Genomic DNA, 112130 nt, shown 5'->3' with positions numbered 1-112130 from the left:
GACCATTCTATTCCTGCAATCTTCCTCTCCAACCCTACCTTCCCTTACACTCTCTTACTTGGCTTTAGTTTTCTCTTGTTCCACAGCACTTACCCCCTTCTAGAATACTACACCATTTATTTATTGTGTTTATTGTTTGTCTTTCCTTCCCTCCCACCCCAATATGTAAACTCCATGTGGACAGGCATCTTTGCTTTGTCCCCTGATATCTCCCAAGAGCCTGGAACACTGCCTGGCACATGGCAGGCTTTCAATAAATATCTGTTGGCTGAAAAAAATAAGGCAAAACTCAACTTCTTATGGTTAGCTGCATAAATCATGCTGGTTTTTTTTTTTTTTTTTTGGCCTCCACGCCTTTGCTCAGGTGGCTGTCCCTTAAACCCTACCCAATGTCCCCCTAGGAAGTTTCCTGACACCTCCTTGGTTAGATGCCTCACTCTGTGCTCTAACTTCATCCTGTCACACATCACAGCTATCTGCTTGTGTGCCTCTCTCTGACTAAACTAAAGGACTCCATAGTCAGGGACTTTTGTCTTGGGTGTCTTTGTTGTTTCAAGTCCTAACTCAGGGCAGAGAATACATTAAATATTCAAAATTTTGTTGAGGGAATTAATATATCAAAAATGAAACCTTTGGGGCTTCCCTGGTGGCGCAGTGGTTAGGAGTCTGCCTGCCAATGCAGGGGACACGGGTTCGAGCCCTGGTCTGGGGGGATCCCACATGCCGCGGAGCAACTAGGCCCGTGAGCCACAACTGCTGAGCCTGCACATCTGGAGCCTGTGCTCCGGAACGGGAGAGGCCGCGACAGTGAGAGGCCCGCGCACCGCGATGAAGAGTGGCCCCCCACTCGCCGCAACTGGAGAAAGCCCTTGCACAGAAACGAAGACCCAACACAGCCAAAAAAAAAAAAAAAAATTAAAAAAAAAAAAAAAAAAGAAACCTTTCTGGAGACTATCAAACCAGAAATAGAGGAATGATAAATGTGTTTCATTCACACTATAGAATACTTTGAAGCATATACAAATGATAAGAAAGATTTATAATTATATTTGAAAAAAAAATGGAACCTTTCTCACAAAATCCCATTTCTCCTCCAGTGTTCCAAAGCTTTCAGTACCTGGCATAAAACCCCAGACCCTCAGGTCACTTCTTTCCTGATTATTTACTCCCAACCCAAGGTAATTTCTCCGTTTTTTGAACTCCAGAGTAGTTTTCTAAACTTCTTTTATGCATTCTGACTTGCATTATGTCATAGTTATTTCTCAGAATCACAGACTTTGGTGTGAGAAGGACCTTGCATGCAGTTTGTTCTGCCCACTCACCTGAAGCTGAAGTTGCCATCACAACATGCTAAGTGCTCATCTGTGCCTGCTACCTTTTCTGTCTGGGAATGTACTGCCTTCCCAAATGGCCACTTAATTTTGGCAACTTTCCCAATAAAAAAAATTCTTCCTCATAATAAGCAGGACTGTTTCCCTGTAACCTTTGACTTTCCACCTCCTCTCCTTATATGTCACCTGTTTAAATTTTAAGAATTATTTTCTTCCTTCCCCTTTTCTCTTCTTGAATTCCTTCAACATATTCTCTTATGATAATTTCCACTTCTCTAACTAGCCGGGTCGCCTTCCTCCAAATGACGATTCATTCTCTCCCAACCTCTGCCAGAACTTGCTGCAATGCTCCTGGCATGTCTGACACCCCAGGAACCAGGAGTTCCATCGTCCTTGCTCTGGACTATATCAGCCTTGAGCTCACTCACATAAAAACTACTGAGCTCTAGCAGGTAAACACAGCATCCACTGAAACCCCTCAGTGCTTTTGTTTTTGTTTTTAATCTTGTTGGCATCTGAGTGGTACAACTGCAGCTGCCTCCCCTGGTAACCTGGGTACCTGGTTTGTGGGTCCAAGTGTGGGCCATTCATGTAGGTGTGCGGATTTTGTTTTATGAGTGGGTCCGTAAAGCCCCTGATGGGGGAGGACAGCACCCTATTTCTCGTCTTCTACCCCCAGGGTGCAGAGCGAAATGCCTTGCCTCTAGGAAGGCCTTGACAGAGGTTCAACAAGGTTGAAAGAGAGGACAGGGCATCGGCTTCGTACTTTGCAGCCCTACCTCCCTGCGGGAGAGCGCGCTGGGACACCCTCCCTCACCCCGAGACCCCGCCCTCACCAGCCGCAGCATCTTCACGTGGCCTTTCACGCTGAAGCAGAAGGGGCGGTGCTTCGGTTTCAGCTTCACCGTCAGCATCTCGCCTGCAGACCCAGCAGCAGCACTTCTCCGTCAGTTCCCCTCCTCAGCGGATCGCTCTGCCAGGCCTCGCGCCGCAGCTGCAACGGCCACTGGGGCCTCGAGCCGCCCTTGAAGGCGTCCCGCCTTCGCGGCGCGCATGCGCAGGTCACCTCGGTCCGCACTTGGGTGCACGCGGCAGCCACCCCGGCCCTGTCCGCCGCCACCTACTGGTGGCCCCCGCTATGCGGAAAGCCAGGGTTCGCGCGCAGCGTTTCCTCAGACCTAGAGGGGAGCCAAGCAGACCAGCTTCTCCCCACCCCCTAGTTGTCTGTCCAGTGGGAACGTTGGTTGTGCCTTTGTTAAAAGATAAATTGAGGCATATTAAAAATTTTAAGATTTTATTTGAACAAAAATGGATGCAAATCGGGTGGCATCTGAACTTGAATCCGGCCTCTGTACCCTGCCACCGAATTAATCTCGGAGACAGAGTTTTGGGTGAAGTAGAAAAGTTTTATTGCTTTGCCAGGCAAAGGGGGCCACAGCGCGCTAATGCCCTCAAAACTGTGTGTCCCAACTTGGAGAAGTTAGTCAGAAGGTTTACAGTAATTGTTCAAAGAGGGCGTGATCAGCTCCTGGACATTCTTCTGATTGGTTGGTGGTGAGGTAAGTGGGAGTCAGCATCATTAACCTTCTGGTTCCAAGGTGTCTGGGGTCTGCGTGCTTGTGGGCAGCATACCGTCCTTAACCATTGACTTCTCCCATCTGATGGGGGTTTCCGTATCTGCAAAACAGCTCAAAGATATTGTCGTGTATATCGCTTGATGGGGAGCCAGGACCTTGCCCCAAGTCTGCACTATTGTTTCTCTCTCTCTTCTTTTTTTATTGTTTCTCTTGACTGTTTGTTTCTCCTTTGTCTTGCATCCCCTTCCTTCCCTAATTAGCAGCTGCTTGAATATGCCAGATGGAATTTAGGGAAGGTCATAGGCTGAATGAAGCCTATTTCCTGTAATCAAAGAGATGGGGCACATAGAAAGGCTTTTGTGCCCAGGAGCCCCACAGGATCCTGCTCAGTATCACACCCAATCTAACATAGAAAGGAGCTCTGAAGAGCTGTACAAAATGAAAGACTTTTATAGGCAGAAGAGAGCGAGAACAAGGAAGTTGGTTATTGCAAGGTTACTTTTCTTTAGGGGATGGCAGGGGGTCTATCAGGCAGGTCACCTAACTAGTGCTGATCAGACGAAGCCTGATTGACTGGAGAGCCAAAACTATAATTAAGTCTTGGTTTGGTGAGTGGGGTTTAGCATAAGCGACTCCATTTGGGGCCTGTTGTCTTTTTTTTTTTTTTTTTTAATAACTTCCTGAGGGATCTAATATATTTACAGTCCAGACCCTGGAAATGTCAAAGTTCAGAGGAAAGAGTGCTGGCTGTGAAGCAAGATAGATGAGCATGAATTCCAGCTCCACCCCTTAATGAATGTTTCTGATCACTTTTTACGAGTTACCTAAGTTTCCAAGGATCAGCTCAGCCCGGAGAATGGGATTGACAATATCCACCTATATGGTTGTTGGGAAGAATAAATGACACCTTGCGTGACAGGTGCCTGGATACAACAGATGCTCAATTAACTAATCTCCAATAGTTAATTAACCAATCAGTCGCTGGTGTTATTGGCCATCCATGCCCCGAGTCTTGCCAAATCATGGGTTCATTCTGCCAGCGTCTCGTTGGCGGGAAGATTTCCAGGCTGCAAAGGGCGAACCCCTCACCCTCTCCGAGAGAGGGTGAAATGAGACGGGGTCTCTTTAAGAGCCGGCAGGGCGGGGCGGGCGCGGGGCTGGAGGCGGTGCGCGGAGGCGGGCCCAGTCGCTGGGCCGCGCTCGCGCCGAAGTGCGCCGCAAGGAAGGTTGGGTCCGTTGGATTCGCCAGCGGGGCAATGCTGCTGCGGCCGCTGCGGAGCTGGGCTTCCCGGGCGCTGCGCCGCGACAGGCCCCGGAGCCCCGCCTCCAGCCCGGAGTCGCTAGGGGCGCAGCGTTGGGCCTGGCCTCGGGGTAACGCGTCTCTCAGTTCCCCTCGCTGGCGTCCCGGAGGCGGCCCTCAGTCCCACTCCGCGCCCTCAGCTCGCGGAACCAGCCTGAACCCGAAACCCCTTCTCCGAGGCGCCGGGATTTCCTCGGGCGGCCTGGGGGGAGGGGCGGGGCGGTCGCTGGCTAGTGTCCCAGACGCCAGCTGGCAGGGAGCGGGTGGGGCCTTGGGGCTCCGGGCCCAACTCTTGTCCCGAGCTGGGGAGCCCTCTAAAGAGCGGAAAGAACCCCCCTCCCCCGAGGTTCCTGGGCCCATTCTTTTGGCCTTGGGGGAGATGCCGGCGAGCGGTGGGTGGGTTAGGCTCGGTGCGCTCCTTCTCCCGCTGGGAGTTGAGACCCTCCCCGTCAGAAGTGAGAGCCCCTGTTGTGGCCAAGTTCTGGCGTTCTTTGGCCTCGGGGTGTTCAGTGGCACCTGAGAACCCCTGTGGGGTGGGTGGGCCGCGATGTCAACCCCGGGCCTGCAGGAGAAGCCTGAGTCCTGTGCTGAAACCCACCCCTGGGTTTCAGTGGCTCGCCCGCCAACCCCTCTTACCCCGGAGCTACGAGTGGAGGTCACTCTGCGTTTTAACTAGCTGGACACCCATCAGTGAGGATCATAAATGTAAAATGTGTGGAAAACGGAAAGCAGAATATACTAAGTGACCAAAGCTGAGCACAATTGGGGCCCTGACGTGCTAACAGGACCCCGGCGGCAGTTTCAGTGTCACACAGGTAGATAGCAGTGGTGGGCCTGCCTCTGTCCACATAGGGAGGGTCCCAGGTGTCACTGGAAAACGTTTTTAGGCCAGGGAGCAAGCATAAAAATTACTGTTTTTGTCGTGGTTTAGAAAATTAGGACAAAGAAGAGTGAGCTATTTAAAACTAAGTTAAAAAATTGATTTCCTTTCTTTTCTAGATAAAGATAGAGAAAATGAAAAAGAGAAAAAATCAGTGGTAAGTCTCCCTCTTATGTGCACTCTTTCCAGTGTAGGATTATATATGTGTAATACACACACACGCATAATACACACATGTTTTGATGAGGGGAGTGAAGGAATATGTGCACATAGTTACAAAAACAAATACAAGAGGATTTCCAGGGATAAGGAAGTCTGTCTCCACTCCTGGGCCCCAGACTCCTTCCCCAGAGACCACCTCTGTAACCAGTTTCTGTTAATGTCCTTCCTGAGAATCTACACAGGTGGGAGAATACATGTATTCATAGCCTTTAGGTGGATTTGGACTATTAGCTTGATGAATGATTACAAGGGGATTTGAAGAGTGGAAGTTTAGTTTGACTGGGTTAGTGGGTGGCAGCCTGGCTGTGAGGGCAGGTCTGCTGACCGCTGCCTCCAGAATACCAATGCTGAGACTGGTGGGTGGGGGAGGGATAACAGAGAATTCATGGGGGTCCACAGACAAGGGTTCCACCAGTGCAGTGACTTTGAGGTGCTACCTCTGGGGTGGGACTGTGGCTGGTGTGAGGTTGAAGGTCAAAGGAGGGTCAAACTGGACATGCCCATGGAATGTTTAAGACTTTAGCTGGCTGTGGTGGGGAGCAGTATTTCGGTCACCGTTGATCCAGAGGCTCAGTTCCTTAAGGGAGCTGGAAGTTGGTAGATATGGCTGGAAAGGGATTTGCTTGGAGGGTGTGGTCAGGAGTACCTTGGCTGGGATATGCAGAAGGCGGAAGGTGTGGGGAGGCCCCCTGGGGTATTTGGGGTGATGGAGAGGGCCTGGGAAGGAGTGAAGTCACACGGAGAGGACTGGTGATGAAATGCTTGAGATTTATGGAAGTTTGTTGAAACTAGACGTGGGGTGGGGTATGGCATAGGCATCATAGCAGAGGGAAGGGGTTGGTAAGTTGAGCTGGATGGGAATTGATGCAGTATTGTACTATTAATTATTGAGCTAGCATTGTTGTGAGCCGGCCCTGTCCTAGGTGCTTTCTGGGTGTGGTCTGTTATCCCCCATACACACAGTAGGTGGTCCATGGGAAGTGGTGTGGAGCCTGCATTCAGGCCCAGGGCTGCTCTTAGTCATTCAAATCCTCTGAGTTCCTTTGTGGACCTGGGGACCTGGGAATCCAACAGCCCTTGTTAGTGAGCCTGTGGTTGGATGGGGGGTGATGGCAGTGAATAGGACAATGGTGGATCTAGAACAACAGGGAGTAGGGGCAGGGTTTCTAGAGCATGATGACTGAGGGGAGACTTGAGGCCTCCTGGGAGAAGGAGGAGAGGGCGAGGCAGGAGTGTTGGAGCAGAGGGAACTGCAGGGGTAAGTCACAGAGGGATGAGAGACTGAGGCTTGTGGCCAGTCCCAGAGAGGTGGCTGGGGAGGGCCTGGGGGTCGGGAAGCAGGACCGGAGACAGATCCCAGCGCCCGGAGCCACTGAAAGACTTTACCAGCTGTGATCTGGTTTGCGTCTCAGGAAGAGGTGGTGGACCATGGATAGGGGATGAGGGACCTGGCTGGGCTGGACTGGAGGGGGAGAGGCCAGCAGGGAGGCTGCTCCCACAAGGAGGGTTAGAGACCTTAACTAGGGGCCAAGGAGACAGGCCAGGTTCTGCAGGTGAGTAGGAAGCGGGGCCCAGAGGTATTGCTGAGTTGCTGGGTGAGGAGAGAAGACATCCATGGCCTTGAGGGTGTCTGGGTGGATGGTGCAGCCTTTCCTGAGGACAGGAACGGGAAGAGAAGCCATATGTGGGTGTTGGGGGGTGATAAATTGAGGTGCCCATGGGACGTCCCATGGGACATCCCATGGGATTGGACAGGACAGGGAATATCTGGGCTGAGCTGCAGCTGCGAAGTGAGTCACCGCCACAGAATTACAAAATAAATTCCAAAGTCGGGTTAAAAAGAAGTGACTAATGTTTTCAGGTGAACAAAGTCTGAACAGACATTTCCTGAGTGAATTTGTTAATGGCTAATAAACATAAGAAAGTGCTCAACCTCCCTAACAGAGAAAGAATGCTTTGGGAGATGGAGTGATGAAAGCTGTGGATCAGACCTCATACCTGGGTTCCAGTCCCAGCTCTGCTCTTTAGTAGAGGTGGATAAGTCCTTAACCTCTTAGAGCCTCAGTTTCCCCATCTGTGCAAATATTCGTAGCTGTGACTGTTGTGAGGATCAATGTGACAATGTTTCCAAAGTACAGAACCCACAGGGGCTAATTTTATAGATATTATTATTATTAACAATGAAATTAATGAAGATTTAGGATGGGATATGCCCAGTATTGGCACAGTATGGTAATAGGCTCACTCTCATCCTTCTAAAAGGGGTGTGAATTGGGTCAGCATTTTAGAGAGTAATTTGGCATCATGCATCAACAGCTATAAAAACTCACTTATCCTTTGATGCAGTGATTATATTTCTAGAAGTCTATTGAAGGGATAATCGGAGCCAATGACAAGGATTTATGTACAGGAATGTTCACCACAGCACAACTTATCATATCAAAAAAATGGGTGTTACAACACAGTTTTATAATAAAATAAAAATAACTGGACAGAATGTAACATCCAACAGTAGGGATTTCAATAATCCATGGTATATCTTATATGATGGAATATTATTCAGCCATTCAAAATCATGGTTTTGAAAAATATTTAATGACATAGGAAGGTACTCAGTATGTAAGAGATGAAAAAGAAAAGAATAAAAAAATATAAAGTATGATCCAAATGAAATAATAACTGTTCATAGGGGAAAGAAAGGAAAGAAATTGTCAGTCTGGTTAAGGGAAAGTTGGGAAGTCATAACAGTGGGTGTGTATGAGGGAGAGGGAGAGAGAATTTGGGGGGTGAGGGTGGGAAGTCAGATTCTCTTAGTTCTTTGAGAACTTGGTTCCTTTTTTAAAAAGAATGGCTTTATTTAGTTACGATTTACATACCCCCAAATTCACTTAATTTTAAGTTTACAATTTAATGATTTTTTTTAGTAAATTTATAGAGTTGTGCAACATCACAGTCTAATTTTAGAACATTTCCATCATTCAGAAAAGAAACCTCGTGCCCATTTGCAGTCACTCCCCCAGATCCAGGCAACCACTACTCTGCTTCCTATCTCTATGGATTTGCCTTTTCTGGATATTTCCTGTAAAATGGAATCATATAGTATTTGGTCTTTGTGTCTAGCTTTTTTCACTTTGCGAAATGTTTTTGAGGTGCACCCACGTTGTAGCATGTCTCAGCACTTCATTTCTTTTTATTGCCAAATAGCGATACTATAGTGTTCCGTTTTGTGCACGTACCCCACTTTGTTGGCCATTTGGGCAAGTTTCCTTTTTATGGCAGATTTCTCAGGGTCTTTAATAGGACAATATATATTTTGATTCTTCCAGTGGGGGCTTTGGGGCTCTAACCTATTTGCCTCTGGAAAGTTTGGTTCTGATTAACCATTAAATGATGGTTATCTCTGGAATTATGAGTGATTTTTATTATCTTCTTTTAGCTCTCTGTATTTCTTACTGTGAGAATGCTTAAAGTCTATTTTCAGAAAAGATGAGATGTTATTATTTAAAAATAAGGATAGATGGTGCATCACAGCATCAGTTATAATCATGGGACGTTGGAATCAAGGCCTAATAGCAGAGTGGTGGGCCTGGCTGGCCATGTGCTCCCATGGCATGGTGAACATCTTTTCTTGTAATTGCCTCTTACTTTCCTCCCCATCTTCACACTCATGAACTCAGTGGGTGCTGGGACTGGCTCCTGAATCCACATTGCCTGGCACATGCAAGGCCTTCAGTGCTTCAGTGAGCAGTTGAAAGACTCTCAAAGATGAGAAATGTATAGAGAAAACAGTACTTGCCTGAAATACACTAAAATGTAGTGATGTTTATCTCCCAGTGGTGGGATTATGGGCAGTATTTTCTGCTTTAGGATTTTCTCAATTTTTTTCATTGGGCGTGCACTCCTCTTATAATGTTTTCAGACATCACTTTAAAAAAAAGTTAAAGACTTCCTTTGCTTGACTCCTCTTTCTTCCCTCCATGACAGGGGAACTTGTTGAGATTCTCCATGCCTTGCCTGGTCTAACGAGAAAACCAGTTGGTAATCCAAGGCCCTAGATTTACCAACTTTCAGGATTTCGTGGTAGGAATAGGAACACATAGTTTTGGAAGAATGTCTCATCTGAACAACATGTTCCTTGCAATGAACAGGAAAGAAACAGTCTGTGCAGAATGATGTCTAGGTTGAGCTCTTTTTAAATATCTAGGAAAAGTTGTTTCCTTTAAAGAACAACAATAAAAATAAAATCCACTGGTGCCCTGATGGGATCTCCCTTTTGCACACTCACTGTGTTTTCTTGTGCTGAAGGAGTAAGCTGACAGGGAACCCGGGTTGGAGGGCCAGGCCTCTGTTGGAACTGCGATTGTCCGTCCACCTCTCCTAGGTAGCCGTTAGGATCAAGGCAGGAGGAAATCTTCGCAGCCAACTGAGAGAGAGTTCAGTTGCTGGGGAGAGTTTGTAGAGGTGGGGCAAGGTGAGACAGCCCACTGTGCCCCTGTGTTTTATGCAGGGTGTGACTGAGGCTCCACTGGGGTCATGAGAAGGGAGTTGCCAGGCCTAGGTGTGAATTCCAGCTCTTTCCCCCGCCAGCCCTGGCACTTGGGGCAAGTCACTTAAGTGGCTCACATTTCTCTGTGGGTGCTTCCAACCTGGCTGTAAAGGTCACTGTGCAGCAGGACAGGTCCCCTCTGGCTGTGTGTACCCCACGGGACATGTAATATGTGTTGTCAAGGGCAAGTTTGTCTTCTCACGTATGTGGAACTGCCCATTTCCTCTCGTGATCTAATGGAACCAAAGCCATTTGGCCCGTGTCACCAGCAGTCCTAGCTGAGCAGCGTCTTGTCAGAATTGCTGGGCAGCAGGTTTAAGGGTCCCAACCCAGAGTCTGATTCAGAGGGTCTGGGTGCTCCGCTGGTGCTTCTGGAGCAGGGTGTCTGTGGACCAGTCATTGAGAAACCCTGCCATGGGTCCGTGGTACTCAGCTTCCTCCATGTTGAAATCACCTGGAGAGCTTTCCAAGGTACTGAGGCCTGAGTCCCACCCTGAGATCATGCCAGAATTGGCCTGGGTTGTGGCTTCCTTGTGTGGATTCTTAAAAGTTCCCAGGTGATTGTAGCACATGCGTAAGACTGAGAACCACAGCTTCAGTTGCTTTCTTTCCCTGCAGTGGGTACTTGTAGGAGGCTCCTTGTCTTTCTTGTGGGTAGACTTCTCCCACCAGTGCCAAGACAACCCCTTCCCCCCAGTACACTTAGTGTGAGCAGAGTGAACGTTCAAGCTCTACTCCTTGCCTTATGCCCTTCGAGAGCCTCATTTTTCTCTTCTGTGAAAATGTTAGAACCCGCTTCTCAGGTTCTGGCAAGGTTAAGTGCAGGATTGGTGTATGTTGCCCATCTTAGTCCTTTTCTCCTGTCCTCATACCTTCCAGTCCACGGCCAAGCATATTTTTCTGCACAGAGCGGTGCATTAGGTTCTAGGTAACGTACACGTGCTTCCCAACCTGAAAGCCATTAGGTTCTGGTGAAGGAGGCAGGACATTTAGGCCTAAAATCTAATAGTCTGAGGGGTTGAGCTAGGGAAGGGCAGAGCTAGCACGGCCGAGGGCAAGCTGTGTGGGGTCTAGGGGTTGACCTAAGGGAGTGTCTGTCCTGGAGGGCAGTGGCCTGGTGGCCAGCAGCGGTGGGCCTGTAGCCTGCCACTGAGGGGAAAGATCGGGTGGTTGTTATTACTAACAACAGGACCCTGGGGGTTTCCTCCAGAGGGATTTTCGTGTACACACTGAAGTCTTGGGCTGAACCAGTTATGCTGTTCACCTGAGCCCTTCCCTAGAAATTCTTCCTGGTATTCCCCCGGGCACTCGATTTCTGGTCCTAACATGCGTTTGTCTTTTGCTAGATCTGTGTCGAGGGCAATATTGCAAGTGGGAAGACGACGTGCCTGGAGTTCTTCTCCAACACAACTGACATCGAGGTACGGTTTCCACACCAGGTTTGAAGGAACCTGCAAAAGCTTGGTGCATTTATAAAGGGTGCAAACCAGACTTGCACTATAGAAATGCTGCTGGGGGAGTGTGTCCTGTGTGAGAGGAGGGAGAGGCCCCTTGGAAGCTTGTGCCTGGTTTTCCCCCAGATTTTGCTCCACACACCCTTTTCCTTGGCTGATTGTGCTTTGTAACCTCTCACTGTAATAAATCTTAGCTATGAGTATGACTATATGCTGTATCTGGTGAGTCCTCCCAGTGAATCCTCAGACCCAGGGAGGCGGGTGTCTTGGGGACTCCCGACACACCTGTCCTGAGCTGTGTAACTCTCGCTGACACTTTAGAAGCACATGTATTCTCACTGAACACCTTGGAGCCAATGTACAACAACAATACCATCAGCAAGGAGGGTGAACAGCTAATGAGGGTAATATTCTATGCCAGGCACTGTGTTGAGGCGTCGTTATATTATCTAATTGATTTCATTCTTACAGGAGTAGTCGCTATGAGACAGGTCCTGTTATTACTTCAGTTGCAGAGGAGGAAACTGAGGCTCAGTAAGGTGACATGGCTTGGCCAGGGTCGCACGGCTAGTGCATGTGGTGCCATGTCCCAGCCCAGGCTGTCTGCTGCAGGGGCCATGCCCTTGTTTGGCTCTATAGTATGCAGAGCTTTTTTGGCTTTAGGAAAACCACCCAGCCTTCAGATCTCAGCTCTGCTCTCTGACCTCCCCAGCTAGGTTACCCTCCATGGTGTAGGTCCTTCTGGCTCCTCTGTATCCTTATTTTGTACTACTTCTCGGGGTTTGAAAATATGTGTTGCTTTCTGTGATGACCTGATTAATGTCTGCTTCCCCGGTAAGTTTAAAGTTGAAAGCATGAAAGCAGGGCTGGGGTGGTTTTTCTCTTGCTGAATCCTTGGTACCTAGCGTGGCACCTGGCACAGTGGGTGCTCAGTATTTGTTGAGTGACAGTGCCACAGGTGGGGCACAGGTCGAGGCTGCCTGTGTCCCAGCCTCTGGTGGGCCTGAGTGGTACAGCATATGCTACTCAGGGGACAGGACCAGAGTGCTGAAGACCCAGAAGAAGGAGAGGGAGGTTGGGAGGAGCAGGGAATGATTCACAGAGGAAGGGATATTTGAACTGGATTCTGAAGGATGTATAGGAGTTTTCCATGTAATGAAAGTTGAGGTGAAATGAGGTGAGGTGGGCATACTGGGCAGAACAACAGCATGAGCAAAGGCACAGAGGGGTAAAAGGTGGGGGGAGGTTACTCTTCAAGGGTCCCATGCAGTGCTTTCCTTTGGTCTCTTGTGCCCTGTGGCACCTACTCACATAGACTTGAAAGTCCCCAGAGGGATCCGGATATTCTCAAAATCTTGGCCCCAAGAGCGCCATTTACTTATTTATTTACCTTGGCTGTGCTGGGTCTTAGTTGTGGCATGCATGTGGGATCTAGTTCCCTGACCAGGGATCGATCCCAGACCCCCTGCATTGGGAGCGCAGAGTCTTACCCACTGGACCACCAGGGAAGTCCCAAGGGCACCATTTAAGCCCTTTCCAGTACACACCTGCACAGCTTAGGGAGGCTACTAAAGAAACAGGACTCTTTGCCGTCATTGTGCCCAACACAGAGGTCAGAGGGAGGAAAGGGAGGCAGAGCACGCTGCCGAGGTCGCTGGAGAGCCCTCAGGCCGGAAGCTGGGTGCAGGCTGCAGCCTGAAGTGCAAGAAGCAGCCTCCGCCTTGGCTTCTCTCACCTCCCTGCCTTCCTGATGTGGTGGGCAGTAAGGGGCAGGGTGGAACACATGAAGGGGGGATTGGGAGAACCCATCTTGCCCCCGGGGAGCTCCCGTGGCAGCAGGAGAAGTGGCGTGTGCATATGCTTGTATACAGGGGTGGACAGAGTGGTTCTCAAGTCATTTCTCGAAGCTGCGCCTGGAGCCATGTCTACATGGAGTTGTGGCCTCGCAGGGAGGGTTGCTCCAGTCTTTTGGCCCACCCTGGGTGCCCAAATCTTGACTCTCTCCCCCATCCCACCCCTAACATGAGCCTTCACAGAGCTCAGAACTGAGGAGCAGCAGCTCTCTGATGTTTTCTTTCCTGACAGGTGTTAACGGAGCCCGTGCCCAAGTGGAGAAACGTCCGAGGCCATAATCCTCTGGTGAGTGTGTTGTTCGACGCGTGAACCGCCAGCTGCCCCCTAAGTGTGCAGGAACAGCGCTGCTGGTGCCTCAGCCTGCACCCTGTCCAGACGTGTCCTTGCCCTTCACTGGGTGGTGGGGGAGAGGGAGGGGACAGAGGGAAAATGGCGGCATGTCGATGGTCTGAGGTCCAGGTGCTTTGAGGCCTGGCTGGGCATGTAAGGAGCCCAGGGACCTCCTGTCAGCTATCCCAAACTGTCCCAAGTGGTCGGCCCCAGCTACCGGGGGGCCCGTCTCCTGCTGCTCATTCTTACCCCACCCTCTCCTAGAAGAAACCCAGGTCTCCTCAGCCCTAGCCCCCCAGGACCTGTCCCTAAGTAACTAGCTTCCTTGGTAAACCTCTGATTGGGGTTTGCACTTGGCAATGCCCAGGGGCTGCCTCAGGCTCACCCTGAAGCTACCAGTCTGCTTTCCCAAGGGTGGACCTAGCAAGTAGGGGCTGTAATGTGCCTGTGCCCCTCCCACCTCCTTCCCCGTTCAGAAGGCTCAGCTCTGGCTGCTTGAAAGAGGTGGGTGGAGTCTGGGTCCTGTAAGAGTGAGCTCAAGAAAGGGATGTTGGTTCTGGGCTCCTGTCCCATGATGGAGGAACGATTAGTTTCGTTTTTCAGGTAAGGAAACCGTGGCTGAAATAGGTTGCCCAAGGTCACACAGCTGGTAAATGACAGATCTAGGTTTGAACCTTGGACTAGGGGGAGCCTGTGCTGTCCCCTCATTTCTAGCAACACAACTGGCATCTCCTTGTGTGGTTCTTTAGACTCTGAGTTCTGCTAAGGGCAGGGAGTGTGTCTAATTTGGCTCACCGTTTTTTGCTAGAACATAGCACAGTGCTGAGCACTTAGTAGGTGCTTGTTCACTGCTTGATTCAGCCAGTATTCACTGCATGCCTGCCACGTGCCAGACACTATTCTAGACGCTGGGGCGGTGAGCACCTCGAAGCTTCTGCTCTGCTGGCCCTAATATCCCAGTGTGGGGAGGCAGAAGGCAATTAAAAAGTGTGTGATACGGCGGGTGGTGACAGGAGCCAAGAAGGCATCTAAAGCAGGTAAAAGGATATTATTTAAATAAGGCAAAACCTCTCAAAGCTTTTGAATAAAGAATCCCAGAGATGGGAAAAGAGTTTCACCTCTCAGCAAGGGGGAGAAGATGGAATGCCAGTCGTGGGCATAACAAGGAAGCTCAGAAACATTCCTGTCTTCTAGGAAACCGGGAGGAACCAGGGCTGGATCGTTATGTAAGACAACTAGAGTTGCGGACGTTAGGGGTTAGAGGTGACGTTCACAGGACCCAGTCCCAGTCTCAGAAGTCTGAGTACCGTGGCACAAAGAGCATTGCCAATGACAGTTTTATAATAAAAAAAAACAATAGAATTAGATATTTTTACACAAGTTTCCACTCTAGACAGAGGAGCAAGACTGATAGTTTTGTGAAAAGTCTCAGTTCATCACTTTATCTGAATCGGTTTTCTGATGCAGAAAGGTCTTTTTTTCTGCAGCTGTCAGGCAAGAGGGAGTGTTTCTCCTAACTTTTCTGAGATTCTTTCACCCGCAGTTAGGAGTTTGCAGTTTTCAGTTCAGAGCACCGGAGTTTCATTAGTTAGCACCAAGAGAAAAAGAAGCAAAAATGTGGAAAAGAGCAGAACAGGATTATTAGCAAGTGGAACATGGAGCAGGAAGTAGTTTGTATCTACAGGCAGTAGAGAGTGATTGGGGGGATGGATTCTGTTTTAGAGAGATTCTGTTTTGGGAAGGCACCTCTGACAAAGTGACATTTGAGCAGAAACCTAAACAAAGCATGGGAGTGAGCAGTGCAGGTATCTGGGGGAGAGTGTTCAGACAGAAGGCACAGCAGATGCAGAGGCCCTGAGGTGAAATCGCACTTGGGTGTTTGGGTAACGCTAAGGAGGCTCATGTGGTTGCAAGCTCACAGAGCCAAAGGAAGAATGGTTGGAGACAAGAGAAGATGGAAGTGATTGTCTAGGGCCCTGTGGGCCTTGGTAAGGGCTTTGGATTTCATTGTGAATGCAGTGGGAAGCCAGGGTGGGTCCTGAGCAGGGGAGTGACGATAACTGGCTCCTGTAGTGTAACAGGCTCCCTGGCTGCCGGATAGAGAGCAGGCTGCAGGGCTCAGGGAACATGATTGAATGCCTGAATGAATGCTCCCTGGGACTTTATGTAGGCTTCTGTTATAGCTGTTCCCAGGCTGTCCTGTAACTGCTCCAGTGTCTGTCTCTGTCCACTCTGTGACCGGGCTGGGAGTCCTACAGATACAGCACTGCATTCTCCCCTCTTTAGGGTCTGATGTACCAGGACGCCTGTCGATGGGGCCTCACGCTGCAGACATATGTGCAGCTTACCATGCTGGACCAGCACACTCGTCCTCAGGTACATTTCAGATGCTTGGTTTCAACCTTCTTAAACACAGTTTTCTTCAAATGAGTGGCGTGTGGTTGCCAGGAAGGGAAACCTCACAAGGAAGCCCCGCTGGGCCTTCAGAGCTGCTCAGCCTTCTCTGTCTCTGGGACCAAGGTCTCTGTTCCTACAGCTCTCTGAGGACCAGCCTCCAGTGGCCCCACCCACCAACCTCAGCTAGCCAAGAACTTGCTATGATGCCGTGTGAGCCCGAGTCTTCCTGACCCGACCGCTCCTGGGCTCGACTCCCTTTAACTCAGTTCTTCTCAAAGTGTGGTCCCTGGCCTAGGAGCGGCAGCGGCACCTGGAGGCTTGTTAGAAATGCACATTTTCTGGCCCCAGCCTGGACCTGCTGGATCAGAAATTCTGGGGTGAGGTCCAGCAATCTGGGTTTTATCACGCTCTCCAGGTGATTTTAACGCATCCCTTATTTGTTTGCAAATTTGTTTGCATGAGAACTGCTGATCTAACCTTCACAAGGCTTGTTTGCATTCTCAGTTCAGGTTCTTGAGAGAAAGAATCTGATTGGCTCAGCTTGGGTCAGGTGTCCAACCCTGGCCCAGTCAGGTATTGGGGCAGGTCACAAACACGGCCACTTAGGCCCCTTCGATCAGCGGGGTGTGAGTAGGGGCAGAGTCTCTTGGAAGAAAGGCTGACTGAGAGATCCGGTTGGCACCTGTGGTTCAGAATGGCAAGTACAACCTAAGAGACTGGCTTTGGAGGCTCTCCTTGAAGGAGACAGGAGATCCATCGGCCAGTTTCTCTGACACAGCTATTCAGTGGTTTGATGCAAGGCTGGGCACTTGCAACCATAGCTATCATTCTTCTACAAATCTGTGTCTTTTAATATTAGAAAAAGATATGAGCAGAACCGTATGAATTTCTATCTCCCCAAAAATCTGTCTAAGAGATACATGTCAGAGTATGGTCTGAGGTTGGCATGCACCCTACTTTTCCTGAGTGGGCACTCGATTGCAAATGTAAATTGTATCTAGTATATCTGAATATAATGGGCTGTATGTGTGTTCCTCTGTTTAAGGAAATCTATCAGGAAGGAGGCAGAGAAAGAGAGATGGACAGACGAGGAAAGAGGAGAAGGAGAGAGGGATAAATGGGGAACTAGCAAAAGATGGGCAGCAGAGAGTCATAAGTAAGGAGAGGACTGAAAAACAGAAAAGAAGGCAGATGGACAGATAGACAAATAGGAGAGTCAGGAAATTCCTGGGTTATGGCTTTAAATCAGCCTCTGATTTGCTGGTCCAGGTCCCGTTGGGTGCTGTGGGCCAGGCTCAGTGAGAGCAGTGTTTGCCCACTTGGTGTCAAGAGTAAGAGCACCTCCGGCTTCCCAATGGGACACTGTGGACAAAGGGAAAGGCCTTCTGTGGAGGGTGTGTGCATGCTGGCAGAGAGGGGCCATGTCAGTGTCGTCCTCCCTCTTCCTGGGCACAGCCCTTTCCAGTTTTGAAGGGCAGCAGTGATCCCCAGCCAGCCCTGTGAGGAGGCGGTGAAGTTGGCAGGCATGCTGGTGGGGTTCCATAAAGCCACAGCCCAGCCCTCGCGGAGCTCTGCCTCTGCTTAAGCAAATGCATCCTATTTAGGTCCATGATAATCACCACACTTTGTGCTTGCCACCACTTTCCCGGGGGGCACTTGGCAGTTTTTCTAGCACTTCCCCAAACCCACAGTCCAGTGGAGCCTCACCCCTCCTGTGAAGGAGGCTGCTGCTGACAGGCCCTCTGCCCGGCCTTGCTGCACTGACCACTGAGCTTCAGGGTATAGTATGGGGAGGGTCCAGGGCCCAGGGAGCCTAATGTGGGACACACAGTTCTCTGGTGTCCACCTCCCTCTCCTGAGGCTTCTCAATTCTTGTATTCAGCATAGACCGTAGGCAGGGGGAGCAACAGGCATTCTTCAAGGCTTCCTGACCCCTTCCTCTTTGCCTGAGTTAGTGAATCACTTTTTGTTTTCTTGTAGACATTGCCTGTACGGTTGATGGAGCGGTCGATTCACAGCGCAAGATACGTTTTTGTAGAAAACTTGTATAGAAGGTACCGTAGTTTGCACAATCGATAATTTTTTAAACCATTAAATTTTTAGAAATGAAATTGGAACTTATTTATCGAATTGACACATACTGAGTACCTACTGTGTTGCCACAGTAACACTGTGTAACAACCAACCACGAAACCTCAGTGACAGACAGCTCTGCGCGCTGATGGCTCGGCCGTCCAGGACGGTCGGCCCGGCGGCTCTGCTGACCTTGGCTGGCTCAGTTATATGTCCAGGGGTTGTCTGGTCTAGGGTGGCCCAGTGAGGGTGACTGGGGTGACTCATCTCTCATCTGCTTGCTGATCTTCCTCCTGGGACTGGCAAGCTGGCCTGGGCATTCACGTCTCATGGCGATGGCAGATCGAAAGCACCGTAAAGTTCTTTTTCAGGTCTCTGCTTCATGTTCGCTAACATCCATTGGCCAAAGCAGGTCACACCAGCCCACCCCAGTCTGAGAGGGGGCAGGGCCCTGTGGGTTACACGGCAAAGTGGGAGGAGACAGGGAGGGGTGAAGATTCAGAGCGACTAGAGCAATCAGTCCAGCAGTGTGCGTGATACTTGTTGTGGTTTCACTCACAGCTGTCTTCTGCCCTCACGGGAGCAGACTCTGTCACACAGACCTAGCGGGGGGGGGCTTCTGGTGGCCCTCAGAGGTGTGGGGTCCTCCACTCCTGCGCTCAGTTGACTGCTGATGTTTGGGGGTCTTGGGGAATGGCCTGCAGCTTCTTCTCTGCGTCTCCCTTCTTGGTAGCTTTGAGCTTCACTCCCTCACAGAGCTGGTCCTGATATCTGCCTTCCACTCTACACCCTGGCTCCCTGTTCCCTCCCATCTGCAGCTGTGGTCCCAGCCTCCCTGTCTAGGTGGGTTGAGCCTCTCATTCTTTTTTTTCCTTTTCTTTTATTTATTTATTTTTGGCTGCGTTGGGTCTTCGCTGCTGTGCGCGGACTTTCTCTAGTTGTGGCGAGTGGGGGCTACTCTTAGTTGCGGTGCGCAGGCTTCTCATTGCGGTGGCTTCTCTTTGTTGTGGAGCACCGGCTCTGGGGCGCACGGGCTTTAGTAGTTGTGGCTCGCGGGCTGTAGAACTCAGGCTCAGTAGTTGTGATGCACGGGCTTAGTTGCTACGTGGCACGTGGGATCTTCCCGGACCAGGGCTCAAACCCACGTCCCCTGCGTTGGCAGGTGGATTCTTAACCACTGCGGCACTAGGGAAGCCCCTCTTGTTATTCTTAATTACTTCTTTCTGTTGGTTTTCTTCGTGGTATTCAAGACAACTTCTAATTAGATTGAACCATATGAAATTGTTAACACTTGACCAATTTTGACCTGCAAAAATGGCAGTTTTATGTGGTTTAACTTAGTATCTATTTACTTGTTTGTCTATTGCATGTCCCACCAACTGGACCATAAGCTCCTTGAAGGCAAGGGAGCACGTCTGGTTTGCTGGCCTAGCTGGTACCCAGCACAGAGCTGGCACCTGGGTGATACTTGTTAGCTATTGCTGGGTGTCAGGACCTGTGGCTGGTCTTTGGTCTCCAGCCCAACTTGTCCCCCAGCTGTTTCACACCCCTTCCTCCGAGGGTGCCACAAAAAGGCTTCTCCCTGGGTGCTGAGCTGCCAAGGATCGTGCCCTAGAGCCTGTGTGGTCCCAGGGTGAGACCCTCTGCCCCCACCCACTCCAAGCATCCCCAGTGCTATGGGGTCAGGGTTGGCAGCCAGGGCAAGTCCTGACTGTAGCTTTGTCCTTTGACCTCAGAACTTTCTTGTGGGCTCTACCCTTCCAGCAGGCAGCATTCCTGATGCTGGAGCCCCATCCGCATCTGGCTGCCTGCGTGTCTAGTGGGGCTGGCGTGCCCACTGCTAGGTTTACACAGCCCTTCGCCCTCCCTTGCTCCTGCTCATTAGTGCCTCTGCCACGGGGAGGACGGTCAGAGGAGAGGAGAGAGGAGGACGAGGGAACCCCTCCGGTGTTCATTTACTGCGGACCCCGGCAGTGGGTGGGATTCCCTGTGACCCTCGCGTAGCTGGGCTGTCTCTGTTTCGTAATTGCAGTCAGCCTGGCTAGTTCTGTGTGGCAGCCAGTGGCTCTTTTTGAAGAGGGTGACCTGGAATGGAATGGCCAGAAGTCAAGGGGAGAGAGTAGAGGGTGGACTTCAGTGCACCTCAGTTCCATCCTGGCTCTGGAGGCATTGTGAGCACACCCAGGTTCTTGGACCTCTCTGAGCCCTTCTGCTCTCTGATTCTGTTGTCCGTCTCTGGAAAGCCTTTGGAGTGGTTGCCTGGTTAAGGTTTGTGTCCCTTGCCCACACTGGTCTGCACGAAATTTGCCAGTTGAACCCCCTCCCCCCACAGGCTGCCTAACGTCTGGTGAGCTTGCCCAGGAGCTGCTTGTGTTGCTGGTCCTGGGCACAGTTTTAAATTTTAGCTGATGTCCCGGGCTTTGGTTCCTCACACCCATGGTCCTTCATCTCAGCACTTCTGATGGGTGGTTCTCTGTTCCCTGACCTCCGTGGCTGTGGTCCAGGTGATGGGGCCTTGATGGGGCCTTGCCCTGGGCTGTTTGGTGGGTAGGGAAAGGCTGTAGCTTTTCATTTTTTGAGCTCTTTTCCTTCATATTTACACCTCCCCCTGGCCCTCCCAGAATGCCTGGCATCTGTGGGTAGGATTTCTGTGGGACAGTGAACCACAGAAGAAATTCACAGCGTCCTTGTTTCTGTTCCCAGGACCTAATTGTTTTAAGTTCACACAGCCTCCAGAGGGCATGGATTTCCTTGAAGATCTTGTTGGAGCCTCGAGACTGATCTCTGGTATCACTTGATGGAGCCCAAAGGCTGTGGGTTGGCCCGAGGGATCACTGTGGCACCCTGGGGGGCCAGGCCATCCGCCACTTTGGTTTCAGGGAAATGGGAGAAGGCAGTGCTCCTCAAACCCTTTCCCTGAAGTCTCCAAAGGCAGAGAAACGCTCACCCAGGCGGCCGCTTCCCTGCAGGTTTTCCCAGCCTGTGTACCCGAAGCAGCCGGCTAACTAACTGGAAATTTCTTTGAAGACTTCTCTTCGAAGTCTTTGCATTCTATCCCATAACATATCCTTGTGATTGTAATGACTGGTGTGCTCAGGACGTGGCTGGGAGTCCCCCTCACTCAGCCACACTCCCCAGAGAGCCCGAGTTTGGGCGGCAGAGATCCAAGGGCAGGGGCAACAAGAGGCACCTTCCCAGTGCAGGCCATGCACTTGTGGGACTGGTCCAGCTTATCTGAGAGTAGGCACGGCTCATGCGGTTGAGGGGCAGGCCAGGGACCTGTGGGCAGGAGCTACAGTTATTGTCCTTCCGTTTGAACCCTCAAGGCAGCACTGAGATGGGCACTGTTGACCGTGTTTGGCAGATCAGGAACCAAGTGGGGTCCGAAGGCCTTGCTCCTTCCTGGTTGGGCAGGAAACTGACCGGGAGGCTGACCTGCACACTGCTATGTGGGGCAGCAGTGAAGGAGGAAGTGGTGAGGCATCTAGATTTCTCTCTTTAAGGCCAGAGGCTTCAGGCCCCAGGGGAGCCCCCAGTGTGCTGGCTCCGGGGGACCAGGCCTCTGCCCCTTTCCACCCAGGCCCTACACTCAGCTTCTCCCACAGACTCCGTGCATCTTGTTAATGCACCCATGCTGCTTCCGGGGTGGGGCCCGAGAGCCTGCATTTCTAGCAGACAAGCACCCTAGGTAGCTATCATCCTGCTGGTTGGCGTCACACTTGGAGGGGCAGCCTCCGAAGAAGGCAGCAGCCAGGTGGCCCACAAGGGGCCCTCTGTGCCAATCATGGTCCTTTCCCCTGGGAGTTTTGCCCCGTGGCTTCCTTGGGGCCTCACCTGGGCCTTAGGGGTCGTTGAAAGCAATACCTGCGGGCTGTCTTTGTGGGGGGCAGCGGGGCAGGTGGCCAGCCAGAGTGAAAGTTCTTCATGGAGCAGGATTTCCTCAGCTTCCTGCACCACCTGCAGTTTCTTCATTTCACATTTGTGGCTTCAGATTTTGGTTGTTGGGGGTTTTGTTGTATTACCTTTGTTTTCAGGGTCTCTGGGTGTATTCCTAGGTCAGGAGTGAGGCAGCTGTAGACCAAAGGTTTTCTTTTTGGAGGCACAGTAAACAGCATTTCTAGCCAGAGCTAAAGAAGTGACAAGTGGGAGGAAGGGAAGGATGTGGGCTTTCTTCTTGGTCACTTTCGTTAGAAACCCAGCTTCTCTCCATGCAGTGGGCCTTCCACAGTGAAGTGGTGCTGCAAAAGTAGATGTTTCCATGCCCCCCAAATACAGATTACCATCATTTTGAGCCTAAACCAAATGATGCCTAGAACTGGGTTTGGCTGGATCCTTTGCTCATACCCAGAATAGGATGTTTTGGTTCCCACCCGTGGAAGTTCGGCTGGGTACTGGGAACCACAAGACGGCTTGTGTGGGCTGTCAGCTCCTGCCTGGGAGCTTGTGCGGGGACAGCCCTTACACAAGGCGGGGGTGCACGGCCGCTGCCCCTTCAGCCTTGGGGTTGGTCCTTTTCTCTTTCACGGCAGCCCTTGCAGCCTTGGCTTGGAATCTGGAGGGACTGGGATGGAAGGAAGTACGGTAGGCATGGCCTTGCTGTCTGCAGTTGCAGGCTCGGGTGCCCAGAAAAGCCCACATTCTGCAGTTCTGCATCCCCCAAAGCCAAATTTCTGGAAGGGCTTTCTTGCCTTCTGGGCCTCGGACAAGTGAGGAGCTCCTCCAGGGAGAGACCCGCCTCTTTTGCCCCCATCCTCACCCCAGCGAGTTTGGGGTGGGCAGAACATACATGCAATTATGCCACCAGGGGTTAATTGCCAACAAGGAAGATTCTGGTTCCACAGTCTCCTTGAAGACTTAAAGAACCTGAAGAACTTCTGAGGTGTGGGCGCTGTGCTGGAATGAACAGCTGAAGGTGGCGAGAAAGACTCAGGCAGCTAAAGCGGCCACGCAGGCCACTGTGTGGCCCGACCCTGGGGGCTAGTTGAACACACAGGTTTTACAGGATCGCCTGATTGGTGTTTTCTAAGAGCAGAAGGAAGGGAATTGCATGGGGCCCAGCTGGGGAAGTGACACACTGACTCACCTGGGGCTGCCGGTGGCGGACATCCATTAAGACCCTGTGTTTGGAACAACAGGCGGGTCTGCCTACTGCCCTGATTGGCCCTGGGGACTCACTGCCTGGGTCATGGGCCTGCGAGCGGTGGCTTTCCTCAGGCTGAGGCTAGAGAGACACTGGACGGGCCCAGGGGCAGCCTCCTCAGCTGACAGACGGGGCAGGTGGGGTTGGGGCACGTGGTGCAGCCAGGAGCATATGGGTTTGGGGGCCGCCGAGAGCCAGGCTTCAGTCCCTGGCTCAGAGCTGGGCTGAGCTTCTCTGGGCCTCAGTTTTCCTCATCTATAAGTTGGGGCTAAAATTGACCTCACAAGGTCTTGTGAGAAACAAAAGAAAGTCATGTGTACAAGGAGGCTGGCATTTGAGTGTGTGATTTCTGTTTTAACCCATGCTCTCTGGGCCTCAGGGGGAAGGCGGCAGCAAACTGTGCCAAACAAAACAGCAGGATTCGTGTGGACCCATGATCTCAGTTTTGCCCCCCTAGGATAAGGGGAAGGCACCGTGAAACCCCCTCAGTCCACCGTTGGTGGGTCTGCAGAGAGGTGCTGCCCTCTGTGTGTTCTGTGGAAATAAAAGCAGTGCCTTGGTGGTGGTGCTGGGCGCCCCATTCTCGAGGCAGACACAGGAGGAGCAGGGCAGATTCCCAGGAGGAAAACTGCAGATACAGATAAAACAGCGCCCGCTGCCTGACATCCCTCAGAATCATGGAAGGCAGCTTCCGTTTCCTCACTCCGCTCAGCCGGTGGCCAGTTGTCCTGGACCCCCCCAGCACATGGCTCCTGCCAGTCTTGGAAGGGTTTTCTGGAGGTCTGCCGGCCGACGCTGCCCTCAGGGAGGCTGCCCGGAGCCATCTGCACAGGGGACCTCTGAGGAGAGCATCGGGAAGGGAGGACCTGCTTCCTCCGTTTCCTCGCAGTCCCAGGTTTACCTGCGCCAGGTGGGAATGGGAGGTTCCTGAGCCACCCAGGAGGTGTCCTGAGACCGCCTGGAGCCGATTTCCAGCAGAGCAGTGGCTCTCAGGCCCCAACACTTTTTGTGGTGTCAGTTGGTTTGGTTTTAGTTAACACTGTGCTACCTGTGTCCTGAATTGTGACTCAGTTTGGTGGCCACAGCTAAGGGTATCCTCCCAGCTCTGGGGTTTGACGGAACCTCCCTTGAGCCTTACAGACACCGGTGGAGTCCTCAGGGGCAGTCTCACACCAACTGTCCAGCGTCCATGACGTGGGAGGCTGTTGGGCAACTTTCCCTCCACGCGTGCTGCTCACTGGCCCACACCCTCGAGTTGCCAGTCTGTGCTGTGTCCCCAGGCTGCGTGTTTGGTTGAGCGAGTGGGGCTGATCAGCAGCTTCTTTTTTGCAAATCCTCATTCCCTCGGAGTCAGCTTTGTTCCAGAGAAGGAAAACATGTCAAGAAGAGTGGTTTGGTGTCTGAATATCAAATACTCTCAGCTGCAACTAACTGCAGCCCAGCTCAAAGTAGCCTGAACACTGAGGTTGTTACGGGCTGTCTTAACAGCAGGCTTTGGGGTTGGTTTCATTCGGTGGCCCTAGCGCTGTTTCTCTCTGTTTTCCTACTCTATCTTGTTTGTGTCCTCAATATGATTCCCTCTTGGTGACACAATGCCTGTGGCAGAACCGGGCTTCTCATTGCTGGCCAGAGGGTGGATGTCTTGCCAGTGGCTCTCCTCTAAACGTGAGGAAGCATGGTTTCCATAAACCCCAGCAAACCTCCCTCATGTCTCACTGGTCAGGTTGGGCCCTTTGGCCTGGGCTGATCAACTCAGCCTGGCCAGCGGAGAGGACGTCCCTCAGACCAGTTGGTTTACTCTGAAGCTTGGGCTGGGGTCAGGTTTCCCTGAACACTCAGGCCTGTGGGATGGACCCTGAATAGATCATGGGCTACTTTTAAGGAGGTAGGAGGAAAGAATTGGGGGATGGGCAACCATATGAGCCGTGATCACAAAGTTGTTACCTTTAGTATCTGAATTTTGGTCCCTTCTGCAATGTCCTGGGACTTCCTCCCTCTCCCCTCCCCTACAAAGCCTCCCCCACTTATTCGGTGGGGCGGGTGCTGGTCCTCACACGTTAGTCTGCTCTGGTGTCCCTGCTGAAGTCTGATGCCTGAGACCCCTCAAGGCGCTGACAACTGCCCGTCTGCCCCTGCTGTTCTCCCGGGCGCCGTGCATTTTCCTGCTGCTCTGCCAGGCACAGCTCTTCTGCACTGAGGGCGGTCGGGTGGTCTCAGGGACTAGGGGAGGATGTCCCCCTCCAGTCTGTGCCCCGCCCCATCGTTTGGGCCCCCAGGCAGGGCTGCTTGAGCCTGTCATCTTCAGAGCGCCTTCCTCCACGCCCATCCTGCCCCCTCCCCCAGGTGGGAGTCAGTTTACCACCCGTGGCGGGGGCAGCTGCAAACCACCCTCTCCACCGGCCTCTTTTCCCCACCTCCCCTTCTTTAGTCAACAGGCAGAAGACCCCCAGCTGCACACAGCTCAGGCACCGCCACTCCCCTGTAGCCCGCCTTGCCAAACCCAGTTCTGAGTGGATCCAAGATGATATTCAAGACGGGTGGAGGATGTTGAAAGGAATTCCTCTCCTGGGCCTTTGAGGGTCACCCCGCAGCTGCCTGGTTTGTTTCCTCCAGCTGCTGCCCCTCCTCCCGCTCTTCCCTGCTCATTTCCTCCAGGGCAGAGGACAGACGCCAGGTCTCTCTCACTTGTGGGCTGCTTCTTCCTTTCTTTCTTTTTCAGTTATCACTTTAAATATGTAGTAATTCTCCCCCCACCCCTACCCCGAATTGAGAACTAGTATGTTGTTAAATTTTGGAAAATACAGAAAGAGATAAAGATAAAGAAAAAAATGTCTCCCATAGTCCTACAGTTCAGAGAAAAGCACTCTTAACCTTTTGGTGGTTTTCTTTCCAGTCTCCTTTCCAAAATGTGTGGATGAATACTCTTGAAAGTATGGTTGGGTTGTGCTCTATGCACAGTTTTATATCCTCCTGTTTTCATTGAATAATGAGAATTTGATTATGGGCATTTTCCATGTCATTAAATATTATTTTATAGCCTCATCTTTCAGTTGCTGTGTGGTTTTCTGTTAGATAGATGTACCATGACTTAGTTTTTCATTATTTTTTAAATAGTGCTACAGTGGGCAGCCACGATTATTTCCACAAAATAAATTTCTAGAGGTGAAACAGGTTTGCTGTTCCACCTCCCAGCCTGAGCGCTGTCCGTGCTCTCAGGGGACAGGCTTCATAGCCCCTTCCTTGGCTTGGAGTTCAAATCCCAAATGAATTCTCCCCTCGGGCAATGCCAAGATACTTGCTGCATTATACCATCAACCGTCCCTGGGCAGCGGGAGGTCGGAGGTGTTTCGGGTCCTTGTCATCACTACCCGCCCAGTATCATGTGATCACACTATGTCATGGTGCCCTTGGCACTGCCCTTTCAATAAAAGCAGTGCCCAGATGTTTTGGGGGAATGGCACAGCCCAGGAACTTTCTCATGGGATAATAAAACGCTTACAACTCTCGTTACAGTGGGAAGATGCCTGAAGTGGACTATGTGGTCCTCTCGGAATGGTTTGACTGGATTGTGAGGAACATCGATGTGTCCATTGACTTGATCGGTGAGACAGTCCCTCCCTGGCCTCCCTCCCCTGGGCCCAGTGAGGAGGTGGTTGGCTGGGCCCCAAGCAGCAGGGGCGGTGGGCAGGGCCCTCACCATCAACGATTCTTCCCCTACCTTGACTCAGCCTTCTCCCAAAGGGCAGATAGAATCTGGGGCTTTTGGTCCCTCCTGGAGAAGCACCCTGGCCAGTTCCTCAAACTGCTTTCCCCTCAGTCTGTTGTGATATGATGGGTTTTTTCTAGTTTGTAAAGGAGGGAGGAGGGACAGAACCTGGACAGTTACTGAGAGAGGCCGGGTGCCAGGCCCTGTGCTAAGCTCTGTCAATGTACGGAACCTGTTCAGCTTCACGGTGACCCTGTGGGGCTGGTGACGTGGAAAGAGAATGAAAGTCAGGATGAGGGTCAAGATGCCTGTCTGGCCACACAGCTGGTCTGCCTCTCCTGCTCAGGGCTGCTGGCAGATGTTTCTCTCCACGCCTTGCCCACACGCCTTCCTTCCCCCTACCCCTCACTTTCACTTCCAAGCCATGAACAGAGTAATTAAAGCCCCATATATGTTTTTTAAAATCTCAGTTTATCTCCAGACCACTCCTGAGACCTGTTACCAGAGGCTAAAGATGAGATGTAGGGAAGAGGAGAAGGTCATTCCACTGGTAAGAGCCCCTTTAACCTGGGGAAAGGTGCAACTTCATCCCAGCCTGGCCCCACCCTCTGTGAGATCATTGTGCTGTTGTTGCAGGGAGAGAAACAGGAACTGAGCACGTTGGAGGGTGAACTCTGACTTCCTCTGAGCTGGAGACCCTGTGCGGTGTCCAGGTCTGCTTCACTTCCTGTGGCCCCAGACTCAGTGGTGGGCACCCCCGGGGCTCAGAGGCGTCCCTTCTCCCGTTCCCGCCCAGGTGTCCCCCGGGCTTGTTTGGTCCACCTCCTGAAAATTGCTTGCCTTTGTGCCGTCCCCTGGATCCTCGCTAGGACGTGCCCACTTGCTCGCTGCTGCATTGCCAGTGCTTGGCACAGTGCCTGGCTGGGAGGTGAAACTCACTAGTGTCTGCCCAGTGCCTCACCCTTCTGGGTTCTGGCTCAGGGCCACATCAACTCTAGTCAGGGCTGTCTTAGCAGGCTTGGACTGCTCTCCTTGCCCTGGTCCCTCACTATCCGCATCCCCCTCAAAAATCCATCCTCCACACTGCTGCTTGGGTGATGTCTCCAGTACAGAACACCACACATGCAATTCCCTAACCCCACCTGCTTCGGTGCCTCACCACTGTCTAGGATAAAGTCCCCACTTGTAGCATGCCATCCGAGATCCTGCATGATTGGCTTCATCCGCTTCCACTCCCTGCCTTTCGTGCTCTGGCCATAAAGAACTAGTTGTGGCTACACATGCTCTCGCTCTGTCTCTTCCCCTCTCTCCCACTCTCCCCCTCTCCCCCTCCCCTTTCCCCTCTCCCCTCTCCCCTCTCCCCCTCCCCCTCCCTCTCCCCTCCCCCTCCCTCTCCCCCTCCCCCTCCGTCTCCCTCTCCCTCTCCCTCTCCCTCTCCTTCTCCCTCTCCATCTCCCCCTCCCCCTCCCGCTCCCCCTCCCCCCACCCCTCACCAGGGAGTTACACAAATGTACCTTTGCCATAGTGGTTTATTTTGCCTCAGGTGTCACCTCCTCCAAGAAGCTTTCTCTGACCTTCCCTCTGTTGTGGTCCCCCAGCCTCTGTGCTTATTATGATCACAGCCATTAGGACAAATATTCTGAAACTATTTCTTTATGTGTTTGCTCCCCATCCCTCAGAAAACTACCATGAACTTTTTAAGATTAGATCTTATTCCCTCTGCGTCCCTAGATTGTGTCCCAGGACTTGGCACCTAGGGGTTGCTCAGTTAATATTGATCGGAATGCCCCATGTGAATGCCACTGGAAGTACACAGACAGAGGCTGGGCAAGCATTTACTGGGATATCATGGGGGTCTGAGCCCAGGATGGGCTGGACTGGGGTCCTAGAAGGCCAGTCCAGCTCCTGAGGCCCTCCCAGCCTTGTTTGCCCCAGGCACCAGCAAGGTGGATTCCAGCCATGAAGGCCCAGGCCTCGTTCTGGGCAGCTGCTTTGAAATCTGGAGACAGGAGTGATTAGAGTAAGGGTGAAATGGGGCGGGTCTGAGCCAAGCTGGGACGGGGCACAGCAGCTCTGTGCAGTGACCCAGATGTTCGGAAGAAGTGACAGATCTGGAGTCCTTCCAAGTCATTGTCCAGGACATTGTCTTAATGGTTTTGACAAGGCCTCCAGGACAAGTCTGTTGTTGCCAAGGGAGAACTCGGTGGTGGGTAAAGAGGCAGCAGTGTGGTTTACCCGAGAGCCTCAGGGCTGGGAGTAAATTGCTGCTTGAGGAGGTGTTTGCCGGCGGCTGAGAGCACCCGGGCCTGCCTGTGGGAGAGTGCCATCCAGTCCTACCGGATGCGTAGGCATGGATGCCTTAGGGGTGGGTCCGGGCCTCTTTTCCCTTGGGTTTCACCTTGTCCTCCTTCTGAAGTTGGCCCTTAAGCTTTCAAGGATCCACAGGTTACAAGTTGTCTGTTGGGGTGAGAGCAGCCGAGTGGGGCTCCTGGGCCAGTGAGGGCCACAGTCCTCTTGGTGGGAAGGACAGAGGGAGGGTTCAGAGGCTTCCCAGGCACCCTTGAAGGAACAGAGGCCCTGCTGATGGAGAAGTGGCAGGAAACGAGAGCAGCCAGGTGGGAGGATGCGTCCAAAGTGCCAGTGGAGCAGAGTGCGCTGGAGGGATGGGCGGGTGGCCAGAGGGATGCTTCTGACTGTTGCGACACGTGGGCTGGCCGGCAGAGTGCTTGGCCGCGTTTATCATTGTCCATCTGAGCCGGGGTGGCTGTTGCGGGTCCTTAGTCCAAGCCACTGCCCTGTGGTCATTGACATTCACCTCACCTGCCCCTGAGACCCCTTGGGGGGGAGAGGTCTGCTCCCTACGTCCTCCTGACAGCCCTTGCATTTTTCCCCCTCCGGCAGGAATACCTGGATGCTATTCACCACCTGTACGAGGAGTGGCTCATCAAAGGGAGCCTTTTCCCCGTGGCGGCCCCTGTTCTGGTAAGCCCCCCTAACAGGGCGGGAGACTTTTCTAGAAGGAGGAGCGACTCGGGGGATGTCGGTCACTCTGCAGCTGGAGAATTTGAAAGAAGGAAGCGGGGAGGGTGGAAGGGACTCTGTCTCACAGTCCCCGTTCTGGACTGAGCCTTAGTGAGCTGGACAGACCTGGGAGAAGGTGACCTGTCCCAGTGTCATTACACCGGTGGCACAGTAGCATCTTACTTATCCAGCATTGTCAGCAAAGGAGTGTTCCGGATGGCCAGAGCCCCTGGACCTGGGTTTTGGCCTTAACCGCTTGGGGTGGTGGTCTTTCTGACGTGCCTGTCCCTTCTCCAGTGGGTGGCAGGCCCAAAGCCTCATTGCACCTTTTCTTGGTGACCCAGGGCATCTGAAGGAACGTCAGTTGCTGTTCTGGTCTGTCACACAATGATGCCCCCTTAGGAGGTGCTGAGGTGTGTAGGACTGTTTGCCCCAGACTACTAATGCCTTTGAATTCCCGTGTTTGCTTTTTACCCTCCTTTCTCCTGCTGGCACTCACCATTTCTAACTGTGTTGATGCTTCTGCCCCATTAATGTTTCCCCACTTCCTTGTCCCCTCGTTTTCTGATTCGCTGCTGCCGACTTTCTTTAGGCAGGCCATCGGGTCCCTCGGACTGTTAGGAATGCGTGTACAGTGTGGGATCTGAGGGAGGGCCGTGCACAAACTTGTGTGCATGGCCTTGGGGACATCTGTCTGGGCTGCTCAAATGCTGTACTCATGGCTCTTCCAGGCAGTGAGGTTGCTGGAAAGTGAGACATTACTGTACTGGATTTTTAAAGAAAATTTATTTTTTTTCCCTCATTATAGAAAAATGGTTGATATCAAATGATGAGAAAAAAATCATTCATGAGCTTGCCGCAGGGACGACTATCGTGGATTCTTAAGTGAAAATATAGTTGAGAATGTGGATTGACTTAGAAACGGGAGCTGTTTGGCCCTAACCTTCCTTTTTCTCTGCCTGTGACCTTGGGCTTCCCTGCCTCTCCCTGCCTCATTCTGCCTGCCCCCGTCTCTCTCTCTTCATCAGTGAAGGGAGGATGATGTTGAGGTCAAGGGCAGCCCTGTGACCTGTGTGTTTAATTTCCAGGTGATTGAGGCTGACCACGACATGGAGAAAATGTTAGAACTCTTTGAACAAAACCGGCACCGAATACTAATTCCAGAGGATCGGAAGCTTGGTCCATAGGACGGGGAAGATCATGCCAGAGAAATGCCCGCTGCTGCCAAGTTAGCTCTCACGAGCAATTTGGAACAATCCACTCTCAGGAGGGCTTTCTATCTGGGCACATTTGTCTTCCTAATGGTCTTCTCTCCTTTACCAGTGTCTTTATCCTGGGATTCTGGCCCTCGTGGGTAGATGACATGATGGGACCATTGGGTTTGTCGCGGCCCTTTGGTGTCGCAGCCTTGCATTCCCCCGGTGCTTCTCCCGGTGGTTTCCCACCTCTGGATTCCTCTAAGTTAGGGAAGAGCCACCTGACTGACCCTGGGCTCATGGTCTCTAGCCCTTCAGAGCATCCTCGAGGGCGAGGTAGCGGTCTTACACCCCAGGGGAGGAAGTTGAAGCTCAGACAGGCTAAGGGACTCCCCGGGGTCACACAGCCAGTGACAGTGGAGTCAGCACCATTCAGACTTTCGGTGACTCCCAAACGATCAATCTCTTGCCCCAGGCTGCCTCATCCCAAGAGCCCTGCCTTCCCTGCTGGAGAGCCCTGCACGTGTGTGGGAGTGTGTGTGTGTGTGTGTTTGTGTGTGTGTGTGTGTGTGTGTGTGTGTGTGTGTGTGTAGTGGGGGCAGCGGTGCATGCAGCCAGCATCATCATTTTCTCCTGATTTGAGCAGCTCCTGAGGACAGTTAGCATTTCTAGACTTTCACAAAATTGTGCGGTATTTGGCTCGAGCCCAGTGTTCAGTGATTCACTAGCATGAGGCTGATGTGGTACTTACCACCTCGTCATCGGGACTTCCCCATCCTCAGAAGAATCATGGTTTGGCTCCTGAATGGTGCTCGGTCTTCTTGGTGACGAAGGTTTGCTTGAGCTGCTGCTGATTCCCCGGCAGGGCAATGGCCTGTGGCGCCAGGCTGGTGTGCCCAGTGCTGTGCTGGGGCAAGGGGCTGCCAGCCTGGCTTCTGAGGCTCCCTTCCTCCATAGTGGCCTTGTGTGAAGAGCTTCACCCTTGGAATTCCTGGGAGTTTGTGGCCCAGGGGAGAGACACAGTGGCCTTACGTCTTTTTGAAATGTTTTTCCATCCAAAGGGACACCATGGGCCCTAGGGCGTGAACCATCTTTATTAGTTCAGAGAATATCTTAGCTCCGCTCAGCTGTAACAGTGCACTGAAGGCACGGCTGTCTCCTGAGTCAAGTAGGAAGCAAGAGAAAGGAAGAACATTCTCTTCGGGGACAGTCTGGGCAGGAAAGTTGGGGCTGGCAAGCAAAGGCTCTTGGAGCACTGGAGCTCCTGAATTTTGGAGGTGGGTGGGGAGAGCTTCCAGAAGGCTGTTTGCAGACACGGGGAAGGATTGATTATGAACTTAGGGAAACAGGCCTTGGCCTCTCCCGAGTGGTGGTTGGTGTACCTGAAGGTTGGAAGGCCTCGTCCCAGCCTCTGTGTGAGTGTGGCTCCTGTGCACGCAATTCTCTGACGCTACATAGGTGAGAGGTGCCCCTGGTGGCCCGGGCCCAGAGGCAGCGCTAGGAGGGCAGCACTCTGGCTTCCGGCCCTTTCTGGCTGGACTGACTCCTGGGCCGTGTGCACAGGGTGAGGGCGGGAGCCCGGTGGGGATGTGTCTCTCAGCCCAGTTGTTGGTGATGGACCAGAAACCTGGGGGAGGCAGCGCCTCTGCTTCCAGGCATCTGGACATGCCGGGACCATCTTTGGGCCTTTGCAAACAAACAGTCCAATTTCCCCTCAATTTGAGCATCTGTTTTGGGGGAAATGTGATTTAAAAAAAAAAAAAAAAATCTTGCTCTGTGATAGCCAATAAATCCTTCACTTAAAACCTGGTGATAATTTTGGAGTGCTTCCTATGCCAGTGATTCTAGGTCCCTGCAGCATCCTTGTACCAGCAGGGTAATGTTTTAATTTTTAAACACTGTGTTCCTAACGGGATGTCCAGGTCCATAAGAGCTCTCTGTCCTCCCACCCCGGCATCTTGGAGAGGATGCTATATGTACCCACAGTGGCTGGGGCTTGTCGCAAAAATCTCCCGGCCCAGAGATGTCACAGGAAATGGCTGGAGCCCAGCCCACCAAGGGTTGCTCTCCCCCATGTGGCAGGCAGGGCTGGTGGTGGCAGGGGTCACAGAGCAGTTATGAACACTGCTGAGAACCAGGGCAGGGAAAGGGCAGATGGCACGTGTTAGGCACGGGGCCCAGTTCCTCCAGCAGAGGGAGGCACTCCCCAGGGACTCCCAGGAATGGCTGTGAGGAGCGTGGCAGTGCTTGGCAGGCCCTTGCTAAACATGGACCCTGGGAAGTGCTGTCACCCAGCTTGTTTTTCCCTTTCTGTTTCTCTTCCTGCCTCTTTTCCTTTCCACCTGAGCCCCTCACCTAGATGAGATGTGCCCCCCTGCCTGGGGAATGCATCAGTCAGAGACCCTTCCTGGGACTCCCGCAGGCTCCCACCATCTGACCTGTGGAAGGAAGGATTGAGGTATTTATTGCTCTGAGAGCAGGTAGGAGATGTTTCCAAAACCTGTCTACCCCTGGGTGCTATGGAATCCGCTTCGCCCTCGTTTTCCTAGAGCCTGGGGCCGGATGGGGGAGCTCACTTCAAATGCTCACACATCTGCGGAATGAGTAACACTCATCCCCTTGGCCTCGTCACCCTGAAGAGTTACAGTTATTAAAATAATTGACAAGCTCTTGGAGACGTCAGCCCTCCACTGTTGAGAATCTAATAACAATAATATTGTGCCCAGTGTCTCTGGGCTTTGGCAGTGGATTACTTATTTACCAGAGGCCCCAGGGTCACTGGCACATGCTTTCTTTTCCTAATAACCCCAACCTTGTGGCTCCCCTAAGGCTGGGGTGAGCTCTGTGTTCCTCTAGTTTCCGTAAGATGGTGAACTTGGCAAAAGCTGTCATTAAACAGAAGCTAGGAGAAAGCCAAGCTTGTGGAATCAGAATGGGCATTGGCATTTATTGCTCTTTTCTTGAATTTCTGCGTTTTTTGGTTTTTTCTCCTCCAAGACTGGGGTCCGTGGAACACAGGTGTCCTGGGAGATAGTAATAGGTGCTCTGAGAAAAGAGGGTTCTGTAGTCCAGAAAATTTGGGAAACACCACCTGGGTACTCTCTCTGAGATGCACAAGGTACATTAGCCTAGATAAAATCAAGAAGTCCTGCAATAAAAACACCTTCTAAACTTTTTTTAGCCAGGGACTCTCAAACTCACTTGACAGTAGAGCCTCCCATTTGGGGAATATACATTAACAATCTCCAGATGTGCTAATGTTCCTTGGAACACACATTGGGAAGCACTGTTTTAGGGGGCCTGCAGCTGCTGATGACTCCTGGTTCTGTGTCCTTTGGGATGCTCTAGCTCATGGTTCTCTAACTTCAGAGCATCTGAGTCCTCCGGTGGGCGTGTTAAAACACGGACTGCAGGGCCTACCCCCAGAGTTTCTAATTCAGTAGATCTGGGATGGGCCTGAGAATTTGTTTTCTAATGACTTTCTAGGTGATGATGAGTCTGCTGGTCCAGGAACCACCCTTTGGGGACCACTTCTCTTAGCTTGATGTTTTCTAGAAGTGGACATCCAGGAGTTCCAAGAAAACTTGGCATGTTGTTGAACTTCTCGTGAGTGTTGGCTGTCTTATCTGTTGAATGGGAGCATTGCTCACTTCCTAGGGCCGTGAGGATAACCAGCCTGGCGTGTGGAAGGGGCCCAGAGCAGGACCAATTGCTGAGTTTTAAATAAATCGTACCTTTGGGGATCCAGATGTTGAAACATACTATAAAACTTCTGTAATTAAAACAGTATGGTACTGGTGCATGAATAGACAAGTAGACCAGTGGAATAGAATAGAGAGCCCAGAAATAGATCCAAGTACATGATAGAGGTGACATCTCAATGATTATTGGGGGTAAAGATGGATTTTTAAATAAATGGTGCTGAGATGACTGAGTAGCCATTTGGAAAAAGAAAATAGATCCGTATCTCACATCATACCCAAGAATAAAATTCCAAGTGGTTAGGGATCTAAATGTAAAAAATGAAACCATGCAAGTACTAGAAGAATGAATTCTTCTTCTTTAAAACCTTGATGTAGGGAAAACTTTGTAACTATAATTCAAAATCTAGGAACAATAAAAGATTGATAAATCTGACTAAAAAATGTGTATGACAAAACTCATGTGGAAACAAAGTCAAAAGACATGGACAAAGTGGGAGAAAATATTCACAATGTATATCACAAAGGGCTAATATTCGTGAAGAATTCTTAAAAATGGACAAAGAACCAAAACTCCAATAGAAAAATGAGAAAAATATCCAAACAGAAAATTTACAAAAAAGATTATAAAAATGGCCCTTAAAAATATGAAAAATACTCAAATTCACTCAATTAGAGAAATGCAGATGCTATGATCTAAATATTTGTGTCTCCCCCAAATTCATATGTTGAAAACCTAATGTCCAAGGTGATGGCGTGAGGAGGTGGGACCTTTGCAGGGGGGTGATTAGGTCATGAGGGTGGACCCCTCATGAATGGGATTAGTGCTCTGATAAAAGAGACCTCGCAGAGCTCCCAAGCCCCTTCTACCATGTGAGGACACAGGGGGAAGTTGGCAGTCTGCGATCTGGAAGAGGGCCTTCACCAGAACCCAGCCATGCTGGCACCAGGATCTTGGACTTGCAGCCTCCAGAACCGTGAGATATAAATTTCTTTTGTTTATAAGCCACCCAGTCTGTGGTATTTTGTTAACAGCAGCGCAAACAGACTAAGACAGCAAATAAAAGAACACTGAGGTACTTACCAGACTGGCAAACACACAAACATATATATCGAAACACATCCTGTTGTTGAGGCTGTGGGGAAACAGTTACTCTTACACGTTACTGTTGGGCATGCAAATTTCGTATACCCCTTCTGGAGGGAAATAGGGTAACACCTGACACACTGCATATGTACTTACATCGCAATCCAGCAACCCCACTTCTAGGACATGAAAGTGTATATATGTACAAGGTTATTTATGGCAGCATTGTTTGTAATTGCAGAATAATTGAAAACAATCTAAAGACCCATATACAAGAGAGTGGTTAAATAAACTATGGTACATCCACACAATGGAGTAGTATACAGCTGTGAAGAAGAACAAGGAGGATCTCTCTCTGAATGGATGTGATATGATTTCCAGGACACACTGTTAAGGGAAGAAAGCAGTGTCCAAATGAGTATCTATAGTATGCTAGCCTAAGAAAAATATATAGATGCATAGGAAGTACAGGAAAGGCAACCCAACTAAATAGATTGGTGGGAAAAGGCTGGAAAGAAGGGAAAAATGGGATCAGGGTTGCTGGGATGAGAGGGGAGTACACTCCTGTGAATATATCATTTTGTATAACTCTAACCATAGTAATGTCTCACCCCCCAAATAAATAAATAGTTAAGATGGAGTAGGACGTAGGGGGAACGGAAGATGGAATACAAACAGATGAATCACGAGTAACAACCACACTGAAGGTGCTGGGAAGAAAAGAACTTACTGAAGTAACCTTGGAAAACAGTATCTTGATTGGATACGAGAAGAGTAAAGGTAAAAATTATTTTACATAAATGCTGAAAGATAGTTATTAGAAGTGTTTCTCGCAGGGATATGTTTAGCAGTTCTGAAACTATACTAGAATCGACCAATATACTAGAATTGAACAAATAAGTAGTCTGTAGATTATGAGAGCTGGGTTTCTCACCGTTAGAGAATTTGAGTTTGGTGTTTTCTTATGGCTAGAGTGAGGTTAGACATTTTTGGCAAGAATGCCACCATAAAAAAAAAAGATGCTGTGTCTTCCCTCAGTGCATCTTATCAAAGGATGTATGATGTCCATGCATCTTATTACTGGTGATATTTACCTGCTCATCCCTGGAATAAACTACTAGGATCTCTGGTTCCTTGTATTGGAGAGTGATGTTTAGAGACCAAGATCTAAGTGCCAGGTGTACTCATTGTTACTGGGTGTCTGCTTCTAAGCCCACTCTTGGGACAGAGTTAGGAAACACATGTATGTGTACTAACCTACTGATACACACACATAGCTATATTTCTGTATCTAACTATATATAATTTAAAAACCATGAGTTCATATTGATACCTCTGATTCTAATCCAACACCACAGAGTGAAAGTCATGATGGAACATAGGTTTTAACAGGATCCTCCGGCAGCTGGATGGAGCTGACTGCGGGAGGATGAGGGCACGGGCTGGGAGACCAGGAAGGGGGCTGGCGTCCTCCCGGGATCTGAGTGACAGGCCTTGGTAGCTCAGTCGAGGGGCTCAGGCCTCTGTGGAAGGAGGAGGGACGTGGTCAGATTTGGTCCTTGTTGTGACAGAGAGCTATGGTTGGATGAAGGATGTGAGAGAAAGGGAAATCAAAAGTGATTCCTACCTTGGGCTCAGCTTTCAAGTAGATGGGGAACACTGCGGGGCAGGAACACGGGGAGAACAAAAGTTCTGTTGTGGTTTGGGACTGAGCATGCTTATTATGTTAACGATCAGAAAATAACGAATAAAAAATGGTCAGGGGCTGCGGGTCAGACCCAGAACTAGGTGCCCTGGTTGCCATGATTCCCAGGTCCGTACCCCCTCCTGCTTCATCCCTTCTCCCGAGGTTCCTGACCCTCTGTGTCTCCAGCCCAGCCTGTTCCTGATGTTCTCCTTCCCCAGGATGGAGGCTTATGGCTAGGGTCTGCTCTGACCATCCCTGCCCCCGGCCCCCGCTTCACTGGCTCCAGACACTGACAGCTTACCAGCCTGAGTGTCGACTGCTGGGTGCTGTGCTGAGTAATTGGCATGGGTGGGTGGGAGGAAGGATGGATGGACGGATGGCTGACTGGCCAGTGCCTCTCTCTTCCCAGTGCAGACTGCTTCCCGATTTGTCTCGAAAAGCCTGTGTAGGGCCCGGCCAACTGTCTGATTGGGAGGGAGGCGGGGCCAATGCTCCTTAAATCCTTCCCACCTGTGGTCCCCCTTGATTTGGGGACTGAAAATGGTGGGGTCATATGCTCAGCTCTGGGGACAGCAAGGCAGGTGCCAACATTTATTAAGCACCTGCTGTATGCCCAAAAGGGGCCTTTACCACCACCCTCAGAATGCAAAGCTTCCCCACTTCACAGATGCAAAGCCGAGGGGCAGGCCCTGGGCAGGTGCCACCTGCCACCCCATAGAGAGGGTCTTGGCTTTCTCTTGGGGCCCCCATGAGGACTGCCCGTGTGTGTGTGTACGTTCCTGGACACACCCACTTGTGTGCATGCATGTGTGCATATGTGGGGGCACAGGTGCCACCTGCCACCCCATAGAGAGGGTCTTGGCTTTCTCTTGGGGCCCCCATGAGGACTGCCCATGTGTGTGTGTACGTTCCTGGACACACCCACTTGTGTGCATGCATGTGTGCATATGTGGGGCAGGAGAGGCTGGTGGAGGAGGCGCCCCCACTCCAGGCAGCCCGGATGATGGAGCCCCCAACGCTGGATGCAGAGCAGGCCTCTGAGCTGACCCTGGGCTCCCAACTGTGGCCTTGCTCTCTGTCGACCTGAAGTTGGCTGAGAGAAAAGGGAGGCTGACAGAGGACCCTGAACAGATTAAGAGTGTATTACACGTCTGGTTGCCTACACATCTCTCTTTTAATCTGCTCTGTGACAGGTGCCTTAAGGATGCTGAGGGAAACTGCTATTCAGAGATGCAGGATGATTCTCCCAAGGTCACACACTGAGCTGGGATGTGAAGGGGACAGGAAGCCCCCCTGAGGTCGGCACTATGCACACCTCACCTCATTAACTCTTCTTAGCCTCCTGTGAGGTAGATCTGACACCACACCCACTTTGAGACGAGGAAACATGGCTCAGAGAGGTGCAGTGAGTGGCCCAAAGTCACACAGTCTATAGGTGGCAGTGTTGGGACCTGAGACCAGCTGGGATTAGCAGGTTTGTCCCTGTGGCTGACAAGCTGTGGGTTTGGCTGCTGTCCCCACTGTGGTCCCAGATCCACCATCTCTCCAGGTGTCACCTTCCTGGCAGAAGAGCAATTGGCTTAGTCAGGTGTCTGCCCCTGTGCCATCCAGGGGTGACAGTCTCAGCTGTTGCTCGTGTAGTATCCTCGTGTGGCACCTGGCACCTCCAGCCCCTCCGGGGGGATGTAGTGAGCACTGGGGGGCTATTGTACATGAGAGTGGGCCTGAGGAGACCTCCAGAGCTGAGTGATTCTACCGTCTGGGCTGCCACCCTCACCGGCTGGCTCTGGCCTCATGAGAGGCTCTGATTGTCCATTCTCCTCAACCCCTGGGCCAGGGGAGCCCCCGGGGTGGCCTGCTGGAGTTGGGGGTCTGAGGAGGTGGGCGAGGTACTCACAGAGCTCATCCATCTCAGAGGAAGCACTTGGAGGTGCAGCTTCTGTACCAGGGGTGGCCAACTCCAGCTGTGCTTCTGGCTTTGAGTCCAAGGAATTCTCTGACAACTGGGGGCCTGGCACCAGGCAGAGCTGGCCGGGGAAGGTGACCCCTTTGCTCTCAGGAGCTGCGCTGGGGACCAGGGGCTGCTCGCTGCTGCTACCTGCGGGGGCAGTTGCCTCCCCTGGAGGTGGGCTGGGCCCCAGGCCTGGGCTCTGGAGTTGCTTTCCCTTCAGGCTGCTCAGGGGATGGTCCCTGGGGAACAAGGGTGTCTGGTGCAGCACAAGGTCGCTGTAGCAGGTCAGGAACTCCTCACTGTCCGAGCGTGTGCTGGTACGGCGCTGGGGCCCCAAGGAGACCGGGGGGCCAGTGAGGGGGCTGCTGGGGGCTACTGAGATCTCAGGCAGGCTAAAGGCCACAGGCAGAGAGCGCTGACCATCAGGGCTTTCAGCCAGGGCCCTCTCAGTCCTTGCCCCTGCTGAGGGGCCTGGGCTTGACTGGGCCTCCTTCAGGCCCCTGTGGGTCTTCAGCAGCCCCCTCTCTGAGCTCGGCCCGCAGTGGGGCCCGTCCACTTTCTCTCTGCCCGGCCCGAGGAGCTGCCTGCCCGAGGTTCCGAGAACGGCCTCACACATGACTCTTGTCAGGAAGATCTCAAACACCATCTGCTTGGTGTCCTCCTCGCTGATGGCCTGGACCAGTGAAAACTCGGCCTCGGAGGTGGCCATGTAGCCCAGCCTGCCCAGAATGGTCTGCAGTGTGTGTTCAGAAAGCACAGGCCGCACCCAGTAGACAAAGTTCCCTGTGTATGTCTGGAACAAACAGAGTTGTTTGTTAGAGTGGGACACGTCTCAGCAGAGTGGCTGAGAGGGGCCAGGCAGGACCAAGGGCTGATGTCCAGGGCACAGAGGCTCCTGAGAAGCAGGTGGGCCAGGGCATGGGGCCAAATGGAAACCTGGCCCACAGTCATGTCACCCCTGTCCCATTTTACAGAAGGGCACACTGAGGCCAGAGGCAGGACTTTTGTCTCAAGTCACACAGCAGGAGAATGACTGAGCCAGCTGGTGTCCTGGCTTCCGGCCCAACAATCCTGGCCTGGAGCTAGAAGAGATTAAACCTTTCCAGTGGCTTTCCACAGCCAAAATCTTTCCCTTGTTTCTTGTGAGCTCCTTGGTGCTGTCTCTTTAGAGAAGCAGTACATCCTAGTGGTTAGGAGCTGCACTGCCTGAGTTTGAGTCCTGTCTGGGCTGCTTATTAGCTGGTGACCACAGATAAGTTGCATTAACCTCTTTAGCCCTCAGTTTCTACATCTGTAAAATGGGACCAAAGTCAGTGGGCATGACAGACGACACACTGTTCCCCCCAGAGGCACAGCCCTGGTCCCTCCCCGAGACCCCCTCTCTCCGGGGCATGGCGGTGCCTACCTTCAGGGACCTGATTTCCTTCCTCCAGGGAAACAGGAGTAGGTTGATGGAGATCAGCTCTAGGAACTCCAGTGCCTGCACCAGTTTGTGGCAGATGTGCTGGGCAGAGCTGGGAGCCCCCTGGGAGTGAGTGGTCCCCAGATCAGGGGCCACATCCTCAGGCAGATAGAGCTGAGGAGGGACCCCTGTGACCAGCAGCCGCTGGGCCCTGCAGGTGAGAGCTGCTTGCCTGCAGACCCCGAGCCGGCCCTCCCCTGCCCTGTCCAGGTAGTAGCTGATGAGGTCATCCAGGAGGGTCTCAAGAGCATCCTCGTCTGGGCCTGGGGGTCGGGGCCAGCTCATGGCGGCTCCGAGAGACTGGATGTGGACGAGAGTCCTGTGGGCCTCCCAGGCCAGGCCCAGGCTGGCCTGCCTCTGTCCCGCCCCACAGCTCAATCAGGAAGCCGAGGAGGAAGTTGTGTTAGCAAAAGAGAAAGCTGTGCACGGTGTGGCCTGCCACAGCTTGTCACTCTGGGGCTGTGTTCATCTCCTCCCAGTGGAGGAGAGCCAAGGTCAGTCTGGGTTCTCGCCTTGCCCCAAGAGCAAGTGGGAAAGCACAGCAGCGCCTGCATCCTTCCACACCCGCTCTGCAGCGGTCGCTGCCCGTGCCGCCCGGCACCCTCAGCCCGCCCTGATGTCACCTGCGCAGGCTCCTGATGCCTCCTGCTTGAGAGCCTTCTTTGGCTGGTGTGCGGGCTGCAAGTGCCAGGGAGTTAACACCCAGGGGCAACCCTCAGCCAACCAAGGAGGGTCAGTGGATAGAAACCCCAGCTTCCTGCCCTTGGTGGGACAGTTCTGAGGTGTGTTCTACTCTGTCTTTCAGAGGGTCCCCAGTGGATCACCCCGGTTGCCCACAGCAATAACCTGCTCATTGATGCATCTGTGTTGACTCTTCTCCCTCCCTGTCTTAATTCCTGACTCCTTCACTGTGCTTCCTGGGATCACCTCCCACATGAACTATTTATACCCAGATCTTGAGTCAGGGACAGCTTTTGGAGGAATTGAGATGGATACAATCACCTATGCACTCTCCCATCAAGCCTTCCCTCCCTCCACTGCCCCCTGCCTCCCTCCCTCCCTCCCTCTCTCCCTCCCTCTCTCCCTCCCTCTCTCCCCCGCCTTTCCCCCTTCCTTCCATTCACCCACTACTTAATTCAGCGATGATTCACTTATTCATTCAGCCACTCAGTGACTCACTCGTTCCATGTGGGTCAGCATTTCTCAAAGTGTGCTCCACCTAGGAGCACTTGTTTGGGGCTTTAATCAATCTTATGTGAGTGAAGATTTCCTGTGGCCAAATGCATTTGGGAACCACTGGATTAAGTAAGGTCTCTAGGCTTCTTGGCTTTAGGACCTCTCATGTGGGCGCTCACTGGGGGTGTGAGTTTCTAGGAGGGGGCAACCTGTGCTCTGTTTCCCAACTTCTTGGACCCTGGGTCCTTTCAGTGTTCTCATATGGTGATTGGGGCAGTGTCGTCCTTGAGCAGGTGGCCTGGCCCTGTCCACGCCAGCCCGGGGGCTTCAGAGGCAAATGAGACAAAGCACCTGCCCTCGGTGGCTCACAGTCTGGAGAGCCCAGTTGAGGGGGTGGTGGATGTGCAGGAGCTGGCTGTGACCTTGTAGTAACACAGCCCAGGAAGACTTGGTTCTTGACCATCCTTTGCTTTCTGTGAGACTCTGCTGGCCTCCTGCCCCTCCAATCATCAGGAAGGGCATCTGCCTGGTGCTTGGCCTTGGAGCGGCCTCAGACCTGGGCTCACCACACCTGGGGTCTCTTTGCTCCCTGCCCCCAACTCCCCTGCCCCCGGGGTCTGTTTGCTCCCTGCCCCCAACTCCCTTGCCTCCTGCAACCTTTTCTGAGCTCTGTGGCCAGGGCGGTTCCTACCCCTCTGGTTGGGAACTTACTTCCTCATGGGAGTGCTACTTGGAAATGGGTCTCCCAGTGAGTGGCAGCTCTCCCTCTGGAGGCTGGTCTGGGTTAGTCATTTTTTAGGTCCAATGGTGGGGATGCTACTCTTTCACACACATGAGTTCATCTGATCCTGAAGCTCAGCAAGTTCAGGTAACTAGTCCAGGTCACATCTGACCACCCTTCTGGGTAGGAGACATAGGTCAGGGCTGTGCAGGCCAAGGTGGGTGGGAGCATGCTGGTGGACGTTTGGCATCCTGACAGCCTGGGGCCAAAGAGAGCCAGAGAGGCCCTTGTCCATCACTAGGCCAAATCCCCTTTCCTCCCATTTTATGAATGAGGAGACTGAGGCAGGGAGGGTAAGAGCTGGGATTAAAACCCAAGTATATTAGTTTCTTATTGCTGCTGTAACAAATTACTGCAAATGTAATGGCTTAAAACAACACAAATTTATTATCTTATAATTCTAGAGGTGAGAAGTCCAAAATCAGTCTCACTGGGCTGGTTCCTTTTGGATGTTCTAGGGGAGAATCCGTTTCCTCGCTTTTTCCAGTTTCTGGAGGCTACCTGCATTCCCTGGCTGTGGCCCCTTCCTCCATCTTCAAAGCCAGCAGTATAGCATCTTGAAATCTCTCATTTCTCTCTTCATTCTGCTTCAGTTTATCACATCTTCTCTGACTATGACCCTGTGGCTTCCCTCTCATAAGGACCCTTGTGATTACACTGGGCCCACCTGGACAATCCAGGATAATTGACTCATCTCAAGGTCCTTAATCACACCTGCAACGTCCCTTTGCCATGGAAGGTAACATATTCACTGGTTCTGGGGATTAGGACCTGGACGTCTTAGGGGGGCCATTATTCAGCGTACTACACCAAGTCTATCGGATACCCAAGGCCATGCTTTTTCCATAATACCAAAGATTTGTAAGATCACCGAATAGAAGTGGCAGGTTTGGGGATGGGTCCCAGGCCACTGAATTATCTTGAAGGGCTGGTCACCAGACCATGGAATCGGGTCGGGGGGAGGTTTAAAACAAAAGAGTTTTAATTTTCTTTGTCTCTGTCTCTCTCCTTGGCCTCATTTGCTCTCTGAGGAGGGGCCTGGAGATGTTAAACCGAAGTTTACCAAACTGGTACACACAATTTAACCCCCCCCCCCCATATGATTCTCCTATTGCTTTTGGTTACCTGTTGATTTAAGCACTTCACTCATTCTGGACATCCTAGTCCTCAGCCCTTGGGAGCCCCGTCATGTCTGTGAACTGCCTTCCACCCCAGTCTCTCCAGGGTGGTCCAAGATCATGGGGGGAGAACGCTGGCAGGTTGCCTGGATCCATTCCTCTCCCTGCCGTCTCGCAGGTGGGTCAGCCCTGCTTCTCCAATGCCAGCTTCCTCCCCCCACTGGACCACTGCTTCTCTTGAACTGTCGGATTTAGTGTTAATCGCATTATTCACACTTTCTGGGCCCTCAGGGGAGTGACTGGCTTAGTGAGAACCTGCTTTCTCTGCCTGCCAAGGTGACTTGCTTTGGGGACAATGCAGGGGGCAGAGGGAGGAGAGGGGATGCTGGAGATTTGTGGGGGGGTGCTTTGACTTAGGATAGGCTGATGGGGGATGGGGTCCTGAGGCCCAGAGAAGGAAAGGGCCTGGCTCAAGGTCACAGGAGTCAGGCTGGTGGGGATGCGTAGTTGCGGTCTGGCTGAGGCTGTGACCACAGGGCCTGAGGCCCTGCAGACCTGGGATTCCTTGGAGAGATGCTGAGCAGGCACAGCTGGGCTGCAACCCTGGGGGCAAAGGCATGCCCAGCCCCGTCCCTGCTCAGAAGCACCCGGCCTGCCCCAGGCAATTGGTCCTGATTTGAGAGAGTTCACCTGGGCTTCCCTGGTGGTGCAGTGGTTGAGAATCTTCCTGCTAATGCAGGGGACACGGGTTCGAGCCCTGGTCTGGGAAGATCCCACATGCCGCGGAGCAGCTGGGTCCGTGAGCCACAACTACTGAGCCTGCGCGTCTGGAGCCTGTGCCCCGCGACGGGAGGGGCCGCGATAGTGAAAGGGCCGCGCACCGCGATGAAGAGTGGCCCCCACTTGCCTCAACTAGAGAAAGCCCTCGCATGAACCGAAGACCCAACACAGCCAAAAATAAAATAAAATAAATAAATAAAGTAGCTATAAAAAAGAAAAGTGCTTTTAAAAAAAAAAAAAAAAAAAAAGAAAGAGTTCACCTGGGCTTGGGGAGGGGCACTGTGAGGTCGAGCAGAGCAGAGCCCGGGGCAGAGGATTTGCTCTCTCAGATGAGAACGCTGCCTGTGCTTCCACTGCTCGTGCCCCCAGCCTAGTCAGTCTCTGGGGGACACCGATGATGACACCCGAGTGTGAGTATGGGTGGCCTTGGGGTGTGCATGTGGGACCCCTGAGCGTGTGAGCTCTGAGTGTGAGGGGCACAAGTGTGTGTGCAGTGAAGCCATCTGAGCCAATGCTTACAGACCACAGGTGGTGTGAGCTGAGTGATGCTGCATACGGGCGTGTGCCCGAGGGCCTCTCTAGGAAGTTGGTGTGAGAGACCCCTGTGTGTATACGTGGGTGGGCTTGGCTGGTGCAAGCCAGTGGGTGTTCTGAGGGGCGGCTCTGGACGGCCGTGCTCGGTATCAACCCTCGTTCCTCCCTCCCTCGGGTGATTCTGCTGCTCACGTGTGGCAGGTGCTGTGGGTGCCCTGTCTGGAGGCCGTGGAGTGCGCCGTGCCCGTGCTTACTCGTCCAGCGGCATCTTGTGCTGACCATGGCGGTGGCCTCATCAGCCAGCAGCTGCAGCTCCCCTGTCTGAAGACTCTCTTTGGCCAGAGGTGCCTGCTCAGCGCGCAAGGGGCAGGGATTAACATTCACGGAAGAGCAGCCTCAGACAATGACCCCTGAGAGTCTGAGAGCCCTGTGTGAGTAATCTGTCTCCCTCCCCGTCAGCTGACTAACTGTAAGGTGAGCTCCACGCATCTCTCGGAGTTGCCAAGGGGATGGAGCTCAGTTGCCCACAGTGGTGACCAGCATGACGACACCCTGCATGGGCTTCCTTCCTTTCCTGGTTTCACTGCCCACTCTGTGGTGGTACTCCCAGGGTCGCCTTCCTCATCAGCCCCTTGTGTCCACATCCTGTCGCAGGGCCTGGTCCTGCCCCTCCTCCTGTTCCCACCATCCTGGGAATTTGACTTCACTTCCCATCTCCTTGGGGCCCAGGATGCTCTCCTTGGCCCGACCCCTCAGGCCCCTGGCAGAGGGAGGCAGCCAGGCTCCTTGTAGGAGTGTGCACAAGGACCTCGGATGTGGCACCGTACGTGGACACAAGGCACGTTGTGGATGGAGGAGGTGGAAAACACTGAGCTCGATAGTGCCCTGGGCCAGGGGGATCCTGAGTGTATTTGCTGTTGGAACTGGGTGTCGGCATGGCATGGTTCCGGTTGGGGTCACCACGGGCACCACATGGGCTGGGCACCATCACCATGAAGGCTGCTACATTCATTCCCAGGAGCAGGGGTCTCAGAGCACAGAGGTGGCACCTGAGCCGTACACAGTGGTGTTTAGAAGGACAGGGGAGTGATTATTTTGTACACAGCAAGGGGCACTTAGGTATCTGGCTGTGGCCAGAGAGATGTGGAGGCAGGAGTGATTCCTGAAAATGGGGTACTTGAACGATTTAAACTTTATGGAACATCCCAAGGGTGGAGGACAAGCCCAGAACCAAAACAAGTTCTGTCTACAACAATGAGTGTCCGCAGGCAGTGGGTTAGAAAGTGGGAGAAGGGAGTTTCAGGGGCTGACTCATTTGCTTTGAACAGTGGCGGGAGGCAGCCAGCAGGTGGCAGTGTGGGCTTGCAGTGGGGCTGGCAGGCGCAAGCCTCTTGGGACCTGGGACAGGGCTGTACCTTCCTTCAGGATCGCGCCCCACTTTTAGGGCATTTGGGGGTTTAGGACTATGCTAGTGGACTCTGCCTGAGTTCGAGTGGGAGGGAATAGTGACAGAGGAAGGGAACCGGCCTCTGTCGGCCAAGGAATCAACGACCAAAGCCAAGGTCTTATGGAAAGCAGAGACAGGAAGAGAATTTTTGCAGAGGGGGAGAAAACAACTCATTTCAGTCTAATTACCCGCCCCCCCCCCCCTTCCTGGTAGTCAAAGCCATCAGGGTGTGGAGAGCCAACTGCTGTCAAAGTGCAGTCCCTGGTGTTCCTGGAGTCTTGAAGTTTATGACTTGAAGTTTATGGCCTGTCTTGGTGACAGTTACACTGGCCAAGTCTTGGAGAAATGATGCCATGTTTTAGAGAGGTTAAAAAAAATTAACTCGTGTAAGTCACTAGCTACGCAAATATCCGTGTCACTAGGAGAATGACAAGGCTTCAATGGCTGCTAATTTTGAGAGAAGTAACATATTATCCGTTTGCTGCTATTTACCATTTACCTTCCTTACAAGTTTCGGATGGTGCCAGCCCCACCATGGGCTCCTTGATCATATTACTTCTTGCAACATTTGTTATTGATATATTTATTTTGAACACAGAAAAGATACATTGTTGCTTATTTAGCGCTTAATCCAGGAACAAGAAAAGCTGTTCAGCTCCATCCCTCAAACACTGATGAGCATGTGGGGATTTTTATCTTTTCCGCGCCCACCCCCCTCCCCCCAGCACTCTCTAGGGTTGCAGAAGCAGGATGCGTTTCTTAAAAGAGTCTCATCCCTGGAGTGCATTTTAAAGGCTATACAGTACAACAGACAGATATTTTTTGCCTAGGAAACTGTACACCACAAAGGTGGACAGAACTGCTTGTAAACAAGGTCCCTCCCCCGGGCGGAGTCAGGGGCTCCAGGATGCTACAGAACCTCTGGGTGGATTCCTTTCAGTTCTGCACCAGAAGAAATTCTATTTCTACAGAAAATAAAATTCACGATTGCTTTCCTTGCCGCCTCTCTTCTTCAGAAAGGGATTACTAAATTGTCTTAGCCCTTTGTTGGAGGAATTGAAATGCGGGGGAGAGGATGGTTGGAGGTGCTCTTGTTTAAGGAGGGGGTGAGGAGGGAGGCAGGGTGGATTTGAGAACTCTCTGCCGCTGGTGATGCCGGCGGGGACATGCTGGGCTGCCGCCCTCTGGCAGGCTGGGTCTTCAGGTGTCTTCAAGGTAACTTCAGCTCTGTTACCTGCATGGTCTCTGATGGAAATTGCTGGGATTCAGGGGCCAATATCTGAGTCTCTACAACCAGGCCCGCGTATCCCCTTCCGTGGTACCCCCGGCAGCAAGGCCGAGATGTAGCCACTGGTGCTTTTGCAGTGGCATAGTGGGGCCCACATCCCCTTCATTTCGTCTCCTCAAACTCCATGGAGGGCAGGACCAGAATGCGTTGGCTCACAATTCCCCACTATGCACCACTGCCCAGGAGCACAGCACTGCTTCTGGGGTCTGACTCCAGCCCACTCAAGCTTAGCCCGTAATGGTCGGCTGGGCATGTACTTAGCGAGGGGCTGCTCCTCTCCTCAGAACTGTACCCGGCAGCCCTCCATCTTCTTTGAAGACCCTCAGTCCTGGGCAGTGGTTGGACTGACGTGGGCACAGCTGTGACCCACTACCACCACTGCATGCCCACCAAGGGCCCTGCCCATCACCCGTGGCTTGGGGTGGGGGCTTCGGAGATGATTCCGCTAGCACCACCGGACTGAGGGCACTGGGCGAGGGATGGGCAAGGCGGGCTGCGAGGGTCTCCAGGTTGTGCCTGAGCCCCCAGACCCAGGTCCCTTACCCTATAAGTGGCAGGGTGTTGACGTTGTGGCTCTTCTGCCCTGGGGTTGGGAGATGGGGACAGTGCGGAGCTGAGCCTCACTGAGGCCTGTCCTGCCAGCCGGGAGGACCAGCTGCTCTGGGGTGGGGTCGGGGCAGGCAGCTGACCTGGGACGGTTGAGCAGTTTTTGGAGGCAGAATCCGCGTTTGGGCACAGCCTGCCTGGTGCGGGCAGGGCAGACAGGCCCGTGGAGAGGGTGGGATGAGCCCTGGTCCCTTCTCCGCCTCTCTTCTCCCAGCATTGGCTACAGAGGCATCACTGACAGGCTGGGGAGGAGACTGGGAGGTCGGGAGAGCTTCCTTTATAATGAAACCTTCGCAGATGGGATTGTGTGTGTGTGTGTGGGGCCTATGTGTGTGCACGTCTGCACAAGTGTGGGGCGTGTCTGGATGTGTGTGCGCACATGGGTGCATCAGTGTGTGCGTGTGTCCAAGTTGTGTGTACATGTGTGCATGTGGGGGTGCCATGTGTGCACATCTGTGTGCGCGCGTGTGTGCGTGTGCGTGTGTGTGTGTGTGCACGCGTGTGTGTGTGCGTGCGCGCCCCTGCGTGCCTGAAAGGTGTGGCTCAGCCCTGAGGGGCTGACAGGACCCGGCCGCTGGGTCCCTCATATAATCCTCTCTGGGCCTGAGGCTGGGGCCCGGGTTGGGGTGGGCGAGTCCTGGGAGCTCCTCGGCCCTGGTTCTGGTCCCGGCAGTGGCAGCAGGCCCGATGGGGGGGGGCTGGCCCCACACACGGCCTCATAAGGCGGCAGGGTGTCCATGGAAATGGTGCAGAGGCCACTCTGGCGCTGCGGTCTCTGTGCCTGCTGGTGTTGGCCGGGGCTGCGGCCACTGCCCGCATCCAGGGCGCGGTCCAGCGCAGGGCAGAAGTCGGTCAGCGAGTAGGGGGGCGGGGCGTCCGTGGGGACGTACAGCTGAGTGGCCCCCGGCCCCACACACTCCTCGTAACTGCAAGAGAAGAGGCTCCCTCAGGGCCCTGTGCAAGCCGGCTTCAGTGGTGGGTGGCGGAATCGGCCCCGAGGGCCGGGGGCCTAGCCACAGCGACAAGCTGCCCCGGCATGGACCAGGTCAGGCCTTTGTCACGCTGAATCCGATGAAACCCCTCTGCTCCCTGGGGAGGGGCACCCTGGAACCACCGAGACCTGGATTCTGGCCCTGACTCAGCCCCAGTGTTCCGTGTGAACATGAGTGAGCGAGCCACCGATTCTGGGTCTCAGATCGCTCAGAACCGCAGCCGCTGCTGCTGGAGCATCTGCAGGCTGGCCACCGAGCGTGGGTGGTGCTGGTGGGAGCAGCCTCAGGCTGCCAGACACTTCTGGGTCTCAAGTCACCCCAAAGTGGCCCTTCCAGGGTTAGGAAGGTGCCCCTGGGGCCCGTGGCTGCAGGGCGAAAAAGCACCCACCTGCAGGCGAAGTTCATACCTCCCAGTGCCCCTGGGGGCAGAGGGTAAAGGGTGATGGGGAGGATGGGGCTCTTTCTGGGGCCCAAGTGGTCTCCTGGCGGGGAAGTGATGGAGGCCCAGACTCCTCTTTTCAGGTACAAACTGGTGGCGATGTGCCTGAGGGTGGCTGGCAGGACAGGACAGGACCCAAAGGCTCCCCGGGGAAGAATCCCCCCCATGGGACAGGGCCACCTGATGGCCACGAGTGCAGTCTGGACACAATGATGCCTATCCCAGTGGATGTGATTTGGGCTTTGGGGGTGCAAACTAAGGGGCTGGGGCCTGGACCTTCCACCTCACCTCTTCACCCAGCCTGAAGGAGCTGAACGTTTCTTCCTTTTTCCTTTTCGAGTGTCTCTCAGGGACATCTGCTGAGTCACACCCCACCTTACAGGGACCAGCTTGGTCAGGAGGGTGAGGAGATGGCCACGCCCACTGAGCAGATGTTTTCTGCATTTATTCCATCTGGGGTGTTGCTGTTTCCCATGGGGGCTGGGGATTCTTGCCCAGAGCCCTGCCCTCTCAGGCGTCCTTACCCTGGTGGAGAATCTGGGTACAGCTCTCGGAGCACCATGGCATCCACGTCCCCATCAGAGCTGAGGTCCAAGGGTGGAGGCCAGTCCTCAGCAGGGCTGCAGGTGTAGCGTGTCCTGTGGCTCGAGCGGCTATACGTGTGCCCGTCAGACACTGCAGGGAACGGACATTCAGCCTGGGCCTCAGGCTGGTGCCAGGGAGGGTCCTCACAGGTCTGCCTGAGGCCACTGAGATTCTGTTCTCTCCAACTCACCATCCTGCCCCTCACCAAGGAGGGCTGCCTTCATTCCGTCAGCAACAGCCCCAGAATATGAGCGCCAGTGCCCTGCTGGGCATGGGGGTCACAGAGAGGAAGCAGAGCTGGCCCTGCCCTGGTGGGGCTCCCAGGGTAGTGAGCAGCCGGTCCTGCGGACAGCCTGGTAGTGGGCAGCATGTCACAAGCTTTGATAGATGTTGTACTGGGGCTGTGGGAGCAGAGACGGGCCTGACCCAGCTTGGAGGGCAGGGAAGGCTTCCTGGGGGGAAGGGCTCCCAGAGCTGAATCTTGTCTAGAAATCAGCCAGGGGAAGAGGGGCAGGCCTGGCAGAGGGAACAGAACAGCTTGAGCCAAGAGGGGGGAGTTGTGAAAGAAGACTGTAGTGTGAACAGGAAGCTTTGAGCTGTGGAGAAGGGCTGGGGCACAAAAAATGGGGAGGAAGTGTCAGGGAATGAGGACAGCAGAGGTCTCTGGGGTCAGGCCTCCCTCCCTTAAGGTATCCCAGGGAGAAAAGGGGTTTCTCTGATGACTCCTGGTGACTTCATATACTAGACTCTCTTCTGGGTTTTTTTGTTTGTTCTTGTTTTTGTTTTTATCACATAGTACATCAAAGGCTCTGAAATGTCCCACAGCTGAGAAACACATTTAACTGTGCTTGTGCAGCATTTGGCCACGGAATCTTATTTTCTGAGACCTAGTAACACTGCTTAGGAAATGCCGATGGAGTACAATCTTCTCATTCTACAGCTGGGGTTCAGAGAGGCTCAGTGTCTTGCTGGAGGCCACACAGCAAATTATTGGTTGGGCCGAGAGTGGCTGGATGTCCCGGGTCCTCCACCTCCCAGTTTCTGACAGGTCTGGTAGAGGTGGGGGTCGGGGTGGGTGGACAGTGGGAACTGCAAAGATAACTGGTTGAGACATGAGGTGTCCCCCCCACCTCCAACGGGTTCCCAGGTGGCTCCTCCCCTCAGAGGGCAGGGTGCAACATCAGGGGCGGGGCTTGTCTGTCTGGGGTGGGGCTCATGACCTTTCTTTGAGGTCAGCAGCACCGTTGCAGTTGCCCTTTCCATTCTACAGCCAGAGGCTCAGGGTCGCATTGCTGGTAGAATGTGGAGCTGGAATTCATGCATAGTCTGTAGACCCCAAAGATTGCTCTTTCTACTCCCCAAATCTCTTTTTCTCACCTCGATACAGCAATGAATGGAAAAATCTGGATATGAAACACTATCTGCAGGTGCAGTCCCAGGGTTATCTATGGACATCGAGAAAGCTCTCGGAAGAAAATATTCCAGACATGTTAACAGCGGCTCTGTCTGGAGGACAGGATCAGAACCCTTATTTTCTTCTTTATATTTTCTGTATTTTAAAGGTTTTCTGCAATGAACACATATTACTTTTCTACTAGGAAAAAGGAACCCAATAACATATGCTGTAAGAAGGAGCCAAAATGAGATTTGTTTCCTTTTAGGGCACCAGCTGAAGGATGAGAATTTTGGGAAGAAATTGGGGAAGAAACTCAGGAGAGAGGAAGACATGAAATAAGTGCGTGAGGACAGAAGTGGAACTGAGGCCACTGGGCTCTGGTGCCGGGATCCCGTCCCTGCCAGTGTTGCTGCGGGGAAGGCCCCCCTTGCAGTGCCAGTGGTTGGGGGGCTATGGCTGCCCAGACCTCGGGAAAGCTAAGGCTGTTTCCTGGTGGGCAGGTCTGAGAGCTGACCGGGCCGAACCACGCTGCTGTTACCCTCTCTCCCTGGGTTGCTTTTCTTGGGCCCCCCAGAGGCTGAGCGTCTCAGGGAAACTGAGGCTTCCCTGAGGCACTCACCTAGCCCAGACCCCATTCCTGAGATGACCCAGGTCAGTCCCAGACATCCAGCTGGGTGGAGGTCCTGAGGAACAGCTGGAAAGAACCCCCTCCCCACACACACACCCTATTTGAACTCCCCAAATTCCTTTCTTATCTCCTTTCCTTTCCTGTCTTCAACATCAGCACAGACCCAAATGGTCCAGGGAGACCCAAATCTCCCTCTTCCCTTATTTACCCAAGCTAAGATATACTTCGGTTCATTATTCAGCCCAAATCCAAGGTTAACAACCTTTGACAGGCCCGGGAGAGGGGGAAAGAGGAATTTGCATCCATGAGCACCTCTGTGCTCTAGCCTCACAATCTCATTCACCCTCAGCAATTTGTGAGAGGGGGACAGTGGCTACTCCCTTCCCTCAGATGACGAATCGGACATAAAGCCACTTGCTCTAAAGCCCCAGCAAGTGAAAGGGGACCAGATCTGTCTCCTAAAGCTCAAGGTATTTCCATCTTATGGAAGGAGAATTTCCCTTCCTTCTTTCCTTCCCCCCTCCCCCCTCTCCCCTCCCTCCCCTCCCTCCTCTCCCTCCCTCCCTCTCTCTCTCTTTCTCTTTCTCTCTCTCTCTCTCTCTGCCCCCCTTTCTTCCTCCCTCCCTCCCTTCCTTCCTTCCTTTCTTTCTTTCTCGGTCTTTCTGTCACTCTCATTCACTCACTCCTTCATTCATTCTCAAACATTCATTGGCTCCTCTCTCTGCACCTGACCAGCCTACAGAAGGGCCCTGTGGGCAGACAGAGGAGGACCAACTTTGTCCTGAGGGCAATGGGGAGCCATTGAGTAGTGCTGAGTAGAGTCACAATTCAGTCATGTTGGCTGTCTTGTGGAGAATGCCTTGGAGGTGCCAGGCCAGTGGCTGGCAGGTGTGGAGGTTGTAGCATTAGTGAAGTGGTCCCAGAGTAGGTTTTCTCGGAGTGGTAGGGAGAGATCATGAAAACAGTTAACATTTACTGAGCACTTACTCATAAGCCAGGTACTGTGCTGATTTAGTCCTGACAATAACTTTTTGGGGTGGGTCCCTGTGTACCCATTGTACAGATGACTCACAGAGGTTAAGCAACTTTCCTGAGGTTGTGCAGTAAGAAGTGGAGGATGAAGGCTGTTTTGGACCCCCTGGGTCTGAGGTGCCTCTGAGACTTAAGGGGGTGGTGTCTTGGGAACGTCTGGGTGAGGGTGGTGGGTGGTGCCTGAAGCTGGCAGGTGGATGAGATGGACATGGGTACAGATGGGGTGGGTACAGAGAGAGGAGCTAGGGCCCAGGGTTGGGCTCTGAGGGACCTTAATATTCCTCTCCTCAGAGAATAGGAATCCACCAAAAAGTCTGAGAAGGAGCAGCCAGAGCAGTGGGAGAGAGCCTGGGAGAGACTGAGTCACTAGAGCCAGGGGGAGGGCATCTGAAGGACAGAGGGTCCCCAGGGCCACTAGGGTGGTGTTTGTTGGTGCTCTGCTGCTTTCATGTCCCCTCTTCCCTGGCTTCTTTCCAAGGCTCCTCGCAGCCCCTGTGCACCCCCTGAAGGCTAGAAGGCGGTGTAAGGGCATCAGCACCTCCAGGTGCCCTGCTGAGGCCCCAAGGAGGTGCCAAAGCCAGAGCTGAGAATAGAAGTGGGCAGAGAGGCGGGAGCCCCACAGAGGGGTCTCCACGGTAACAGGGCTGCAGGGCTGCTGTGAGTCAGCGGAGCGAGGGGGTGGGTAAGCAGAGGCTTGACCCCAGACTTGGCCTGGCTGTGGCCTGCTGTCACCCCACCTGCTCTGATGTCAGGGACAGGGCCTTGCTCATGTGGCACAGGCCCTGTGGCTCCATCACAGACTCAGGATGGACTAGCCTGCCCCTAGGTCCATCTCTCTCCTCAAGGCCAAGGTTGACCCCTCAACCTTAATCTAGGGAACTCCTGTGGGCATCTCTCCTAGGCTCTAAGTACGAGGTGCAGGCTCGGGGGGCACTCAGGCCATTCAACAAGTCCCTCCAGCTTCCCAGTCTTTAAAATGCGCTAACACAGCTCTTGGTGTGAGGATGAAATGAAGTGGTTCCTTCCCTTGCCCACGGAGTACTTCTTCTGGGCCAGGTCCTGTTCTGGGCTGTGAGCTCAACTCTCGGAGAGCTACATGCAGCTCCTGCTTTCACCGATGCAACACAGCCATCCTGTGTCGGGGTACTGATGGGAATGTGGGTACAATGCTAAGGAAGTACAGGGAATGGGGGTCAACCCTGCCTGGAGGGGGGAGGTGAGGAGGGGCCAGAGAAACTTCCAAAAGGAGGTGGTATTTGAGCCAGGTCTGGAAGGACAAGTAGGCTTTTGTCAGGTGGGGAAGTATGGGGAATGGCATTCTGGGCATAGGGAAGAGCATATGCAAAGGTGCAGAGGCAGGAAGGAGCATGAAAGAGGTGCCTGGGGAGGAGCAGGAGGAGTGGAGGGCACGGGTCTAGTTATGTGAGGTGGGCATGCTGGCCGTCCTGGGCCTGACCGGCCACATCCTGGGGTGGGGGGAGGTCGAGGGTGGTACCTGGGCTCCTTGTTGGGGGTGGGCCTGCTCTGAGCAGGAGCCCTGCACTCTCCAAGGGTCAGGCTGGTGATACAAGGGTAGGAACAGGCAGGCCTGGTCTCACAGTGGCCAGGGCTGGGGAGGGAGCACCACACTCTCCCTTTGACCTTCAGCCTCACCCTGGGCAGACAACTGGGCTTCTTATGCCACTGAGACATGGTGAGTGCCTCTGAGCTCTTCCTGATTACTTATGACCTCGAGGATGCCTCCTCTGACCACCCTGTGCCACCCATGACAGAGCTGCCACCTCCCTGATGCCTCCTGGGCTACAGGGGTCCCAGGGCCCGGGGTGGGCGGCAGCTCACCATAGCCGTGCTCGTACTCTCGATGGCGGCGGCGGCGGCGGCGATGGTGGTGGCGGTGGTGGCGGCGATGGCGGTGGCGGTGCCGCTGGAGCCGGGCTTGCCTGTCCCTGCGGATGCTGCCCACGATGATGGTGATGCAGGAGAGGATGATGACCACGCCTATGACTGCGCTTGCCACCAGCACAGGAGACACAAGCAGATGGCTGTGCTCTGAGCTCTCTGAGAACGTCGGGTAGAAGTAGCTGGTGCGGTTGTATCGAGCTACTGTGGATAGAGAGAGAGAGGGCACTGAGCCGGGGCACGGACCCTGCCCCACACCTTCCTCCTCCCTCCCTGCTTCCCTGTGAGTTATTCATCCCTAAGCAAATGGAGGATATTCAGATCTCTATCCTGACTGTTCCTTCCAGGGAGGAGGGGAGCAGCGCCTCGCCCACTGCCTGCAGGAGCCTCTGCTAGTGAGGGCTGACCTCGTCGCCTCTCCTCTGAAGCCTCTGGCCTAGGAGCTCAACCAACTCACAGAAAGGAAAAAGGAAGCTCAGAGAGGGCAGTGGACTTGCTCAAGGTCACACAGCAAATTAGCGGCAGAGCTGAGGCTTGAACTCACTGAACCTGACTCAGTGCTAGACAAGGACTCTATTCCACCAAGACATGAGGTTGGAAGGTCAGCATGACTTTATCAAAGTCTTGGGAAGGGATGGGGGATACACAGGGGTCAGAGTATGAGGACCAGATGTGCTGGCCTCCAACACTGGTCTCCTGCCTCAGGGGCGAAACCTACCGAGGGGACTCCAGGGAAATCAGGCAGGCCTGGGGTTATGAGCAGTAACTGACCCAGACATGACAGTGGGTTGGGTCAGATCAGGGAAGGCTTCCCAGAGGAGGTGAAGCTAGGAGGTGTTCCAGGCAGGGGAAGAACAAGGACAAAGGTGCAGAGAGGTGGGAAGGGGCTTCTAGGAAGGGGTGTGGTATGGTGGGTCCCTGAGAGCCCTACTAAAGGAAGCTTCTGGGGCCCATGATGGCTTTGTCCTCCCATAAGATAAGATGATGGAGCCCTGGGGGCTGGGGTCCCAGGGAAGGGTTAGAATCAGCCAGGACCATCCATGGGTACTTGCTGCCTCGCTCAGGGAGAGCCAGCACCACATTAGTGAGTGTCTGTGACTGCCCCTTAGTTCCCTCCCACTCAGCTGGGCAGGGATGTGGTTTTCCCCTTTTACAGATGCGTGGACTGATGCTCAGCACTGGTAGGTGACCAGCCCGTGGCCACTCAGTTACTCTGTGGTTGAGCCGAGTGAGAACTCAGGCCCAAGCTTCAAAGTCCCGAGCTCACTCTCCATTGTCCCCTGCCCCAGGCATGAGCCCTTCCTGAGGGTGCAGGTCCCATCTCTGGACAGCCATAGGGAGCCAGCTTCAGATACTCAGTGAGCCACAGGGTCAGGGGCAAGCTTTCCTGGGCCCTGTTCTGAAAGCGGTCCCCCTGTCTGTCCTCCCAGAGCCTGTGTCCCAGTCCCTGTTCTGCATTTGTCGCATATGATTATGTATGGTTTCCAGGGCTTGTGTTTGATCGATCTGTGTGTCCTCAAGCTCAGCACTGGGCCTGGGCTCACCAAAGGTGCCCTGGGCTCACCAAAGGTGCCCAAGCCATGTACTGAGTGAGTGGCTGCAGCCTTGAGACCAGATGGGGAAGTGGCAGGGAGGCCCTGAGCTGCCTCCGGGGAATGAGGTCTCTGTCTTGAGTGGTAATCAAGCAGAGTGTGGATGGTTACCTCCCTGGGTCGTTGTAGGAGGGCTTTGTTCCCAGGTGACGGCATGGACTTAAGCAAATCAGAAGGTAGAAACTCAACTGTGGCCTCCTGTACCTTCCCATCCCTTTCCAGCACCATCTCCAAAAGCCTCTCCCACACTCAGCTCATGTCAGGGACAGGGAGGTGAAGCATGAACTTGGGGCCTTTGCCTGAGCTATGAACATGCCTTGCCAGCAGTTCTGGCCCATGCTGGTGGCTCCTGCAGCCTACTGACCTTCATTAGGAGGGGCTGGCCTCGAGGCCCTACTGCCTGGGCCAGAATGTCATCCTAGCCTGAGAGCCAAGCCTTTGCTTGCTGAAGTTCATTGTAAGCTTCTCCCCTGCAGGTGCCTTCACTGGGGAGAGGGAGCTGCCCTTGGGCTTTGGCTGAGCATGCGTGCTTCCTGACCCTCTAATATGAAAATGCCAGGGTAAGCAGATTTCTGGGATTCTTTGAGGGCCAAACACAGACCACTGTTTTGAGACCCCCCACTATGTGTAGGTTCTGTGCTGAGAGCTCACTTCATCCCTGAAGCTATGTTCTCCCCATTTTATAGGTGAGGATACTGAGGCTCAAAGATATTAAGTAACCCACCGCAATCATATATAGCCAGTATATGGCTAAGTGATAATCATTCTCTTCCTGTTTGGCCCAGGAGGCAGCCTCAGCATCCTTTTCAACATAGCACTTCACACAGTGATTACCCTGGTCATGAGACAAAGCTTTTGGCCACCACTCGTCTAGTCCACCGTGCTTTCACTCCTGAGCCAGTGACCAGGCTTTGCCTTGGACTAGAGCTGAGCCAGTGGTCATTCTGCTACCGTATTCTCTCTGATAAAGTACAAGCCAGCTGGCCATCCAACCAATGTCACCCTCTTCCTCTCACCTTTGAAGCAAATGGCAGGGCTTGGGAATGTCAGAGACAGCAGCCCTCCTTGGGGAGGGTAGGAGTGTATGGGGTCCACACTGCTCTCGACTGTCCTGTTCAGTCTGTTCCAGCTGCTGCGATGGTTTGGGATGTACTGGTCACCCCACGATCCAAGGCAGATGTGCTACCAGAAAGCTGGCCATGGCAAGGAGGTGGAGGTGCCCAGAATGAGAACCTAGGGTTGGATTTGTGTGTGCATGCCTGCCCTGCTCAGCATGCAGAAACTGCTGCGGAGGTGCCAGTCCCATGGGGTCACCCTGAAGACGCCTCTCCCTCCCCCTGCTTCAGCAGCAAATGAGAACCTCGCCCTCGTGGCAGTGCCAGGCTCATCACCAGCCAGCCGTGGAGATGGCAACACCCATGCCTGCAGATAGAGCCAGTTGGTGCAGGCGTCCGCCTGCATGGCCAGGGGGAAGTTGATCTTCCAGTCCCTGCGACCGGTGGAGGTAGGTGCTGCTTTAAATTATGAGGGAAACTCTTCCAATTCCCAAATTCAGGGTCCATTTCATCAACAAGATAAAAATGACTGCAGAGAAATAACATGATGCTAGCCCCCCTTCCCACCACTCTGCCTCGCTCTCCCCCTGCACCAGCTGTGGAAAGGACAGAGGGTAAGGCAAGCTTTGCCCCTATCCTAGACTTTCTTCCCAAGCAGCTTCTGCAAAGGTGCTGATGATCAAGAGGAAATTGTACCTCAAGATACCAGGTCATCCCTGAGATGCGGCCCTCCCTCCACATACAGCATGAGTAGCTATCATCTCCTGGACACCTACTGTGTGTCATGCACCATGCTTGGTACTTTTCATGCACTGTATTATCTCATTTAATTCTTATGATGGTCCATGATGGGATCCCCAATTAATAGGTGGAGAAACTGGGCTTCAGACATGTCATTTGTCCAATGTCACTCAGCCCACAAAGAGGGACCCGGGTCAGTGGGCAGCAAAAGCCCCATGCTGTTAGCCAAGATGCTACTCTGTGGCTACCAGGCACTGTGCACTGGTGCTCATGTTTTGGGGATCTTGCTAAAGTAAAATTTTTCTCTCCCTAAAACGATGCATGGCTTCTTCTGGGCCACCTTAACATGTAGTCAAAGTAGGCCATGACCTATGTCTTATTCAGGATTAAGGTATATCATCAGCTGAACGAACATTGCTGAGTTTTGAAGGGCTGGCAGGGGCCCACCATGAAGGTCAAATCAAGAGACTGTCTTTTATCTCAAGGGCAGAGAGGAGACATGAAGGGGCGCGGTCAGAGTATTTTAAGAGCGCCCTCTGGCTGCAGAACTGGACGCAGGGTGGGAGGACACCAGCGAGTCCGCTGTAAGGGTCCACGTGAGCGTGGAGCGTGGAGGGTGGAGCGTGGAGCGTGGAGGGTGGAGCGTGGAGGGTGGGGCGTGGGGCGTGGAGGGTGGGGCGTGGGGCGTGGTGGGTGGAGCGTGGGGCGTGAAGCGTGAAGCGTGAAGCGTGAAGCGTGAAGCGTGAAGCCCGCAGCTCCCGCCCTCGGAGCGTGGAGCCAGGCGCAGCTGAAAGCCCTTGAAGGGCGGATGCTCCTGAGGAGAGTTCTTACACCGCGCCAAGCTGACGTCCTTTGAGCAGGCCTCAGCGACAACCCTGGTGCTCTCCCCACTCTGCAGATGGGGTCCCAAGGTCCCCTTCGGGGCTGGGATGGTGCCTGGATCCGTGGGCCTCCGCTGTGCCAGGCAGAAGCCAGCTCTCGCGCCTCCAGACCTCTGCTCCAGGCTGGGACTACGAACCACAGGTGAGTCAGAGGCCCTGCATGACCCCAGCCTGGGTGTGGGGCCGGGTCTGGCGCTTGCCCCCTCTCTGTGCGGAACTATTGTCACCCCCATTTAAAGGACACTGAGTCTTGGTGAGCTGAAGTTTGCCTACCTAGTTTTGTGGCAGAGCTGGGATTGGAACCCAGGTGTGTCTGATAATCCATGCACTAGGGCCCAGAGCAGGGGAAGAGAGTTGGGTGGGGTGGAGGTGGAGGTAGGAGAACGGGGCTCCGTTCCTGGTTCTAGTTCTACCCCTCACTCGCTGTAGAGTGAGTTTGTCCCCTGCCCTCTCTGGACCTGCTCGCTATTTGTCTGAAAGCCGCTTATTCTTGAGCCGTTCTTCCTGCAGGGTGGGTGAAGGGGTCTGAAAGGGGTGGGGAGGAGGTGGGAGCCAGCTGAACACAATGGGTGAGGCAATGAGATCCAGGCTTGCGTCGGGGGATGGGGTCAGGGCTGGCTGCAGGCTGGGAAGCAGTGGGGAACGTGCAAGGCAGGGAAACTGAGGCAGACCATCACTACTGACTCCTTGCTGAGTGTAGTGCGTGGGCAGCTGTGCAGTCACTCTGTCTGGGTTCAGGCAAGTGCTCTTTGCAGCCTGAAGCCACCTGGGAGCACTGACAAAGGAAGGGCACCGAGACACTGGAAGTGCTGAGCCAACATCTTTAGGCCTCCAGTCCTGCCCACACCTTTGGAGACGCTGGCTAGAGGGAGAAGGGGGGCCGAGGACTGAGATCTGACTGCGGGTTCCTGTCACAAAAAACTCTGAAGACATTTGTCATGGGTCCACTTCCCTGGCAAGTCTGGCCTCAGTAGTTCACCTCTTTCTCCACTGCCGAAGCCACTAGGGTGAGGCCTTGAAGTCATTGGAGGGAATCTGGGGAACAGGATTCAGGTACCGTCTTCCCTGTGCTCACCAATGGCTGGTTTCAGCCTCCCAGCAGGGACAGGGGCAGGGGACGTGGCAGGGCAGACTCACTTGCTTGGGCAGTTCTGAGTCCCCTCCCTTTCTGTTTTGGGCAGCCTCTCAGCCCACTTGGTGATATCACCTAGTTACCAGGAGACTGTGATGGAGAGAGTCAGAGTACCGGGAGCAGGTCAGGGACATCCACACAGAGGGGCTGGGTCTTGAAGAATGAACCAGCAGAACAAGATCAGGGGAGGGAGGAAGGGGCCTGGGCAGGGGTACAGAGTGGTAAGGTCCCAACAGAGCTCAGGAAAGGAGGAGGTGCTCCTGGGGTGGGGCTGTGGGATGTCCCCTGAACATTGGGATTATGGGGATGAGGAAGAGGCTGCTTGGTGTTCAGGATTCTTCTTACAATGGGGATGTAGCTCTATAAGAAGTCAGCTAATGTCATGTCAAGGCCCTGACACGTTTTACTTGGCCATTTGTGGCATTACAGGTGGGGCAGGTTATAGTGGAAAGGAATATTGGAATGTGAAGTCATCCACCTGTTAATCAGTCCTCCATAAATTCACTCAACCAACCGATCATCCACCCTCCTAATGTATTTATCTACCTAGGTATCTATTCAGGATCCACTTGATCATCCATGCATCCATCCATCCATCCATCCATATATTCAATAATCCATCCATCTATCCATATATTCAATCATCCATCCATCTACCCACCCATCCATCCACTCACCAGTACTCACTAAGTGCTTATTCTGTGCCTGGACACATGCTAGGCACTGGGAACATGTATATGAATCAACTAAAATGAACCTCTCAAACTGTGGAAAGCAAGAGTTCCCACACAGGTGCCCCAGGGCTGAGAGGGAAAGTCTTGGTACATCATGGAGTTCTCTGTTCTCACGTCATGCAGAGTAGCTCTGCTTCCCTCTGTTTTATGCATCAGAGTTAATAGGAGAGTGCTCCATTGCCAAGTGGAAGATTTTCAGCCACTGCATTAAAATATAACTGGAAAAATATAAATGACCACCCACAGGCCTTTCATGATTCTATAAATATAAGATGAAAGTGATTTATTCCACTATTGAGATAGATTCTGCCACTTAAATAAACTCACCAAAATTAACTCACATGTACCTCTACATATCCAAACTCCCTAAGTTTACTGTCTTGTCATCATTCACTAAGGTTTTATCTCTGGTTTGATGAACAATTTATTTGTTGGCTGGAAAACTCATTGAAACAGTGTCACAAACCACTTTTCCCTACTTCTGCAGAGGAAGTGGTAAACTGGCTGACATTATGGAACCAAGCCATGGCAGAGTTAGACTTTCTACTTGAACCCACACCAAACTCTTCCTTTTCTTGCTAGAATCATCAATGGCCCTGTACTCATTTTCTCTCCTCTTCCATCCCCATCTAGAGTTGGCTCTTAGGCTATTTTCCACAGAGAACACAAGCTTTTATAACACCAGCAGTCACTGTGCCTGCTCGATGGGTAGGAAATAGTGGAACTGCGTGGAGAAGCAGATGCTGGGTGGGAGCGGGGGCTGGCTTGGCCCGCCCATCAGCTAGGGGATTAGCTATCACATCCCAGTTTGCATTATGAGACTCAAAATCGTGGCTTCGAAAAATGACCACTTACTACAATGTGGACTTTCCAAGAAGTTCATGAATAATTGATATGTACAATGTTAAATTCATGAATGCAGCAAATTACCCTCAGCTATCCCACCACAAGCTGGACCTGCCTAAAGGTATGTTCTTGGGCCACAGTGGCCGAGCCCCCATCCCAAGTACTATCTTCCTTGAGGTTTGTTTTGGCCATTTGCTTTTGTGCGTTCTGATTCTGGAACATGTTAGAGGTGATGGGATTTTGTCCCCTGTTCCACAGTGGTTCCCTCAACTCCTAGAATACAACGGCATGTGGGAAACCAGCACCAGGGCAGCAGTGTTATTAAAAATAATATATCATAAGTAGAAAGGACTTATTCCAGGAATGCCAGAATGGTTTAAGACCAGGAGATCTATTAACATAACATGTCACTTTAGTAGGTAGGATGAGAAAAACTAGTAGATCAGGCAAAGATAGATACTTCTTGGCCATGATATATCCTGATGATCTCAAATGACTGACAACATCGTACTGAACCGTGGAGCTTTGGAATTGTTTCTCAGCATGTGGTTCAGGGAATGTGGGCTTCTAAAAACATTACGCAGTGTTTGGGGACAAGCCTTGGACCCCCACGCCCACCCCCCAAGATTGCTTTGCAGCCCTGAGCTGGGGCAAACCAGCCCGAGTTCTAAGGCCTTTTATTCACCAACATTCAGTATCCTGAGACGGTGCATGGTCCTAGTGTCCTCTGGGAGAAGGATCACTCCTCAGCCATCTTCCTCGGGGCAGGAGGAAGCCCAGAGCTCTTCCACCAGAGCTGACCTGCATCTGGTCCTAGGATCTGGCTAAGTAAGACAGACAGTCCTGGGTTCGAATTTTGCCCCTGCCTCTTGCAGGTGGTGCCCTCGGGGCAGTTTACCCCTCTGAGCTTCTATCACTTCATTTGTACAATGGGAACAGCAATTTCTTTGAAATAATCAAAGCACACTGCCTAGCAGGATGCTTGGCACACAGTAGGTGCTCAGTATATGACAATTAAACCTTAAAATCTTTAAAAACACCCCTAGACATAGTGTTAAATGTGAAAAGCAAAACAGTAAAGCTCCAAATGGAAAACACTGTAGAACATCTTTATGACCTCGGATTGTTTAAACAGGATACAAAGGTACTAACCATGAAAAAAACGGATAAGTTGGACTATATTAAAATAAAGATCTTTGGTGGGAGATTGGGCTTCTAGGTGGGCAGGGGGCACAGGGACTGAGATGTGAACAGGGTCAAGGCCATGGCTGGAGCAAGGGGAAAGTTCTGAAAGACTTTCTAAATCATTTGTAACCTGCCCTAGGACACTGGTGAATGTTTCTCAGGGAGGAATCTGTACAGGTGCCTGGAACCAGATAATAGATCCTGAGACACAGAAGTGTCCTTCTTCCACATCCTTATGGGATCCTCCATTTTTGCACAATTAGCTGTTTTACTCCAGTAGGTTTGCTCTTTGCGGGAGACCCAAGAGAGTAGCCATACCATCAATTATAGCAATTCAATGTCAAACAGTATTAACTGAATATAATACATCTTGTGATGATATAGGAAAACTAATTTGGTAACCTAGGTCTCATGTTCAATGAGGGGACCTAAGACAGCCTTTCTTCAAATAATTGATAAGTAAAAAGCCCCACAGTATTCCTTTTCAGTTCGAAAAATGCAAGTCTTAGCAGCAGCTGACAGGAAATGTGTGATATTTACCCGGGCTGTCTTTTGATGATGACTCATATTACCAGTGCCTTTGCTACCTCTGATTACCTATGTTTCAGTATTAGTGTCACTTTAGTACTTGAATCCTGTAAAGATTTTTGCAGTGGAAGTATAGTTCTTGGTTACCTACTACACTTAGAAACAGGTCCTCATTCTGTTTTTATAATATGTTTTTTGCATTCTACTCTAAATCAAAGCCAGTGTTGAACAAAGGGATGATGCTGTGCGCGTCTTTCTCCTTTTGTGTGTGTTTCATCAGCTCCCCCTCCCCATGGCTCTTGTAATAAGGCAGTGGTGTATAGCTGGGCCTTTCATTCTTGTGCACTTAAAAATAAATGTCACTGCAGGAGAAATGCTGGCTGTGCTAGGATTGAGCAGAAATTGATTTTGAAATGATAGTAAACATTTGTTAAACCAGACACTGAACTTCACCCACTATGGTGGTTACATTACTTAGTTCAGTGTTTTTAATGCTCAATGTAATTCCTATTTTAAAAGAATTTAAGGAACAACCCACAGGTTTCTGAATATACAAACTCAGAAATTCCATACTGTCTGGGAATCTGATAGTCATGTTGTTTTAGATAACTGGATTTTACACTTGGTAGATACGCCAGCGCACTAATATCACTCAGGTGTAATTGATCATCCTGTTTGCTCGCAAGGATAATGAGAGCCGCTGTGCCCCAGTGCTATGATTCTTATTGTTTAGACAGTGTTGGTGACATACTGTGCATGTGTAGTAGCCACATGTACTATAATAGTCCTTAAACTATTGGGATCACTGTCAGTATTTAAGTGTTGGAGGTACTTTTTTATCTTGAAAAAAATGAGAGATTTTTTAAAAAGTTTAAACTGTTTCACAATCAGTCCTTTAAATTTCATTTAACCTAAAACCTGAAATTTCAGTAACAGACAAAAACTCTTTAACAAGGCTGCCATCCAACTTAAAAGGTGCCCACCGTGGCTTTCACATTTGTAAAAATGTATTCTTTGAAGTGCAGCAATAGAATCCTCTGCTCCTAAGGAGTACAAGAGGGTATCTCCTAACTGTATGCTCCATATCATTTTATTTTCTGTAAATTTTGAAGTTAAATATGCATAAAGCAAATAATTATATACAAGAATAGATAAATAGTCTATATATAAAAGTTTAAGAACATCTGTGAATCCAAAGACACGATTATAAGAGTCAAAAAGCAGTCCACGGGCTTCCCTGGTGGCACAGTGGTTGAGAATCTGCCTGCCAATGCAGGGGACACGGGTTCGAGCCCTGGTCTGGGAAGATCCCACATGCCGCGGAGCGACTAGGCCCGTGAGCCACAATTACTGAGCCTGCATGTCTGGAGCCTGTGCTCCGCAACGGGAGAGGCCGCGACAGTGAGAGGCCCGCGCACCGCGATGAAGAGTGGCCCCCGCTTGCTGCAACTAGAGAAAGCCCTCGCACATAAACGAAGACCCAACACAGCCAAAAAAAAAAAAAGCAGTCCACAAAGAGGGAGAAGATTTTTGCAATAATATATCCAACACAGGACTGGTAGTCAGAATATATAAAGAACTCCTAGAAATCAGTAATAAAAAGACCCAACGAAAAAGTGGGCAAAAGGCTTAAACAATCACTTCACAAAAGAGGATATCCAAGGTGCTAAATACACTGTACTTAATCACCAGAGAAATTCAAATGAAACCACAAGGTAATATCTCTACTATCTACCAGAATGGCTAAAGTGAAAAAATCCAGACAACACCAAGCATTGGTGAGGATGTAGGGCAACTAGAGCTATCATATATTGATGATAGTGTGGATTGGTACAGCCACTCTGGAAAACTGTTTAGCTCTATCTATTAAAGCCAAATGCATGGATGTCCTATAACCCAGAAATTCCACTTCTGGGCAGAATGAATTCTCCAACAGAAATGCATCAATATGTTCACCAAAGGTCATGTACTAGAACAGTGCTGTCCAGTAGGGTAGCCACTAGCCACATGTAGCTACTTAAATTAATGAAAATTAAATTAAAATTCAGTTCCTCAAAATTGAAGATGATTCAAAGAAATAGAAAGATATCCCATGCTCCTAGATTGGAAGAATTAATGTTATTAAAATGTCATAATATCCAAAGAAATCTATAGATTTAATGCAATCCCTATCAAAATACCCAGGACATTTTTGACAGAACTAGAACAAATAATCCTAAAACTTATGTGGAACCATAAAAGACCCCAAATTGCCACAGCAATCCTGAGAAAAAAGAACAAAACTGGCAGATACACACACTACTATATCTAAGATAGATAACCAACAAGGACCTACTGTATAGCACAGGGAACTCTACTCAGTATTCTGTGATAACCTATATGAGAAAATAACCTAAAAAAGAATGAATATATGTATATATATAATCGAATCACTTTGCTGTACACCTGAAACTAACACAACATTGTAAATCAACTATACTCCAATAAAATTAAATACAAACAAACAAACAAAAAAACACCAAAAAACAAAGCTGGAGGTATAACCCTGCCAAATTCCAGACTATACTACAAAGTTACAGTAATCAAAACAGCATGGTATTGGCACAAAAACAGACACGTAGATCAATGGAACAGAAAAGAGAACCTGGAAATAAACCCACACACCTATGGTTAATCAATCTATGACAAAGGGGGCAAGAATATATAATGGAGAAGAGACAGCCTCTTCAACAAGTGGTGCTGGGAAAACTGGACAGCCACATGTAAAACAGTGAGATTAGAACATTCCCTTACACCGTATACTACAAAAATAAACTTTAAAAGGGTTTAAAGACCTAAATGTAAGACATGAAACCATAAAACTCTTGGAAGAGAACATAGGACACTCTTTGACATAATTTGGAGCAATATTTCCTTGGATCAGTCTCCTAAGGCAAAAGACATAAAAGCAAAATAAACAAATGGGACCTAATTAAACTTAAAAGCTTTTGCACAGCAAAAGAAACCGTCAACAAATGAAAAGACAACCTATAGGATGGGAGAAAATATTTGAAAATGATGATACCAACAAGGGATTAATGTCCAAAATATACAAACAGCTCATACTGCTCAATATTAAAAAAAATCCAGTCAAAAAATGGGCAGAAGACTTGAATAGACGTTTTTTCCAAAGAAGACATAGAGATGGCTAACAGGCACAAGGAAAGATGCCCAACATCACTAATTATTAGAGAATTGCAAATCAAAACCACAATGAGGTATCACCTCACACCTGTCAGAATGGCTGTCATCAAAAGGACCACAAATAACAAATGTTGGAGAGGATGTGGAGAAAAGGGAACCCTCGTACACTGTTGCTGGGAATGTAAGTTGGTGCAGTCACTATGGAAAACAGTATGATGCTCCTTAAAAAACTGAAAATAGAACTACCATATAATCCAGCAATTCCACTCCTGAGTATATATCTGGAAAAAATGAAAACACTAATTCAGAAAGATTTATGCACCCCAATGTTCATAGCAGCACTATTTACAATAGCCAAGACATGGAAGCAACCCAAGTGCCCATCAACAGACAATTGGATTAAGAAGATGTGGTGTGTATATACAATGGAATATTACTCTGCCATAAAAAGAATGAAATACTGCCATTTGTAGCAATGTGGATGGACCTAGAGAATATTATGCTTAGTGAAATAAGACAGAGAAAGACAAATACTATATGATATCACTTATATGTAGAATCTAAAAAATGAATGTATATGCAAAATAGACTCACAGATATAAAAAACAAACTTGTGGTTATCAAAGGGGAGAAGGAAGGGGAGAGGGACAAATTAGGGATATGGGATTAACAGATACAAACTACTATACATAAAATAGATAAGCAACAAGGATATACTGTATGACAGGGAATTATACCTATTATCTGGTAATAACCTATAATGCAAAAATACTGAATCACTATGCTGAATACACCTGAAACTAATACAATATTGTAAATCAAGTATACTTAAGCTAAAAAAATTCAGTTCCTCATTTGCACTAGCTACATTTCAAGGGCTCAATAGCTGCACATGGGTTGTGGCTATCATACTGGGCATTGAAGACATAGAACATTTTCATTATTGCAGAAAGCTCTATTGGACAGCACTCTACTAGAATGTTCACTATTCATTCATAGCCCCAAACTGAAAACTACTCAGATGTCCATTAAAGTAGAATGGATAAGTTATTTGTGGTATATTGACACAATGAAATACTATACGGTGATGAGAATAAGTGATCTACAATTATATACAATACTATGGTTGAATCTCACAATGGAATGTTGAACAAAAGAAGCCAGACACAAAAGAGAACATACTGTATGATTCCAAATGCATAAAGGTCAAAAACAGGCAAAACTAATTTATGGTGACAGAAGTCAAGACAGTGGTTGACCTGGGCATGGGGTAGTGACTGGAAAAGCACACGGTAGATGTTCTGGAATGCAGCTTATGATGTGTTTCTTGATCTGAGTGTGCTTAGTTTGTGAAGATTTGAGTTGTACACTAACGATTTGTGCACCTTTCTGTATGTATGTTATATACAGTGGTGTGCTGGCAAACCAGCTTTCCAGGAAAAAAAAAAAGAAAGAAAAAGGAAAAATCCCTGATTTGTAGTGTTGGTTGCCAATTTCCATGGTGTAAATACTCCCAGCATGATGGATTTCAGGCTGGCTACCGATGATTAAACGGGTCATGAATCCCCTGAATATTTAAGTATTCACTCTTGTGAGCTGGTATCTCTACTAAACAAACAAAAAACTAACCCCAGAGAATCCCCAGAAAAGGAATTCCTCAGTTCAGTTCTCACTCCTAACTTTCACAGGCCCTCCTGGAGTCTTGGGGACCAGAGGGGAAGGACTGAGTAGGCAGGAGGGAAAGGGTTTGCTAGTCTGACTGTCCACTGCCTCCATGTTAGACTGAGGTGGGACTAGGTTCTAACAACCTTTGTCCTTTTAAAGACTAGCTTGGTAAGCCAGTCTTGGTATTACCATCCACTCAGTATGATTGGCTTAGGGGTGGACATGTGACTAAATTCTGGCCAATAAGACATGGGGGTGGTGTGCTGGGGGACTTCTGGGAAAAGTTGCATCACTGCCTGGGTTGATGGGGGCCATCTTTTTTTTTTTTAATATTTATTTATTTGGCTGTGCTGGGTCTTAGTTGCGACAGACAGGATCTTCATTGCTGCATGCGGGATCTTTAGTTGTGGCATGTGAACTCTTAGTTGCTGCATGTGGGATCTAGTTCCCTGACCAGGGATTGAACCCAGATTCCCTGCATTGGAAGCACAGAGTTTTAGCCACTGGACCACCAGGGAAGTCCCCGACGGGGGTCATCTTGCAATGCAGAAAATGTTGGTGCAAGAAGATGGAAAGAACCTGGGTCCTTAATGATGTCCATCCTTGACCACTGAAATTGAGAACCCTAAAGCTGTTCCATCTCAGGACTTTCCTCCCTATGCGGAAATAATAAATGTCTTTATTGTTAAAAAAAAGAAAAAGACGTGGCTTTTGTCACAGTTTCGCTTTCAAAAGAGGGCTGCTCTTTCTCTGCATCTTCACTGAGAACAGGGGAGCAGCCTCCATGTGGAAGGAGCACTTCATGTGGAGTCAGGCTGGGAGCATCAAAGTTTCAGCCACAGACACGCTGGGTGACCTGGTCCAGTCCCCAATCTGCATCTTAGTTTCTCCATCTCTGGTGTGAGGCAGTTGGGGTAGAGAGTCCCAGGGTAAGTCCTAAAGGGTCAGCAAAGGACCTCTTACATCCAATCTGCAAGGTAGGGAGAACACGTTTTCTTGCATTGTCCCATTGTGTGCCTGTGATGGGACCTGGTGAAAGGCTGGCATCTGGCTGGCCCCTGATTAGAGCCTGTCAGATGAAGGTGGCCAAGCATGCCATGCTGTGTTTCAACACCAGCCTGGGGCTGGCTGGGGAGGGAGAGGGAACACGTGATCTCCCCTTGAAACGGTCTTGGGAGGACCCTGCAGGGAAGACCGAGTGAGTTCTGCAGCTCTCGTTGTGGGATGCAAGAGCCAGAGGTGAAAGACAGAACAAACTCTTACTGAGCGTCTATGTGCTCACCAAACTCTCAGTCACCCCGGAAACTGGGTCTCATTATCCCATTTCATAGCTGAATAAACGGAGGCTTGGATGATTTAAATACATTTGCTCCAGTGGTTTTTGAACCTGCGTCTTTCAGCTCTTGCTGTTTTTACTGTATTAGACTACATCCCCAGCCTTAGCCACATTCCTAGGAGAGACAGACATCATCCAGTGGCTGAAGGGCCTGGCGGATGGGCAGAGGAAAGCTCTGGAATGACTCTCTCTCGAGCAAGGCCTGGAGGTCACCTGCGGACATGTAGTCTAGGTGGGGTCAGGTGGGAAGAGGGAGCAGCCCTTAGAAGCTGATGGTTTGGGGGCTAATGGAGGACACGGTTCTTAAGTGCAGAGAGAAGCAAATAGAAGGAACTCTAGGAGGTGAAAATGGATCAAGCTCTCAGAGGGACTAGTGTGGCCAGTGCCCTGGGCTTGGGCCCGGAAGCCCTGCTTTTGAATCCTGTCTCCTCCGTCGGTGGCCCCTGGGTCCATGGGGCATGTGACTTCTCTGTTGGGGCCTCTCTCTCCTGTCTGGGAAGTGTGCAGGCCTGCACACTTCTGTGGTGACATCACAGAGGAAGACCAGCCTTTCCTAATCACCCTGGGCACAGTTCCAGGTGCAGGAGGGGTAGCCAATCTAGGGTAGCCCTTGGCAGAGAAATGGCAATGTCCTTACACATTGCTGTTTTGCAAGTCAGTCCTCTCAGTGTACTTGACTTTGGGGTGCCATGGGTGACAACTCTGGGGGTCATGCTTTCCTTGGCAAGATTTCTAGATACAGAAACCAACCCAAGACTCAGTCTCTAGATCCTTCCCTTTTCCACGCTCCCAGGGTTGTGGCAGAATAGGCCGGAGGGGGACAAGAGGGTGGCAAGGAGGCCAGTTAGGAGGCTAGGACAGTGGTACAGGTGATGACGATGGTGTCCTTGGTCCTGGGGCTTAGAGGTGGAGGTGGCAAGATGGGGTCAGATTTGAAAGTGAAACTGTTAGGATTTTCAGATTAATTGGTTTGGGGGTAGATGAGAAGGAGAGCAGTAAAAACTGAGAAAGTTTGGGGCTTGAGCACATGGAAGGACTGAGCTGCCATTTCCTGAGATGGGGAAGATGACGGGCAGCTTGGGTGGGGTCTATGAGTCAAGATGTAAGGTTTTGACATGTTCTATCTGAGATGCGCTGTAGACACCCGAGTGGACAACCGAGTGGAGATATGGGGTGGACAGTTGGATATCTGAGTCTGGAGTTCAGGGAGAGTCTGGAGTTCAGGGAGAGTCTGGAGCTGGAGATGTAAATTTGGGGACCGTCAGTGTATGGAAGCTGCTCAGTACCATGAGGTGGATGAGGTCACCCAGGGAGCCCGCTGCCAGGGGACGGGGAAGTGCAGAAACTCTGCCAGCAAGGAGTGCTCTGCAAAAGCTGGGGATACTGCTACTGTTATTAGTACTACATTAAGCACTCAAGCTGAGGTTGACGCCCTCTTGCCAAGGACTCTAATATAAAATGGTTGTGCATTTAAAACTGAGATTAGCTGTCAGATGCTGAGCACTCACTACAGTCAGACTCTGACTCAACCAGAGAACTCTGAGGAGGGGCAGCCAGGATGTTTATGGGGCTGTAGAATGGACTCTCCACTCAAGGGGTGGGGGTGAAGGAGCGGACTTGACTCTACCCTTGTCTTTTTGTCCAGCTGCAGATTATCGAAAATTGAGCCCTGGAAAGACTCATCTGGGGTGTATCCCTGACCCCCACCATTTTCCAGCTGTGTCACCTAGACTAGCTTCTTCATGTCCTTGAGCTTCAGTTTCCTCAGGCCTGAAATGGCCACACTGACCCCTCCTGTGCAGAGTTGCTTCTAGGAAGCAAGAAGGCCACACAAAGAAATGATCGTAAGGCCTTGTAAGCCCTTTACCTGTGATACCTCATTTGATCCTCAGAGCAACCCGCTTGAGGTGGACAGTCCTTTCAACTTCCATTTTACAGATGAGGAAACTGAGGCTCAGAGAGACATGGCTAGCCGAAGTCACTCCTTCTATTCCCTTGCCCATTCCAAAATCAGACCTCAGCAAGGAATGGACAAAGGTTTCATTTCACAGACTAATGATTATTGGGTAGTGCCTGCACATGTTCAGAGGGAGTCTGAGGTTGCATTCAGGCTCAGTAGGAAAGAGCACTGCAGTTGATTAGCAATGTCTACTCTGGGCAGAGAAGTGGTAAATTGCAGAGTGTGCCCCATCATTTGCCCTCTTAGCTTTCAAGTCCTTCCTTCTGTTGACAGCGAAGTCTCTGCAGAGGTAACATTTACAATGAGCAGAGCAGCAAACAGAAGTGTCTGGTCCAAACCCCGGATTCATCTCCAAAGTCCCCATCTCTCCTCATTTCCCACATTCTGTTACCAAAGACTTGGGTCATATTAAGCTGTGTAGAGAGAGGGTGGTCAAAAGACAAGACTTTCAAGTTTCTTGAGCATCTTCTCAGTGCCTGGCACCAAGCTAGATGCTCCTTGTGGTACACCACATCTGGGCATCAAACCAAAAGGCTATTATGACTATTTCCATTTTACAGATGAGCAAATTGAGGTTTCTAGACGTTAAGTAGCTTGCTCCAGATCACACAGCTGGTTAGTGTCAGTGCCATGTTGCACTTGAACTCAGGTACTGTCTATCACATCACACCAACTCTGAGGGAGAGTCAAGCCCATCCAGAGACTTTTTCAGCCTGCGATTCCTTCCAGCCCTGTGGGCAGCCTGTGAGCTTAGCAGAGACAAGCCCCACCTGATTTCTCTGTGGCTCTCTTTCCTGCTTGGCTACAGGCTCAGTCTTCCCTGTGGCCCCAAAGCCCCTCCTCCCCCAGATCCGTCCTTTGAGGCCACCTCTACCTCACAGGGAGCTCTGTGGAGCTGCCATGTGCTGGTGGCGAAGAAGAGGTTGTGAAGCATCTGTTCTTGGAGCCTGGCTCCTGGGGGAATCCTGGGCTGCCCTGCCCAGCTGGGGCCAGATGGAGGAGGCTCCCACGCCTCCAGCCTCTCTGAGGATCCAGGCTGGTCCCCCTCCTCCTCACTCAGTGCTTAAGGCTGGAAACGGCTCACAGGCCTGCACTTGCAGGGAGACGACCTGACTTCCCTCCTGCAGCCTTGTGGCCAAAACCCTCAGGGCTTCCCCTCCCCTGTTCTTGCCTCCTCTCCCTGCCTTAGTCTTTTCATCTGCTTGACTGGGCAGAGGGGCATGGAGGTCTGCTGGGGCTGTCTCTGCGAGGGGCTGAGATGAGCTAAGATGCTTGGAAGGTAAGATGGGGCCGGGGATGTGGTAGGGCCTGGGAGGAGTGGGCCCAGCCTGGTCTGCTTCATGGCTGCCCAGCTCCTGAGAGGCCAGTGGATGGTCCCACTTCACCCAGTGTCTGAATCTGTGGGTACTGGGTAGACGCCTGCCCATTGCCCTACTCCTCCCTGCCCTAGATCCACGTTCCCTGCTGACTCTCCCTGACCTCCTGAACTCTAACTCCTAGGAGATGGGTCTTGCTTGGGAAACTCTAGGGCTTGTTTTTCCTTCTGGGGACTTTCCTTTCTGCCCTTCTCAATCGGCAGGGTGTAGGGGTGTGGAAACCTAAACAGGAACAAGCTGTGATTCCTATCCTAAGTTTTCCAGGTTTTAATGGTCTTTGGCATCTTTGCATGTACTGAGCAAGATAATTTTGTGAGCTAAGAAGGTTCAAGGATTCCCTGTTAGGTGTCTAAATTCGCAGAGCGGGAAAGGAGGTGCTAAAAAAAAGAGGGTGTGTGTCCATGGCAGGGCCCTCCTGGGACTTCCGGCTTCATCCCTCATTGCTCCGGGTCAGGTGTATGTGGATGTCTGGGGCTCTTGTGGTTCTGCATCCCTTCCAGAACCTGCGTGAAGGCCTCTGGTCTGCGAGCCCAGGAGGCCGCCCATAAGACATCTGCTTCACCTCGATTTGCTCACTTGTCTGGTTGTTCCATAAACATCTACTGAGGCAGCAATTTACAGGTTGGGTCTGAGGAGGGGCCCAGATGGGGGGAAGTCAGAAGGGAGATCCGTTGACCCAGTTTGGAAACCCCGGGGTCTCCTTGGGCAGTTGGCAATGATGGGTGTGTTGGAGGGGAACTGATGGTCACTCTCAGATTTCTGGCCTGAAGAACTGAGTGGTGGTGATGGTGGTGGTGATGGTGGTATCCTAAACCAAAACAGCAAAATCAAGCAAGCCAGCATGGAGGGGAAGACAAGGAGTTCAGTTTGGGACAGGCTGTATTTGAGCAGTGGAGACGGGGGCTTCCCAGGGGAGCCAGGCAGCAGAAGGCAGAAGGAATCAGAAGCTCAGGCAGAACTGGGGTGGGAGAGAGCCGGGACGCTGCCGGCCTAGACGCTGCAGTTGAGAGCAGAGTGAGGATGAAATGGTCTGGAGTGTGTGGGGCGAGAAGGCCAGCAGGATTGGAGTCTCGGGGGACCCAGCATCCCAGGGCAGGTGCTGGAAGAATCCACCCACCTCCAGCACCAAAGGAGACCAGGAATGGATGGTCAGAGCCCAGAGAGCCAGAGGGGCTGGAGGAGAACCTGAGGGCTCAGATTCAGGAACCCAGTGGAGGAGTTACCTAGAAGACTGATGTGACCAACAGAGTCAGATGCAGCTGAGAACTGGAAACTCTGGGATGGACTTAGCGACACAGGTGCTGATGCGGTGTTGGTGTGGGGTTGCAGGAGCCAGACTGAAGCAGACTAAGGGTGCTGAAAGGGGTGCTGTGAGCACTTCTTAGACAAGTGCAGAGAAAAGGTAAAGAGTCTGATTGGACAATGTGAGGAGAAGAATCCGGCAGAGAAGGGGAGAGATGATGGAGGAAGGGGTGGGCCTGGACAATCCCATGGGACCCAGCCTGCCATTGCCTGGGACACCCTTCTCCAATTGAAATCTGAACAGACCCCAACCTGTAGATGTTAGCAGAGCTGCTCTGGCTGAAGCAATGGGTGGTGGAGCTCCTGGGTTCTGCCTGCCTGGGCTCCCCTCACCCTCCAAGGAGCCTCACAGTTGCCCTGAGCTCCTGGAACCCACTGGCCTCAGTCCCCTTCATTTTAGAGATGAGGACGGGCTGGCCAAAGCCACAGAGAGAATCTGGTGGCAGAGTCAGGAGCTTCAGCTTCTCCCCCTCTAGCGCCTCATCCACAGTGTCTGACTGTGCATTTATTTATTCAACAAACATTGAGTGCCTACTGCATGCTAGGTGCTGGGCCTGTTGGCGTGGGGTGGGGCGGTGAGGGGAGAGGGGAATTCAGAGATGTGCAGGAACTGCTTCTGACCAGCCCAGAATACCCATGACCATACCCTGGAGTCCTCAGGAGCTGGATGCACAAAGCCCTGTCCTGGGGTGTCGACCCCTATTAGTGCAGACAGGCGGGGCTCCGAAGGGCCTGGCTTGAGCCCAGAAGGTTCTGGAAAGCCCTCCGTACTCAGCAGCCCCAGCCTTCTCCACTGCTGGCTGCTCCCAGGAGTGAGGGCACAGCCACCCTGACCCTCCGTGGGGCAGGTGTCCCTGGGCTCCGACCTGCTCCCCCTGTGGCAGCCTTCCCACCTGGCCTGGGGCTGGGGCTTTGACACCTGATTACGCCACAACAGCAACCTTGGTGACAACAATAACATTTATTGAGCTTGTCCTATCTGTCAGAAAGCTTATCACTCTTGACCTATGCCCTCCTCGGTACCCATGGCAGCCAGCAGCCAGGCTGGGCTCCCCCGGCCCCTGAACACCACTCTTTGCACAATAAACCCATTGCCACCTTGCCCTTCCCAGCCCGCCTGGTGATGATCGCTCCCAGACGGGAGGGGCCGGCTCTCCCCACCCCGACTGCAGCAGCCCTTTGATGTTCAAACAATTGACAGTTGGGATTTCGACTATATGCAAGAGAGGTCCCCAACCCCATGATTCGGGACATGTAACCAATGGCGCAGATTTGAACAGACACTGGTGAGCGGGCCGAAGGGAGATGACAAGTAGAGGGAGGCTAAGGTGGGGGCCCTGAACTCACGCAGACTCACAGTCCCGCCTCACCACGGAGAGGGGATGGGGAGGTTATGCACGTCCTCCCAACCTGCAGCAAATGATGGTGGCTTCGAGGGGGTTCAGGGCACATCATGGGAGGAAGCGGGTGGCTGCCAGGGGGAGAGGTGAAGGCGACTCTGGGGTAAGGGTGGCAGCGTGAGTCGATGAAGGCGGGGCTGATGACGACTAGGGGAGTGAGCCCCAGGCGCTGTGACCTTGAGCCCCGGGGTACACCTGATTGTGTCCATCTTCTAGACGTGTGAGCGTCAGGGAGCCATGAGAGAATGTTACGGGCAAAATCATCTATGGCTTCAGTAGATGGAAATGAATTAGTAAATGAGGGGCTGCATGGTGGGGCTACTCCAGGAAGGGTTTCCTAGGACACTGAACTCCAAGGAGCGTGTTCTGTGGCGCACCCATCCCGTGAGACATTCCTTGTGGCCACCTAGATTTGGGAAGATCACTGGGCTTTCTCTTTCCTATGGAGCCTCACAACACAGCACCACATTAAAGGCTCTGAAAAGTCCAGCAAAACCCGCTTGACTTGTCTCACTCAGCATTTCCCACACTCACTTGACCATGGAATTAAAAAAAAAGTAACCCCATTAATATCCCTTGGAGGAACCCTGAACCACACTTTGGGAAGTGCTCATACAGAGGGATTCGCAAAGTGAGATGTCTCTTGCAGACGTCAGGAGTCTTCTGTGTTGCCCTCCCCCCAACCATCATATCACATCACACCCTGATCAGACCCCTGGAGCTCTCTGGCCAAACATCCTAGAGACATTTTCTGCAGTCCTGACTCTGCCCTCACCTGGCCCTGGTCCATGGGAGGATGTGGGGAGGAGACTTACAGGGGCAGGGGCGTTTGAAGGACATGTAATCCTTGGAGCAGAACAGCGGAGCCAGCCTGCCCACGTGCACAGCTCTGACTTCTCGCAGGGAAGGACCCTCCGCTCACCTGCAGAGACACAAACAGGCAGGTGATGGGGGCGCCCATACAGCACCTACCGACCCTGCAGGGCGCTCGTGTACCTTGGGCTGTCAGCCTCTGGGGAGAGGATGGTGACTTTGAGAGCATGGGCCTAGTCTGGGTGGGGGCCTGGAGGGCTCTGGGCTGCAGAATATGGGGGTTCTGGGCAGGGGTGGCACAAATGTGTGCTGGGTTCTCAGTGGTCGGTGGAAGAGGGGAATCTCTCTCCTGGGTGGACCCTTGAGAATCTTGTAACTGTCAGGGCTGGAAAGACCCTTAAAGATCAGTTCAATGTCCTCATTTCACAGAAGGGGAAACTGAGAACTGGAGAGGGTGAGGGACTAGTTTAAGGTCCCACAGCTAGCTTTGGAAGGGAATTCATAGATGCCTAGCTCAAAACCTTATTATTATCATCATCATCATTGCAACAGTTTTAAGAGGAAGATGCTCTGCTCTTTTCATTCTCATTTTATAAATAAGGCAGTTGAGGCTCAGAGAGGTTATGAAGCTTTCCAAGGTCACACAGCTTCTAATTACAGGCTGGGACTAGAACCCAGGTCTGTTTGACTCCAAAGCCCACACTGTCAGCCAGCACACTCCCTTAGAAGGCACCTAATATATTAAATTACCAACTCGGAAATAAGGACCTAGAGAATGAAATTGTCTCTTCCCCAATTCCCCCTGTACCCCCAAGTGAACATCCAGGTGTCAGGATGTCTGTGCAGCAAAGGACTGCCAGGTCACTCTAACACCCATTTGCAATGGAGGAGACATTTTCAGAAAGTAATCCATCCTCCCATGCTGCTGGAGATCTGAACTGATTCAGTCTCTCCTGGTATGTCCCCAGGTGACAGGAGGCTATGGGAATATTAGGGAGTTACAGTTCTTATTTCTAGGGAGTGCGGTCACTTTACTTGCAGAAACCAAACTGCACCTTTGGATGGATGTGGAGCCGAGCAGGTACTTGCAGGGGAAGCTGTCAGTCACAAGCCAATGGGAAAAGAGCCTGGCCCCTCTAGGTCCCAGGGGGCATTCGGCTTCCCTGATCCTGGGGATGATATCATTGTGGACAGAACTTTTTTGTAGGAGGCGGGTCCAGAGGTCCCACCCTTTTCTCCTCCAGGGATCCCTTTTATTATATGTTTTTTTTCTCCAAATGGGTCCCCTATTTTGACGGGGCCAATTGGCCAAACTACACTAGTAACTGATTATTCTATTTAATAAACAAATCAAACACCTATCTTTGGAGAGCCTGAGCTCAGAAGTCCAATTCCTGAGTGCTAATATCAACGCAGTGTGACTTTGGACAAAGCACTTCACCTCTCTGAGGTGCAGTGTCTTCCTGGGGAAAGCAGGGTAAGAACACTTAAGCTGCCGTGAGGACGGGGGTTATGTACGGAAAGCCCCTGGCAGGAGGTGTGTGGCTGCAAAATGTTCATTCCGCTGCCTGAGGGGGGTGGGAGGGAAGGGGCCATCACTGCTGCTGACCTGGGAATCCCTCTTCAGGTGGCTTCTTCCAGCTCAGCCTGTCCTGGTGTGAACCCCAGGCTGGCCTGACTCCCACTCCCAGTCCCCATAGAAACCCAGTCAAGAGTTCTGATGGGGGAAGTGAAGGTAGGATGTGATCTCCCCAGGCCTGGTAGAACCGGCGTGGCAGGCTGCTCGGGGAACTGTGATTTCACACCAGAAAACTCACAGAGCATCTCAGGGCCTGGGATCTGTGCTTTCTAAAAATACATGTGTGTACGTGTGTCTGTGTTCATTTCTGCGGGTGTGCTGGTGTGCACTGTGGCCGCGTGTGAGTCTGGAGGAGGATGTAAGTGGGCTGACAGGTCATCTCTTGCGCTGCTTCCAGAGAGGTCTTTCTTAAAGGCAAAATGGATTATGTCATTTGCTGATAAGTCTTCCACAGCTCCCAGTGCCCTCAGGAAAATGTCCTGGCTTCCGCCCCAACCTCCACAGTTCCAGGGCTGTTTCCCTCTCTAGTGAGTTGGCATAGTGTGGGCGCTTGGTAAATGCACGCTGAATGTACACTTACTGTAAGGCTATCCTGGTGGCACCTGATGCCATGGAGGGTGCTGACCAGCTCTAACACTTCAAGCAGTTGTCCCCAAGGTCCTGCTTCTCCTAGAGGCCCCCTGTACCCCCTCTTTCCTCCCACTGGGCCTTGTGACACTGAGATGAAGGCTGGGGTTTTGTAGGGTGTGGGGAGGTGCGAGATGACCTCCCAGGGCAGGGGGCACCAAAAACCCTTGCGTTACGTATCGTTTTCCATGGTCAGTTTGGGTGTTTGGTGGACAGCGTGTTAGGTTCCCAGGTGGCCAGGAGGCTGGCAAGGGGCCGGCAGGTTTGGCCATGGGTCAGGTACACATTTCCGTATGTGGAGATGTTCCGGGCACGCCGGCTTTCAGGGTGGCTCACGTTCACCAAACACCTGCATGTGCCAGTTAAGATCACCGAAATTACTGCAACAGGTCCCCCGAAGTGGGTAACAGTTTCATTTTGCAAATGAGAAAACTCACAGGCTCCGTGACATAACCCACCCAAAGTCACCCAAAGAGAAGAGGTGGAGGAAGAGCAATGCAGGGAGGGACTCTGTCACTACCCGCCCCCCCCCCCCCCGCCACAGTGCCCCTTGGTTACTGCAGGGACACCCCACAGAGATCTGACACCAGGTCACGTCTCCCCCCACGCCCGCCGCACTCAGCATCAGCATCAGCATCAGAGGCGAGGCGTGTCCCTGCCTGTGACTCATCTCCGACTGGATTGTCTGGCTGGAAACTGGAGGGCGGGCCGGCGGGCTGCGGTATTCCAGGTTCTGAAGTGGCTGAATGGTGGGCGGCGAGTCCACGTCACTCCCACTTTGCTTCACGTCCCTGCTCCCGGAATACCTCCTTTCTGTAGCCACTGCGACACTCTGATCTCAATCAATGAGCCTGTGGTTAGTGGACTGGCGCCGTATCCCTGGCGGAGGCGGCCAGGTAACAGCGGGGACAGGACGGTCAGCGCATGCGCGGCAGAGGCACCCGGACTGGAGGGTTGAGCTTCACGGGGGTCCACGGCAGACGGGGCAGGGCCGCGCAGGGGCTGGCCTCCGGGATGGGCCACGTCTATGCAGCGCCTGCTCAGCCCATTGGATCTCAAAACAAATCCCCATTTTACAGTTGACGACACAGAAAGGAGGCTCAGAAATGAGGTAGGCGGGTCTTTTAAGTCTGGGACCCAGGTGATGGTTTCCCTAATGGACAAAAACATCCCTTGGCAACTGCGGGTAGATGTCATTACAGGCATACCTCGGAGATATTGCGGTTTGGTGGTCGCGAGGCTCCAGACCACCGCAGTACAGCGAGTCACACGAATTTTTTGGTGTCCCAGTGCATATCAAAGTTAGGTTCACACTATACTGTAGTCTGTTAGGTTTGCAGTAGACATTTATCTAAAAAACAATGTACATACCTTAATTTAAAAATACTTTATTGGGACTTCCCTGGCGGCCCAGTTGTTAAGACTCCCTGTTCCCAGTGCAGGGGGCTCGGGTTCGAACCCTGGTCGGGGAACGAAGATCCCGCATGCCGCATGGCGTGGCCAAAAAAAAGAAAAAAAAAACCTTTACTGCTAAAAAACGCTAACCATCATCTGAGCCTTCAGTGGGTGGTAATCTTTTTGTGACAGTAACATCAAAAATCACTGGTCACAGATCACCACAGCAAATACAACAGCAATGAAAAAGTTTGAAATGTTGTGAGAATCACCAAAATGTGACATAAGGGACATGAAGTGGGCAAATGCAGTTGGAAAAATGGCATGGATAAGACTTGCTTGACTCAAGGTTGCTCCAAAACGTCAGTTGGTAAAAACAAGCAATATCTATGAAGAGCAATAAAACGAGGTATGCCTGTAAACGTTTGTCACGTGATTAAATGAAGAAGCAAATGAACTCAGGAGTGGAGGAGAAAAAGAGTGAGAGGACGGTGGCAGAGAGGCTGGCAGAGGACACGGAGGTTTGCAAATAAGTAACTTGGTCCTGATGTTAGAAAAGGGATCCAAGTGTGTGGCAGCCTCTGCAGCAAGGAGGCCTTCTGTCCCCATGCAACATCTGGCCAAATGTGTGCTACACTGGGTTGGTCAGGAAATGCCTGGAGGTTACTGGGTTTTCAGGTTGCCTTGATTTACCTGGAGTAGTCCTCTATTGGATCAGCTGCCTTCCCCGCTGCCACCAAGGCCCAACTTCTAAGACTTGATATACTGACTAACTACATAAACCGGTCCATTTGCAAATCAGCAAATAGGTCCTGACCAAGCGTGTAGAGGAGCCTGATTCAGGGTCCAGAAAACACCAAAGAGGGCATAGAAAAGTATTATTACAGTGGTGAAACATGGGATGCGTCCCCAGTGTCCAATAAGAGAGGAGAGGCTGAGAAAATTCTGGCATATGCTTATAATGGAATATTGTATAGGCATGGAATCATGTTTTTAAAGAAACTTTAATAACATAAAAGACTTTCAGTATACTGTTAAGAGGGGGGAAAAACCCCACCAGGTAAGCAGGTTCTAGAACTCTGCCTACAATATGATCCTTATTTTGTAAGGAAAAAAAAAAAAACCAGAGAAAATATTCACACATAGAAAAAGATTAAAAGGAAATAGACTAAAATATCCACAGTCACGTACTCTCTGGGCAGTGGTGAGATTGAGGAGGCTTTTTATGTTCTTTTATTTTTTAAAAATGATTTTCCAAATTTTCTTCAATGAACATGTATTAATTTTATAATCTGAAAAATCATTAAAATGAAGATTTGAAAACACCTTTTATGCTAACAAAATAAAGAATAATTAAATGAATAAATCAGTGATAGTTAACTCACTGGAAGTTTTTTTTTAATTTTTTTAAATTTATTTTTATTTTTTATATTTTTTATTGATTGATTGATTGATTGATTACTATGTTGGGTCTTCGTTTCTGTGCTAGGGCTTTCTCTAGTTGTGGCAAGCGGGGGCCACTCTTCATTGCGGTGCGCGGGCCTCTCACTGTCGTGGCCTCTCCTGCTGCAGAGCACAGGCTCCAGACACGCAGGCTCAGTAGTTGTGGCCCACGGGCCTAGCTGCTCCGCGGCATGTGGGATCCTCCCAGACTAGGACTCGAACCCGTGTCCCCTGCATTAGCAGGCAGATTCTCAACCACTGCGCCACCAGGGAAGCCCTCACTGGAAGTTTTAAATGCTAATTTAATTGCCTTTGAACATGCCATTTTTTATTGCCAAAATTTAAAAAAGTTAACTTGTCTTTGAACTTACTGATAAGGAGCTTTACTAACATGTTAGGAAAATAATCTCCACTGGTTTTAACCTTCATCACATTTTCCTTGGCGCTTGAGCAGGTCCTATTTGCCAGATTTTTGAGAGAATAGTTTCTGCCATGAACCTTGAGGTTTATCTTCAGGCAAGCTATACACTTGGCAATAATAATAACAATAATAGACCTTATGTTTGTAAAACACTTTATAATTTGCAAAGCACACGAAGTGCTGGTTATTGTTCTAGTCTCTGGGGATATGAGAGTGAGCAAAGTGGTTAAAAGTCCCTGCCTTTGGGGAGTTTACATTATATTGACGAGGGCAGACAATAAACAAATGAATAAGATATATAAATGTTGGGGGTGATAAATGCTATGGAGAAAAATGGAGAGAAGAGAGATAGGGAATAAATGGGGCGGGGAGCTGCTCTTTTAAATCAGTTTGATACTGTTTGAATAGAAAAAAAATGAAGATGTCTCTAAAAATTCCATAGCCCATGGGCAATTAACACATAGACATACAATGATTGAAGATATCCATTGAGGAAGCATTCCATTAACTAATTACATATCGTCTAAGATACAATGTGCTAATTATCAATTTTACAAACTCATAAAATTATGATGAGTCATAGTGATGTTTTAAGTTTTCTATACCTAGCAAAGTTAGTCCTTAACCTTTCTAAGCCTCAGTGTTCTCATCTATAAAATAGGGACAATTATAGTACTTATATCAGAGGGCTGTCCTCAGACTCCAGAGAGAAAATACTTATGCTTGGGAAAGAGCATGCATTCAGTGCATGTTCATAATGCAGACATAGCAAGGCCATTGCGAGGGGTCCATTCGTCACTGCCACGTGTTTCCTGTATATTGTTTCTCCAGTCCTCACGACTATACTGGGAAATGTGGACTATTTGTTCCCCTTTTCAAGAGGAAATTGAGGCTCTGAAAGGTAAATCTCCTGCCCAGAATCACAAGCCATAAACCCAGGTAGTCCAGCTCCAAGAAGCTGTGCTCTCAGCCACAACTGTACTTTGTGCCAGGGGGATTCAGAAGCCCTCCTGGCTTCAGTTTCTCCCTTTAGGAGGCTGAGAGCTGGCTGCCACCTTCTCATCCCTTACCCTGTGCTGTGAGCACTTCCAGGGCAAAAGCTTCAGGTAACAGGCGTCTGAGTGTGTCTAACTGATTATTCCCCAAGACTGAAGGAGGTGCCCGTATCCCCATCACGTTGCCGCCTGGCTGTACTCCACTATGTGAACCAGGTGACACAAACCTCCTAAATTAGTTTCTGATTAACTCCTTTGGGAAGAAGAGGTGAGGATTATAGAAGATGCTGGGATGTGACACCCTGGTGGGTGAATGGGGGAGGGGTGGGAGTAGGCTACAGAGGAAGAAGACGACAGAAGGGGTTTTTGTGTAGAAACAGCCCTCAGGAGGCAGCCCATTCTGCCTGTCTCACTAGGTCCCCACCAGGCAGCATGTGGACAGACCCCCCGCCATCCCCCCCGTTCTCACAGCTGGGGCACAGGTGAGCAGGACTAACACGGGTGTCCACAAGCTGGACATTTGTTTTCTTCCCAGCAATGCTCCTGGTTACCTACACCCTCCATGCCACCCCAAGGATTCCAGCATCCTTTCCCAGGCCCTGGGCCTCATTGGTTCTGCTCTGGGTCTGAAGCCTCAGCTGCACAGACTGGGCAGATCTCTTCCTGGGGCCCTTCCAGCTCTGAACTTCTAAACTCTCAGTCAGCCACGGGCTCCATTTCCTCCCCAAGGGTTATCATTTCTGGTGCCTCGTGGCTCGGTTGCCTGGATGAACACACCACGGTCAGCACAGGTCCAGGGTTGGGACCCCTCGGACTTCCCGCTGTCTCCTTGCCCTGGTGGCTGCTCCCCCTGCTGCTCTTCACTGCCTGTCTGAACTGTCACCACCGGAACATCCAAGCCACCTGACTGTCTGATTGCTCCTCAGGGAAAGCAGTCCTCCCCAGGCCCCAAGTCCCCGGAGTGGAGGGAGGTGTGAATTCCCTCGCACAGAGTGTGAGCAGCAGACATCAGTCAAGGGCAAAAGAAAGAGTTGGTCAGATACAGTCTTTCCCAACCTGGATGGAGATGACAGGTAGGGAGGCGAGCACCGCTGGGAAGCAGAGCGCCCAGGGAGGAGGGAACAGCTGAGAAAGGGCAGACCCTAAAGAGAGCGTTTTGCCCTTGGGGGATTCAAAGGCCTCCTTGGAGGGGGGCTTGGGGGGTTTGGAGGGGGTCGTGTCGCCGCCACCTCAGGGCAACTCGCTCTGCCGCAGCATCCACTGGTGCTGCATGCTTCACAGAACGACACCTGTAGTCAACCTGAATTGAGTGATGGCTGAGTGCCAAGCACCATGCTAGGCCCCCTACAAGCATCACCTCATTGAATCCTCCCAACCCACCTTCCCCATGTTTCAGATGGGGAAACTGAGGCTCAGAGAGGTTAAGTATCTTGCCTAACATCACACGGCTAGGAAGGCAGCCAAGCCCACCCTCTGGTTCCAAAGCCCTTAAACACTCTGCTCATGACAGGATCCTACCTACTTGTCAGCGGAGGCCATTGAGGCACAGGGACGTGAAGTCACTTGTTCCAGTAGAGCAGTCAGGATGTTTGAGGAGAGTCAGGAGGGGCTTGCTCAAGGCAGGTGCCCGTGGACTGTGTGAATCAAGACCAAGGACCAAGCTCCTGGAGCCCCCGCGGCTCACACCTGTCACTGGTGCCCTCCCCTTTCCAGCCTGGGCCTGGCCATCTCCGCTGGCACGGCGCGTGGGATCAGGAGGGCAGAGCCTCAGGACCGCCAGGCCGATGGGGAGAGGGGGAGGGTCGTGCGAGTCTGCCGTGGGTCTGGTGGGCACTACCCAACTTCCGAGAGCGATTAGGGAGAGGCGGCTCTACCGCTTGGTGCTGCGCAGCCAGCCAGAGCAGCCGCCTCGGACTCAGCCTCGAGTCCCGCTTACCGCGCCAGGGAAAGTCGGCCCCGGAGCTGGAGAAGGTGCGTCGGGGACACCACCTTTCCCACCGATGGTGCTGAGATAGGCCAGCGTGGTAGGCATCGAAGTGGGGGCATGGCCCTGGTGGCCCGCCCGTCGGAGGGTCAAACTTCCCGGCTCGAGGGTCGGGGGTGGGTTCTAGCTTCAAACTCTACAAAGCCCGGAGCCCCTTTCCTCTTCTACCCCGACCAAAAGTGCGTCCTAGTTTACCCTTCTTGGGTGGGTTGTTCAGGGGTCCGCGAAACCGAGGGCGCGGGGTCGTGAAGACTGTCTTATGCTCCCTCCATGGGGTGGATGTTTGTTTGGGACTCAAGTCGGGCAAGAACCGGGAGACCTCTCCATCCCTGCGGCCCGATGGCATGCTCAGGGGCAGCCACGGCCCGCGCGAGTCCCGGTGGCCCGCCCCGGGGCGCGGGGGCCGGGGTCCGCGGGAGAACGGGGGTCCAGTTTGGAGCGCGCTGCGGTTCCGCCGAGGACCGCGCTGAGCGACCGCGGGTGTGTGCTTGCGCCGGGGCCGCCGCAGAGCGCGGGGGAGGGGGCCGGGACCCCCTCCCCGCCCCTCCCCAGCGCCGCCCCCGGCCCCACGCCCCTTACTCGGCTTGGCTGCCTCGCTCCGCTCCGTGCGCCGCACTGCCGGCTCCAGCTTCGGCTCCAGCTCAGGTTCCCGCTCTGGCTCCGCTCCCGCTCCGGTTCCCGCTTGGATGCCGCTGCGCTCGGGCTCCGGCTCCGGCGTCGCGGGGGGCGCGCCGCTCCGCCTCGGCCTGCTCGGCGCGCAGGGGCGTGGCGGGGCGGGGCCCTGCCGAGCCGACCCGGGGCCCGAGATCCCCGGCCGAGGCGGCGGCGGTGGCGGCGGCTTCCCGGCTTCCCGGCTTCCCGGCCCCGGCCCTGCCGCAGCCCCGCCCGGCCGCCCGCCGGCCCCGCCGCCCACGCCACGGCCGCCAGCTCCCGCCGCCCTGCGCCGCGGCTCCGGGGCCTCAGCAGCACTGGGCCGCCGCCCGGGTCATTCCTGAGCTGAGGGGACGCGGCGGAGGGGGAGGGCCGAGCCGCGCCCCTCTGCGCACTGCCTGCCCGACACCCACACAGCGGCAGGCGGGGCGGCGCGGCGAGGAGGCCGAGAGATGCAGGGAGGCCAGCGTGCCGGCCAGACGTGTGAGGACAGACGGACAGGCGTGTGTAGAGAGCGACATACAGACAGGCGGGAGCAGAGGCGCAGACTCAGACATGTGCAGAGAAGGGTAGACAAACGAAATGTGCAGGACAGACAGACAGGTTGTTCAGAGGCAAGCCTGGGCATCCGGGCAGGGGACCCCTGTCACGGCCACTGGGAGGGGCAGACGAGCCTGGCAGGGCCTCCTGCTCCCAGTTGCCTCGCGGTGAGTTCTAGGGTGTTTGGGAATGTCAGCTAGGCCTGGCTGAAGCCTTCCTCTCCTGAGCGACCAGCTTGCCTGTTTCCTTTACTCCTGGCCTGATCCTGTGCCCTCTGTATCCCCCTGTCCCCAAACCTTGGGCATAGAGCTTGACCCTGGCAGATGCATGCCTGCCTCAAGGGGTGCCTGGCTCAGGGAGGGGCTCCTGGCTTTCAGGACCTACTCTGTCCACACTCTACTTTGGGGCCTTGGACAAGTCCAGCCCATCCGCCAGACCTCCCTTTTTTTATTACACTAGAGCTCCTGTTTATTGCCCTCTTGCTAGTCCTGGTGGTTTCCAGTTATTTGTGGAATCATTTATTTAATCTCCCCTACTTAACTGGGAGTCCCAGGAGGGAGACCCTTGGGGGCCTGCACAGAGCATGCACTCTAAATTTGATGAATGAATTGATGAAATACTTTGTTGATAATTCTCCTAACCCCCATTTTGTCAATGGCAGCTAATAAGTGGTTGTCAAAAATAGAACATGAGGATAAGGAGCTGCACATATTGATGATAAAACTTGGGGAAGGAGAGGAGCCATAGGGATGGCGTGGAAGAGAAGCCAGGCAGACAGTGGCACTGCAGGGAGGGTGGGAGCAGAGCAGGCTCTGGTGGAGAAAACAAACCTCACTCCAGCTCACCTCTGACAGTCACCATGTCTTGGGCTTCCCTGGGTGGAGGCAGAGAGACCTGCATGGTCTAGAGCCTTGGTGGGTAAGGACACTTCCCACCCGCCTTTGGTAACTGTTCATTCTGGGCTCTGCCTCCTGCACTGCCTACCCCATCCCCCAGACTGAGGGGGGTGGAGGGACCCAGGCTGAGGGATTCCAGCTCCATCTGGGGCCATCAGGAGGCATATGTGCTATGTGGGGCATGGGGCCAGAATAAAGGGAAACATCTCTGAGTCCTAAGAAATGGAACCTGAGAGGCCCTTTGTCCAACCTCGTGCATTTATTTTATGGATGAACAAGTAAAGGACTGGAGAAAGCAGGGGCAGGCCAGGGCTAGACAGCTAGGATTGGAGGCTCTAGGACTCCCAGGCCAGGGCTGTGCCCCCTGTGCAACCCTGCTAAAAGTGACCTTGACCTTCCTAAGCAGACACCTGCTGATCTGTGCAGGATGGATATTCTGGTCGTTGAGTGGTTTTACCCGTAGTCTGTCCCCTTTGGCAAGACTGTGTGTATGTGTATTTTGTGGGGGCCTTGTGGAAGGCTCTAGCCGATAAAGAATTCATCCCCCGCTACCCTCTGTTTGAGCATCGCTGGGCTGGCAAATCTGGCTTGTTCTTCACACTGGAGCCCAGAATGGGAATTGGTTTCCACTGGGCATGGTGGTGTTGGGGTCTAGCTTTGGGGAGTTGGCTTATATTGATTTGCCTGTCTATACATCCATAAACAGGACACTGGAGAAACATAAAAAGGTGAAAAAAGAACAGAAAAGCTGGTCACTGTTAATGTTGAGGTTTCTTTTTCTTTCTTTTTAATCTCACATCTCTACGAGTGTCCCTAATGGAGTGAGCTTGCTCACTCTCTGCTATGTCCCACTTTTCATGGCTGCCTAGCGTTGCATCAGATGGCTGTACTATATTTTATTTCACCAATTCTCTACTGCTGGGCATTCAGTTTTGAGTTTTTCACACTTCTAGACAGCACCGCAGTGAACATCCTCATGGGTAAGTTTGTGCATGTCTGCGATTATTCTTGGTTTCAGTGGGTATGTCCATATAGTTTTGAAGCTTTCTTCTGTATGGGGTCAGACTTGCAGGAGGGACATTTCCTGGGCACCAGGGAAGCACAGTGATATTTAGTGTCTGCTACACCAAGGGCGGGGTAGGGAGGCTGGAGGGAGGAGCCTGGGAGAGGTTATGCAGTGCCATCTGAGGACAGTGAGGAGCCAGGCTGTGGGGACCTGCCCTAGAGTGTGCTCTGTATTACCCCTGTCACTCGTAGGAATGGTCAACTTATCAATTCTATTGTTGGGGGGAATCTTCTGATACTAAGGGTGGAGGAGGGAAGGAGGAAGGGCCATCAGGATGGTCTGGCCTCTGGGTGGGATATCTGTCTAAAAAACCCAGCACAGGGGGGCTTCCCTGGTGGCGCAGTGGTTGAGAGTCTGCCTGCCAATGCAGGGGACACAGGTTCGAGCCCTGGTCTGGGAAGATCCCACATGCCGCGGGGTGGCTGGGCCCGTGAGCCACAACTACTGAGCCTGCGCGTCTGGAGCCTGTACTCCGCAACAAGAGAGGCCACGATAGTAAGAGGCCCGCGCACCGTGATGAAGAGTGGCCCCCGCTTGCTGCAACTAGAGAAAGCCCTCACACAGAAACGAAGACCCAACACAGCCAAAAAAAAAAAAAAAAAAAAAAACCAGCACAGGGAATTCCCTGGCGGTCCAGTGATTAGGACTCTGCGCTTTCACTACCAAGGGCTCAGGTTCAATCCCTGGTTGGGGAACTAAGATCGCACAAGCCACGCGGCAGTCAATCCCATCACACCCTTCAGGAAGGTTACCTTGTGCTAGTATATCCCTTATACAGAATTATGTCAAAAGCATCTTCCCAGCCTTGAATTACGTTACAGAGGGCCCGGCTCTCCAGATTGCCTTGGCTTTGGGGGTGGGGAGTACACCATGCTCTAAAAAGAGAACGAGGTGAGGGAGGAAAAACTAACCCACCAGCTTTAAAAAGATTTTTCCTCTTTCCCTCTGATTTTTGCTAATGGTCCCTTTGAACATGTTAAGGGGGATGAAGGAAGAGAAGAGGGCTTGGTTCTTGCTTGGTGGCGGGTGGGGTCAGGGACCAGAGCTCTCCCAAGGCCAACAAGCTCTGAGGTGGTGCTGAAGTAGAGAGAGGAAGCTGGGGGCAGGGAAGCACCTGTAAAACCTGAGGCAGCGCCTTCTGGAGCTGCTCTCTGCTGAGAGCATGGAGGGTTTTGTGTTTTCACCCCACTTTACGGATGAGGAGACTGAGACCCACCGAATTTAAGTGACTTTCCAGAGATGCACACCTGGTTAAGCCACTCCAGGTAAGATGATGAAACACTTTTAAAACAGGCAGAAAAGATTACCAGGTGTCCTTCGAATTGACTATTCGGTGTTACCCGGCACATGGTTGTCTGTTTCTATATGAGTTTGTAGCTTTCATGGTCTCTAAGCTGTTTTATTATTTTGGAAGTTGTAGAAAACTGATTGTGATGGGAAATTGTTCTTGTCCATTAAGATGCAAATACATTTTATCAGGTGAAGTCAGTTGAGATCTTGTGGAGCGGGGGCTAAAAGCTATACTTGTGGCTGTGCTTCGGATTCTCCTTTAAATTGTGTATAATGTCTTATTTTTCCCTAAGTAATTAATCTGTTAAATGAAATCTTTGACGTGTGTTGTTTGTTTTATATTTTATAACATTCATGATTTTACCCTTTAAAAAATGTATCTTTTAACAGTAGTAAGCTGGGGACTGCATCCAGATGGGTCTGTTTTACATCAGAGCTTAGCCTTTCATTGGAGGCATCAGGCCCAAGGCCCTCAGAAGAGACGGAAATGAGTGCTGGGTCAGTCCTAGACGGCTTTCTGGAAGACGGAGGGGGTCGGGTTTGAGGGGTGGGGAAGGATTTAGAGAGGGACACCTGAAGACAGAAGGCTTTCCAGGATGGAGGGCGGGGCCTGGGGTGGAGAAGGAGTATGGAGGCTGGTGAAGAGGCCTGTCTGGATGAAGGGTGGGCTCTGGGGTGCAAGGTGCCAGACGGAGGATGGAGGTGGGATTCCAGGTAGCGGAGACTGTACCTGATGCTGTAGGCAGCGGGGAGCCACCATAGGCTCTTGAGGGAGGAGGGGACTTAAAGAAATGGACCTGTTAAGAAGGCTGGTCTCTGGGTTCCTAAACCCTTCTGGGCACTGAATAGGCCCCGAACACCCTTTCTCCCAGGTGGAGGGCTGGGGCAGGCTACCCCTCGCTGTCCCTGTTAGGAGGGAAGCCACCCTTCCAGGGTCCTGAGAGAAGGTCCCCAGGTAATGAGTGTAAAAGTCTGCCCCTCCTCTCTTATCCCCAGAGGCCCATCTGGGGGAGCCTATTTCTGGGCCTGCTTGAAGATTTGTACTCAGGGTGGAGCTCATTTCAGGGTCAGCTGGCTGTGGGGTGAGCAAGGTCTGCATGCACACCTTTCTGCTGCTGTTCCCAGCCAGTCATGACACGTCCTCCCAGTGACCATACCCTCTGTCCACCACTCTACGTTCATTGTTCAATTCCATCCTTATGGTATCCTGTGGAGGGGGACAATATTTTCTCCATTTTTTTAAAAAATTGTGTAGCAAGGAGGTTTATGGAGGCTGAGTAACTTGTTCAAGTTCACATGGCTAATTAGGGGCAGAACCCAGATTTGCACCCAAGCCTGCTTGACCCCAAAACAAAGCCAAAATAGTCATGGTCTCTCCTTTGTGGGGCTTACTGCTTAGAGGAGGTGACAGACATTAACCACGGAGTGACAGAGATAAATGTCAAGTTGCCATGATGAGACGTTCCACAAGTTTGGGAAGCATGTGAGTAAATGTTACGGGAGGTCTGACCTTGTCAGGGTGTGGGACGAGGCGGGAGAAGTGGGAAGGGGCCAGGACTGCTTTCGATCTTGAGAGCAGTGGAAGGCATAAGAATGTTTTAAACAATATTGGAGGAGTGGTGGTGGCATAATCAGACCTACATTTGTTTTTTGGTTGTTTTTGGCTGCGCGACATGTGGGATCTTAGTTTGCCCACCAGAGATCGAACCCGCGCCCCCTGCATTGGAAGCGCGGAATCCTAATCACTGGACCACCAGGGAAGTCCCCAGACCTGCGTTTTGAGAAGATTGCTTTATTGGTAGTGGGGAGTTAGTTGGGGGCAAGACAGAATGGAGGCAGGGAGGCCGAGAGGTGGTGCGCACACTAGCCCAGGAGAGAGGTGATGGTGGCCCTGGAGCTGGAGAGAGATGAACCGGTTGGAGATAGATGTTGAAGGTAAAATCAGTAAGACTTGGTGATGTCTTGGGTATGGGCGTGGCGGGAGTGGATGGAATCAGGGATGGTGCCTAGATTTCTGCTTGGTGCAGCGGGATGGACAGTGTTGCCGTTCACTGAGGAGCAGAACACTGGGAGGGAATCAAGTTTGGGGAAGAAGAATATGAGTGTGATTTTATACATGTTGAATTTCGGGAGTCGCTTGCGGGCGGCAGAACTCTGAGAGGAGTCCAGGCTGCAAAGACAACCTAAGGACTGAACCCCAGGCTTAGACATGCAGGCATCAGAATTGATTGATCCGTCCATTTATCCATCTATCCGTCCACTCATCTATACTGCCATGAATTCACGTATCCTTTCTCCCATCCTCCCGTCATCTCTCTATTTATCCACTCATTCACCCATCTGTCCTCCCACTAATTCACCTATCCCAACTCCTGTCTTCCAGTCCTCCATCCATCCATCCATCCATCCATCCATCCATGCATCCATCCATCCCCTTGAACATGTCTCAGTAGTGTTAAGGGGAGATGAAGAAAGACGTTCATGCTTGGTGGGGTGTGGGGACAGTGGCAGGGCCCTCCTAAGACCAACAAGCTCAGAGGTGGTGCTGAAGTAGAGGGAGGAAGCTCAGGAGGTGGGGAAGCATCTGTAAAACCTGAAGCAGCACCTTCCGGAGCTGCTGTCTGCTGAGAGCTTCAAGGGTTTTGTGCTCTCATCCCACTTTGCAGATGAGGAGATGGAGGCCTTCTGAATTTAAGTGGCCTTTCAGAGATGCACACCTGGTTAAGCCATGCCAGGGAAGATGATGAGACGCTTTAAAACAGGCAGAAAAGATTATCAGGTGTCCTTCTAATTATCTATTAGGTGTTACTTGGTACGTGGATGTCTGTTTCTATAGGAGTTTGTAGCTTACGTAGTCTCTAAGCTGTTTTATTATTTTGGAAGTTGTGGAAAACTGATTGTGATGGAAACTGTTCCTGTCCATTGAGATGCAAATGCATTTTATCAGATGAGGTCGATTGATATCTTGTTGGGGGTGAGTGGGCTAAAAGCTGTACTTGTGGCTGCACTTTGGCTTCTACTTTGAATTGTGTATAACATTCTATTGGCTCCCTCATTAGTTAATGAGTTAAATAAAATCGTTGACATCCATCCATCCATCCATCCATCCATCCATCCGTCTAACCTTCCTTTCATCTATCTACCTCCATATCCTCCCACACATCCACTTATTCTTCCTCCTATCCATTTACCCATCCATTTATCCATACAAACTCCCATTTATTCACCCATCTACTTATCTATTTACCCCATTTGCATGCATCCATTCACACATCCCAAACATACTTACTGATACCTACTACAGGCCCAGCACTCTGCTGTGTACTGGTGAAGAAAATGATGTAGAAAACCAGGTCCCTGCTCTTAAGGAGCCCACGGTCTGTCAGGAAAGGCAGATGTAAAAACCAATGGTCACAGAACAATTTATTTTCTTTGCCAAACGTGCACAGAGAAAGGACACTTAACCCAATCTGAGGAGGTTAGAAAAACCTGCTTTGAGGTTGTGCTCCTTGAATTGAGCTTAAAGTTTAATTAAAATTTTGCCAGATGGACAGGACTGGGTGATATTCCAGGCGAGAAAATAGCTTGTGTGTATGATGGCGGTGTAGCTGTCGAGAGACCAAGGTGATTCCAGGGACACAGGTAATTTGGAATATTGGGAGTTGAGTGTGAATGAGTGGTGTGTTATGAGAGAAGATTGGAATGCAGGTCTGGAGTGTTTTCCACAGCAACAATTGATTCTCCAACTCTCCAGACATCAAGTGGGTGTCCAACAACTCGATTCAATTCTGCAACTCCCCAGAGTTAGCACAGATGCCACAGCTTAAGGGCGCAGCACCACAAGACTGCCCCCCACTTTAGGCATCAGTTGCAAAACTACCCTTTGATTATAAATAGAAAGTTCCCATGATCCCCTCCTTGGGTTCAACAGTGTGCTAGGATGGCTTGCAGAACTCAGGGGAACACTTTACTTATGTTTACCAGTTTCTTGCAAAAAATACAACCCAGGAACAGCCAGAGGGGAGAGATGTACAGGGCAAAGTGTGAGGGTGTGGAGTGGTGTGTGAAGCCTCTGTGACCTCTCTGGGGGCACCACCCTCCCTGCACCTCGATGTGTTTGCGCACCAGGAAGCTCATCAAGTCTCATTGTTCAAGAGTTTTTATACAGCTTAATCTCCAGCCCCATCGGCTCCATCCCCTTTCTGTAGGTCAGTGGGTAGGGCTGAAAGTTCCAACCCTGTAATCACTTGGTATTTCTGGTGACCCTTGCCATCCTGAGGCTGTGTGTGGGCCCCACCCTAAGCCACTCCATTAGCATAAACTCAGTGTGATCAAAGGGCTTGGTATGATTAACAAAAGATATTCCTATCACTTAGGAAATTTCAAGAGTCTTAGAAGCTCTATACAAAACCCAAATATTATAACAAAAGATGCTCCTATCACTCTTCACACTTAGGAAATTATGTGGGTTTTAGTTGCTCTGTGTGAGGAACCTAGGACAAAGACAAAATATATTTCTCATCATATTGCAGCAGGTCATAAAGGCCTTGAATGACAGACTAATGCCTTGAATAACAGGCTGAGGGCCTTGGGGGGCCACGTAAGAGCTTTAAGGAGGGAGTGACATGGTCAGGTATGTGTTTTAAAAAGATCTCTCTGGCTGTCTTGTGGAAGATGGGGTTGGCTGTGTGTGTGCAGAGGGGATCAAGTGGTCCAGTCTCTGTAGAATGAGGACTTTGCCAATGATGTGCTCTTGATCCAGGCCCTGGGGTTGGTCTAACCCCCAGGTTTAGCCTGGGCCCAAACCCAGTTCTCATTCCACTTACCCTGCCAAGGCTGAAGTCAAGGCATCCCGGCTGAGGGTTGTGGTACGAGGAAGATTTAGGGGTTCTCCATTTTCCAGGGTGGCATGCAGTACCCCTCACCAAGGTCTTCAGTCTTGCTGTGGTCCATCTCCAGCTTTAGGACTGCTGTGGACTTTTGTGAACTGCTCACTGGTTTGTCTGTCAAACTGGGAAGGATCTCAGTTCCATGCCCCACTTTTCTGCATCTACAGTTTGCATCCACAAAACCCATTAACTTCCCATCAGTCACCCCGTGATGTTTCCCCTGGCCCCGTGAAATCTCCATCCCACCAGGCTTGCTAGTGACACCTGACAGTGTTTATCCCAGGTGGAGCTGCTACAGGGAGTTAGACATGGCTCCAGCCCTCAAAAAGGTTGCAAAAGGGGTGAAAGATTGATCTGGGGCCCCATTGATCTGGACTGAGAAACACCAGCATGTGGAATAGGAAACAGCTCAGGCTGCAGAGTTAGGTGGACTTGGGTTCATGTGATTGCTCTACCACTCACTGAATTGTGCCCTTAGGGAAGTCACTTCACTTCCTCTGAGCTTCAATTCCTTCATATGTAGCAGGGGAAAAATAATATTTACCTACCTTAGTTTAGATTTTTTTTGGGCAGCAACTAATGGGCGCCAACTTGAACCATTTTAAGCAAAAAGGAAAATTTACTAGAACCTAAGTCTGGGCTTTTTGAGGTCCTGGAGTGGGGAACAGTGAAGTAGATGGGAACCCAGGCAGGACTTTGCTTCTTGTCTCTGCATCTCTCTGTTCAGTCTCCTAATTTTCTCACCCTGCAGACCCTCTTTCTCCATTACTCCAAAAAAGTCCACCCTGCAGCTTAGGAGTGAGTTCATAGTAGCTCATTTTAACCAAAAGCAGACCTGACTGACTGTCTTTCAGACGTAAGTCCAGATTCCCAAGAGAAAATCAGCTGAGTTGCATTCGGTGTTCCACGTTTGATCCAATCAACTGTGACGAGGTTGGGGCTGGAGGGCATATAGCACAAATGTGGCATCTATTGGACGTATGCATAAGCAGGCGGTAGTTTTTTTTTTATTGAGGTATAGTTGATTTACAGGTGTACAACATAGTGATTCAAATTTTTCATAGGTTATACTCCATTTAAAGTTATAAATATTGGCTGTATTACCTGTGCTGTACGATATATCCTCGTATCTTATTTATTTTATACATAGTAGTTTGTACCTATTAATCCCCTACCCCTGTCTTGCCCCTCCCCCCTTCCCTCTCCCCACTAGTAACCACTAGTTTGTTCTCAATTATCTATGAGTCTATGTTTTGTTATATTCTTTCATTTGTTTTTATTTTTAAGATTCCACAAATAAATGATAACATACAGTATTTTTCTTTCTCTGTCTGACTTATTTTACTAAACACAATATCCTCCAGGTCCATCCAAGCTGTTGCAAATGGCAGAATTTCATTTCTTTTCCCCATTGTATACTTTTGCCTCCTTTGTCATAGATTAATTGACCATAAGTGTGTGGGTTTATTTCTGGGCTCTCTATTCTGCTCCATTAATCTCTGTGTTTGTTTCTTGTGTCATACCATACTGTTTTGATTACTGTAGCTTTGTAGTATAGTCTGAAGCCAGGGAGTGTGATACTTCCAGCTCGCTTCTTCTTTCTCAAGATTGTTTTGGCTATTTGGGGTCTTTTGTGGTTCTATATATAAAATTTATTTATATATAAATTTTAGGATTATTTGTTCTAGTTCTGTGAAAAAGGCCATTGGTATTTTGATAGAGATTGCATTGAATCTGTAAATTGCCTTGGGTAATATGGTCATTTTAACAATATTAATTCTTCCAATCCATGAATATGGTATATCTTTCCATCCGTTTGTGTAGTTTTCAATTTCTTTCCTCAGTGTCTTATAGTTTCTGAGTACATGTCTTTTACCTTTTTAGTTATATTTATTCCTAGCTATTTTATTCTTTTTTATGTGCTCCTATGTTAGATGCATATATATTTACAATTGTTATATCTTCGTCTTGGAGTGATCCCTAGATCATTATGTAATGTCCTTCTTTGTCTCTTGTTACAGTCTTTGTTTTAAAGTATATTTTGTCTGTTATAAATATTGCTACCCTGGCTTTCTTTTGATTTACATTTGCATGGAATACCTTTTTTCATTCTCTCACTTTGTCTATGTGTATCTTTAGATCTGAAGTGAGTCTCTTATAAGCAGCATATATATGGGTCTTGTTTTTGTATCCATTCACCCAATCTATGTCTTTTGATTAGAGCATTTAGCCCATTTACATTTAAAGTAATTATTGATGAGTATGTTCTTATTGCCATTTGTTCACTGCTTTGGACTTGTTTTCATGGTTCTTTTTTGTTCCTTTTTTCTTCTTTTGTTCTCTTTCCTTGTGATTTGATGCCTACCTTTAGTGTTATGTTTGGATTCCTTTCTCTTTTTTGTGTATGTATCTATTATAGATTTTTGGTTTGTGGTTACAGTGAGGTCAGGCTGTCTATCTATCTGTCTATCTATCTATGATTATTTTAAGTTGCTGATCTCTTAATTTCAAACACATTTTAACAACCCTGAAGTTTTACTCCCCTCCCCTCATGATTACTGTTTTTGACATGATATTTTACATCTTTTTGTTTTGTGTATCCTTTAACTGATTATTGTGGATATAGGTGATTTTACTACTTTTGTCTTTTAACCTTCCTACTAGCTTTGTACATGGTTGATTTACTACCTTTACTGTATATTTGCCTTTACCACTGAGCTTTTTCCTTTTAAAATTTTCATGTTTCTGGCTGTGGCCTTTTCTTTTTTGCTTAGAGAAGTCCCTTTAACATTTCTTGTAAAGCTGGTTTGGTGGTGCTGAACTGTTAGCTTTTGCTTGTAGGTAAAACTTTTGATCTCTCCATCATATCTGAATGAAAGCTGTGCTGGGTAGAGTATTCTTGGTTGTAGGTTTTTCCCTTTCATCACTTTAAATATATCATGCCACTCCCTTCTGGCCTTCAGAGTTTCTGCTGAAAAGTCAGCTGATAGCCTCATGGGAGGTCCCTTGTATATAACTTGTTGCTTTTCCCTTGCTGCTATTAATATTCTCTCTTTTTAAAAAATTTTTGCCATTTTAATTACAATGTGTCTTGTTGTGGTCTTCTTTGGGTTGGCCCTGTTTGGGATGCTGTGCTTCCTGGACTTGGACGTCTGTTTCCTTTCCTACGTTAGGGAAGTTTCCAGCTATTATGTCTTCAAATATGTTCCCTGCACCTTTCTCTCTCTCTTCTCTTTTGAGACCCTGTAATGTGAGTGTTAGCATGCTTGATGTTGTCCCAGAGGTCTCTTAAACTGTCCTCATTTATTTTTATTCTTTTTTCTGTTCAGCGTCAGTGATTTCCACTACTCTGTCTTCCAGCTAACTGATCTATTCTTCTGTATCATTTAATCTACTGTTGATTCCTACTAGTGTATTTTTCATTTTAGCTATTATATTCTTCATTTCTATTTGGTTCTTCTTTATATTTTCTAATTTTTGTTAAAAACTTCTAGCTTCTCACTCTGTTTATCCATTCTTCTCCTGAGTTCTTTGATCATCTTTATGATCATTACTTTGAACTCTTTATTGGGTAGGTTGCCTATTTCCCCTCCACTTGGTTCTTCTTCTGGGGTTTTATTTTGTTCCTTCATTTGGAACATGTTCCTCTGTCACCTCATGTTGCCTAATTTGCTGTTTTTATTTCTGTGTATCTCGTAGTTGGTTACATTTCCCAACCTTGGAGAAGTGGCCTTTTGTACCAGACATCCTATGCGTCCCAGCAGCACACTCCCCTCTGGTCACCAGAGGTCTATGCTCTAGGTGTGCCCCCTATTTGGATAGTGTGGGTCCTTCTATTGTGGCAGGCTGACAACTGTGGGTGGTCTGGTAGGCATGGCTGGTCCCCAGTCTGGTTGGTTGCCAGGCCCTGTCTTGAGCAGGGGGTAATTTTCAGAGAAAGTGGAGACCTGTGAGGTGGGCAACACCCCCAAAGTGGTCTCCTGTGTTATCTCAGGTTTGTTGAGAAGACTGAATAGGATAATGAATATAAACATTTGCTACTGTTTCTGGTATATACTTTGGGCTCTATAAATGGTATCTGCTATTATTCATTCATTGACTTATTTAATAAGCACTTTTTTTTAAAATTTCAAGCATGGACATGTGTTACTTTTTTTAAAAAAAATTAATTAATTAATTAATTTTTGGCTGCCTTGTGTCTTTTTTTTATTTTTATTTTTTTATTTTTTTTAATTTTTTTAAATTTTATTTATTTATTTATGTATTTTTGGCTGTGTTGGGTCTTCATTTCTGTGCGAGGGCTCTCTGTAGTTGCGGCAAGCGGGGGCCATTCTTCATCGCGGTGCGCGGGCCTTTCACTATCGCGGCCTCTCTTGTTGCGGAGCACAGGCTCCAGACGCGCAGGCTCAGTAATTGTGGCTCACGGGCCCAGCTGCTCCGTGGCATGTGGGATCCTCCCAGAGGAGGGCTCGAACCCGTGTCCCCTGCACTGGCAGGCGGATTCCCAACCACTGCGCCACCAGGGATGCCCTGCCTTGTGTCTTCATTGCTGCACACGGGCTTTCTCTAGTTGCAGTGAGTGGGGGCCACTCTTCGTCACTGTGTGTGGGCTTCTCATTGCAGTGGCTTCTCTTATTGCAGAGCACGGGCTCTAGGTGCGTGGGCTTCAGTAGTTGTGGCTCACGGGCTCTAGAGCGCAGGCTCAGCAGTTGTGGCACACGGACTTAGTCGCTCGGAGGCATGTGGCATCCTCCCGGACCAGGGCTCACACCCATGTCCCCTGCATTGACAGGTGGATTCCTAACCACTGCGCCACCAGGGAAGCCCCTAATAAGCACTTTTTAGTGTATGGTTTGTATTAGATCCTACACTAGGTGCTGAGGACAAAGCTGTAAGTTGTTGCTGGGGTTTTTGTCAGGATTGAAAGAAATAATACATACAAAGTGTTTAGTACAGTTCCTGACACACAGTAAAGTTTCAGTAAATGTTGTCTATAAATGTTGAATGTCTAATTGCAAAAGAGTGAAAAAAATTCTTATTTTTTTTCTATATGTTTTTTGGTCCCTTGGCCATAGGACTAAGACATGTTTCATTACAAAAATGGATTTTAGTGATCAAAATAATGTCAGCTGCCAGAGTGACAGTTTTCAGATACTGTGTTTAAGTCAAATTTAGGAAAAGTTTAGGAAAATAACATTGGCATCTTCCAAACTCAAGCACTTAAATCATTAAGAGTTAACTCAGTTAAAAATACCCATGTGCAACCTGTGATTGTCTTTATTTTCCTGACCAAGAATGGATGGACATGCCCATCTGCAGGAGACTAAATTGTGGTATAGCTACACGACAGAATTCAGCAATGAAGATGAACATACTACAGCCACAAGCAATGTATGGGCAAGTCACAAACACAGGGTTGAGCAAAGGAAGCCAGACTCTGAATGATTCTATTTATGTGAATTTCCAAAACAGGAAAAGCACATGTATGGTATTAGAAGTCTGGGCAGTGTTTGCCCTTGGCAAGGTGTTGGCTGGGAGGGAGCTTTAGGTATGTTGGTAATGTTGTTTCTTGATCTGAGTGCTGGGTACACAGGTGTATTTTGTAAAATTTTACTGAACAGCACACTTACCTGCATTTTAATGTATATATGATCTAGTTTGATAAAAAAGTTTTAAAAACAGAAGAGAGTGCCTCATCTTTATGCAGCTGCCCAGCCGAGGCAGGTGAAGCAGGCTCCCCACTTGGTGATTGAGAAGGAATTAGATTTCTAGGAAGAGGGGGCAAGGGGAAAGGAACTCATATTTATTCAGTCCATGGGAGAACTTGGTTTCGAGGCTCAGTAACAAACATAGTTTCACTTCTTCTGAACAATAATTTTTTTCTTTTTACTTATTTAAAAATATCTCTTGAATATTCTGTAGAGGGTGCTTCCCTCTACAGTGGCTGCTACTGAAAGTCAGTTTTGGAGTCCACCTCTTACAAGTGCAGGAATTGTATCTTTCATTGTCATCCTGAGTTTTTTCTTTTATTTCCTATCTTTATTTTTCCTTTGTCCCAATTCACTCACTTATTTTTAAAAAGTTGAGATGTGTGTATGTTTCCTTTGCCCCTAGTTACTCACTTGTTAGAGAAAACATGATAGTATGTGTGTGTCTTTAAGTGACTTTGATTCTTTTTGGAGGAACATGGTGTACGAATAAACAAAACAGTGCAGAAAACATTTATAGCAACCTTACGTGTGTTGGGTATTTCCACCACTTATTTCAGAGGATGTTACAGGGGAAGGGTGTGGTTTGGAGGGGCTGGCCTGGTACACAGTAGGTGCCCAATGCACTTGTGGGGCATTGGTCAGTGAGGGATGGGGATGGAACACAGAGGACCGCATGAGGGCTCTGCTTTCTCCAAGTACCAGAAAGCAGAGAGAAATTCACTCCGCTCTGGGTCAGGAGCTTTGGGCTTGGAGCCAGAAAATCTGGGTTCAATTCTCCTCTTTTTCACCTGCTGTGAGTCCTGGGGCAAATCCCTTGTCCTTCAAGAACCTTGGTCCAGCAGAAGGGTCTCCATCAGGCACAACCTGGGGCCTGGGTCTTCTGTCCAGCATCTTCAGACTGTGGCCCCCTCCCCTGGAGCAGCTGCTGAGTATGAAGGGGACTCTTTTTTTTAATTGAAGTATAGTTGATTTACAAAGTTGTGTTAATTACTGATATATATATATATATTCAGTTATACATATATATGATTCAGTTATACATATATATGTGATTCAGTTATACACATATATATAGTGATTCAGTTATATATATATATGTAAAGTGGCTCAGTTATACATATATATCTTTTTTTAATATTCTTTTCCATTATGGTTTATCATAAGATATTGAATATAGTTCTCTGTGCTGTACAGCAGGACCTTGTTGTTTATCCATTCTATATATAAAAGCTTACATCTGCTCACCCCAACCCTCCCCCAACTCCACTCCCCCTTGGCAACCACCAGTCTCTTCTCTGTGTCTGTGATTCTGTTTCTGTTTCATATATAGGTTAATTTGTGTCATATTTTAGATTCCACATATAAGTGATATCATATGGTACTTGTCTTTCTCTTACTTCACTTAGTATGATAATCTCCACTTGCATCCATATTGCTGAAAATGGCATTATTTCGTTCTTTTTTATGGCTGAGTAGTATTCCGTTGTATATATGTACCACATCTTCTTTATCCATTCATCTGTCGATGAACTTTTAGGTTGTTTCCATGTCTTTAATTTTTTTTTTTTTTTTTGGCTGTGTTGGGTCTTGGTTGCTGCGTGCGGGCTTTCTCTAGTTGCACTGAGTGGGGGCTACTCTTCATTGTGGTGCGCGGGCTTCTCATTGTGGTGGCTTCTCTTGTTTCAGAGCACGGGCTCTAGGCGCACGGGCTTCAGTAGTTGTGGCACACGGGCTTAGTTGCTCCGCGGCATGTGGGATCTTCCTGGACCAGGGCTCTAACCCGTGTCCCCTGCATTGGCAGGCATTCTTAACCACTGCACCAACAGGGAAGTCCCTCCATGTCTTGATTATTGATTATTGTGAATAGTGCTGCTGTGAACACAGGGGTGCATGTATCTTTTTGAATTAGAGTTTTGTCCAGGTATATTGCCCAGGAGTGGGATTGCTGGATCATATGGTAATTCTTTTTTTTTTCCCAAGATTTATTTATTTATTATTTATTTATTTAATTTATTTTTGGCTGCGTCAGGTCTTAGTTGCAGCATGCGGGATCTTTTGTTGTGGCGTGCGGGCTCTTCATTGTGACGCGTGGGCTTCTCTCTAGTTGTGGCACATGGGCTCCAGGGCGTGTGGGCTCTGTAGTTTGCAGCACTGGGCTCTCTCGTTGAGGCGCACGAGCTCAGTAGTTGTGGCGTGTGGGCTTAGTTGCCCGGCGGCATGTGGGATCTCAGTTCCCTGACCAGGGATCGAATCCGTGTCCCCTGCATTGTAAGGCAGATTCTTTACCACTGGACCACCAGGGAAGTCCCTGGTAATTCTTATTTTTAGTTTTTTAAGGAACCTCTATACTGTTTTCCACAGTGGCTGCACCAACGTACATTCCCGTCAACAGTGTAGGAGGGTTCTGAAGGGGACTCTTAACCCTGCCTCTCCTTTCTGTCCTGGTCCTCTCCACCAGAGTTCCTGGGGACTCTTGGTAACTCGGGAACGTCCCCATGCCACCTGCTCACATCCACAAATTTCAAAAGAACAGGAAATCCCAGAACCCAGCAAGATGGCTGTGGGGAGTTTCACTGCCCCCTGCATCTGCTTCTCTTAAAGCAGGCTCAGCAGCTCAGGAACCGAGGAGAGCTGGAAACCGGACTGGCAGAGACAGATGGGCCCCTTTTTTGCCATCCCTTAGGAGGCAGTCTGTCTGCTATTTGTTTTGAGCTGACCAGGGTGGACTTGAAATGCTGCTGGGAGAACTTGTCCCTGAGAAGTATGTTAATCATGTCACCCGAATGCAGTACAGAGCAGTTTACACCCCCAGCCTGGAGTAGCTGAGCCTTTGCACTTGGGAAGAGGCAGGGCAGCGGTCCTGCAGAGTCTTGTGAATTTGACCCTGTGGGGAATAAGCTGTTTCTTAGCATCTCTGTTTGGTCTGTCACCTTGTTCATTTTCACTGGCATACAACGTGCTACAAGCATCCCGCTCCCCCTAAAGCATGGCACAGGCTGCCCTCGATGTAACCTTTTCTCAGCTCAGTCTGGAAGAAAGGGCACCCTTCCACTGCAGCCTTGGCACTGCCTTAAATCAAGCCACACCCTTGCTTAAGCCCTTTAATAGTTACCCGTTGCTACACGGTCAGGTCCACACTGGAAAGGACAGTCAGGGTCCTTTCTGATCTGGTCCCTGCCCACCTCTCTAGGTTCTATTCCAATCACTCTCCCCCTCACCCCTTGGGCTCCAGCCATCTCTAACATCCAAATGCCCCCTTCTTCAGCGGCTTCTCTGACCTTGTTTTCTCTTAGGTTGAATTAATATCTCCTTCATCTGGGGCCCCATGATACACTTCACATTTCAAAATGATAGAAATTGCATAAGATTTTTTTGTTTGTTTGTGCATACATGCCTCCCTATTTGTGAGCCTTTGGAGGGGAAGAACAGAATCTTATTCATCACTGTGGCCCCAGCTCAGGGTCTGGCACAGGACTCCATAAACATTTGTTGCACCAGTGGAGTTAGATCATAAAGACACCAGCGACTGTGTCTGGAACAGGGGGCTGCCTCTGGAGGGCCCCATCTGCCCTTGTGGTGTTCTAGTTCTTTCTCCCTCCCTGCCCCTTCTCAGTGTGTTACTTCTAGCTGTCCTCCTCCTTCCATTTGATACTTATAAGCTTCACAGAAGAACTGTAGGTTTCTTGAGAGAACAGTATCCATGGTTGCTAAATAAATAAGCTACATTCACCGACAATTCAGCAGAACCCCGTTTGGTGAGAATGACTGCATTCTTACCAGGACTCTGATGGCTGCATAGCAGTCCTTTAGAAGACAAAACACTCTTTTTATTTTAAAAGAATTTTAGAAGAATTGCAAAAATGGAGCTCACGTATATCCTTCACCCAGCTTCCCCTAATGATAACGAGTTATATAACCATAGTACAATGATCAAAACCAGGAAATTAACAATTGGTACAATATTGTTATTGTATCCTATGTGAAGTTCACTAGTTTTTACCTAATGTTCCTTTTCTGTTTCAAGATCCGCTTTAGGATCCCACCTTGCTTATAGTTGTGTCTCCTCAGATTCTTCCAGTCTGTAACAGTTTCTGATTCTTTCCTTGCTTTCATGAACTTGACATCTCTGATGAGTATTGATCAGTTACATAGAGGTTTTTTTATTGCTTCTGGTTCCTGGTTGGTTTCCAGGTGATTGAAGTTCCTGGAGGTGTGTCTTTAGGATTAGTTCTGAATAAGTGCTTCTTTTTCCTTTCCCTTCTCATTCTGCTTGATTCCCTTGGGATTCCCTGGAGCAGGAGTCAGAGGAGGGAGGCATTCTGTGGAGGTGATTAGTGTTTTTCGACCTTGGGTGTTCACTGTCCTAGCATTCCCGATCACATCTGCAGTCAATTATACAATTAGCCGTGCACAATGACCTTGGGATGGTCCAGATTCCTTCTTGCTTCTCCTCCTTTTCTGCATATCTTAGTTTGCTCCTCCCCTCTCCCAGTTGTCCCTTGTTGGTAATCAATTAGAGGATGCTTCAGGACTGGCACCCCTGTGTACACACTTTCCTGGAGTTACACTCTCTGGGACATCTCTGCCAGGTCTGCTGGGGGAACTGGGTGGTGTATTTGGGAAGTGGGACCACGTGCTGAGCCTTACGGCCCCCCTGCACTCACCAGTGATGGGGTCATGTGGCCCTTGAGGTTAGGGACAGGAGCAGAGGCCTGGGAGAGGAGTCAGCTGTGGTAACAAAGTGTCAATCAGCTCAGCCCCGTCACATTCAGTCACTCATCCTCTGATGGGAAGCCTGGGCTTTCTGAGGGATGACGTAAGAACATGCTAGAACCCAGTCACTTAATTCATTCACTCAGCTATTCATTCACCCATTTATTTGACCAGAGTAAGGCCTGGTTTGTTATTATTTTTGTTGTTGCTGTCATTATTATTAAGTCCTAGGAATGAGACTTCCCTGGCGGTCCAGTGCTTAAGACTCTGCACTTCCACTACAGGGGGCACGGGCTCGATCCCTGGTTGGGGTACTAAGATCCTGTATGCTGCATGGCGCGGCCAAAAAGAAAAAGTCCTAGGTATGAGGACATAGGGATGAATGCAACTGAAGCCCAGCCCTCAGAGTGCTCAGAGAGAGAGAGAGAGAGACCATGGAAGACCTCAGCACCATGTGACAAGGGCTCTGTTGAAGGGATGTGTTAAGTTTGTGGGAGCAAGGGAGAGGGAGTGACTTAATTGTGACAGGGATGTGCAGTGGATGGGGCAGCTGATGCTGAAGGATTTGGAACAGTTAGGCTCGCAAATTGGGAAGGGACTGATGTTCCAGGTAGGGGAACAGCCTGTGCAAAGGCCTGGAGTGCGGAAAGTCTGTGGCTAGCTGAAGGAATAGAAAACTCTCCACACCTTTACTCCTTCATTTATTCGTCCACTCATTTGTTCTGGGCCAGGCTCTGCTGGGAACAGGGCCACCAAGGTGAGGCAGACCTGGCCCTGCCTAAGGGCCTCATCGGGGTGGGGGGGGAGTCATACAATTATTATGAGAGCAGAAATATACATAGATGCTGATGCCTTAGGGAGGATAGAGAGATGGGAAGGCAAGCTTTCTTTGAGGAGGATATCTCTGAGGTTTGATTTGAGGAGTAGCTGGGCAAGTGAAGAAGCAGAGATGGTCATTTTTTACAGAGAGAGAGTAGCATGTGCAAAGGCCCAGGGGTCATCTGTTTATTCATTCACTTATTATATTTATTCATTCTACAGATATGTATTGAGTGCCAGCCCTGTGTCTCTACTATGCATAGAGGTTACAAAGTAAACAATTATGAAGCTTACAGGGAGAGTTTTAGTCACCTTAGGCTAAATTATGCTTTGGTGACAACCTGCAAATCTCAGTGGCTTACAACAATGAAGGTTTATTTTTCACTCAAGCTATGTGTTCATCACTGGTGGCAGAGAGAAGAGAGATGGTGGAACCATGAGCTGGCTCTTCAAGTTTCTGCTCCAAAGTGGCAAGTGTCTCTTGCATTCGTATTTTATTTGAGAAAGTGCATCACCTGGCCAAGTTTGACATCAGTGGGTTAGGCAATGTGTAATCCTCCCACAGAGAAGGGCAGTGCATATTTTGACCAGTAAGACAACCTACCAAATGTCTGAGGAAAGGTAGCTTAATATGACTGGAGGCTGGAGACAGGAAGAGCAATTGGGAAATTTTGGAAATACCATAGTAGAGAGAACGAAGAGGGCCCCAACTAAAGTTGGAACAGTAGAGGAGAGGAGGAGAGGGCTTCAAGAGATGTCAGGAATAGAATGAAGGGAATTTGGCACATTGTTCAACAGATAATTTAGAGAGAAAGAAGGAACGAGTAAGTGTGTGTACCTGGACCTTGCACACCAGTGAAGTAACCAATAAATCGATCACTTATAAAGTGAGACAGCCTTGATCAAATATCTCTCCATTAAAAAATTTTTTTAAAATTTATGTTTAGTAACATTCACTTTTTTGGAGTATAGTTCTATGATTTTGACAAATGCACATTTTGTAGCCCCTACTACAATTAAGATACTGAAAAGTCTCTCTCATGCAGCTTCTCTTTGTTAATCAAACCATCCCTCCTCCCCAACTCCTGGAAACCCTGATCTGTTTTCTGCTGCTGTAGTTTTGCCTTTTTCAGAATATTGTATGAATGGAATCATACAGTATGTAGTCTTTTAAATCTATTCTCTTCCACTTAGTGTAATGCATTTGAGATTCACTCAAGTTGTTGCATTTATCAGTGTTTCTGTTACTCAATAGTATTTAATTGTATGGCTGTACCATGTGCGTGGTTTAAAAAAAAAGCCCCTGGTCACTTTTTGTTATTCTCTACACTCTGCAAAATGTTGGCTGCTTTATGTGATGCCCCAGGCAGGGTTTTTTCTGTTTCTTGCCGAGCACCCTATGCCTGTAGGTCTCCCTCTGCGCAGTCAGGAAAAGCCTTCTCTGGTTCCCTGGGCTCAAAGGTAGAGTTTCGTTTTCTTCCTTTGATGTAAAGACTCACTTCCTGCTCAGAGTCCCATATGAAAACAAAACCCCTTTGCGCAGCTTCCTGTGTAACATCATCAAACATCCCACCAGCAGCCGTTACTCAGGAGCGTCAGAGGTTAACGGCACTTCCTACACCTTGTGCTACAAAAGTGCATTGCAAAGTTCTGTGAAGTCCCTGAGAGTTGGTGGACACTCAGCTTTCCAAGACATCCCCAGATGGCCTCGGGATGGACTGTGGGAAATTGGTCTCAGCTTTTTCTCTTATATCTTTGAGTAATGTAGTATAAGAGTAATGTAGAATGTTTCTTTTAAAAATTAATTAATTAATTAATTAATTTTGGCTGCATTGGGTCTTTGTTGCTGCACACGGGCTTTTCTCTAGTCGTGGTGAGTGGGGGCTACTCTTCGTTGCAGTGCGTGGGCTTCTCATTGCAGTGGCTTCTCTTGTTGCAGAGCACAGGCTCTAGGCGCGTGGGCTTCAGTAGTTGTGGCACGTGGCCTCAGTAGTTGTGGCTCGTGGGCTCTAGAATGCAGGTTCAGTAGTTGTGGTGTACGGGCGGGCTTAGTTGTTACATGGCATGTGGAATCTTCCCGGACCAGGGCTCGAACCCGTGTCCACTGCATTGGCAGGTGGATTCTTAACTGCTGCGCCACCAGGGAAGTCCCTAGGATATTTCTATGCATTGCAGAATCCTATGGGGTCACTTGGCTGGAAAACCAGGTTTTCCTCATCCCATGGACTATAATAGTTCTGATCCAGAAAGTTGCCGGAAATCTGGGGTTAAAAAACTCCAAAGGCTAAGAGATGAAGATCCCACAGGACTAAGTTCAAAGGAATGATTTTTTTAAAAAATCAACAACTTGTTTTGCTGGGTTCAAAAGCAATTAGTTAATTTAAAAAAAGTATCTGTTGCATTAATAGATAGTGAACCAAAAACTTTTTTTTTTAAAAAACAAAAACTTTAAATGATATGTGGGGAAACTTTGCTTATCAAATTTACTGTTTTTCAGTGAGAAGGAAGTGTTTACAAGTTAACATTAAACTAACATTCTTTTCTGATTATAAACATAATGCATGCTGATTATAGAAAATTTGGAAAACACAGAATTAAAAAGAAAAGAAAAATTATTCATAATTCCCAAGCCTGGAGATGGATATCTGCTAGAAAAAGTTGAGATCTGACTGTAAATAATGCATTGAGTTCAGCTTTTTTGTTTGACCTTGAGTTCAACTCAAGATCACCATGTCACATGACTTAATGGCTGCCAGTATTGTTTTATGGATCTGCCATATTTTACCTTACGAGTCTTTTATTATTGGGCATTTCTGTTGTTTCCTATTTTTTGATTTGTATATACCTGAAATTAACACTGTGGCAGATACGTGCTGTACTTGTCTCTTAGGCTATGTCCTTAGAAGGGGGATTGCTGGGTGGTCTAGAGTTTTGGTTGTGAAGAGCAGAGATTCAACCTACCATTTCGAGGACAGTAGAATTTATGGTAAGGATTCTTGACCTGGGCGATGCCTGGAACCAGGGTGCTCAAGGATGGCTGCTCTTTCTGGCCCAGAGTCAATGCTCCAGGATTGGCTTGGCGAAAGCAGGGTGTAGCAGAGCAGGAGGGCTGAGTGTGGACACTGAGGCAGGGGCCCCTGGTGCAGGAAAGGATAATGGGGTGCACATGCCCACGGATCCCACAGCCAGGGCCAGCTGCTCCCTCTAGTTGAGATTCTGTTTGTCATCAGTGCTGCTGGAGGCCACAGGTACCTATGGTACCTTTCTTTTCCCCATCAGAGACTGGCAGGAGGGGAGGTGCAGAGTGAGTTCTGGGGCCAGACCCCATGGTTGCCTCTCTGATCTGGGTTCTGCCAAGGTCCAGGCCCCTTGGAACCGGATGTCTATGTCAGGATACCGTGGTGTTCCATCCCCGGGATGCTATCGAGTCCTGAGCGTGTGTTGAGGCCGCGCGCCCCCTAGTGGTCATTTTCTCCATGACTAGCACAGTGGGCGTGGATGATGTTTCCTGGTCCAGCCTCCAAGCCCCCAGGTCCGAGGAAGTCTCCCGCAGATCCACGTTTTCCTGGGAGCCAGGAGGCGGGTGCTACTCCCAACTCTCTCTTTAACTTGCTGTGTGACTCTGGCCACTTTTTATTGCACAGAGCCTCAAGGTCAGCCAGAGAAGAGAGCTTAGGGCCTTCCCAGAAAGGCAGAGTTCCAGAAAGATCCCTTTCTCGGTCTCACTTTAGTCATCTGTGAAATGAGGAAGGTCATGCTGGCTTCATAGGTTTGAACTGGGGAAGGGCGCAGAGCCTTTGCAGCTCCTGCCCACTTTGGCCAGGTGGGGGGGCCCATGGTTGGCTGGAGCAGGTATGTGCAGTGTGGTAAGCAGATTCCAGGGAACACTGGGTTTGTGCCCTTTCTTGGTGTCCACTAAAGGTTCCAAACTGAGAGGTGAGCCCTTAGCTTTCATGAGGATCACTCTTCCCGCCTCAGGGTAAATAGGAGTCAGAGAAGATGTGGCCAGAGTGGCAAAGTGCTCAGAGCTGGGCCCCTCTGGGAGGTTTGGAGGGATAGGGACTGCCTGATTTGGGACTGCCTGGGAGGCTTCTTGGAGGAAGAAGTAGTGAAGAGATCCCATGGGCTCCAGGGATTGGAAAACTGAGTTCAGAGGGCAGGTACTTCAGACAAGTAGGAAAAGAGAACACAAAAACCAGCCTGAGGGGGTGACATCAGCAGAAATGGCAGAATAAGGAAATCCTCTCTTCCATAAAAGCAATGAGAACACTGGAGAAAGTTACCAAAATCAACTTTTTCAGAACTCTGGAAATTAACCAAAGGCTTGAAACAATCCAAGGAGTGTTCATTAAAAACAATCAGATAATCTTGGTAAGAATAGTGAACTTTGTAGTGTTTTAACTTTCCATAGTCCCATTCCCCTCTCTCCAGTCCTGTAGTAGCCTTGAAACCCAGTAGCTCCACAATTAACAGTGAAAATCAGCAGCCTGGAAGCCACTGGAAGGGGCAGAACAGAATTGGAACTCCTCCAAAGCTCAATTCCCAGATAACTGTCATCATTTGACCCATCTGGTGGTTCCCTAGATGACCTCCCTTGAAAGGTTGTGTTTATTTGACCTGGCTTGAAGCTTGCTTAATGCAAGCAAGCCTTTTTTCCTGGGGGCATTTGTTGAAAATAATCAGTGGCAATCATTTAACATCACAGTTGCCTGAGGCAATGATAACTAGGGCAAACAAGAAGTTAACCAAAAGTCTTAAAGGAAAAGTTAGGGAATGAGCTGTCCACAGAGGGCTTTGAAAAACTTTGGCATATTCCTGGGAATCTAAAAGGCCACTCACATGTGCAGGGATGTGCACATTCTCAGAGAAGACCTGGGAAGGCCCTAAGCTCTCACCTCTGACTGACCTGGAGGCTCTGTGCAACAAAAAGTTAAGGCTAAGGCAGATTTGTAGACTGCCTGCCTGAGTATCAAAGGAGTTCCCCAACATACACACAGAACTCCTTGGCAAATGCTGAGAGACTTATTCATTCCAGGCATTTAAGGGACTTTGTCCAATTGCTAACTGACCGCTACCAAACAGAGACTTCAGTGACCGCACACAACAAAGAGTACAAACTTTACAGCATTAGTTTAGGAAAGTCACTAAACAAACTGCAGCAGCAACAAAACGCAGCAACAGCAAACTCTGGGGGTTAGGGATCTGGTTTCCACAGTTGCCATATTGTATTATTTAAATATCCAATTTTCTATAGAAATTATGAGACATGCCAAGAAATAAGAAAGAATGGCCCATTCACAAGAAAACAAGCAATCAATAGAAATTATCCCTAAAGAAACCCAAAGGTGGGACTTACTAGACAAATACTTTAAGCCAGTTATTTAAAATCTTTTCAAAGTACTAAAGGAAACCATATCTAAAGAATGAAAGAGAAGTATGAGAGTGGTGTGTCAACAAATAGAGAATATCAATAAAGAGGTATAAAAAAGAACCAAATAGAAATTCTGGAGTTGAAACTACAATAAGTGAAAGGAATATACACTAGAAGACCTCAAGAGCAAATGTGAGTTAGCTGAAGAAATGGTCAGCAAACTTGAGGATAGGTTAATTGAGATAATCTAGTCTGAGGAGCAGAAAAAAGAAAATTAATAGAGCCTTAGATACCCATTGGACATTAGCAAGCATCCTAATATATGCATAATGAGAGTCCCAGAGGAAAGGAGGGAGAGAAAGAGACAGAATATTTGAAGAAATAATGGTCCCAAA

At 50.4% G+C, this 112130-nt stretch overlaps 4 protein-coding genes across 7 annotated transcripts in view; 1 reads left to right on the top strand and 3 right to left on the bottom strand.

The window, feature by feature from the left end:
* The window catches only part of CKLF (chemokine like factor), a 12849-nt gene extending 10604 nt beyond the window's left edge, over positions 1–2245 (bottom strand). Inside the window, exon 1 of the mRNA XM_059904694.1 lies at positions 2168–2245. Within this exon, the coding sequence (XP_059760677.1) occupies positions 2168–2245 (78 nt within the window). The remainder of the gene's footprint in view (positions 1–2167) is intronic.
* Positions 2246–4123: 1878 nt separating this feature from the next.
* TK2 (thymidine kinase 2) lies at positions 4124–32832 on the top strand. Of its 4 annotated transcripts, XR_009499031.1 has the most exons (11): positions 4124–4279; positions 5208–5245; positions 11203–11277; positions 13396–13449; positions 15781–15870; positions 17872–17945; positions 26618–26706; positions 27281–27360; positions 29712–29792; positions 30176–30244; positions 30920–31002. XR_009499031.1 is itself a non-coding variant. In XM_059904679.1 (10 exons), the coding sequence occupies exons 1-10, from the start codon at positions 4165–4167 to the stop codon at positions 31016–31018; spliced, it is 795 nt and encodes a 264-aa protein (XP_059760662.1). In that variant the 5' UTR covers positions 4124–4164; the 3' UTR covers positions 31019–32832. The 4 variants fall into 4 exon arrangements, 3 of the variants coding, with proteins under 3 accessions (XP_059760662.1, XP_059760664.1, XP_059760663.1); XM_059904679.1 differs by lacking the exon at positions 30176–30244 and having other exon boundaries at positions 30920–32832; XM_059904681.1 differs by lacking the exons at positions 30176–30244; positions 30920–31002 and adding an exon at positions 27447–27523 and having other exon boundaries at positions 29712–29791.
* Positions 32833–38675: 5843 nt separating this feature from the next.
* On the bottom strand, positions 38676–41203 carry LOC132353169 (spermatogenesis-associated protein 2-like protein). Its single transcript, XM_059904152.1, has 2 exons — positions 40859–41203; positions 38676–40246 (listed from the first exon to the last, which is right to left on the bottom strand). The coding sequence occupies exons 1-2, from the start codon at positions 41198–41200 to the stop codon at positions 39206–39208; spliced, it is 1383 nt and encodes a 460-aa protein (XP_059760135.1). The 5' UTR covers positions 41201–41203; the 3' UTR covers positions 38676–39205.
* Positions 41204–47491: 6288 nt separating this feature from the next.
* BEAN1 (brain expressed associated with NEDD4 1) lies at positions 47492–86453 on the bottom strand. Its single transcript, XM_059904153.1, has 5 exons — positions 86369–86453; positions 77348–77454; positions 55557–55820; positions 50601–50751; positions 47492–49571 (listed from the first exon to the last, which is right to left on the bottom strand). Exons 2-5 carry the CDS (start codon positions 77370–77372, stop codon positions 49229–49231), a joined length of 783 nt encoding a protein of 260 aa, XP_059760136.1. The 5' UTR covers positions 77373–77454; positions 86369–86453; the 3' UTR covers positions 47492–49228.
* Between the last annotated feature and the right edge of the window lie 25677 nt (positions 86454–112130).

This window comes from Balaenoptera ricei, chromosome 19, assembly GCF_028023285.1.
Source record: "Balaenoptera ricei isolate mBalRic1 chromosome 19, mBalRic1.hap2, whole genome shotgun sequence".
Taxonomy (NCBI): domain Eukaryota; kingdom Metazoa; phylum Chordata; class Mammalia; order Artiodactyla; family Balaenopteridae; genus Balaenoptera; species Balaenoptera ricei.
This window is presented reverse-complemented; position numbering and strand designations above follow the sequence as displayed.

What these genes read in the sequence shown, in the direction of transcription:
- BEAN1 (XM_059904153.1), bottom strand. Translation starts at nt 77,372, where the DNA reads ATGTCCTTCAAACGCCCCTGCCCCT. An exon ending in CTTCAAACGCCCCTGCCCCT is followed by an intron (nt 55,821 to 77,347) that starts GTAAGTCTCCTC and finishes CTCTATCCACAG; the next exon opens with TAGCTCGATACAACCGCACC. An exon ending in AGAGTACGAGCACGGCTATG is followed by an intron (nt 50,752 to 55,556) that starts GTGAGCTGCCGC and finishes CGTTCCCTGCAG; the next exon opens with TGTCTGACGGGCACACGTAT.
- TK2 (XM_059904679.1), top strand. Translation starts at nt 4,165, where the DNA reads ATGCTGCTGCGGCCGCTGCGGAGCTGGGCTTCCCGGGCGCTGCGCCGC. An exon ending in GCGTTGGGCCTGGCCTCGGG is followed by an intron (nt 4,280 to 5,207) that starts GTAACGCGTCTC and finishes TTTCTTTTCTAG; the next exon opens with ATAAAGATAGAGAAAATGAA. An exon ending in TGTGTCCATTGACTTGATCG is followed by an intron (nt 26,707 to 27,280) that starts GTGAGACAGTCC and finishes TTAAAATCTCAG; the next exon opens with TTTATCTCCAGACCACTCCT.
- LOC132353169 (XM_059904152.1), bottom strand. Translation starts at nt 41,200, where the DNA reads ATGAGCTGGCCCCGACCCCCAGGCCCAGACGAGGATGCTCTTGAGACC. An exon ending in AGGAAATCAGGTCCCTGAAG is followed by an intron (nt 40,247 to 40,858) that starts GTAGGCACCGCC and finishes TGTTTGTTCCAG; the next exon opens with ACATACACAGGGAACTTTGT.